The sequence below is a fragment of the Ornithodoros turicata genome, chromosome 1, assembly GCF_037126465.1.
Source record: "Ornithodoros turicata isolate Travis chromosome 1, ASM3712646v1, whole genome shotgun sequence".
Classification (NCBI taxonomy): domain Eukaryota; kingdom Metazoa; phylum Arthropoda; class Arachnida; order Ixodida; family Argasidae; genus Ornithodoros; species Ornithodoros turicata.
Genome location: NC_088201.1, coordinates 61,651,174 through 61,795,352, shown reverse-complemented (window position 1 = coordinate 61,795,352; position 144,179 = coordinate 61,651,174). Strand labels below are relative to the sequence as shown.

General features: G+C 46.1%; 6 protein-coding genes and 1 long non-coding RNA gene across 7 annotated transcripts; 1 reads left to right on the top strand and 6 right to left on the bottom strand.

The window, feature by feature from the left end:
* Window positions 1–31,845: 31,845 nt before the first annotated feature.
* LOC135399380 (uncharacterized) lies at window positions 31,846–40,552 on the bottom strand. The gene is made up of 4 exons (XM_064631232.1): window positions 40,392–40,552; window positions 35,893–35,932; window positions 35,735–35,781; window positions 31,846–33,538 (listed from the first exon to the last, which is right to left on the bottom strand). Exons 1-4 carry the CDS (start codon window positions 40,452–40,454, stop codon window positions 33,116–33,118), a joined length of 573 nt encoding a protein of 190 aa, XP_064487302.1. The 5' UTR covers window positions 40,455–40,552; the 3' UTR covers window positions 31,846–33,115.
* Window positions 40,553–52,120: 11,568 nt separating this feature from the next.
* On the top strand, window positions 52,121–140,263 carry LOC135399369 (uncharacterized). Its single transcript, XR_010424251.1, has 3 exons — window positions 52,121–52,187; window positions 67,987–68,102; window positions 139,944–140,263. It is a non-coding gene; the product is annotated as an uncharacterized LOC135399369 (long non-coding RNA).
* Window positions 70,375–73,837, bottom strand: LOC135378472 (uncharacterized). The gene is made up of 4 exons (XM_064611529.1): window positions 73,727–73,837; window positions 72,764–72,807; window positions 72,096–72,309; window positions 70,375–71,280 (listed from the first exon to the last, which is right to left on the bottom strand). The coding sequence occupies exons 1-4, from the start codon at window positions 73,835–73,837 to the stop codon at window positions 70,876–70,878; spliced, it is 774 nt and encodes a 257-aa protein (XP_064467599.1). The 3' UTR covers window positions 70,375–70,875.
* On the bottom strand, window positions 85,842–88,480 carry LOC135378461 (uncharacterized). Its single transcript, XM_064611516.1, has 2 exons — window positions 88,166–88,480; window positions 85,842–86,544 (listed from the first exon to the last, which is right to left on the bottom strand). Exons 1-2 carry the CDS (start codon window positions 88,478–88,480, stop codon window positions 86,140–86,142), a joined length of 720 nt encoding a protein of 239 aa, XP_064467586.1. The 3' UTR covers window positions 85,842–86,139.
* On the bottom strand, window positions 95,916–105,366 carry LOC135378446 (uncharacterized). Its single transcript, XM_064611491.1, has 5 exons — window positions 105,226–105,366; window positions 104,967–105,097; window positions 98,367–98,460; window positions 97,716–97,901; window positions 95,916–96,753 (listed from the first exon to the last, which is right to left on the bottom strand). The coding sequence occupies exons 1-5, from the start codon at window positions 105,364–105,366 to the stop codon at window positions 96,349–96,351; spliced, it is 957 nt and encodes a 318-aa protein (XP_064467561.1). The 3' UTR covers window positions 95,916–96,348.
* LOC135399353 (U-scoloptoxin(01)-Er1a-like) lies at window positions 116,905–120,523 on the bottom strand. The gene is made up of 4 exons (XM_064631231.1): window positions 120,375–120,523; window positions 119,490–119,533; window positions 118,835–118,872; window positions 116,905–117,867 (listed from the first exon to the last, which is right to left on the bottom strand). The coding sequence occupies exons 2-4, from the start codon at window positions 119,509–119,511 to the stop codon at window positions 117,463–117,465; spliced, it is 465 nt and encodes a 154-aa protein (XP_064487301.1). The 5' UTR covers window positions 119,512–119,533; window positions 120,375–120,523; the 3' UTR covers window positions 116,905–117,462.
* Window positions 136,044–137,321, bottom strand: LOC135399343 (U-scoloptoxin(01)-Er1a-like). The gene is made up of 3 exons (XM_064631226.1): window positions 137,292–137,321; window positions 137,060–137,097; window positions 136,044–136,729 (listed from the first exon to the last, which is right to left on the bottom strand). The coding sequence occupies exons 1-3, from the start codon at window positions 137,311–137,313 to the stop codon at window positions 136,307–136,309; spliced, it is 483 nt and encodes a 160-aa protein (XP_064487296.1). The 5' UTR covers window positions 137,314–137,321; the 3' UTR covers window positions 136,044–136,306.
* Window positions 140,264–144,179: the final 3,916 nt, after the last annotated feature.

The following is a 144,179-nucleotide window of genomic DNA, read 5'->3' as shown; positions in this document are numbered from 1 at the left end:
AAATGTGCAACTGACGATAGATTTAGATAGCCATAAAAGATATTGAATAGGAACGCAAAGTCTAAATTCAATAAGCTGATAGACATCTAAAAGAGAGAGAGAGGACGTCTCGAATGAATGCGGGACACGTTCTGGGAAAGGCACAATGAAGAGCACGTAATACACGTTTTTGTCTCAACGTTTTCTTTTGTTTCCGTGTTAGCGCCGCGAAGCAACTGTGGCCATGAGCGGACAGATGAAAGATGTGGACAGATAGGTAGAGGACAGCAGGAAGGAGTGGGGGGTTAGTATGCTTCCTCGGCCGATTTCAGGGGAAACTGTGCCGACATTGGTCTGGAAAGTCTTCGGAAAACCCAGGAAAACCTCAGATAGCACAGCCGGTGGTAGGATTCGAACCTACCACCTCCCAGTCTTCTACACGACCTTGGCTACCACCAACGAGTCGGACGCCCTTACCCGCTCGGCCATGCCGTTGGTTGTCTTGACGTCTTTTTGTTTTAATAATTTGTAATGTCTAATGTCTTTTTAGGATGCGTTAGGTCATAAATCTCTATTGCATACGCAATGTGCGTTTCAATTAGTGCTGTGTACACTAGCAACAAAATGTGTATGAACAAAAAATAAATCTCAATTTTGAATGCGCGTACACTCCTGACTGTAGTTTGTTCCTGACGTACCTGATGTGCTCTCGCGATGACAAATTTTATTGAATTATGAGACCAAAAAATTTCGTAGACGGAACACGAGTCAATGCATAATCTGCGAATGACAGTGCGAGGTTATCTACTTGAAGAGGTTTTTAACCTGCGGAAAACAGAACATGGTTTGATTTGTCATTCTTGGCCCGAGCATATTCGCAAATAACCAATACGCACAGTCTTTCGATTGTGATGCCTTAGAGAAAATGGAGGTCAATGTTTCCGCTCCTACAAATACGCAATGTGCATCATCATCATAATCAATCATCAATCATCAAACATGAAATGCTTTGGTTAAATCTAGAAATATCCCCGATGTATGCCAGCTTTAAGTTAATATTTTTTCTTACTTTTCAGTATTTTTTGCAAGTACCATTACAATTTATTTTCTTTCACGAAACCCAAACTCTGAACACGATGAAAGGTTATTGCCACTGAAACATAATTTCACACTCCCAAGGATTAGCCTTTCTATGAACTTGCTTAAAGCAGGAAGTATTGCAATTGGCCTGTAATTTATAATGCTTGTTCTGGGGGGGGGGGGCATTTTTGTAGAACACTCAAAACAATGACACTGAAGCTTTCTAAGTTTAACATGAACAAGCTTTCGCGTGGTGGACCATGCTTCATCAGGTACAGAAAAATCCCCTCCACCCCCAAAAAAGGATTTTCATTCTGTACCTGATGAAGCGTGGTCCACCACGCGAAAGCTTGTACATATTAAACTTAGGAAGCTTCAATGTCATTGTTTTGAGTGTTCTACAGCCATCTTGGACTTGACTCACCCTGTACCTGCTCTACTACCAGCCCTTTTTGCAAGTGAGGATAACTTTTATACCTTTCAACTCTTCCAAAAAAAAAAAAAAAAAACACACATCACCCTGAAATAAATTCTCGACCACCTCTGCTAAAGGAGTAGGTATTAGATTGGGAATGCACTTTCGCAAACGGCCTGGAAGATTGTCACATCCCGTTGAGTTGAAAGAAATCTTGTTTGTGACATGTGTAAAATAGTAACACATGACCAGCTCCCGTGGCGCAGTGGTTAAGATGATCGCTTTCCACGGCGAGACTGGCAGGCGACGCGGGTTCGAATCCCCGCACCGCTGTCTGAGGGGGTCTTCCGGCGGACTTTCCAGACGAATGTCGGTACATTTCCCCCTGAAGTCGGCCCAGGACGCATACTACACACCCCCTACCTCAACTCCTTCTTGATGTCCTCTGTCCATGTCTGGACGCCGCTCGTAGCCACCATTGCTTCGCGACGCTAACGCGGAATTTAAAAGAAAAGTAATAAATGCGTTCGCGGTTTGTGTAAGTTTTATTAAAGTGCCCTATCTCTAAATAACTAGTGAAGTAACTTGCAAAATTCCACGTATTTTGGTCGTTCGTGATTTATGAGAGAAAGAATTCGCAATGTACGCTTTCACTCTCCCTCTTAACAAACCCGGCCGACAATGCGGAGGCGCCTCGGACTGGTCTCCTCAAACGTTCCCCCACTATAATTGGATAACTCGTTTGCGGAGACGAATGAGAGTGCGCTTTGCATTGTGGGTCTTCTTATAAGGAGGAGAGGGAAAGCGTAAATTGCTGGTCCTTTCGCTCAAAAATCACGAACGACGGAACGGACGACTCCCGTTCCTTCTGTGTTGGTGTCAAGGTAACGGCATCTGTCTTTCAGTGTGGACAAAATTTCGCGCTTTAGTGCTCCTTTAAGTCGATATTGAATCTATGACGTCCGTCATCTCTTATCGAGAAGGGCGCAGGTAGTTTTCCACATGGGACGATGAAGACGGGGAGTAGATTTGAGGTTGATGATCAGTGGAACCGTGCGTGTAGCGAATGTTGCGATGCCACTGGTGCCCGCTGGTATGTGAAATGAACGGGGGATGTGTGAGTTGAGAGCACACGCACCCACAAGACCGGCAAACAAATGCACCGCCATTCTTTTTAGCACCGCCATGTTAGCACCGCGAAGCAGCTGTGGCTATGAGCGGCGTACAGATATGCACAGATGAAGAGAGAACAGCAGGAAGGAGTGGTGGACAGGGGTCCTGGGCCGACTTCAAGGGCAACTGTGCCGACATTCGGCTGGAAAGTCAGCCGAAAAACCCAGGAAAAGCCTCAGACCGCACAGCTGGTGGTAGGATTCGAACCCACCACCTCCCAGTCTTCAGCACGACCTTGGCTACCGCCAACCAAACGGATGCTTTTATACGTTCGGCAATGCCGCTGGTCCGCCATTCTTGATCAGCGGTAATGTTAACACTGTGAAGTCGGAAAGCGAGTATTTCATGTACAGAGTGTGTACCAAACGAAACCTGTTGGATTACGAAGAGGTACGGGTGCTGGGGCTTGAAGTCCTGGTGTCAGCATCTGCGATACCGTCGCTCACCTGCCCAGGTACCATATTGTCGAGGGTGTACTGAAACAACTAGCAAGAAGTCTTGAATGTGAGAAGAAGCCTACCTAGCATATCATCCTCATAGAGGAGTCAGTTTGAAGTCCCGTAACACCATTGGAAGCTACCTCTCAGAGCCTGAACCCAACAACTACGATAAATCATCCTGCCGCTTTCTTTGGTGTAGCAGATCCTTCGTACTAGTAATTTGCTTTTGGGTCACTGCTTACAAGATTAGCACACTCGTGAACAAAAGCCCACAGGAGCCGAGCTTTCTTTTCATTTTCCAGAGTCCTTACCTTGTGCACCAACTGCTTTGGCATGCATGTCCTCGAAATCGTCTTTCTTCCACACTAACACATCGTGATCCTGTCTACCTGGTCGAGTGAATCGCACTCTTTCTGCGTAATGAATGGCAGACAGCGGCACAATACTCAATCAGCACAGTATCCGTTCTACGCTTGCGTCATTCTGTTTATGTGTCTCGGTCGAATGCCTTTGTGAATCTTACCTCATGATATGCATCGGTCGTCCTTGGTTAAAGGGATTGCGCGCTGTTTGGCTTCCGTTTCAAATTTTTTCCTTGACGTTCGAAGTGCTGCAGTGCAGGACGAGGGTCAAGATGTCAACCTACACAGCGTGTGACAGCACGTATATTGCTATGGCGATTGAATTGCGGTGGGTTTCGCCCCGAGGGGACTGGTGGACAGGGGCATGACGTGATAGGCTGGTCCATGTGCAAAACTCTGCTATAGTCGGTCAGATTTTATGAAACCGGTTTGGAATGTAGGGTTGCCCAGGCTCCAGTGTCATAAGTTTAGGTTACGGCGAGCGTTAATGAATCATGCATGTCTGGAGATCCAGTGTGGCCAGACGAACAACGTATAGGTAACCTGTTATAAGTGGACTAAAGCGATTGACGGTACCGGTTGTACACCTCGAGACAACTTTATGATCGCTGCAGTGGTCGCCCTGTGGAGCACATTCTTATGATCATTATTTTGTACGTACTATCAAAGGCAATTCCGTGCCCTTACTGAGTTACGGGACACAGACATCTCTAAATGCTGACAATGTTAAACGAAGAAGGGAATTAGGGAATAAAATACGTTAGTTTACAGGTGCATACATGCACAATTACGTAAAATTAGTCGTCCTCCACGTGGAATGTTAAACACGCCTTGTGCTGAGATTCCAGCGCGTGTTTAAGAGCCCTGATGTGGGCTAAATTATCCACGGACCGATCGTCGTGATCATCGTGATGATCAGTTTTCTCGGGACGTAAGAACCCGAGTTATTAATAGTTACATCATTCTGTCAGCGGCACTTGTGAAACCTCAATAGAAGTTGTACCTGAACGGGTTAGCTTGACTTGGTAAAACATACAGCGAGAAAAGTAAGAACGAGGGGTGATGTACCGTACTGCCACGAAATATGGGTCACTGATAGGATTTATGTAAGAGTGACATCTGAGCCTGTCTTCCTGTATACGGTTTCAGTCAATTTTCTTTTCAACAATACGATCTCTCTGATCAATCAGTCTTTCATAGGCTAAGAGTAGAGTAAGGTAGAGTAGGATAGACTTCGATACAAACCGATAGAAAAACAATTATATTGTGTTCAGTAAAATGTTGTTCGTAAGTTACCTAATTCCCCCCCCCCCCCCTCTGTCTCGGCGAAATATAACCCATGTTTAAACAGTTCTAAAATATATGCGCCAGTAAGAAAACAGTACATGTTTCTGTTTTTCGTGCTACCCTCGCGTTGATATTGTTAAGACCAGATTGGTTGTTGACGGAGTGATGTTCATATGTGTTTTTTAAATAGAATTTCTATTGGTAGTTTAGGAATACCCGGAATGGGTTTATTGGGAGTTCGTGCGAACTTAGGAGTAACTGATCAACGGCATGTCAACCGCATACGTAGCATTTACACATTTACATTTACAAAAACAAACATTTCAGCATTTCTGTCAAATCATACCTTGACACAACCGCAGCGCAAATTATGTAAGGTCTACACGAGTTTATAAATAACGAATTAAATGATGGCAAGAAGTGTGGAGGTAATTTAACTTTTCAGATGGAACAAAGATCGATTCCTTTGAAGGAGGTGTGACACTTTGATATATGTGGATCATTACCTCATACACACATTGCGTTGCACACTAGAGTATCAGTGAGGAAAAAAATATTTATTTTTCTACGTACCGTACTTGGCGAGATACAAACCGTTGAACGCACGTACTGATCAATCTCTGACATCAGAGCACCGACCATTCCCATTGGAAGTCGTAAGCACGTGACCTCTCTTGCGCTTCCTCACTGGCGGAGACGCCTGCCGTGACGTCAGATCCGCATGAGTTTCGGTATTCGCGGTTCCGGGTATCTACGCGTTTGTTACCCCCTTTGCTGTAAAACTTGGAATGCAGGTGCACATCGATGCAAATAATTGCATTTTACATTTCTCGTTAATAACTTGAGACTAAGAGAAAGTGTCGAAACCCCTTAAACTCTAGGGAGCCGACCTTCGGCGTCGGCGTCTTATCTGGGTCGCAAACGGATCATCTGTACAGCAGAACAGCGCCTACTCCAATCAGCTCCATCACTTGGCCCGCCGACGTGGAATGAGCGTTGTTCTCCCAGCGCTCTCAACGCGCTTCTACGTTTCTCCATTAGAGTAGTGCTGATCAGAATAGTTACTATGCACTGTCGAAACATCGAGTAAAATGTTCTTAAAAAAATGCTTGTAGTAGACGTTATTGCGAAAAGCGTGCACCACTGCCCTGAACTTCCTGTTGTTAACTCGGTCGCTGTTCTTATGGTATTTCCCGTTTCAGGACATTTTTACTCCGCTAAGTGATACGTGCAGTCGCGCTTGGTTTTCCCGAGACATAGATGGCACTTTCGAGTCACCGCTATGCTGTAAATGGGTTTGCGTCTAGGTAAAACGTAGAACGTAACGAATTCGTCCCCGTAAATTGCACTGCTTCGCAGTGTACGTTGGTAATGGTCAAAGTGGGCAGAGTGATGGAAGGAGCTGGGCACTGCAGAGGTCTTCCGTGGCATCGACCTCGGGGCAGATAGACGTCCGGATTCCGTTTCGCGTCACACAAAAAGAGATTCCCTTGTGTGTTCGCTGCAGTGGTCTTGGTGTAATGAACATTCGAGACGCGGACATTTCCTGTATGGCTGCATTGTCCGGCAGCGTACCCGTCTGCCAGTATTTTTACGCTTTGCCGCCGTCCGTATATCTCGCTTACGCATTTTGTCGGTAGGCACGTCCGAGTCACCCTCGTCAGCGCTGTTGCAGAGTGATTTGATGTAGCTGTTTGCGATTATGATGTATAGTGACCTGGTATCTGATGTCTAGGTCTATTTAGGTTTACGGACGCAAGTACAATGCCCCCTCATCTCCTGCATCTCCCAGGGTAACTTTTGTCTATCTGCCCCGATTGCACACAGCATAAGGCTCCAGCTGCTATGTAGTGGTGACGCGCGGAATCTAAAAAAAAGAAATAGAAAAGGAATTAATGACTGTTCAAATATTAGACACCTCATAGTGTTCACCCAATGTGCGTATCACCGTATGTGTGTGTGCCTTTGCTCTTTTCTTCTATTTTCATTGATATTCTAATCATTGGTACACAAAACCACAAAAGCTATTTCGGCGGCCCTCCAATCGTGTATGACATTCCTAGCCAAATAGGACCATATACGTACCACATTGTACGTACCACCACATTTAAGATCCAAAGAGCAAGAAAAGAACATACGTGCTTCTTACGTTCACAGTGTTTCTGCTCGTTACCTTGTGATGCACACTCATGTAGCTACTTTTAAAACATTTTAGCTCTATAATATTTGCCATGCTCGAAAAGCGCTTTTCCATGAGCGAAAGAAAATAGTAGCAATATTAGTAAATTCTATTTCACGAAACGCCTTGTGGGAGGAAAAGCATAATAGATACACGCTTAGCACAGTTCCACATACAAAATGTGCCCTGTACATACGGCCAAAAATTGAAAAAAAAAAAAGAAAAGAAAATGAGCCCTCCGGCACAGAGGGCGCGTCATATACGTTATTGCGTCTACAAGGTGCTCTCAGATGTGGCACAAAGCAGTAGCGTATAGGCAGAAAAATACTTTCGGAGGGGGATTTTTACGGGATTTTTACACGTGGAAGGAGGATTCCCACACCTTTTCCCTTTCCCAAATGCACTACCGAAAGTACGAGTTCGGGAGAGGGTGAATCGTGTAATGTTGTAGTGGTTGGGGTAATTAAACATAGAAGGACAAACACAACACAAGCCTCACAACGCCCAGTTGTATATTTCAATTGAATGATGGCAGTTGAAGAAAAGGCACCAGCCGTGGGATTCGAACCCACACCCTCTGACTGAAGGTCAGAGATGCAACCAACCGGGTGATTCGGCTGAATTCCCGCTACGTCACTCGATCCAAAGTTGGTACTCAACAGTAGCGTAGCCATAAAAATGTTCCGGGATGGGTTCTGCGGGAACATTACATGTGGGAGAGGATTTCACCCTCGTTTTCCTTCTCCCAAATGCACTGCCAAAGGAGCGATTTCGGGGGGGGATGAATCTCCCCCCCTTCTGGATACGCCACTGGTACTCAAATGGGCGGCACGCCGCAAAAATAGTACCCAGATTCAATAAACGACTCTGATAGTGCCATGACTTAAGAGTACGCGATTCATATGGCACCTCGTCTATAGTGATTGTGCGAGACGGTGGCGCCACTGTGTGGCCTCCAGCGGAAGTCTCCAGCGTGATATCTGATGAGCAGTCAGCCCTGTTTGCATGTTGCGTGCGAACGTTTTTGGTTCCATGCCAGAACTCTTGCATTGCTAAACTTCCATTGTCCAACTGTTCACTGTTTTCCGTTTCTCATCATTTCCATGCCTCAAATACCAGCGAGAGCTCTGGATGCGCAGCGCATGTCGCGTGATCGAAATAAGCTTCGATGTAGTGGCTCGATAGTGATTCATCACTGAGGTCAACCTTTGCAGAATTGGTTCCGAAACTTGATGACTATTACGTTCCAAAACGATTTAAGGAATTTCAACGACCGAAGTTCATTTCGAACAAACAGTCTGACGGGAATTCGGTCGTCAGACTGCCATGAGGAGCATCATCGTTGCTCACCGCATTCGTAGTCGAGTTCAAAGATCAACTTCTTCGTGCCAGGCTTGCGTTGGTAAAAGACATTATGGTTGACGTGGCATTCCGGTTATCAAAAAGCATGCTTTGCGCGGAACAAGAGTCGCGACAATTTGAAGGAGCTGCTGCACCGCAAACAGTTGTGCCAGTAGCTAGGACACAAGGCAAATGTCCTAAAAGAGTGGATGTCCCAGGTGTGGGAACGCAAATCATGAAGGAAGTTTTCGTTTCAAAGACAAAGACTGTTGATGTTGATGTTGGCGAAAAAAAAAAAATAAAAGGGAGAGATTGAATTCAACACACGGCGAATTCGGCTACTTCCATACACAACCCCCCTCCCCCCCCCAAAAAAAAAGCCGCATTCGACCGCCCTACGTGGAGGCGCCGAGCTATCATAAAGCCGAAAGTCAAAAGGCCGAAAAATCAGAACGCCGAGCTATCATAAGGCCGAAAGCCAAAAGGCCGAAAAATCATAACGCCGAGCAATGAGATGGCCGAAAGTCAAAAGGCCGAAGATCAGAACACCGAACCGAACATCGAAATAAAACGGCCAAAGAAACAGAAGATCTAGTGTAAGCATCCCTGTGAATGACCACTGACAGGGAATTGCTCTTTTCATTTAAAAAAAAAGCAATAAACTATAACGTCGTATTGCCAACCTAATCTAGCAATAATCTATAACATGTTTACTACAAAAAGAAAGTGTGTGGTAGGTGAATGCCAGTGAATGACTTGTATCACCCACTGAATGAATTGTAGAGGAGATGGTGTTTCTCTACATTTGGTAACCCGAACCTGATTGCCACCGTCTACAATAAAAACACAATGACACAGTGGTTCATATCTCTACTTTTCCTTTTTGTTTTCCCCTAAGTTATCGAAAGTACTTTATTAATGCGATGTTCCGTGAAACGATTTATTTGCTGTATTAATTCCCAACAAGTTTATTCTATTTAATCTGTAGAGCTAATTTTTTTATATCGCAGTTGGAATACCAGTTCTCGTATCCTGGGTTCCTCATTTGTCGGCGTTTCGATAATTCGGTTTTTGTGACTTTTCGGCCTTGTGATTTTTCGGTGTTTTGATTTTTCGGCCTTCTGGTTTTCGGCCTTATGATTGTTCGATGGTTTGATTTTTCGGCCTTTTGAGTTTCGGTCTTTTGATAATTCGGCCTTGTGAGTTTCGGCCTTATGATTGCCACCCAGGTAGGTCACATTGCTAGGACGTTGCGGGGGAAGTTTGCTAAGAGTAACTGACGTTCCAAAAGCAGAGTAAAATCAATTACAAATGTTTTTGTGGACGAAGAGAGAGATGAAAAGTTAATTCACTATTTCATCCAGACTCATAGTGTCAAATTGCAAGTTGATACCGGTTCCAAGCGTGCGTTGGTGGATCAGAAGACATGTCCACAAGTTGGGAAGGCTGGGAAGCTGGACAGGCCACAGTACAATCTGCAAGAATGCGAACGACCAGAATATAAAATATAAAAGTGAAAGGTCAACGTACCGTTGAAGTGCGTTTTGAGGGTCAGAAACAAATGCGTGAAATAACGGTGACCGGGCACACGCGTGCCAACCTGTTTGGTCTTTTCATTGGACTAGTGGATCACTCGCCCAACGCATTGAAATGTCCTTTAATCGTAACCGACATTTACCTCGCAATGAACTAGGAAAATTTGAGAAGGTAGAGGTGGAGATGCAGTTCAAGGACAAGAGCAATACCGAAGTCCTTCAAGCCAAGGCCTGTTCTATTTGCGCTACGTAAAGCTGTCGATGAAGACTTGGAGAGACAGTGTAACAATGGAGCCTTGACACTGATTGAGACCGCAAACTGGGGCGACTATATAGTGACGGTACGTAAACCTTATAAAGCGGTTCGAGTGTTGGGGAGGGGGGGGGGTCTTCAGCGTTTCCGTAAATCCGCAGGTGGCCATTCCCTTACCACGCCAAAAGGAGCTGTTTGCCGAGCTAAATGGTGTTAAGACAGTTTCTAAACTTGATCTTTTCGAAACATACTTGGCAAATGGTTCTGGATGACGACGACAAGGAGATATCGGTAGTGAATACGCACAAGGGGATGTTCCAGCAGTTCAGTTGTATGCCATTTGGAATTGCAACAACAATTTTTCAACGGACGATGGAGAAAATCACAGCAGAACCTGATCATGTTGCATGTTATCTTGAAGATATCATTGTTATGGTACAGACAGTACAGTACAGTCATCATGCATTCTGGAAGCAGTCAGCTCTGATCGGAAGGCAGTCAAGTGAAGGCAAGACTGCTGCATACCTCAATTCGCTCTCCCATGAGGGGGTGGTGTTTTCATGTATGATAAGGCAAGCCTGAGTGATGGGCGAAGAAACATAAACAAAGCACAACACGAGGGCTCAAATTGAGCCTTTGTTTATGTGTCATGTGTAACTTTTGTTAAATGTGTAATTTTGTTTATATGTCTTCGCGCATCGCTCAGGCTTGCCTATCATGGAGTTTATCCACCAGCTAGCTTGCATCTACGCCATTCTGTCTATGGTGTTTTCATCCACCCTCGGTGGCTTTCGACTGCCTCCAGCATGTTGCTGCGAACAATTTTACGGGTGATCGTGTCTTCAGGACAAATTTAACCAGCACCATATCGGCGACATGAAGTATTGCCTTGCTGCGTCCCTGTTCGATCTGTTGTGTACATAGGCAGAACGTTGAGCGCATAAAGGCATTGGCTTCAAGCATGAGCAGAAGATACAGCTCACTTTCATTTCAATTTAATTATTTCAATGACATAATAGGGCAATCAACAAATAATATTTCTCGTACGGTTTTGAAAGATCGTATTGCATGTGTTGCGAAACGCGAAAGTAAAAATTACGTGACGTGTCACGCGAACAACGCACGCGACACATGGGCTCCCAGACAGTGCGGGGGCATGGGGTCACTATAGGCTATATTACAGACAGAAACAGGGCTACTCACAAGCTAAGGCCGTTGTGTTCCGCCTCTAACAATAGACACTAGTGATCAGCGACAAAAAAATATGCTCGTAATACAAACGAGGCATATATTACTCCTCCAAGGGTAATGGGATTACTGATTCGGAGACGCATAAGAAATTATTTCGAACAGACCTTCCAGATTTGACTATGTAAAAGGTTTTAAATTTTAGCTGAAGAAGTTCCAGCAACTGAGAAAGTGCTGAAGGATATATGCAAGGTTTTTCAAGCAATAAACACCGAGATAAAGGGTAAGTGACCCCTCAGGTGTGGCGCCTTCAAAGGTGTGGCGCCACTTCAAAGAGATGTTTTGTTGGTGCGTACTCAACACAAATAATGATTTTACTGTCGTCATAGACAACCATTCGCCTCACGTATAAATTATAGGCTATAATTTTCTGACTTGAGACCATGGCTCAGCATTCCACACGCAGCTTTGTATTACTCATAGCCGGGACAGTTCACTATGGTGAACCAACAGTCCGAAAAGAACTGCTCATCTCAGAATAACTAACTCGTAAATTGAGCTCTGAAGCTATGTTACGGGAAAGTCCAAACATACTCGCATCATTAAGAAGAAAATAGCAGGTGCTCAGATGACGCAGAAACAGATATACATTGCCCTCTTAAAAGAATCATACCGGACGCAACGTCTGCTGAGCAACTTTAATAGAGAGTTTTAGTGCATCGTACGTTATCGCTTTTGCGTACGTAAGGAATAGCTTTAGTGGTTATCCGCACGCGCGAAACATAAAGAGAGCTTCGCGCATTGCGCAGAACCACCACGCTATCCCTTATGTAGCAAAGGCGATAGCGTACGATGCACTAAAACTCTCTATTAACTGTGTATTCACACGAGCGACATCCTTACGGAAGATTCTAGTGGAAGAAAGGCAAAAACACTGCTTACAGAGACGGAAGTTCCGTCCCGTGTTATGTGAGCATTCACACGGTGCGGAATATCGGGAGTGGCGTAGTGCGCACTTAGCAGACGACACCGTCAGCGTCTTTCTTGTCGTCTGCTACACAATATCTTGTGACTGCGTTGCAGGATATTCCCCACGGTTAGCAGTGTACGTGAACACTGGACGTTGAGCACTCGCGCACAGAAAGCTATGACGTTTTTCGCGTCTTCCGCTTCTGCGGCGAATGTCGCTCGTGTGAATACACGGTAAATGGAAGGTCGCATCTGGAAACCTATCTGTGAAACCGATACCACTATGTTCAGCATCAGCCGACAATCTACCTGGCTAATATTTTCGTCCAAAAAGTGCTTAGATATTAAATAAACCAATTTTAAAGATCAGCTCTCCGGTGGCGTGACGTCACTGTCTAACAGGAGGAGTGAGAGCGCGGCATCAGAGGAGGAAAGGCGCCGTCCAGACGCTCCGTAACTCTATGAGACTCCGGCAAGGCCGCGGCATTCCTTTTCTCAAGGTCGCGCCCTCATTGGTTCTTAGGGAGTGAAGTCTTCTCGTTTTTCCAGCGAGGGAATTCCGGCATGCTCTCAACATCCGGCGTCTGCTCTTGTCACGCATTCCGTCGAATAACAGTCAAACAACGCCACTATTTCGCGTGGGATTTTCCATACTGTGGCCAATACATACAACAACGCACACACAACGCCAATACATCCCTGTTACAACGTCATGAGCGACGATTACACATCAGAATGTGCTCAGATCTTACGGCAAGTCAGTAAAACGTAACAATGACAACAATAAGACAATAATGGCGAAACAGGGAAGTGCTGAGGTAGCTTCCACATAGTAAACATAATTCCACCATGTGAAATATAGCTACTCTGGTTACCACACTGTGCAACCATTCGGTCCCCTAGCCTATATAGAGAATACGAAGTATCAAACGCTACGTTGCTTCCTGTGCACTCCCGTAATTTTAAAATGTTCATACGGATTATCCATTGGAGACGGTATAACAGTGTGCTGTCTGAGGTTGTCCCTGGGTCTTCCGAAGACTTTCCAGACGAATGTCGACACAGTTCCCCCAGAAGTCGGCCCAGGACACATAGTTGCTTCGCGGCGCTAACACGGAATTTAAAAAAAGTATAAGAGTAAGGCAAAGCATATGCACCAGCTGATATATTAAAAAGCACATGAAACATTTATTTGTGCTGCGTGGGCTTGCATTTACAGATGTATCCCTTTCAGGTTTACAAATATCGCAACAACAACAAATAAGTGATGATGATGTAATGGGATGTTTCGCCGCTGAGGCGGCACCCTATCCCATTTATTGAGGGGGAGAAGATGTTGAATGATGATGAATGACAAATATCACAGTTACATATCACAGATCTGCCTCTTTCAGATCTATAGTGCTTCCTTAAATTCACTGAGTAAGAGGGCAGATTACATCATGCCAACAATCTTCCTTACTTTCCTGGTCAGCCAACCTCTTCAAATGGTGTGGCTTTCAGGAGCATTGTTCGAGAAATTCAAGCAACTGTCCACATGATGACGGGTACGAGAGGTCCATAATGTAGTAGACAACTAGACAAAATATGAGCGCAGCTTCAATGCTGGTGTCCTGCCGCTTAGGAGACACGATCGTTGGATGTTGGTCCACGTGCAATTGAGTGCTCCTCGCCCCAAAAAAATAAATGGCCCAAGGTCCATCTCGGCAGTGACTTCTTATGGAACCTTGCATAATGTAAGTAAGACTCATTTAGAAAATACAACGTTTGCTAGTCAGAGGTACTAATCTTTTGCTGTTATCTCGTTTTTATATCACACTATGTAAGCAGGGATGCTGATAAAGCTTTGTATGTCGTATTATTTGCATCATCACTTGCTGTGAAACCTTTGAAACTGAACCAAAGGGTCACAGCTTGCCAAACGCAGCAGAAAGATGTCGGAATTCCGGGGCTGAAGAAATCACAGAGTTGTACTGCAGGGTTGATTTTGTGTTGCAGCACAAAGCGATGTTCCAAAACGAAGCTCTGCCTCAATTTCCAACTGTAATGTTCACAACACATCTCATACTAGTACTTTATAAGGAATTATCTTTCCTACTTACCACATCTTCGTTCAAAAGGCATAGACAGGAAGGTAGGCAGGAAACTGTAGTATCCTTCCTCTTCTTTACACTGTTGTCACAAGCCTCGTATACGCACTATAGGTCAGAAACTTCGTTGACGCCGAACTTTCCAAAAGCTCTAAACCAAGGGCTCAAGGTACCTCGTAAGGCTCACCTTATGGTCCTTCAACAGGTTCGTTCACGAGGACAGATTCCGTTCATTCACAGTTCACTTCCTTGCAGACGTCTCGAAAGACCCCCCCGAATGTCTTTGTTGGTCAGCTGCGACATGAACTTTGCATCAACTCAAGCCGTTGCTTCCCGGCCACTGGAATGTACAAATTACTTTTTTGTTGCTATGCAGCACACCGCACAAAACGTATTTTACTTACCTAAATATCTGCAGTGCTGCAGTATACCGGATGTCTCAATTAAATTCCCGGACTAAATAATTCGCGAACGGGTGCACCAATCGAAGAACTTTCTTTTTTTACAAGTATCTGTCCGATACCACCTACAAGCCGCGCACCGTGTGAATGAGTGCGAGGGGCTCATGATTTAAATAAAAAATTCAAATGAACATGAGAGAACTGATGTTCTGAGGCTGGAACAACATAGAAGAGACAAATACATACAAAGAACGGCAATCCAGAAGATGTGGGTTCGACTCCTACAGCTGGCTAACCTTTTCAGTGACTTTCATCTTTCATCGTTAATTCAAATCAGTTTCGTGAAAAACATGACTTCTAAAAGAAGGCGCCATCTGGATTAAAATCGGTACTAGCCCTTTCGGGACCTTCGGTGGACACCTTTCAAAGAAAAGCCGAAGCGAGTCATTTGTTCCAGTAACTAATTGGTTTCGGTTTACAAATTTGTGTAGCGGCTGGTCGCGGTGGTGGTGGTGGTGGTGTAACTGCTTGCCGTAGTCGGCCTCGGCAAGGCGGGCAACGTCACGACTAACGCAGGTCCGAAAAAAAAAAAAAAAACGGTGAAGCGCAAAGGGACGCTCTTCCACTCCCTTATCCACCAATGAATTGCGTGTTCTTGAGCTTACTTCGCGTTGGAGATTGCTGAAGAAAAAATGGAAAGCATGTGATATCAAGGTATTATGTGATTAACTGTGTTTCGTCCGTGCGATCATAACAGAGAACGGGCGCATATCAGCCAGATAAGCCGGGTGGGGTTGGCGTAGCCTATCTGACGCTGTTACTTTTTCTCCAGCACTCCCCGTTGCGAAGCAAGCTCAAGAACACGTAACTCATTGGTGGATAAGGGAGTGGAAGAGCGTCCTTTTGCGCTTTACCGCTACCAGCCGCGACAAAAATATGTAAGCCGAACCAATTAATTACCGCAACAAATGCCTGCTTCGGTGGCAGATTTTTCTCTAAAAGGTGTCCACTGAAGGTTCCAAAAGGGGTAGTACCCATTTTAATGCCGACTGCGCCCTGCTTTAGAAGTTATGTTTTTCAAAAAACTAATTTGAATTTTCATTTAAATAATGAGCGCCTCCCAATCATTCACACACTGCGCAGCGTGTAAGCGGTATCGGACAGATACTTGTAAAAACAGAAAGTTCTTCGATTGGTGCACCCGTTTGCGAATTATTTAGCCCGGGGATTTAACTGAGACACCCTATATACCGCAGGAAAGAAAAACGCGAGCACAAGCAGAAGGCAGAAGATGCGACGCGAAGGCGTTCAACGGTTTCAAGATGGGGGGATATGTTTATTGCAAAAATAAAGAAGAAAGGGGGGAAAGGTTAGTTGGGGGCGTAGGCCGACTTGCTATTCCTTGAATAAAAATGAAAAGAAAGAAAGAAAAGAAACACACACAAAAGGGCCTTAGAGGCTGGTCGAGAGGCCGGTGGCACGGAGAAAGCTCGAGAGGGTAGTCGTAACCGCTCCCTGGTTGTGCAGGACCGGGCCGAGCAGGGTGGCCAAAGTGACGTTAGGGTAGCCAAGTTGTCGCAAGTGGCGTTGGAGGATGAGTCTTTGTGAGAGGTACCGGTTACAGGATAGGAGGCAGTGCTCAATGTCGGCTTCCACACAACAAGTTCGCAATTGGGGGATTGGGGAAATGGCTGGAACGCGAGCGAGAGTGGCCAGACCCAGATTATTTGGCGTCTGTTGCTCCGCTTTGCCGCCCCGAAAGAGACGCCTAACGTGACTGCGATAATCTAGGCATCTCTTCGGCGTCACACACTGGTGCATCGAAGTGTCACACACCGTTCCTTCCTTTGCCCCATGTTAACGGCCTATTCACGATGCTGTGACGCTTCGATCAGAATCTAGTTCAGCGTCTTTCAACTAGAAGGACGCCTACACAAGGCGTCACACGCGTTTTAGGCGTCTCCAAATTAAGAGCGTGCCAACTGAGCCACCGAAGGCGGTTCTGCGAATTGTGTAGGTAGCAGTCGATGAGGACGTGTTGATCTTTTGTCAACATGCCGCAATTCGAACAGGAGTCTGTAGAGGTGTACCCTAACCTGTCTCTGAACTGCGGAGTGAAAACGACATTTAGGCGAAGTCTGTGCACAAGGGAAGAGAGACACCGGGGCAAACGGCCTGGGAATGAAAACGACACAGTTGGATCCACGGAATATAACAAGAACCTCTCCGTGATGTCCCGACGTGGCTGTTGCACCGCCATCGGTTGAATCATCGCGAACAAGGGCGTCCTTCTGTCACCTCAAGTACGTGATCCACCACGGGATATTAGGTAGAACCATTTGGCATTGCTGGACAGCGGCTGGCACTCTCCCAACCAAAATACTTAATCCGCCAGCGACCTGGGATCCACTTGAAAGAGGCGGAGTGACCTTTGTCTTCCAGAGGCTCAACTTCGCTGAGGACATCTGAAACTACTTTATCTAGCGTGCCTAGCGTGCCACGCACGCCCGCATTCGCTATGCACTACAGGACTGCTCTGGACTCTGTGTGCGCCACCCACATATGCAGAGTCTCGCGCAGTGCATATCGGGGGAACGACACGGCGTCATACAGCTCCGCTGACGCAGAACATGTGCAATGTGCCATGCGATATCTGTGGTACATCGAAGCCGACGGAATAGATAAGCTTACGGGAGTAGAGGATACGTCAGTGCAGCATTACAGCAGTACAGCATTATGCTCAGCGTATTTGCTGAGTATGTCTAAGGACGTCTGTTGACTGAAGCTGGTACTTGGTTTCTTTTAACATCCCAGTAAACCATTTACGCCCAAGGGATATCCACTGGATATTAGATTCTGGGTGCCTGGATATCCATTGGGGATTTCTGAGCAGAGATTTCCATGCGTACTGGAGGTAAAAAATACTGCGAACCTGGTTGCTACTCCGAAACACCTTGCTCAATATTTGGCCTCGAGAATGAGTCTGCACACTGCTGCCATTCGAAACATTTTATTTTAAAGTCAGGATTAAAAATACAGAAAAACATTAGAAAAAAAAACACTGTTCACAAAGATGACTATGCAGTACCCCATCTGTCTAAGTCGGGCACTGCGAGTCGGGGAAACCACTTGAGTGTGCATTGTCATCAAGTATTAAACCTACATATGGACGTAGGCCCTTTTACGCGCACTCCAAGTCTAACCTACATAGTGGAGAACAACTCCACCCGAAGCAGGATTGCTGTGCGTATACCTGTCGGACTATGCGAACAATCCAGAACTCTGGAAAAGTCGCTTCAGAGGCTAGTCCTAGCTCTGCGACTAGCACATGATCACTCAGACTCTCACTCACATTGAACATGGCGCAAAAGACGTGTGGATGACAACTACCGGCGAGAGCACTCCAAGGTTCTGTACAGGCTCTGCTCACGTCCAAGGTGCGCACAGAGACCAGCACGAATGACTTGATGGCACCCTGCGCTTCAGGAGTCCGTGCCACCAAACGCGGTTAATGTACACTTGAAAGTTAATTTTCTTCACGAGCAAAGTGAACAGCTTCTGTTCGTTCCGTGCCACAGCTAGAAGGTCTGAAAACACCCTCAACCCCACAGTGGCCCAGTCAATGGAAGGCAGGCCATATACAGTTCCTGTACCCAGTTCCAAAGGTGTAGTGAGGTGTGGCATCACAAAAAGACATGCTCCACGGATTCGGAAGCCCCACATGCAGGACAGCTGTCAGGGCGGCAGATGTTAAAGCTTGACCTCACGGGTCCTCCTGACTGGCACGCCGAGCATCCAACCAGTCGGCAGTTATCTTATACGCCAGCCATACTTAGAGGACCCCTGAGAAAGGACTCGCCCCGCAGGAGCCCTACTAATTTCACGAAGTCCGGCATAAAAGTCACTTACGTCCCAAAGTCAGAAATGTCAGCATCAGGGAACGTACTGCGCATACGGCGAACTGCGTTTATACAGTTCAAAAGTTGCAGATAGGGTACTTCTGCTCGCGGACCTAGCCTCTACAGAGCCAGAAAACAACCTAACGGAGTGTCCTAAATAATAGCCACCACTTGAGAGATTAGGAAAAATCTGTCCAGGATCAGTACTGTTGGCATATTGGATGGAGCATATACTGAAACATAAATTCTTGGGGAACGTTCATTAAGTGTAGTGGGATGTAAACCGTTTGTAACGGTGTCGAGAATGCGTCTTTGCAGTTACACGTTATACCCCGTACGTAACGACTTCGATGTATAACCGCTCACATCCCTGACATCCCCCTTTTTTTTTTCTTTTTCTATCACATCACATTACATCTTGACATCCCTTCCTGTCAAATACTGTGGCAAAGACTTTCATTCAGGCTATCGTCTATAATGTGTTTACCTGCCAAGTGCGGCTGTAAAGCCGATAGGTTTCCGCTGTCAATACTTTGCAGACAGCAGCACGAAACGATGGAAATACCTAATGCTTTTTCTTGTGTTTACCCCATATCTCATGCTCCCACAAGCATTTTCGCTGGCCATTAGGAGACACCTAATTAAGTTCGTTGTTCTAGACCCGATATAGAACAGTTAACCATAACTTGTAAACCACCATTACGTACACGTGTCATGAACTATGTTTCCCATACACAAACATATGTGAGAGGACGCACACAGAGAGTTGCTCCTAAAACAGCAATGAGACGCTTCAAGACGTCCTGTGTCACGTATATTCGCCTGAAAGTAACAGTCCATGATCAGCAAAAGAATGTCCTCTGGAAATCATCATAGAATATCATGTGGACATATATCTGCCTGGATAAAGTGTCAAGTCACTTTGTGGATATCGCATAGATGTACATGGGGCGTATGTGACGTCCAAGATATTCCCAGCTCATTTTGGATATCCCTGGGAGATCAAATGGTTTACTGGGCATTGAGTGCCAGAATGAAGGAGGAGATCGAGGGCATTGGGAGCTACCACGGCGGAGACGAAGACACCTTTGGCTTTACTGCGAACAAGGGAACCTTGGGTTTCGCTTCCGCGATGCATTTGTAGATGCTGATCTGCTTCCGTCAGCTACGTTTTGCTACCAATGACCATGGTAATGGGCTATGAGGCGAGAGCAGTGACGCGCGGCCCCATCAACCGGGGGACTTCGGCTGAGCTGAGCTGAGCTTCGGTTGAGCTTCGGCTGTGACCATGCGCGTTTCTGCGGCTCCGGAAACGCCGAGGCAAGTCCTTAGGCTGCATGCGAGGAGGCACCGTAGTCGCTGGACTTGCCTTTCACATGCCATGTAGGATGGTGGGCAATACAAATGTATTACACGAGCGAGAGCCTTATGGACAGCCAGAAGTGACTGTTCATCAATACCCCACTTGAGTACAGCAAAGTGACGAAGAACAAAGACCCACTGCTGAACCTTTTTGTCTAGGTGTGTCTCGTCCAGCGCAATTTGTAATCGAAGAGGACACTTAGAAAGCTGTGATGTTTCACCTGCTCATGGCGGTGCATATGTTCTCTTCAGCGAGATCTGCGGATTGAATCAACCGATATGTCCATGCTGGCTTCGGTGAAATACTGCCTAAATCTGTCCAGCTAGCGCTGCAGACGGCGCTGAATTGCAGGTCTTGATTTTCCCACTGTCAAGATGCAGACGTCATCAGCATACATCGAGGTCTTGATCCGTGGGGTAATGCCATATGTTAATTTCATTGCTTCATTTCACTACACGATACTGTGCTGTACATAGTTCATAATTTTCCCCTTTCCAATGTGGCCTCGTGCATCCGTAGTCGGATAAGACCCGAAAGAAAGACCCGAAGAATCATGGAGTCGGTTCACAACAAGGCTGGAATCCCTTTTTGACCATTACGTCACTAGCCGTAAAGTTAAGACACAGCAGCAATGACGAGACTTAGTGATTGCGGACCGCTGAAAGGCTGTGACGCCGGACGACACAAGGTCCTGTCTTAGAGGCAGACAGAGGCAGACACGTAGTTTAGGCCTAGTAAATTAGCCGAGCTAGCGGAAAATTTTGATGACAGCAAGAAGGGGGCGAAGCATCAGAGGAATCAAAACCTTCCTTGGGATAAAAAGAAGCTACCAGGAACAAAAAGGAAAACAGTCGTCAGCTAGCTACTCCAACGGCAAGCAAAGTAGACAGGCGAGCCGTAATACTAGTCGCGGAAGCACCGTGAAGTGTTACGGGTGTGGTGGACTAGGTCACTACAAAATCCACTGACCCCAGACATCCGCGCGAAAACGGGAAAAGTAGAGTCGCGCACGCCTACTACAAAGGAGAAAGGGGAAGATAATGTCGTAGTGAAAGTTGTCCTTTTATCTATGGTGAGCTAGAAGGACTGGTGTGTTGAACGGCGGTTGCGAACGGATCACGCCGACGGGCCTGCCGACAGGTGGCTACGAAGGGGTCGGCTCTCGGCTCGCTGTCGCTGCGCGCGCCCTCGTGGTCACGTGGCCCCATGTGCAAAGAGCACCGCGGAGAACCCGGGAGTACCTTTGATCGGCTAAATTGAAGCAGTACGCGTGAGGGAAAGAACGTGCACGTGCTGGTGCATCACGCTGCGCACGTATGATAAACTTGATAAACTGCTGACAAAGAACCGAGCTTGAAACAAGCAGCGACAGGTTGTAAGCGATATAGCGTCGGGAGTTTGCATTACGAAATGCTTCCGTACCCACCGTTCCAAGTACCTTCCCTTCCAAGTACCCGTACCACACAATCAGGATTGAGCCTCCCTTACAGACGCCAAATATTTTGTGACACTCGCACCCTTTGTTTCCTGCCCACCTCTAGAGGGGTTATTATGGCAAGTGTAGCTTAGACGTGTTGCAGCAGCGCTGCCTGCACGATTACTCTAAGACACGCAACGAAATGCATCGAAACAACAACTTTACTTTTAAGATGAGGAATGGAGAGTTTCACTAGGCATTGAAAGCTGTCATGATGCGTTTGTATTCATAATGTTCCGTTGCAAACATCACGTAGAAAGCATCAAACAGCGAACGCAAACGAAAACGAAGTTAAACTGCGCGAGAGTTCGCGGCTCGTGATGCCGCGATAGGCCATCCACCGACGCTGTTTGGCTATGGTAAGCTATAGCTTGGCAAGTTAGTTGGCACGGTGCAAGGTTCCGCGTTTCGCGGGAACGCACGTGACACCAAGCAGAAGAGCTTCTCGGAGCCCCACAAAAATCGTTCCGCAAGGAGCGCAGCGAGCGTCAGCGCACCCATGTAAAGAGTCTTACGTCACCAGGTGCCATTTCGGCAACCAAACGCTCCCATGCATTCGGTGGGCTGGTAAGCACACCAGTCCTTCTAGCTCACCATAAAGGGGTCAGGGACTCACAGGGGTTGACAAACAAGGAACCACCGATGGTGCGGCTTTGTATAGATGATAAGGTGGTGAATGTTCGTCTGGACTCAGGGGCCGATGTGACTGTAGTTCGCAACGAAGTTTTTCCTGATAAACTCAGGGAAAAGGGAAGCCAGGAAGTAAAGTTGAAAGGTGCTTTTGGTCACCTTGCTGAAGCCAAACTGATGGAAGTTCCATTAGAAGTTCCACAACAACGACAGTTTTTGTCCAGGTGCACGGGCGCACACTCACGCGCAACCGCGTACTACTGTTCTTCATTAAACCTGTAACACTTCCAGCAAGTAGTTGCTTCTGTTTCTGCTGCCACTCTACAGGCCCAGGAGCTACTGGAAGCTGTACGAATAGGCTGTGAGTTTCATTTCGTTCTTCTCTTGGAAGAGAATGACAGACGCTGCCACGTTTACGCTAGCTAAGTTGACTGCTGGAAATACCAAGCCTGGAAATTCAAAATAAAGATGTTACTGGTTCGCGAAGATACTTGGGCCTTCGTAGGCGATGCTCCACCGGAGATCCCGACGACTGCTTGGACAGTAGGCGATCGCAAAGCCCAAAGCACCATTTGTCTTGGCATTGACCACAACCCGATTGTGCATGCCTGTAATAGCAAGTCGGCACGGGAGATGTGGCAGGAACTCCGCAAGATGCACGAGCGTGCCAGCCTGAGCAACAAGCTCTATCTCTTGAAGAAGTTAAACCAGTCGAGACTTGGAACAGAAGAGGAGAGGCAAACGTTCATCAGGCGCACTTTGGAGCTTGTAGAGCGCCTAAGAGGTATTGAGCAGGAGATCACCGATTTTCAAGTGGCTGCTCTTCTCCTCAGTGGCCTACCAGAGACGTACGAGACACTTGTCACAGCTCTTGACGCTCGACCACATGATGATCTCACACTGGAATATGTGAAGTGCAAACTCGTGGACGAGTATAAAAGAAAGCAAGAGTCATTCTCATTTGTAACATGCAATTCCCAAACCGCACTGCGGACCGAAGCATGCAGCAAGGAAAAAGCTACCGATGAAACTAGGGAGTGCTACTTCTGCAAGAAGGCTGGTCATTTGAGCAAAGATTGCCCCACGCGCAGAGATGGCTAAGGCAGATGTCTTCTAAACAACACATTAGGCAAAGGGCGGGGGTGGCTGCATCTCGTAACTCGACCGCTTCCGACATAGTCTTTCTACTTGGCGAGGGTATGTCCAAAAGTGTTTAGTATATAGACTCTGGTGCGGCGAGCCACATGTGCAACGACCGGACCTTCTTCACAGCAGGTTTTACGCCGAAGCATGAGGTCGTTACCGTGGCTAATGGACAGCGTGTCTCTTCGGAAGGAGTAGGCGACGGGGTCCTGTACTGCAAATACAACGGGGGCTTCAACAGAGTTCGAGTCACCGGTGCTCTCTACGTCCCGTTTTTGGAGTGTAACCTTCTGTCGGTTAACAAGGTGATGGCATCGGGGTGCGACATCTTGTTCCATGACGATCACTGCATCATCACTAAAGGCAAGAATACCGTCGCTACTGGCACCATTCAGAACGAGCTCTGTCGACTTGTAACAGGGAATTCCGAGCGAGCGAATATCACTTAGGTTACCAGTCACCGGGACTGTGTCCATGTATGGCATCATCACTTAGGGCATCGAGACCCAGAGCAGTAAAAAGGTTAGAGACACAAAGTTTGGCACATGGGATTCGCATAAGTGAGTGCGAACATCAGCTGAAGTGCACGAGTTGCTTGAAAGGGAAGATGAAGAGGTCATCGTTTCCCAAAGTTGCTGCAACGCGATCTGCACAGGTGCTTGATCTAATTCACACGGATGTGTGTGGACCTATGCGAACTTCGATCCCAAGCAGAAACCGGTGGTTCCTGACTTTCATTAGATTACTCCAGATACACAGTTTTGTACCTGTTGCGGTCCAAAGACGAAGTCCCTTCAAAGCTTGCTATTTGGCACATGTCGCGAATAAGTTCGGCCGTTATCCGAACATCCTTCGTGCTGACAATGGCACTGAGTATACTGGCGATAAGACGATACAGCTTCTCCGCCAGCACGATATTCAATTCCAGACGTCCATTCCTTACAGCCCACAACAGAACGGCGTCGCTGAGAGGAAGAATAGGACCCTCTGTGACACCGCGCGTAGCATGCTGTTTGGAGGGAACTTACCCAAGACCTACTGGGGCGAAGCTATCCGGACGGACTGCTACATCCAGAATCGATTGCCGAGCAGGTCTGTGGACAGGACTCCCTATTAATTGTAGCACTGTCAGCGACCGAACCTGGAACACATCAGAATGTTCGGGAGCAGGGCGTTCATGCATGTCCCTAAAGAGCAACGCCACAAGTGGGACGCGCGCGCGATTGAAGGCAGCTTGGTTGGGTTTAGTGAAACTCGAAAACCTTTTGCTGCCACTCTACAGTTAGAAAGGGAATGCGCTCAACAGGTGATGACCTTGTGTGCGGCTACTGATGAGTTATCGGTTAGTGTAGACGTGTTACTAACACCCGAAGATTATGAGGAGAGAGAGCACATTAGGCAGGCTCTGGAAAAAGAGGCCGTAGCGATGGTTGATCGGGAGAAAAACGTGGAAAGTTCCGATATCCCCAGAACGTGGGAGGAAGAACATGAATGAACAAGAATGAAGAGAAAGATACACTCATAGAGTTATCTGTAGACGTAGCAGAAGGCATTGGGGAACATCAGATGTCAATGAAAACAGAATCGCGAAAATTTGCGCTCGAGCAAAGGGAGGATGGATACGTAGAGGAGTCATGGGAACAAGTTAAGGAATGGACTCGTGGGATTGTGGTAGAAGGTGGGCTCTTGTATCATGAGGAGAAAAACGACTCAGGTGTTCGTAGACGGTTGGTCTTACCAACAGGGCGCAGAAAAGAGGTGCTCTCGTTGGCGCATGACTCGCCCTGGGGAAGCCACTTTTCCATGAACACACACGCATACATTGGATGATCATGAGGCGGGCGAAGGTGTTTTCCATGAAGAAAATTCAACAGCGTGTCAAAAGTGCGTTCTACTGGCCTTCCGTCGTGTCAGATATAAGAAAGCACTATCAGTCGTGCCATAGGTTGCCAGATCCTTTCTAGAAGTAAAGAAACTGACCACGTCCCGATCACCCCTTTGACGAGACCAGGAAGACCCTTTGAGATGGCCTTCATTGACCGAATTGGGCCTTTGGACCCATCGTCCGCACCGTGGACATAAGTACGCGTTTAGCATTATGGATTTGAGCACGAGGTGGCCCGAGGTCATCCCTCTGAGAACTCTAACCGCTAAGGCCACGTGCCAAGCTCTATAGTTGAGGTGTTTGCTCGTCAAGGAAGCCCCTGAATTGATACGCTGTGACCAGGGACTAACTTTACTAGTAAACTCACTCAGGAGCTGACGGCAAAGATGGGCGTCAAAATGCGCTTTTGAACGCCGGACCATTCCAAAGTAATGATCTGTGGAGCGATGGAATGGGACCTTCAAAGCTATGTTAAAGCATGTTGTTGAGGCTAAGGAGAGAGAGTGGGAAAAGTATGTCCCTTGCTTGATATGGGCATACCGGGAGGCGCCGAACGAGATCGCAGGGACATCCCCATTTGAGTACATCCCCATCCCCGTCAGGAAGTAGATAGACCGGTTGGAGAACTGCTAAATTGAGGGAATCATTTGCCCGGTTGACAGTGTGGCTCATCCAGTAGTTCGCGTCGCCAAGCGAGACTGCACAGTGCGAATGTGTGTAGACTCTCGAAAACTAAATGCTGTAAATCAGCGAGACCAGTTTGCGATGGAGAACGTTTCAGATTTGATCTGTACGGTTTCGAAATCAAAGTACATTTCGGTTCTCGACCAGGGGATACTGGCAGGTCCCTATGGAACCGGAATCTCAAAAGTATACCGCATTCGCGATTCGCCATGGACTGTACGCATGGAATCTTATCCGTTATGGTCTAAGGGACTCAGCAGTGACATTTCAGCGTACCATGAACAAGATATTGAGTGCACACAAACAATATGCTTGTGTGTACGTAGACGCGGCAGCCGTGCATTCTGACACATGGGAAGATCAAGTTAGCCATCTTGAAGCCGCGCTGTCCGCATTGAAGGAGTCCGGGTTAACTGCGAATGTCAAGAAGTGCAGTTTCGGGGAAGATAAGGTGAAGCATTTGCGTCAGTGGGTTGGTCCGGGCTAACATTCACCAGACCCAGGAAAGGTATAGCAGCAGTTACGGAGCTAAAAAGGCCCGCTGATCAGACGCAGCTCAAGAGCGCCTTAGGTATGTTGAACTACTATAGATAGTACATACCAAACTACGCTGAGGTCGTGCTGCCTCTGACGGCGTGGACAAATTGTCGTGTCCCTAGCAAACTGCCATAGAGTAGTGATGCAGAAGCGCGACAGGGAGTTGACTGCATGGAGGAAGGAAACACAGGAGCGGCCCTTCCAAGTTTTTGCCATGGGGACGGGCGTGCCAGCCTCGCATTGCACTCTGGGATGCTCCTGTCTACCATGTGACCACTCACCTGACCCCAAGAGCATGCGCAGGCCAGCTCCCTAAGCAGACGACTTGTACGGGAGTCGTCATTGCAGCTCAGACGCTCAGGTATCTGCCTTGTGATAAGCGCCGCGCGTCCAGTTTTATTTGTGTGTGTTCGGAGGTTTACTCTAGGTTTACCCTTCTACTACAAGACCGGTCACGGTTTGCAGGACAAGCAGACAGTACTAGAAATACCATTCGTGGCAGTGACGTTTGTGTGACAACGTGGCCACGTTTTGTGTTTGTTGCTGAAGTGGTAAAGCATGCAAGTAATCAAACTTATACAACAATGAAGGAAATCAGATGAATCTGCAGCTGTAGCACAGCGCCAGCTTGCAAACGAACAATTCAAGATGACTCTCTCACAGATAGGGATACGAAACAAACCGATCAAGTACGTACTTACGAATGAAACGTTATTCCCGTGACAGAGCTGCTTTCTGTTGAACGACAGCCGCAAGCGCGGTAAGAACACGTTAACAAAATGTTGTTTCCGCAATGGTGCTCACATTTTAAGAGTAAATGACTTTGGAAAAGCATAAAAGCACGGAAAGCAGCGCGAGCAACAAAGCTTTGCTAAATCGAAACTTTAGAGAGGATCACGTGGTGGACAGGAAGTAATGGCGGTTTGGACAGGGGCGACCGCCAGAGGGGTCCCACGGAAATCTGTTCGAAACGGCCGCCTCTGTGTTTCCTTCCTCCATGGTTCACTGTAACCATCGATGCTTCTGTAAAGGTCATTATAGGGGGTGCTTGTCTCAACATGTTGAAGGAAAGGAGATGCCTATTGCCTTCCTCAGCAAGAAGCTCTCAAATTCGCAGTCAACATGGTCTACCATAGAACGCGAGGCCTTTGCTGTTGTTCGGGCATTGATCCGTTTGGATATGACTTTTTGGAGTCACAATCATGGTTATGACTGATCATAGCCCCTGACATATCTGTATCGCGCTGCATCTACTAGTGCTCGCCTAACCGCATATGGTCATTGGCTTTGCAGAAATATGACCTGTTAGCAGACTTGTGCCCGTTACTCGAAAAAAGTAATTGATTACCGTTACCGTTACTTGTACGGAAAAAGTAACTGATTACCGTTACCAATTACTGGACTCCAAATGTAATTGAGTAACGAGTAGAAAAGTAACGCGTTACACCGGTCGTTACTCAGTATTCACGCAAATTATACCTGTCTTTGTGTGCCTCAGAGGAGGGGGGGGGGGAGAAAGAAAAAAATCGTTCAACAGCGGAACAACTGAAATAACACGAAAAACAAAAACGCACAGGACAAGTTGATCTGTACGTCTACTGTATTTATCGCCTGGGAAGACGTTGACCCGATTGTGGAAGACCATTGCGTGGATCTTCCCATGACTCACTACACCTCCAAAGCTACCACAATGGTACCACCACACTGGTGTAGTAAGAGATTAGGGAGAGAGACCCTGAAATTCCATAAACTTATTACAATGACCTCCGCTTGGTATAGTAGAACGGTCCAAGAAAGGCTCACCGCACGAGGGTCTCGACTTTGGAGCAGAACATCTGAAAGATGAGTTAATCTCTACCGGAAAAGTAATCAATTACTGAGTAATCGATTACTCAGAAAAGTACTTGATTACTCGAAAAATTACTTTGACAGTAAAGTAACTGATTACTCTAAAAATTACTCATAAAAGTAATTGATTACAAGTAACGCAATTACTAGTAACGCGTTACGCACAAGTCTGCCTGGTAGTGACACATATTCCAGGTGCACGAAACAAGTGCGCAGACGCGCTATTGCGTTTAGTTTAGTGCCTGGTTTGGGAATTCTTGGACATGGTGGGTCGTCGGGCTTGATGTGGAAGGGACCTGACCTTTTTTTTAGACACGTTATAGAACAGTGTCCGTTCGTTATGTTGTGCTTTCTAGAAGCCAGCACAACATAGTCAAGGGGGGAGGAGTTAATTTCATCGTTTCATTCCACTACAGTATACTGTGCTGTACATAGTTGATAATTTTCCTCTTTCTAATGTGGCATCAGGCATCCGTAGTCGGATAAGACCCGTGTTTTGGAATGTATCAATGCCCTTCGGGAAATACACTGACGGAGGTCATTTTGTCGCCTCCTTTCTAAGGAAACCCTTGGAGGACCAGAGGTGTATGCATCTGTAACTGTCCCTTTTGTTTTTGCTAGACGTGTAGTTGTGTGAGTTTAGTCTAGGAGGTTGAAGGGTTTAAAGGATGTAAACGGTCGCTCTGGGGAAGATGACCTCCGCACTGTCGGAGTTTCCTCGAGGACATATTTTGCCAAGCCGTTGCTTCATTGTAGTTTGTGAAGCGACCACTGATGGAGTTGTATTATCGTTTTGTGAACTTTGTTTAATTGCTAAGATGTTCAGTGATGTTAATGAGGGAAAATGAAATATTACGGATGGGTTTTGTGGGCTGAACTAAGGTTGGAATGGTCAAATCAGGGTTTGGGGAAAGTGTGAAATCGTTATGATTTGTTGTATAATTTTCAGGCGGTACCCTGATGTGAGTGAACAAAAAGCCCTGAAAATGAGGTCTTCGTTTTGGCCTTCAGCTGTAGAGAGATCTGGAGGCTCGACCAAGTCCAAGGAGAGATGGTTAGTCTCGACCTACGGTAATGTACACTGTGTCGTGTACATAGTGCAATTACATCTGTAGTTATTGTTATTCATGAGCTATCCTTCGCTCATTCTGAGTACAGACTCGCGTCATCCCGCCACCATTCTTTCACGACAACTTCCCTTCGGACTTAGATCTTCAACGGTGGGACGAAAAGGGCAAAAGTTGTCTCTACTTCGGGCGCACCATCACAAGGCTAAAGAGAATAGGACTTAACACACCGACCCGTGGGGGCCGATGAGCCAACACGACATCCGGGGTGGCGCTTTCTCGTGTTCTAACAGATACAGATTCCTGCTGTAGAAAGTTAGTAAGCCAACGAAAACGATTTCTGAGGACAACAGGCTGTGTCAAACCATGCAACACAGGGCATGAGTGTCATACGCTTTCTTTCGAGTCCCAAAATACCTCCATTACGGTTTTCTTCTGAACCTTTGCTTGCTCGGACAGAGTCCATTGAGCTCTGATACCGACAAAAGCCAGACATCACGTTCGCGAATACACGATGTCGTTCCAGCCACCATTCGATGCCATGGGGCACCAGGCGTTCCAGGATTTTGCCGAGATAGCTTGTCAGACTAACCGGGCGAAAGGACGCAAGGTCTTAGGGATACTTCCCAGGCTTTAGCAGTAGACAACCAAGGCTTCTTTCCAGTTCCTGGGTGCCTCACTATTGCTTCATGACGTATTCCAGTGGAGAAGACAAGGCGTAGCTGTAGCGCTAAGCTTGCGGGTGAGGGTGAGGATATGTTTATTGCGAAGAATAATGAAGGGAAAGGTTAGTCGTACATCAGTCGGCTTGCTATTCCCTTAAAAAGAATGAAAACATCCTGTTGCGTAACCACAATTTTCACTGCTCCCTCACTGTTCGCTGTCGGTGGAGCCATCATAGCTTGCCTAGCCGTTCATTTCCCTGCATAGCGATGCAGTCACGTCACTGTGTTGAGTAGGGCCAAGTAATGTTGATAGAGAGTTCATGATGACTCCGGATGACTCTATAAGTGATTTCTTCTGGGCTTGGGCGCTGGATTCGACATGAACATGCCGCAACTTTGAGTTCAGCCAATGAAAATGTCTGTCTATTTCTTGGTGGGTCACCAGTCCCGCCCGTACGACCTCCTCCGGGACCCGGGAGATGTGCGCTTAATATACCTCACTGATGGCAGCCTGGGAACTCGCAGTGATGATTGTACAGAACTCGTAAGCGACATCGTGCTCAGTCTTATTCACGGATAGAGCCAACACACGCAGAGGATTTCTTTGGTGTGGTGGCTCCTTCAGATAGCGGGCCACGCTCCAAACTCTGGCGGCACTGTGAAGGGGCAATAGGGCTGAGCAAAAACGGCGCCACCGCTGCCGATCCACTGTCTCAAGTGCGTTCCGCACAAATCTGGCTGCACGCCCGGCCGATGCGACGTCTTTGAGCAATCCAGACCGTCTTGCCATCCGTTCAGCCCTTCTCCTATATACATGCACAAAGCTGCTCAACACCAGGACTTGTACCCACGCAACCTGATGTGACCTTCATGGGTCGAGATGATGATCGAAGATGAAAGACCAGTAGTTCCGTTAACTGTTTTGCCGACATGCCCTGTATGGTGCACACGTTCTGTGGAAAACGCACGAAATGCCTTCCAGTTAGCGAATCTAAACGTTTTACATCAAGGTTGCCGGGCATGTCTATCACATGAAACACAGATAGGCAGGTGATTGCTGCCTGTCTCGTCCACGTCTGTAGCCCACTCCAAAAACTTAGAAATGTTATTGGAACAAACTGAGACGTCCAGGGCATTGGTTGTGGCACAAACTCATATACATCTAACTGCGGGCGTTGATGTCTCAAAAAAAAAAAAAAGAAAGAACAGAAAAAAAGAAAGCGATTCCGGACCCGGATCTTTCTTCTATGGCGACAGAGGTACAGACGGCGGGACATACAGACGGACGACTATGAGCGACATGTTGCACTATGCAAGGATCATGCACTCGAACCTCGCACCTCACATAATGAATGGGAGCAATCTGAGTGCCTCGCAGAAGGGCAGCCGCCAAATCTTCCCTTACACAATACGCAGTCCTTGATAACACACTTGAGCTCCTGGGCATAAATATATTGTAGCCACTAAATCTGAAGTCGTCCTTCACGTATGCTTCATTGAGATCCAGAATTGGTTGTGGGCACTTGAGCATAAACAACTTGAGTTCACGGAGCTTCTTGCGCAGACCTCTTGCATTCCACTGCGTCACTGTAGCCCTCTTATAGAGACTGTCCATAGGACGATGTGAGCAGTCCACCCGCAGCGAAAAGTTGCTGAACCTCAGGTGAAGATCCGGCAGGAGGGGAAACGAAGGAATTATCACTTTCAGTCCAGCAACCAGAAGAGGAAGAAGCACTGGAATTACTGCGCCATCACTTGGTACTGGGGTATTGGACGGCTTCAGCCGACTTGGGGCCACGATCTTCGGTGAAATGACATTTTTTGGGCACCTTACAGCAGCATCGAGCAAGACAGTGTAACAAACCGAGCAAACTAGAACGTGCCTTTGCTGGGAATCCTGCTTGGCCGACCGGCTAAAAAATTGGTATAATATTGAACGAAAGAGAGGCTCCAAGTTTATTTTAAATATATTTATTATTAATATTATTATTGCGGTATACATTTACACTGCTTACATACACGTTAATATACATAGCTATAGCATGATGTACTGCAGAAAGGCAAAATGTAGCCTACCAGAAACATAAATAGAAATATAAATAGGATACGCAAGAAAATACAAGCACACAATGCGAGATGCACGCAGAAACAAGCGAAGTTAGGTGTACATGGCAGACAAACTATGTAGTCCAGAATAAACGATCACGAACTACAATACACGAACATGAACATGGACTGACAGTATATATATATATATGAGTATATGGATCCGTATCATGGCATAGGTAAACCCCACCCAATGTAAACCGCAGTGCAATGTATCCTAGCTGCAGAGGAATAATGAAGCGCTGCGAAGTCGCACCAGAAAACTATTCCATTTGGGATTGGAGAACAGGAGTTCAGGAGCAGCTTATTAGAAACGTGGAAATATGGACTGGGAAAGCGACAGAGCTGGAAACTGCGTGAAATATGAAGGAAAGTACAGTTGGGTTTTCAGGTAGGTTTTTAACATACTGAAGACCCAGCGATAAGTAAACCATAGAAGAGTATGGACGCACTTGCTAGTTGAATAAGTTTCTCTGTACAATATAGTATTTTGTCGGAAATGAGTCATAGAAGCGAGCTGAGCGAAATATAGAAGCGAAAGCCTGGACGAGCACTTTTTTTGTTTTTGTTTGTACAAAGGTACACCTCAATAGCTCATTGCGGTGCGCCCGAATAATACTTGTGTAGATGCCGCGTGTACAGGCGCACACACGCTACAAGGCACGTAACTCAGACAAGAACTATGCCGAATGCCAACACTGAATCCCATTGAATCACGCGTCTCGCGAAGGCCGATGTTGCGTGTGAGGCCAACAACGGCAAACCGCCGCTGACACCGCCACCATTAACACCACCACCGCCGCCACCACCGCGTGTGTGGCCCGAATGAGTGTACACTGTTCACAGAGACATGCAGAACCGTATGAACCATAACCTACCCACAAACACAACACTAATCCACAATGGACAACAATTAACGTACAATAAGCGCATAAGAAAGGGTGAACTCAGCTACTCTCGAGCCTCTAGCCTGTTTCTTAGGGCTCAGATTCGCTGGAGGTCCACATAAGGAAGGCAATGAGCATGCATTTACAACAGTCCAATCCTCTTTTGAGCGGAGAAAAGAGTGGGTCCAGAAAACGGCACAAGCAGACGAACCTACACGTCCTAGCATTGGTATCACTTCCTGCTAGCGGCTGCAGCGGCTGAAGCTGCAGCAGCAGTTCCTGGACGCTTGTTGGTGCCAGGAATGAGCTGGGACGCCCTCTCAACGTCACCCTCAGACAGGAACTCGGCCTGTTCAATGCCGATGTTGTCGTTGACGTAGAAGAAGTCTGGAGCATTTATACAAGGGACAGATTCTTCTGGGTAACCGCAGGTCAGGGTAAGCTGGTTGAAGATTGTCAGGTTGGGACAGAAGAAGCTATACTGCTGCATGACTTTGCGGCCGCTCGCGTACGTCAGCTCGTTGCACACGTGAAATACTTGGCAGTCGTTGTCGACATCAGCGTAGTATCCGCTTCGGACGCACTCGAATGTCGCCAGGGTTGGACCAACGATGATGTCCGCGCCGTCTGGGAGCTCGTATGCTTGGCGCTTGATCTGCAGTGAAGTAAATGTTAAGTTTGATAGAGGGGAATCACTGTGGGAAGCCAATTATGTTCTGACCTCTGTGAATGCCTCTTGTGCAAATGAGCAAGAGTGACATTTTGAAACGTCTTTTGGGTTAAAGATTCAAGCGGACTCATCAGGCCATGCGTTCAGCATTAGAGCAACAACTCAGATTCCCTCTCTCAATGTTGTTCTAAGCAGTTCACCGATATCTCCCTGCACGCTTTTACTTCCCTGTTGAAAAAACTCATATCACTTTCTATGTGTAAAGAAATGAGCAATATGTGTAAAGAAATGAGCAATATGTGAAAGGCAATGAGCAATATGTGAAAAGCAATGAGCAGTATGAGCAGCGCTATGGGCAGTATGAGCAATGGTATGAACCGCACGGCAAGGCCAACGACGCGCTATGTGCGCAGATATAAGCAATACGAGAAAAGTAATGAGCAGTATGAGCAACGTTATGCGCAGTATGAGCTGCATTTCGAGTAGTATGAGAAAGATATGAGCAGTATGAGAAAGGTTGACCGTTTAGTTAACCAATTATTCACCTAGAAGTGCTGGCGCCACAGCGTCTGGTGATGGCCTTTCAAGAGACGCTCGTCACAGTCGGCGGGCCGTAACGGTCGCAGCTCCATTTCCTTTCGTCCGATTCTGTTCAAATTTTAGGTGCATATTTCCCGTTCCGATCGTGTCCTACATTCTCTTTGGCGCCTGGATTCTCATCCAAGCCGTTGCGAGTGCCATCTCAGTGCTTGGACGCTTACTTGCTTATTCTGCCCTGCTTCTCGGAGCCGTCTGGACGTATTTCGCTCCGCTCTGCGTGGGACTCATATTTTCGTCGCCGTCTCCATGCTGTGACAGTGTCTTTGTACCGTTTCAGTGATCACTGAAGATGTTTTGTGTGTGTACCTTAGAATCAAACTACAGAAGCCGTGGCAGGTGTGTGCGCATTACAGGTACGTTGCAGTCCCGTTTTTCCGTTATCGCCCTTTATGTCTGTCGGGTTAGCTGTCTGCAACTACCATATTCCTGCTTTTTTTTACTTTTTGTGGAAAGCCGGTTCGCTGATAGCCTTTGCATGTGTGTATAGAGTGTTTAAAATAAAGTCGTGCACCAGGGCATACCGAAATCGCACGTTAGCATGCAAAAAAAATGTGTATTTGGATGCCCCAAAGTGAAGCAAGCCACGAACACTCTGTCAGTAACCCGTTGCTGCGCGAACAAGTACATGCACTCAGTTTTGCTACCACAACGCAAACATACTCAGATGTTTTAGAACCGCGTTCATTGGACATCACCAGCATTAGAGGAAGGTTACGTTAAATTTTAATCGGCAAAATGACCTCGTGCGTTATTCCGACTGACTAAATACAACTTAATGCTTTGAAGGTGTGATCTACGCGTTGGGATGAGAAACAGGCCCCAGTCATGTTCATTTCAGCATGAAACCCATACGGTTGTATAGGTTGTGGGAACTGGAATACTTGTAGGCGCAGAAATTTAGCGCAGTTCTAATTTTGTTCGTTCTTTTCAACAGATACCTTCGTCAAATATGCAGAAAACGGTAAACTATCGACATCAAAGGTGCCTGTACAGAAACGAAAAAAGCTCATCAAAAGCATTTGGCAAGCTTTCTGAGGGACCTACGTCGCGCCAGTACCTGAATAAACCGGTATTTTGTAATCACGTGTTGTCATTTTAGCCTAATCACGCCATGTTGCACGTTTGTTCAGACGGTTGTGCATTCATGTACATGAATACGCTGTATGAGAGTGCTCATATAGCTCATACGCTGTTTGAGAGAGTGCTCATATAGTTCATACATGCTCATATAGCTCATACATGCTCATATAGCTCATGCATGCTCATATAGCTCATACATGCTCATATAGCTCATATCATTGCTCATACAATAAACACATATACGAGCCTCATATGATTGCTCATACAGATGGCTGTATGGTTTTTTTCGACAGGGTTGCATTCCAGATCTGAACTCTTAGGCCCATAAGGCATCTGTGCGTCACTTAGGTAACTTGAACTATACGATGCCAGGTGGCAAGCGCGGCTACAAGAGTCTGTTGTATCTCAATATGTGACTTGGTAATGTTGTAACAAAGAACGTCATTAAAGCTCGTCAACTGCCATGCACCTTACCGCGAAGGAACTTAGAACCCATCTTACCCGTAGGTTTTCCTTGGCGGCATTGGCAACGACGACGAGGAAGACGCCTGAAACAATTTGATTGACGGGGTTACACACAGCACCTGGCTAGACTAACAGGACTACAGTTTCTTGTGCGTATTTTTTAGTATAGACGCAATCGAGAGGACACTACTTACAGGTAGCAATGAGGGACCTCATGATGAGTAGATATTGAAGCTGTGAAATAAAGTAAATTCATAACTTTAGTTTGCAAGTGAGCTGCAACATGGATGATTACCATGGTTGCCTATACGATACATGATTGTCTGTGCAATTGCGTAATGCTTTAATCCAACGTGCTGCAATCATATCGAAACATACGTATGCAGTCTGGTGCTTATGAAGGGGCTATTATACGATACTCATGTGGCGTATGTACGAGTAGGTCTAGTCTCGTTTATGTCTTGACAATATTAGTTCTTCCCTCTCCTTCAGGCTCTCTCTTCAAGTTATACGAAACGCGGAAACATATTACATAAATGTACGGCTGGGTTATAAGTTATAACTAGGGTTTCCGGTTTTCGGTAGTTACCGAAAAGCACCTATAAACGTACGCCGGTAAAATTTTCTCATGTTCGATGGAAACGGATTTTGTACCGATAGCCACCGTAAATGACCTTCTCAGGCTGCTCGGTTTTGCACCAAGAAAGGGAATCACTCAAGTAACTGATGAACTCCACTTCCCTCAAAGGCAAGAAAGCGGAGAAAATGCGGAACCCCGTGTTGGGAGACGCTGCAGTACTGTATGCTAAGTTGGCCTTTCTGTCAGAAACCTCAAACATTCTTGTTGAACTCACGAAACTGATTGAGTCAGAGCGTACAATTGTAACTGATGTTTTCTACGTGCTTGGACTGCTACTCGAAGCGAAACTGCAGACGTGGTGTGAAGCAACACCGTGTTCGGATTTTGGAACAAGAACAACAACCCTTCTGGGGGGGGGGGGAGACGATGACGGAGTTACATCGGGGGCAGTGCGTGACAGCATTCTGTAGATTTTACGAGACCGTGCCCGCAAAGTGGATCTCTACAAGGGGAACCTCCCTCTCACAATCGACATTTCAGATGGCTCCTTCTAGTACAAAGTCAGGGTTATTGATCCCACCAACAAGTCCGAAGTAGGCGGTAGCGCTGAGCACATTCTTCACGCTTTCAAGTGTGTCGTGTCATCCATTGACCTACCACAACTCCAGGACGAGCTGGCTGAATATCTTTTGGTGACTGTGACCCCAACAAGTGACTTTTCTATTGCCGACTTCTGGGCGGCGCACAAGGAACAGTGGCCGGTGCTATCGGCCGCAGCGTTGGACTTGCATGCACTTCCGGTATCAAGTGCTAATGTAGAACGCGCGTTCTTACACCTAACATTTTTGCAGCGAAAAGAGCGGTGTGCGATGTCTGCCGAGTCTCCTAACATGCACCTGACCATCTATTACAATAAATTCAGACCATAGCCGTTATAACTCTTGTAAAACCTGAAAATAAAGTGCTTTGTTACTGTACGTATAGCTAGCGCCAGTGTCGTTTCAAGCCGCTTTTCTTCGAGTGTCTTGATATTTAAAACATTTCCATCGAAAGCCACCGCTTCGAGGTGAGCGCAATAACCACCGGTTTTTTTTCACCGTTTCTCGAAAAAAAATAAGCACCGAAAACCGGAAACCCTAGTTATAACACGGCCGAGTTATAACTTGTAACTTGGCTGTCTTAATCCTATCACGAATAACACATCCATTGCTCTAACGTCATTACGCAACACTTAATTAGTAACATGTTATGCCTTAGTCACACCAGGCATGGCTTACTGATCACGGCGTGTGCGTGGAATACGCGCACCAGCTTTCATGAAAGAAGCCCATACATAGTTATGTCATAAAAAATGCGGTTAGTCTCAACATGCACGCGTGTCGCACGCCCTTTCGAGAGTGCTACAGGGAACACCAGCAGAAAGGGTAGTCGGATTAATCCATTCCCTACAGCGCCGCATGAAGGCCATGACGATGTTCGTGAGCATCATATTGGTGGGCGTTGTGCATCGGCATTGTAAGAGGTTGCTTATATCCGTCCGCTCCCTATTGCGAAGTCTGTGGCTAATGAATATTTGATAAGCTCTTCTACGGTAAATGTTGCGCTAGCGGACCATAGGTTATTCATGGCCAACCGTTCCAGCTGGCTTTCACTAGAAGTTTTCGGAAAGCTATAGATATAAGGTGCGAATATTTCACTAGTGGATTGTTGTTAAGAACTACTGTTAAACCCTTCAATTTTCTCGCGGATCGGGTGCGGGGCACATATTCGCAGCCACTGAATTTAGCGAAATCTGGATGCTACAGTTCGTGGCTTGATTGGCTTAATTCGTGATAAGCCCGAGATTGCACTAGCTCGTTCGATAAAAGTGACATTGCATTGCATTCTTTAGCAGAAGTGTATTTTCAATATATCAGTGGACAGGTGAGCTTGTTAGTATTCTTGGTACAATATAATCAGAATGGGCTTCTGAATATTGCTCGATTGGTAATTTAAAATGAAGTTGCGCTGCTGAATATAACCTGTGCATCAAACATCGAATGGACTGAAACCCTTTTCTTCTTTTTGGTAAGGAGCGGCTCATACCTCGTTGGCGTGGGTCCCTGGACACAGAACGGTAAGTTGGAAACATTTCACGAAGACTGCTAGCTGAAAATTTGGCATTATTCCAGGCTCTCTTAAAACAGAACTTCACCGCACAAACTGCTATAGCTAACTATAATGCCGAATGACATCGTTCTCTCCTTTGTTTAATTGAAAACGGGATGCGTACGCCTTTTTGTGACACTTATGCAGTTGTGATAATTGTCAGGAAAAGACGTACGGAACGCGCTTTCCACAAATCAAGAGTGAGAACGGTATCGTTCTGTGCAACGGTTGGCCTTCGCTGTGTTAGGTGGTGAGGTTCTGTCAGAGTGTGCGTGAACGCCCATGCTTTGGCGCTGTGGCGTTAGATCTTGCGATGGCAGAACTAATGGTTTGTGGAGAAACTACGAGCCTTGGAAATTTGGTAACGGTCTGAATCACTGAAAATGTTGATGGGGCTACCCTTTCGGTATCCGGGTTATAGATTTTGATAAGACAGGCTTTATTAAATGATTTCACTATATTGCGAAGTTCTTTCCAATAAGGTAAATTGGTTGTAGTTCTTACATTTTCTTCGGCTTCGAGGCTTCCTTAATACTATTTTACGCCGTTGTATTATGATTGACGAAACTGAAGCCGTTCCCGTCTACGATAATAGGTAATGGAATGGGCTTGTATAGCACCCCTCCTAAGCTTTTACACGCGAACGCGTGAAGTTGACAGTATAGTCCTGAAGATTTTGTTACAGTGTCGGGCTACCACGTCCCAAACCATAAAGCTAAACATAATACACTTTTGCGGCACAACGCCGATTTCTATGTGAGGTGCCGAAGGTGAGGGTAAAATTTAATACTCATAATTTAAGACTCATCCCCATGGCTACCGACAATTGAATTGAACAGGCTTGCGCGTGTTATGACCGTTGTATGAGGTTTAGAACTGAATGATTTCCTACTAGAACTCTTAGACGAAATGTTACACCTTGAATCGAATCTAGGACACATAAAGTTGCGGTACTACAGTCTAAAAACCATCAAGGCCCCAAACCCAAAGTGTGTTGGGATTAGCGCGGGGGGAATGGGAACATGAAAGAGATAGACTTCATCTTCTTCCATGTGCCCATGCTCCATGGGGATCGTTCAGCGTCCTGCACATTCTGTAAGTGTTGTCTAAAAGGCTACACTTCCTACAATTACCTGTGAAGTCAGCCCAGGGCGCCCGCTACCCCGAGTGACAAGCCGTCACGAAAGCGGCCAGATCGCTCGGCAGTAACGCGCGGCCGTAACTCGTCTGACATAGCTGACACTAAGCTCTCAAGGGCGCTTACGCTCTTGGGAAAACACGTGGTTGACGCACCCAAGTATCTTTACATGCGGGATTTGGTGAACATTGAATGGCTGTGGCGAAAATTTAGTGAACAACTTTCGGTCAAGCAACCCGCAGGTCCCATGATCAAGACCACCCTATAGGTATCAGCATTTCCACGTGCACCAAGACGATACAGTGGTGCAGGACTCAGTCTTGCGCGGTCGTGGCGGTGGAAGTGGTACAGGAAAGACCGAAAGGGCTATCACTATGCCAGTGTGAGAAAGCTTCTCAATAATTTTGTTGACCAAGCGCTAATTATCGTCTTGGTAAACACCATTTAACCGGATTTTTGAAGAAAAACTATTTTTAAAAAATCGAAATATTCAACGCGCTTAACCCTCCGACTTTTTGTGCAATTATCAACGAGCTCACAAAAATAGTGACCCAGTAATGGACTGAACAGTAAAGTTAGTGAGTAGCTCTAAAAGGTGTACTGTACACTCTAAAACATCTTTGTAAATAATCAATCGGGTTTGTTTTCTGCACTGCGTTACTCTTGGAAGAAGCACATGTTAATATTTCCCTATACCCGTACAGTTTACCAGGAGAAATCGTACGCCCTATCCTGCGACGTGGCGTGCAGTTTCCCCCGGTAAAGCTGAAGTATCCCAGGGCCACCCCAACGTAGGAAGATACACAAGCCATGCACCGCGTACATACCTGGTTGAGCTCGGAACTCCTGAAATGTTCACGAATGCACTGGGAAAATCCAACTGTGACCATCTGCTGCACCTCCCGCCGCTTATATACTGGACATGGCCAGCGAAGGGGCTATTACGACCTTCCTAAGTCAATAAATAAAACGTAGTCCTAACAAACCGAGAAATGGGAGAGGTGGATGATATTAGGGGGGTGGAGAAGAATCTCACGATTTCTTATGCAAGTTGTTCGTGACGAACAGTCAGGAAAGGGACTTCTGCAGTGAAAGTGTGCCATTGCGATTTGCTTACTTTCGCCCCTTTAATAGCGTCATTGCGGCCGGGAATGGCAGGAGGTGCCCCATTTGAGGGCTCGTATTAACGTGCCGGGGAGTAAAAGGGCATCTCCCGGCGTAATTCAGGTGGACGCGTAGGTGAAGACCCATTCGGATTGCACGGAGTGGCAGTGTCTTCCGTGGGAAGACTACGAAATATGCGAAAGATCTTGCAAAGCATATCCTCTTAGTATTCGAGGCGCACCATGAGGAACTTGCAAGTTTTCGTGGTTTCGTCGGTTCATACAGAACTGTTAAATAGTGTGGAATATTGATACGACATTATGAAATTGTCTCTGTGCACATTATTTTATTATCTGCGTCAATTTGTGTCTATATCGATAAAGACAAAGGAGTTGATAACAACATTAATGCTGAGAAAATGGCGACTTCCTGCTGACTGCTGTGATAGCAGATCCATTGACCCTTTTAATATGGCGTAGTGTGAACAAAGCTAACTTTAAAGACGCTCCATAAAACGGGTTTAAAGCAGCCGAAACCGTCGTTTGCAAATCTTTTACTTTAGCTCAATGATAGTAGAATACAGCATTTGAGACCCATGGGGAAACACCCGATCACGTCAACACTCATCATTTAATTGTTGTTGTTGGTTTTGCACATAGAATGGCGGGTCTGGTATTTCAGAAATAACTACGTGCTTCTAACAACCATTGCACCGCAAAGTGCAGAATATGAGCTTTTTGTGAGCGATTATCCATCTCCTTTCGCCATTCTTCCTATCATTTTACCAGCGACGCGTGCTTCCGTCAGAACACCAGCCAAGAAATGTGTGTGATAAACGTCACTTCGTTGAGTTACATTATCAGTATGTGGTGTGAGTAACTGACCGAAATTGGTTCAAGTAATAACGTGCAGACCAATATTTTTCATTGTTATTGCGAATTTTTCAGTTTGCAGAAGACATTGAACACATCATAATGTGATGGAATGATTCAGGGCGGTCATTGGTTTGCTGGTGGTATGCAGAAGCTGGTCGATGAATACGGCAAAGCTCGCTTGCAGGATGCCTCCAATAAGGCGGCGGTCACTGACTAGCAGGAGGAGCGGCGTCACGAAGAAGAAGAAGACTGTTGAAGAAGGTGTCACGAGCGTCACAAGTGCTTCTGAGAAGCCGTTGCGGAGAGGTGAAGGCTTAACATAGCGTGGCAGGTTGACGATAGCAACTACCCACTTACTGCAGGAGTGGAGATGGGCCGAACGGACATATTCGAATGGTGCATAGATCGCTTGCCAAGATGGTAACAATCTTGGGGAAGGTGGAAGAGGTGTGTATTTGGTATGACAGACAGGATGATACATTTGTCCACATTTAAATGCAGTGAGTGCAGTACAAAATGACGGTGATATGGAGGTATGGACGAAACATACTTACAGGCAGGCAGTGCAAATACGGCTCCTAGACGCTCAGTTAGTTCAAGGTCATCCGAAGGCAATCATTTCGTTAAGGTGGCACAGGCACCTTTTTCACCGGAGGTGACAGATTCACCACCTCCTACGACCCTTGCATAGCCGGTAGCCGATTGGAGTATTCTTCGATTTATTTGCTTTCTACTTTATTTGTTTATTTGTGATGTAACTACGAGTTTACTAAGCTGTCGTGGATGCTACACGCGCGTCTGTTAGTTACAAGTTGCGGTTCGGGAAAGGCTTCCATGACGCGTTCTGGCTGGAGGAAGATGTGATGGCTGAGCGTACTGATAATTGTTTAAGCGCTACAATCAAAGGTTCCAGATTACGCCAGAGAAATTGAGTTAGTGAAATCTGTTGAGCTTCAGTCTTCTCAATCCTTTTGGTAACCTCTCGCCATGATGAACTTTCAAGATAATGATCGAGTAGTTGGAGCGTAATGCAAATTCACATTTCCTTTTCACCTATACTAAACTAAAATGCAAATCATAGATCGGGTCACGAATTCAACGCCGTTCAGTGGGGCGGTGTTGTCGCCACACAGACAGGAGTTCTTGAGACCTTTGGATTCTCTTCGGAATATCATTGTGTACCGCAACGCCTCGCAATGCTTCAGTTCGTTTACATCAATCTTTAGCGTTCACCTCCGATTAATTATCATTCACGCGTGACGGCACGATAACTTCATGAAGAGCACAGAACCATTCCTGTAGTTAATTAACAAACACAAGATCAGTAGTAAGAAAACGTGCACTATAACAAGCATGACAGGCTTCTTCCATGGCTGTTGCACAGCGATTAGGGCCCTTAGTGAATTGAAGAGATGCTCCAAATCGCAGTGAAGGGAAGATCGTCAATTTCGTGATTGAAGTTGGCCATTGGGGACTGCGTAGCCTTCCACTCAATGCGCGGCCTTCGATATTCAACGTGACCAGAATGCTCCGTGTGGTCCTCTTCATGGGGAGCATTACTTAAGTGGTAACAAAATATATTGGTTGCTTGATAACGGGTTGATGTACATCTTTCTGCAATTGTCATAAATCTGATTATAGAAATTATGCTCGCGAGAGCTCTTCGCGCTATCATTTTCCTTCCGAACTGTCGTGGAGCAATCCTATTGAGGATGCTCTACTTCAAGGCTTTGTAATATGGGCTTTGCATGTTATTGTTTCACTTTCCATGGCCCTTTCGATTTTGGATTATAGCGTGTACGATAGTTGTCGCAACTGTGGATGATGTCTTTGACGCAGCAACGCCTAACGGTATGTGTTCTTGAGATTTCATGAAATGATAGGGACGATGCTCTCATCCATGTTAAAGGCCCCGAAACAGATTCTGGAAACCATTTCCGGACAACGGTTTATTATTGCACAGAGTTACTTGAAACTGAAGCATTTAGATACATATTGTTATACTTCCCAGCGAGTGGATTTGCATTTCTGAAGCCACTTACGACAGTGCTATTACAAACCTGCAGAACCAATTTATGCGGCAGACTGTTCTTGTGGATATGCATCGTTGCAATGGTGACTTTACATTCGCGAGAGATGTTGAGAAGTTGCGGGCGCTGTGCGGCACCATACAGTTCAGGACCGACAGCCTCCACGCCTAGGTGTCCTGCATTCCCAAGATGCCTTCGTCTTGCATTATGACGTGATTCGCTGCCTCCCTGGTGGGCTTGTAATTAAATTTCGACAAACACTAATTAAACGAGAATTCTAAACTGAATTCACTGATATCGTGAAATTTCTTTGCAATGTCTGCAAGCTCGCAGGTCGCCGGGCTTCTCAACGGGAGGCACAGCAGCTTTCCAACTCGGAGAATCATCCGACCACCTTGTCATTAGCATTGTGCTCGACGCCCAATCGATTGCGAGGTTTCCTGTTGTACAGCAGCGAAACTCACGGGGCACTCCTCGTTTCAAACCGATGATGTTCATATGCCGAATACACAATCACGTTGCATGGGACTTGCGCTCATTTAGATCGATTGCCTGCTAGGTCCGCGAAGCAAGTCACTTTGCGAAGTGCAACGGAAGGCTCTCCGCAGTACGCTGGCTCCGCCCTGAGAGATCCCTCGAGCCCAATGCGCTTCAACGGGACCTCTCAATAACATTGGCCGTGCATTGAGCACGCGCTCGCTGCGCATACGGGGAACGCTGCCAAGACTATTGAGAATGAGTCTTCAGAAGCAGATTCAGCAGAAGAAACAGAACTTCACCACATAACACTGCTTGACTCCAGTCCTATTCAGAACGATATAGCTCTGTCTTCTGATTTGTTGAACGCCCAAAACAGACGAATCCATCCCATTTTCAACGATCCAGAAGACAGAACGATATATTCTGAATGACGATTGGCTCCGAGCAGTGTTATGTGGTGAAGTTCTGTTTTAAGAGTGTAGGATCTAGGGATTTCTCAGGGCGGACTGAGAATACGCCGGTCCAGGTCAAGTACGCACGAATATGTTCTGAGCAGGGACATAGCAGCAGCCTTGTATCCCGTGCAAATATCACACCAAATCCACCTATATATGAACTGCAATACGAAAAAGACGGGTCGTGCACATCCTTCCATACAAACTAACCGAGTTTTTGCAGTAAGACACAACCACCATCGCCTTGTTCAAATACTTCTCGACACAGGATGTCATCGCGCGAGAGGCCGCTACGATTAATCCAAAAATCCTCAATGCCCAATGCTGGCAACCCAAGGCACCGCCCCTGTGCGTGTTTGACCGAAGCGGGGCTCCTAGAAGGCATCGTAGTCATCGAGTTACGCCACGCGAGTCAAAACATCACTCATCTCATCAGTCTGGAGGTGCTCAACGGTAAAAGGTTTGATCGATTGCAAACTGGATACTCTAGGCCGTCATCCTCAAAGACCCGTGGACATTTTTGGCACAACGCGGCCGACGCAGTGCAACCCGACACGAATGACGATACTGATGATAGTGTCCTCATTCGTTGAGGCATACATTAATCCGTGGTGTCTGGCAACATTCACCGATAGCATTAAAGACTCACCGCAGCGGGGTCATTCTGTGACCATATGCGCACCTCACTCGCTCGCGCTTTTCCGTGGTTACAACTATCTCGATACCTGGTGGCGGGCCAGTCAAGGGCTGCGAACACAACCGCGTTGAAATACGTCGAGTAGACGTCATTAGAATAATTGATAAACCTAATAATTTAGCTTGAGATGCGGTCATCAGAGGATTGAATACGACAACACAGATCGGGAATGGTTATCAGTTCTCGTCAAGTACTCCTGCATTGCACCCCGATGTAATAAACCAGCATGATGTTACAGTTTCGGACAGAGGCGTGGCCGCGGCGATGTAGCATTCGCTTATATAGGTGGTAGGCCCAAGTTCGCGCTAAAGAATGGAAAGTAGTGGGTTCAGATCCTACCACCGGCTATGCTGCCTGAGGTTTTCTTGAAAGACATGTTTTGACGTTACAGTTTTGTTTGTTCTTGGAGATGAGAAGAGTGTCCCATTCGACATAAAGCTATACACTTTTTGGGGGATAAAAGCGGCCAATGAGAGTAACTCCCAAGAGAACGAGAGCCTATTCCTCTAATATGCGCAAGGCACTCCACAAAAGTGGAACACCTCGAACTTTTTGGAAGGTTCTGCGTGCAACAAGTACAGTACACCCGTGCTCTCTCAAATCGGGTTCCCACACTTCAGGTCCCAGTTTCGTGGGCTGAAACTTTCTCGGCCGGACAAGGAAGAACGCGGCCTATAGAGTCATAAACCTTTATTACCATTCGACATATTCTGCTCGAAGTTCAACGCACCACGCACACCGTTCCTGATGCTTCTTTAACCCTTGAAAAAAGAGATCCGACGTCTGCTGTTCGAAATATGCTTCGGCTACTCCTATCACCTCCGAGTGCTCCGAGAGTCTCTTTTCTTTCAAACTGTTTTTCAGGTTTGGAAACAAAAAATAGTTCAATGGGGAAAGAGCCGGCGAGTCCGGCGGATGTTCAATGCATTCAAACCGCAAGTCCTTCAGAACGTGCATTGTCTTGCCTGCTTTGGGGGCCGGAGCATTGTCCATCAAAAGAAGAACACTTTTCCGTAGCTTCAGGCGCCGTTTTTCTTTCAAGGCATCCTTTAACCGGCGGAGCAATCTACAGCAGTAGGATGCTGCAATAACTTTTCACCTTTCTGGAGAAAGTCTGTTATCAAAACACCTTCTTCGTCCCAGATAACCGTGGCCATGACCTTTCCCGCTGATCGCTGAATCTTGAATCTCTTCGTTCTCCGGGAACCCGAGTGCCGCCATATCATGGACTGTTGTTTTGCCTCAGGATCATGCAACCTTGTTTCATCAACTGCAACAAGTCCCTAGAGAGAAGTGTCACTAGAGCGCTCAAAATGCTGCAAAATCAACTTGGAGGCATCCATTCGGTGTTGTTTCTCATCAGCTTTCAAACATTTCGGCACCCACTTGGCACTCGGACAGCTTCCGCATACCGAATTGGAGACACAATGCGTTGTCTCGATATGCCTAAGTCTGCGCAATCCTTTTAGCCGAGATTCGCCGAACTGCCAAAATGAAGTCGCGGGCACAATCAACAATTTCGGGTGTTGACACCGTTGGAGGTCTCCATGACCTTTCCGCGTCTTCGGTGTCAAAATCCCCACCACTTCTTCACTGTTGAGTATCATGCGCAATCGTCACTTGATGTTTGCACCATGCTCTCATAGATTTTCCTTTGAGTTTTCTTCTGCATGAACAGGAACTTCATGACAACCGGAAGTTCAACGTTTTGAAAATTTCACGCTTGTAGTAGAGATGGTTCTGTCAATAGCCCGAGCAAAAATGAACGATTCGCATCAGAAGCCTAGAACCTTCTTCGTCTCGATCGAGATCGAGAATGACGAGATCGCGTTCGTATAGTGGGAAGTGGTGGTGGAACTGCTTGCCGTAGTCGCCCACGCTTAGGCGAGCAACCACACCAGGGGGGATCGTGCGTCCTGGGCCGACTTCTCAGGGAACTGTGCTGACATTTGTCTTAAAGCGTCTGGGAAAACCCAGGGAAAACACCCTCCTAGTTGGTGGGTTGGGCCGAGAACTTTTCAGCACGCCCTCGTAGAGCGGAGATTCAGCAAATCAGGAATCTTATTCCACTTCAAACGCCACTGCTTTAAGGAGAAAATAATATGAGACCTCCCGGAACAAAGCAATAGCAAACCCCCGCTTTGGTATGCATCAAAAGCTGGATTTCAAATGAACATGTTGTGTAGACAAGAACCGAAATAAGCTTAAAATCGCACGGAATATTTTTGTAGCTATGTATTTCATGATACGATGGACAAGTGAGGACTAAGGGTTTTCGAAACTCCATCCCAGGTTATCCCGGATAAATGTAATTCTCTTTTGAAATAATTGTCATAGTAATGTCTTCGATATTTTTTTTTTTTTCGTTCTTTCCTTTTTTTGCTGTCCATGAGCTGTTAACGGTATATCGATACCGATAACGCACATGCAATTATCGACAGTTTTGCGCTGACTGGTTACTCTTAAACTCATTTAAGAGTGGTCTAGCGCAAAATAGAGCACGGCCGATCGATTTCCATGTTAAAACTATGCAGCCTCAGGAAACTATTTAGTGAAAACCACAGAAAAGTGGAAAATCAAGCAACCCGGTGAAGGTAGACTGAAGCAGAAGCCTTCAGGTCTGAGCGACCGATATTCACTGTTCGAAATATAGATGAATCCCGATCCGAAACTACTAAAATCTATTTAGTGAACATACCAACATATCCTTAGGTCTGAGGAAAGGTGAACGAGGAGACAAACATGCACGAAGTGGACAAGACGGACTCAAAGTGACGGCCAAGACGGACTCATTGAGTCCGTCTTGTCCACCTCGTGCATGTATTTCTGTTCGTTCATCTTTCCTCGGACTCAAGGATATGTTACCATGTTCATGTTCAAGCTTGCTTGCCTCTTCCTACAATGTCCTTCTATTTGGTGAGAAATATTGTCTTGGAAACTCACTTGCATCAAATGGAAATTCGGGAATGCGCAAGGTTTCGAGAAAAATACTAAGCATGGGGCTCCATGCTTCTTTTCTCTCTGTCTTTCTTTATAAATGACGAAATCACGGTATTGTAGTTAAAAATATTGCCATGCTTAGTCATTGACATTTTTGAAAGTCAGGACTTACTTTAAAATTGCCTTCGAAATCGCCTGTAATTCTAACTAGGATTGAGGTCGTCATACTACACCTTTCTGAGAATGCCTTTGTACAAAGTCTTCTTTTTGCTTCTTTTGTTTTTATCACTATCCAGGTCGCCGTTTTCTTGTCGTACCATGTACAAATCTTCTTCTTCCACCATCGATGGGTAATCGAGTGTCAGCCCGGAAACCAGTCGCCGTGCCATTGCCGCGACGAATTGACGAATTTGCAGCGTGAAAGTCATGGCATGTTACATTTGCACGCCCTGCGTGAGCGACAGATAATTCGAAGAGACGCTTGCAATATTGTAGCACTGGAAGCGCGTGGAAGCGCTTCTAGTGTTTGGCATATTGTGGTCAAATGTGCTCCAATACGTGGCATGATATACTGCAGGGTGTGGAGAGTGATACTTACATTCTGCATTACAATATGAACACATATAATACTTAAAAATCGGCTCTGATTCTGAGAGACAAATATTTTGGCGTTTTACGCGAGTTCTACTAGGAGTACGTTCTAAAAGAGTGCTGAGCTTAAATCAGCTGCCCACATTTGTTCAGTTAGGAGACATTCCTGAAACATTTTTGGACAGATCACAGGTACTCAGTTCTTGCCCTGTGCCTTTACGGCATCCAGTAACAGAGTGTTACTGCTGTGTAGAGTGTGTACGCAGAATATTTACATTATATGGGAAAGGTCATCGCAATTATTATGTCCCCACCGTGTATGACTCCTTGCCAGCTCATTATACGGCCCTCACTTCTATTACGCCTCTGAAGTCTGTGTTTAATGTTCTATTTTATGGTTGAGTTTAGCATTATTATTTTCACATTAGGTTGTGCTTTTTAATCTGGTTTACTGCGTTTCACAGTCTGAGGTCCATGCTTATTTTCTTCTTCCGTGGGTGAGTTGGGTGTTAGTATTCTTTTCTTGGTTTCTACTTTTTAATTTTGTTTACTGTGCCTCGCTGACCGTCAGGCCCAGCCAACAGTCGTTTCAGCCTTAGGCGGACCAGTCTTTTCTGATAAACCTTTGTTGAGTAAATAAAATTATTATTTAAAAAAGAAAGATACTACTACTAAGACTGTCAAGTGCTAGTGAGAGACTACCCAGCATAATTCTAGAAGTGGTAGTCACGTAGTGCACATCTATTCGGCTTAGAAGAAGGCTCTGTTAGGATGATACTGAGTTAACCATAGCTGGTATAACACATTGACACTACACAGGGCGACAGATCACGTCGTGCCTTTTACGCCGTCGTGCTTTTCCCATTCGCCAACTAAATATGGTTTAGGGTGCAACTGCTTGCAAGAGTGGTTGGACGCATTCTTTCAGAGGACAAATATATTTTAAATGATTCAAGCACTGTTTTAGTGGTGCTGACGGAAAGAATGCAGGATGTTCACTAGCCATACCCTGCCATAATGTGACTTGATGCGGTTTGGATAGGGGATAGGGGAAATACGCATACGATTTGCATAACGAGATACGACGATATTTTATACGATTTCAGCTTATTTCTTTCGTTGTCTACACGACATGTTCACGTGTTTTCGCTGTACACCAAAACGGGGCGTTTGCTCGTTTTTGTTCTGGAGGGTCTCGTCTTCACCTGCTTTCGGCGGTCCGCTTGAACAAAACGCTAGATTTTTCTTTCTTACTTCTTTCTTTCTTCTTTTTTCGTTTTTAGGCCAAATCAAGGGTTTCTTTGACACTGGAAATAAGGACCATGCCGACCTGCGAAGGCACCTGTTTAGTTCTTCGCAGAACACCAGCGACATGGCCGACCGGATTAAGGCGTCTCGCCCGTCGTTGGTAGCCAAGGTCGGCTGAAGACTGGGAGGTGATGGGTTCGAATCCTACTCCCGCTGAGATTATCCGTCTGAGATTTTCCCTGGGTTTTCCGAAGACTTTCCAGGCGAATGTCGGCACAGTTCCCGTGAAGTCGGCCCAGGACGCATACTAACCTGCCTGTCCCGCGCTCCTCCCTGCTGTTCTGTCTCGATCTGTCCACATCTGTACACCACTCATAGCTATACAGGAGCTTTAGTGTACCTGTAGTGTTAGCTACAGGCGCTAACACGGAATATAAAACAAAAATACTTGACAGAACTTTTTATGGACACATCATCGACCACAGTAATGCCAAAGGCGCCACTGTATACTGGAGTATGCAACTTCGTACTGAGACGCCAAATGGATAGATTTTACTCAATAAGTCATATTTATATTTACATTTGAACCCCAAGTTGACAATTTTGACGTAGATCTTTTTTTTTCTTTTTTTTGCCAGAGGGACACATTTTGGATCAAATTGGACTAACGAGTAGGAACTCTCAGTAATATTATGCCAGGGGTAGTCGCTTCAAATACATTCCAAGAATTATTTTACGTGTCATACAGTGCAGATACTCGTAAGCATTACACCAATAGCATTATAATACGGGGTATTGCTGTTACTGCCCACCTAGGCACGCTGGGAGACGCTGTCGTATGCACTCTTCCCAGACTGACAAGAAGAATCTGTAGCTAGGTTTATATTCTAAATGGGAAGTAACGTAGTAGCGAGTTATTTGTGACAGCCTTCTGAGACACTCGCTGAAATCCCATAGTTCGTTTAGCACTTGCACCATGTCTGGCTATAGCTATGGCTACATCGTAGCACACGAGGCGTTCTATGGGATGGATGTCTATTTCTGCACTCCGCACTTTTAGAGGATATCGTAAAAAGCGGACAGGCAGCTTATGTTGAAGACGTAGCTTAACAGCTTGCTGCTTGTAAACCTAGCGCAACAAGTTGCAAATGTGACCGACTTAACATTTTTCATTTGCTAGCAAAATTGCCATGAAACAGCTGTGTGCGACGTCTGATGGGAAGTAATTCACAGTTCGTCAAACAACTGTGATCTATGTTCCCGACTGACTTGCTGCTCCTGACGGCTAAATTCCCGACACGTAGTCAACTTCTTTTGTTTCAGACCCATTGTTGTCCGCATGCAACGTAGTTTTGCCGCCGTAATTGACGAGCAATGTGCAGTTGAGGACAAGTTCGACACAGTGTTACCGGCAATTATTTTCAATTTTAATTATCTGGAAAACTATGTGTGCGACTGGGACGAAAATTATGTCGTAAGAGTACTGAGTGCTCAAGCTATCCAATAGATACACATTCTGAGAATGCTCCTCTACTGTTTTGCGGTACCTTTAACATAAGGGCATATGTGCCGACACCGTGGACACACATCGCTGAAGCTTTATCGCCGCTCCATAATCGAAGGTATCCCCGCGCGATTCATATTTTCATGGGCACTGCAGTGGGTCGCACACTTAAGATGCGTCCCTCGTGACGTCTTACCGAGAATTCGCCATTTTCTCCCCAAGTTCAAATCGAGAGGTTAATGCGAAGTTGCACACGTATACAACGAGTGAGAAAAAAATGTACGCGATCGCCATACCAATTATTCGACGTCGCAATCACCAACGTTGCGTACACTCGCAAACCGTTTTACGCTAGATTGAGCGTAATGGTACTGTAAGACAAACAGTAATGACGAATGGGGTAACATTAAACAGAAAAAGCGACGCTATACTCTGGCTGTGAAGATGGTCATGTCCGGTTTAATAGCGACAGCACGACCCGTGTTTGCGTTATGCAACGGACAATTACGGGGCATAACTCACGCCTAGACGCACGCTGCAGGGTGTTACGACGAGTTATTATACAAATTAAGGGAAGACGTCTTCGCGAGAGTTGTATGTATATAAAGATCTTCCGAAGATGCGACCGATTTCTGGCTTCGAGCGTACGGCACGCGTGCAGCGATATCTCAGAGGCCACAGCGGAGCCTGCGAAGCGCAGTACGTACCTAGTCTTTTTGTGTGTGTGTGTGTGTGTGTGTGAGTACATGCCCGTTCGTTCCGTGTAGGTAGATACCGATTGTGTAGCAATGAGACAGTATAATAACGTAGCTTATTATTCTGTCAATTTGCTTGTATATATGTATAGTCTTAGACGTGTACCTTTTGGCCTGTTTTAACGTGTGATGTACATGACCTTGAGTTGTGCTTGTGGTTGTGTATATGGGTCCAGTTGGGTATCTGCCCAAGCAGTACAATGCGCTGAAAATTCGACTCCGTGGTGCGGTGCGGTAGCTGATCTGGTTGGTTGACCAGAACACCGAGCGTTTACGGGCGAAACAGAGAGACAGAACACATGACACGAGCTCCTTGAAGGTGTGTCCTGTTTCCGGGTCTCGTACGTTGCGCCTAGTATTCTGGATGACATGTACCAACGAGTCCAGCCAAGCAGCCTTAGTTGGTTAGTTGGTCGGTAGGTTGGTTGGAGGGTTCTGCGTTAAAAACAGATGCGCTGGTGCTGCATTATGTACAGCTACTGGTTATTGCATCGAAGGAGATCCAGTACTGTGCCATTTGCTACGGTCTTTGTGCTGACATCATGTTGTAGCTTCAGGAAGGTCTGTGGAGCATCAGTCACGGATGACGTAATATTTCTAACGAACGTTATGTGAACACCGCTTTCTTTTATCGCTGCCCTTAATACAATATACTGATCGTCCGCTTACTTGTCCCGTGGTTGCGGGATCGAGCCTGACCGAGGACGTCAGCAGGGTGGCAGCAGCGTGGCAGCAGGTGGGCAGGGTGTAAGTTTCTTTTTCGCGCCATCCTCCAGGAGCGACGTTAACCCTTTAAAGCCAGAATTAACTTGACGCCTGAAAACTAACGTAAACCATTGTAGGTAATACGTCCGTTGTACTATTGTATCACGCAGGGCGAGAAACAACATCCTTTATATAAAGTGTGAGCTTAGAAAAAGCTTGTTCCCTATGGTCATGCTAAGCTTTCCCGGATACAATCCCACACTGTGGTGGCTTGTTCTGGTTTTCGTTTCGCCCTCGAATTGTTGGAAATGTTTAAAACATGGGACATACAGTTCCACATCACATTTTGAACACTTTATGAGCGTTTTTGATGGCGTTTTTGGGGTAATGGGCCGCACCTCACGTGGCGAATTTCCCCATTCATTATCGTTAATTTATTTGTTGTTGATGGCGTCTCGCGCTCCTTTGGAATCGGGTTGCCATGCATCGTTCCGGTGCTGGTATAGTCAGGGTCCTTTAGGTGGTTGAGAAGCTTGAGTCTTACGGACAGAAGAGTGCCAAAGTAGAAGAACAAGCGGGCACTCTGACTCCTTTTGGTAAATAGTCACTACCCTGTGCAGGTGGGTGTTACACATCCCAAGTTCTTGTAAGAGACATTGAGCTTAGGTATAGGTGTTACGTACGTTGGCATAGGCACGGGGTAGGCATGGCGGCAGCGTACAGGCAGGGCCGGCGAGAGAAATTACGGGACACGGGGAATGAGTCCTGCCCGGGCCCCCCTCCTAGCGTCTCGACAACATAGTCTAAGTATTTCTGGTTTATATGAGTACGCGTGTCCATAAACGTGTGTCACAGTAAACCGCATTGGCTTAATCCCTGGTGCTATAGTAACCGTCGGGCCTGGGGTCGCGGGGGGGCCCCTGAAGAGGGGCCGGGGCTCCATCTCCGGCTGCCCTCCGGCCCTTGCCCCTGTCACTGGCCCTGCGTACAGGCCACTTAGACACACCTTCTTCCGCGAGATGCGGTGTGTCGTGCGTTGAAATTTCGCCGCACGTTAAAGAACCCTCAAGTGGCAAAATTAACTCACAGACCGATCACTCTGGTGTCGCTCATGATGACCATAGTTGTCTCGCGACGCAAAAACGACGTGATAATAGTGAGTTTTAGTATAACGAACGCTATTGCCTTTGCGTACGTAAGGGATGGCGTTTGTGGCTCTGCGCACGCGCAAGACACAAGCAGAGCTTTGCGCATGGCGACAGCGTACGTTATACTAAAACTCACTTTTTTCACGTTAGTTGTGAAGTAGTGTATTATTTTATGAACGCATGATATACGCTTTCTTTATAATTTGTGAAAGGTGCTCCCTATTTTCCTTCTCTTTCTTTTCTCTCTCTAAATACAATTATGTGATGGCATCTCTCACTGTGCGTACTGTTATGCAAATGAACTACGTGGGGTATTTTCGGTATTGCGTTCCAGCAAAGCTTCTGTTTGTATCTCGTTACGTTTAGACACCGCTACGCAAACTTGTCTTAACTTCATTTTGTTCACGAGCGCATATTCTTGGTCAATAGTCAATTAGTAAATTATTCAATTAGGGTGGAAGAGATATGTACAGCCATGACAAGGATCATGACGATCCACTTTAAAATATCAATCCTAAAATGTGATCCTGATCCATACTTGGTCACCGGCTAATGATCGATTAAGACGTCTGAACTGGATTATTTGCTCATGCACTGAAAAACACATCTCGTTCTGGCAACTTTTCGTTCACATTCCGTTCTGTTCTTTCCTCGGAAAATGTCGTTGCAGTATAGGCTCATGAGCTAAGAGCTATGGGCTGTGTAATCTTTTCTGTATGATGTACATGAGTCACCACAAGATGAGCTCATGTTCCTCAACGTTTACCCCACTCGACGACCGAATTCCTTCTATTTTCTATATGGAAGTCAACAACTGAGGCCACTTATCGTACAACTCTGCCTTTTGAGGAGGCCTCCGTGGATTGGCTCCGAAATGGGAGAGGATAATCAGTGACGAAACCAAACTAACAAGAAAATGAGCGCGCTGCTCCAGCCCGCCTTCGGTCGCGCGTCCGCGCTTATCATAGTCTGCTAACCTATCGCGGAAATCTTCTCGTCTGGAAAGACAAAAATGTGGAAGCGACGTGCTCAAACGACGGAAAGCACTTGAATTCAGGAAAGGTCGTTTTTCAGCCATGTGTCCACCGCGAGGTTCGTCCTATTATTATTTGGAATGGGACATGTTGTATTGGTCGTACCGGTACAGGCGGAGAGTGGAACATGCTTCAAAAATAAAATGAATGAGAAAGAGCCACCTGTAAGAGAAAAAGCCAAGAAAGGGCTCCTGTGGCATACTGGTTAGGATTTCCACGCCGAGACTGGGAAGTTCGCGGATTCGAATCCCCGCACCGAGTGTGCTATCTAGGGTATTCCCTGGGTTTCCCGACAGACTTTCCAGTCAAATGTCGGCACAGTTCCCCGAAGTCTGCGCAGGATGGCATACTAACCCCCGTCCCCCACTTCTTTCTGCTGTCCGCTCTCCATCTGTTCGTATCTGTACGGCGCTCATAGCCATAGTTGCTTCGCGGCGCTAACACGGAAGTAAAAACAAAGAAAAAGAAGGAGCCACACTGGGTGATACACTTGAGCAAGAAAAGAAACTTTTTCATAAGGTGAACCCTGGGCTAATTTAATGCGTGCCCTGGAGCATTCTTTGTGATTCCTTGTGATGGAGCTTCCTGGCTAATCTCAATAGGTCTCCTAATCTCATGAATTTGTTACCTCGGAATGACCGTTTCGCACTGTAAAGCAGGAGAAGTCGGGGTCAGCAAGCGCGCGACACAAGCAGCACCAGCAGTGCCTGATCTACAGTGGTGGCGGCCTAGGGCAGCCTGCTCGGTAGGGGCCCCTCTGCCTTCTGACTGCTGAGAACGGTTCGTGGGCGTTCATAGAGGAAAATTGTGGTGCCCTCCACAGAAGTGCTTTACCATAGTGTGACTACATCCTGTCATATACAGGGTGTCCCAGGAAACGTGTCATTGCATTATACTAATAAAAAAAAAAGAAAAAAAACTACGCCACGTAGAATCCTGTGGTCAACGGCATTTGTTCTTACTATGTGTTTGCCTCCTCCTGATGTGATTGTCATGTAACTTAAGTTTAATTAGGTAAATATTTGATGAATGAATTTGATGAATTATGTAAATGGGATGTTCGGCTATTGGGACAATCGTCAGGTGCTGGCCTTTTCGGACGGGGTAGCCCCTCAGTATCACTCAGTTATCATTAATTTGAGTAAATTCGGCACGCTCTTCATATTGGTGAATTTACATAATTAAACTTACGTTACATGACATTCACATCAGTAGGCGGCAAAAAACTACTAAGAACAAATGCCGTTCACCGCATGGTACTGTAGATGGTGTAGTTTTTTTGTTATAATTCAATGACACGTTTTCCGGGACACCCTGTACACGAAACCATACAACGTACAGTGGTTGGTTCTTTTATTACCTTTCTGTTGCTAAAAGCAGTATTTCGCCTGTCAAGGCTACATTATGCTACTAGCGTACATCGGCACCCTTCGGGACTTTTTAGCCGAAAAATCAATGACGAGTCGACTAGTCCCGTAAAATCAGGTTCTCTCATAATGTCGCTTTCTATGCATAGCAGTGATAAAGCATTTAATCCCCTGTGCGTCATGGCTGCCCGATGATTGTTATTTATGAACTTCAATTTGGAGAATACGCGCTCACAAGAACTGTTACTGAGCATCAGAATGAGGTGCATACGAAGGACAACCTTTACATTCGAAGTAAAAACTTCCTTTACACCCTTCTCAATTATGAGCGTGTAGAGAAACAGTTCCTGGCTGCCTACCTCATCTTGCAAAAATGCACCTGCAAAGTTACTAAACTGTACCATCTCATCAGGAAAACGATTATCCAAATCTGCTTTGTACACTCCTGCTAGATAACACGCCGTCTTCCTGATTTCTCCGGTGTCAAGGTTATGGGGCTCACCAAATACGCCAAACCTGGACGACAGTCCTGTGTAGCGACCAACCGCTGATCTAGAGAAACTACAAACTGATCCACTACTCCGAGGAAGTTCTTTACACGAAATTCCTCTGAAGCGCAACTAAACACTGCCTCCGGGATCGTTCCATAGCCTAGCGGATACAGCCGCATACAGTGTCGCCGCCTTCTCACCGCAGCGAATTCCCTTGTGCAGGTTAAATCTTCCCCAGTCACGCGGTAGTGCTCAAATGATTCACGGTAGTGTGGCAGTGGTATCTTTGAGCACCATCACTAACAAAGCTGCGCTGTTCAGATCGATCTTTGCACTTTGCTATGCTTTGCTGGCCTTGTCCACCCAGTCTAAAATATCGTACCAAAACGCGCCATAAATTCTTGTTTCAAGTCTAGTCATTCTGTCAGCGAGGCTGCCGGCCTTGAAGCACACTTCACTAGTATCATCTTCACTGTTAGCAATATCCTCCAGCGCTTTTAAGAAAAAAGGGTAGCCCCTGACTAAGGCTCCCCCCGTACCCGCTCTGCAGAATAATCTTGGACTGGTGGCTATTTTAGGCACTGGAACGAGCTGTTTTTTCGAGCAGTCGTCGGAAACCGTGCTGGTGAGCATTCATCGTTGAGCATTTTGTATCTATGCGTGGACGCTGTAAATAATTCGTACACCTGCTCCAGGAAGTCGAAAGAGGCAACAGCAGCGGGGCAGTGCTCTGCAGCTGATATTGCCACCAGATTCAAAGAGCACGCTGAACAAGGGACCCACATGGCCAGAGGGGCCTTCTGCCGTATCAGTGCTTGGAGGCCTCTGTATTTTCCGCTCATAGACGCAGCATTGTCGTAGGGCTGCCCACGAGAGTCCTTGATATCTGTACCATGTGTGTCTTCATTCTGAACTTCATTAAAGCCTCAAGCATGTCCTCAGCCTTATGTCCCTGGTGAGGCACAAACTGCACGAACCTTTCATCTGGCATAGCATTTTCCACGTATATTTCCGAAATAAACGTATATAAACGTAGGTGAGGATGTGGTCTCGGTTGCCCAAAAGGACAAAAAAGAAAAGAAGAGAGAGAGAGAGAGAGACGTAGACCGAACTATTGCGCCCGGCCACCCCACCACACTTGAGTTGGTCACCACTTTCGAATCCCGCTGCAAAGCCACCTCTTGTGTGTCTCGCGACGTACTGCTTGCGACACGGTTGTCTGAAATCGCAGATAAGTGGGATCAGATGTTTATTACTCGAAACGAATGGTCGTGCAACACGTGGAGATTTAAGGTGAGATAAACAGCGGGACGCTAATTTCAGATAACCGTGTCGCGAGCAGAACGTTGCCTTCCTTGGTTGCTCTCCGAAATATTGTGTAAATATTGTATTTAAAGGTAGACAACATTGTGCACATGTTTTTTACTCGAAACGAATGGTCTTGCAACACGTGGAGATTTACGTGAGATAAATAGCGGGACGCTAATTTCAGACAACCGTGTCGCGAGCAGAACGTTGCCTTCCTTGGTTGCCCTCCGAAATGTTGTGTCAATATTGTATTTAAAGGTCGACAACATGGTGCACATGTTTATTACTCGAAACGAATGGTCTTGCAACACGTGGAGATTTAAGGTGAGATAAACAGCGGGACGCTAATTTCAGATAACCGTGTCGCGAGCAGAACGTTGCCTTCCTTGGTTGCTCTCCGAAATGTTGTGTCAATATTGTATTTAAAGGTAGACAACATGGTGCACATGTTTATTACTCGAAACGAATGGTCTTGCAACACGTGGAGATTTACGTGAGATAAATAGCGGGACGCTAATTTCAGACAACCGTGTCGCGAGCAGAACGTTGCCTTCATTGGTTGCCCTCCGAAATGTTGTGTCAATATTGTATTTAAAGGTAGACAACATGGTGCACATGTTTATTACTCGAAACGAATGGTCTTGCAACACGTGGAGATTTAAGGTGAGATAAACAGCGGGACGCTAATTTCAGATAACCGTGTCGCGAGCAGAACGTTGCCTTCCTTGGTTGCTCTCCGAAATGTTGTGTCAATATTGTATTTAAAGGTAGACAACATGGTGCACATGTTTATTACTCGAAACGAATGGTCTTGCAACACGTGGAGATTTACGTGAGATAAATAGCGGGACGCTAATTTCAGACAACCGTGTCGCGAGCAGAACGTTGCCTTCATTGGTTGCCCTCCGAAATGTTGTGTCAATATTGTATTTAAAGGTAGACAACATGGTGCACATGTTTATTACTCGAAACGAATGGTCTTGCAACACGTGGAGATTTAAGGTGAGATAAACAGCGGGACGCTAATTTCAGATAACCGTGTCGCGAGCAGAACGTTGCCTTCCTTGTTTGCTCTCCGAAATATTGTATAAATATTGTATTTAAAGGTAGACAACATTGTGCACATGCTTATTACTCGAAACGAATGGTCTTGCAACACGTGGAGATTTACGTGAGATAAATAGCGGGACGCTAATTTCAGACAACCGTGTCGCGAGCAGAACGTTGCCTTCCTTGGTTGCCCTCCGAAATGTTGTGTCAATATTGTATTTAAAGGTAGACAACATGGTGCATATGTTTATTACTCGAAACGAATGGTCTTGCAACACGTGGAGATTTAAGGTGAGATAGACAGCGGGACGCTAATTTCAGATAACCGTGTCGCGAGCAGAACGTTGCCTTCCTTGGTTGCTCTCCGAAATATTGTGTAAATATTGTATTTAAAGGTAGACAACATTGTGCACATGCTTATTACTCGAAACGAATGGTCTTGCAACACGTGGAGATTTACGTGAGATAAATAGAGGGACGCTAATTTCAGACAACCGTGTCGCGAGCAGAACGTTGCCTTCCTTGGTTGCCCTCCGAAATGTTGTGTCAATATTGTATTTAAAGGTAGACAACATGGTGCACATGTTTATTACTCGAAATGAATGGTCTTGCAACACGTGGAGATTTAAGGTGAGATAAACAGCGGGACGCTAATTTCAGATAACCGTGTCGCGAGCAGAACGTTGCCTTCCTTGCTTGCTCTCCGAAATATTGTGTCAATATTGTATTTAAAGGTAGACAACATGGTGCACATGTTTATTACTGCTTTCCGCTGCTCTGGCTGTTGAGTTTCGTGTCAAGGTGTTGTTCTGTTGCTCCGACATCTTGCTCATCAGCTGATACGCTCTGTCTGCCACCCAGAGACTGTACGGCAATGGGAGAAGATGGTTCACTCTCTTGCTTGGCTATTACGACAGGCGCTGGAATGTTTTGAGGCAGAGTCGCTTTCTGCATAGTTAGACTGGTGGCAAGGGCCGATGCAGCTGCCACTGTGCTGTCTGTCAGAAGGGTTGCGAGTTCTTGGCTTTGATGATGAAGCAGAGATAACTGTCTTCTATGAATGCAGGTACATGGTCCATGGTCTTGCAACACGTGGAGATTTAAGGTGAAATAAACAGCAGGACGCTAACTTCAGACAACCGTGTCGCGGGCAGTACGTTGCCTTCCTTGGTGTCCCTCCGAAATGTTGTGTCAATATTGTATTTAAAAGTTGACAACATGGTGCACATGTTTATTACTCGAAACGAATGGTCTTGCAACACGTGGAGATATAAGGTGAGATAAACAGCGGGACGCTAATTTCAGACAACCGTGTCGCGAGCAGTACGTAAACCCCGCATCGTTATCATCATCTATCTGGGGGATATTGGATACATAGGGTTCGCTGAGTGCCTACGTTGTGTGTCACTGCTCGTTGAGGACCATTACTCTGTTCGAAACTGATCTATGCTACCTTAGATGCTGAACGAACTTTCTACATGTACGGAGTAGAGTATCGCCCCTGGAGAAGAAATCCTCAAATCAGGATCATAATATAAAGGTGTTGTTTTTCTACCTGCGCCCCCACGCGTTGCCTCTCCGAACAACTGGGAGTAGCCGTCCGCCATACGTAGCGAAGCTAGCATAGTCTGCCACGGTGCCGCGTCGCTTGTCAGACCGTTTTTTTTTTTTTTTTTTTTTTTTTGATTTTGTGTTTGGTCTTTACCAATGAGTGAGTGTCAGCTTCGCCCTTCACTTAGCTATCGGTAACAGATCATTGTGTAAAATTTAATTAACAATTGTGCATGTTTGTAGAGGCGACGGTTGCCAAAACTTGCAGTCGACACAGGACTCGCGAATCTGCAGCGACCATTTCGTCGACAACGTTAAAACGGGGGACCCACCCATATGCATGAACACATGGATAAGATTATGCACGTAATATCAGTGCTTGTGAAATTGCAATGTAATATCTTTAAAGGTCAATAAATCCTCAGATAGTATTGTATATATTTATGCTTATTCCTTAGCTAATGCTGGAAGAAGATAACATAAATTAAATTCCTGAAAGTGAGGAACAGCTTCAAACAGGAATGCATCATCCCTGTGAACCATAAGTGGTAGCTGGTTACCGTGTGTATAGACCACTTTCTGTTTACAAACATGTGGCGTCCCGAGAAGACCGGTTCGAGGTTATATTTTGCTCTGGTTGGCAAGAAGCGGGAAAAACGCGTCTGCTGATAGGCCGAAAAGGCTGATAAGGTTGATAGGTGCCCACCAGCATGCTTTGCGCGGTGGCGAAACGTAATCGATGACGTAGGGGTGCAAGTGGTCTATACACGGGGAAAACGCACTGGCTTAGGACAAGCACATACATTGCAATTTGTATTTGGGTACGTTCGACAGGTGCAGCAGGCGGCTTACAACTTGAAACGAAAAAGTCGGGTTACTTGACTGCATTACATGCATGTTCACAACTGATACGATTACAGTACGTCATAATGTACGGTGTCAGTAGCTATGCATTTATTCGATTGTATCGCTTGTTCAGTTGAAGTACCAAGTGCCATCAGTGCGTCTCAAATGAACATGATGCGTATCTTGGAAGTCAGGAGCAATCCTCATTCCTTTGCCCACACGGTACTCGGCTTCGCCTTTCTTCAACGTCGAAGGTCTGAAGTACACTTTCCACTCTCTCAACTCCCGAAATCCACAAGTGAAAATTACCGCAAGCGCCACGGAAATCCACTGACAGCTTCAACGCCTATACGATAGGGGCGATCTCGCGCCTTCTCCCCACGGGAGTGTCCTCCTAGTTATTTCCTGTCTCATAAACCGCGGCGCTGCAGTTCGTATCGCCGCTGGCGCCTCCTGTCAAGCGCTCGGAGCCTATATGTGCACACATCAGGTGTAAACATCAGTTTGAATCACGTTTGACACAGGTTGTACATGTGGGTCGTACGACCCAAGCCTCGGTTACATGAACCCGACAGAAACGGGTCTAGTTGACTTATCGCTATGATTGGTTGACACGGCCTGACGGGGGAGGAGCTGCTGCGATAAACCAACTCGACCCGGTTTTCTCGAGTTGACGTAAACGCGGCTCCACATTTACAACCTGTGTCAAACCTGATTCAACCTGATTCGATACCTAAAGTACACGTGTGCGGTCCCAGTGCCTATTATGATTCGAAGCAAGTACATGTGAAATGAATACGTTTTTGTTGTTCCCGATGAAGGTTGAAGCTGAGATGGAGTGTAGGAATAAGTGAACGTGTCTATATTTTCCAACAAGGGACACCAACTGCACGTGGCGACAAGAAAGTTAAGGAACTTAGGAATTGAATTGGCGGGGACTAAGACAAGGGGGTACATCCCTTCCTAAGCCTTCATCCCTGCGTAGCACATATTTTACTTGTGCTGCTTGTGTCGCGCGCTTACTGTCCCTGACAGTTGTTTATTCAGAATGTGGGGGTCGGTTGTAAAAAATTGGGGGGATAGCAAGGTCTCCACTTTGTAGGGAATGCACAGGTAAAAAGTTAGGGGTGTGGCGCCAAACACTTGGGTGTTATTGAAGGTGCAGGGGGTTCCGATAAATCACTGGACTCCTCGACTTCTCCTACCTTATGGTCCAAAACAGTCATTATGAGGTAACAGAAATTCATGAGAAATAGCATACCGGTTGCACACTAAATTTCAAAACACCCTTTTTGGTGTAATTCAGCGGTATCATAACTGACTCCCTTTTTGGTGTATATCAACACCCTTTGGAAAAGTTACACCCCTCAGAAAAGGTGTATTCCTTACACCCAAATTGGTGTATTTCAACGGTATCATAACTGACTCCCTTTTTGGTGTAATCCTACACCCAGTGGAATCTGTACACCCTTCTGGAAAGGGTGTAAATGGAGTGCACCATGTGTCGTATATGAGACACGGCGAAATGAAGTCCGCGAACGCGTCTGAGGAATGTCTGAAGATGCCATGGTTGGGCTTTGGAATCCCAGCAATCTAATTTCAGCAACCACTGTAAGCCAAACTGATACAGATACATAAATGATACGGATGATACAGATGAATATATATAAATAAATAAAATAAAATAAAAATGCTGTAAAATATAATAAAAATAAAATAAATAAATACAGATATTAGTACAAATTTTGTTCACTTGAACATACAGTTCTTCATGTTTTCCTGTTTGTTAGTGCAGTATGTACCCTTGTATTCGTTATGCAAATGCTGTCTTCCTCTGTTCTGTGAATACATAACTTCTTGCTCTGCCAATCCTTTATCGTAATTCTTTTTTGTTGAATATGCACTGCACTTGCTTACCACACTGTATTGGTCTGACATCTGACATAATGTCCACAAAAACATTATTAGTATATATGTTGTTCATTTACACCATATTTACACCAAAATGTGATAACACGTTGGAAAGAGGGTGTTTCGAAACACTAACGCCCCATTAACACCACTTCTGGTGACTGTTTTTTCCATAGGAGGTGTAATAGGGGAGTATATGCAATGTTACACCCTAATTACACCCCAAACACACCAAAAAAGGTGTTCTGAAATTTACAGTGTGGGATTAGCGTCATCAGGAGCTTCATTATTATAGCCATCATAGGGAATGCTCAAGGGCACACTGTAAATGAACCCAGAGGTCCTCTTCAATACATGTATTTTCTTGCTCAAGTGTCTCATCAATGTGGCTCTTTCTCATTCATATCTGTTCATTCATGTTTCACTTCCCGTCGGTATCAGTACCACCAATACAACAAGCCCCTTCCTAAATAATGCACTGCACCCCACCACACGCGTCTCACGCTATATGCCGACATCTGCTTATGGACATCTGCCTCTCGCCGCGACACCATTCAGCATCGACTGCACTGAGGCTTAACTATCATCGTCGCGTACCTCGCCTCTCTGTTTCACCCAGCAAGACTGTGGCCATGGTGTTCACTCGTCGATCATTCAAGAGATTTCCGTCGTCATTGAAGGCTCACCTCTGCCATTTGTCCCGTACTGCAAGTATCTGGGCGTGGTACTCGACCGAGACCTTTCCTGGACTCGCCACATTAAGACTCTCACCACCAAGATTAACACTTTCGTGGCGGTTCTTCGTTGCCTTGCTGATTCGCGATGGGGCCCGTCCTTCTCCGACCTCCGCCGTGTCCACCAATCCCTCGTGCTGGGTTCTATCCGGTATAGCCTTCCCATCTTGCATGGCCTCAGCCGAAGCAGAAATCGAGATCTCCTTTTTAGCCAAGCCAGGAGCCTCCACGTCTGCTTCGGAGTCCCTTCGACCACCGAGACATACTCTGTCTTAGCCGAGGCACGCGAACCGCCGATCGATGCCCTGCGGGACGGCTCAGCCCTTCGTGTTTTCGCACGGTATCTTACTCGGCACCCTGTTCACTACCTTCGCCACGTCGATGAAGACTGCCCGGCCTCTGACTTCGGTCGTGCTACCGTTCACCTAAAAGTGTCCGTCCCTGCACAGTTCTCCCTGCCCTTGCACGCCCCGGCGATGTGGACACTTGCTAGACCCGAGGTATGTGCCAGTATCCCTGGCCTCCAGAGGAACAACGATGTGCCTGTGGCCCGCCAGCCCGCGCTCGAGCATCTCAGTTGGGCCTATCCGCAGAGCCGCGCCATATATACTGATGGGTCGGTAGCGAACGAATCATCAGCAGCGGCCTTCTACGTCTCCCAGAAAAACCGTGACCTCGCCCTCCGACTTCCCTACACAGTGTCCTCCATGGATGCGGAGCTGCTCGGTCTGCTCACCGCTCTGCGGCATACCGCAGGATGTGTGCCTGATGCGTTGGTCGTCCTCACAGACAGCAGGCGTCTTTGGCACTCCAGTCAGCATACCACCCGAGCGTCGTCGGTGATCTGCGTACCATGGTACTTCAGGAGTACGCCCACCTCTCCTCAGTCGGCCACCGTATCTGCCTTCAGTGGGTACCCGGGCATACAGGGCTACACGGAAACACTTGTGCTGACGCGGCTGCGAGACGCGGCCACACCGGTGCCTCTATACTGCCGCTCCCGGTGTCTGTGTGTCCCCTGCTAGTACGGCGTCTCCGCGGCGACGACGCCCGCCAGTTTCTTGTAGACGCTATCCGACCTCATGCATTCCTGCAGTCCATCGACCCCTCACTGGAGTTTGTCAACGGCTGCCGCTGCATACCCGCGGAGAAGAGTCCCTTCTACATCGTCTTCGGTTGAACGTTGGCCTCATCCGTTCACTCCTGTTCAAAATAGACCGCGTCCCATCTCCCACTTGCCCCTGCTGCGCCGTAGAAGACGATATCTCCCGTCAGCTCCCCCACTGTCAGCGTCACCTTCATCATCGGGCCGTGCTCTGGCAACGCCTGTCAGAGCTTGGATGCACGGACGTTTCTCTCGCCACACTCCTTGGCCCCGTGCACCGAGCCAGCGAGCATGTCATTCCTTTTAGTTACTTGTTAATCGGGCAGACTGATGAGACGATCTCCTTCAATTTCACTAACTTTTATAAAGCTAAGCGCAACTGAATAGTTAGGAATATAATTTGCGTAATTTTTATCTCACATTTGCGAAGCACACACAGGTATGTTTAACATACTGCGTAATACTGGCTACGAAGCTAGTTTCCGTCATACAATCAGTTGCAAAACTAGTGTGAGCATATTTAAAACTGTGTTTTGCAGCTTTATTGTTCCGAGCAGATAAACAAAGCGTCGTGTCTCTTGGGATAGAATTACTTAAGCTTACACGGGTTCCCGAACGCGATCTAGTTATTTTCTCATATAACATACGTTACACTGTGGGTATATAAGCCACACAATATGAATAAATAATAATATTATACGGGAGTCAGTGTACGCCAACATGGTTAATGCTCTTTGCACACTGGCTTGGTGGCGTTAGACAGGCGATTAACCTTTAATCAATTGATTGCTGACAGCGTTGGACATGTTCAGGGAAAAGCTACATGATATTTTTCTCTCTCTAAATGTTTCATTACGGAGGTGATCTCACACGGGTAGACTCTTACCGAGGAACTCATACTCCCGGAAAAAGGGTACTAAACATAGATTTTCGTATAGTCAAACGCTTTGTAAGGGAAGCCGTCGCGTGGCTTGAAGAAGAGAAGCAGGGGGTAGGCAAGAACATTAACTCCTAATTCCTGTGAGACCTAAGCTTTGGTGCAGTATGCCAACAGCGCTGCGTCGACCCTGGCGAGAGCAAACATTACGCCGTTCGTTTGATGTTTTCACCTCATGGTAGCCATTTATTGATGACTCGACGTGTAGTCGCTTATCATGGCAGTTGCGCCACTTGATCACACTGACCAATCCGTCGACAGGTCGACAGAAAGCAGACAGAAGTGTTTGAGGTTGGGATCCGCGGATATCTCGGACAAAATACTATCACTGCAGAAAAATCACCGTGTGCTTCAAACATTATGACGGGAAAAGTATTAAATGAGCATATGCGCTATGTGCATTAAATTATGTCTTAAATGCGCATCATCTCAAGGTCAAGATCAATGTGAAATAATATATATTGGCTGTAGGTAGTGGTGTACTTTGTACTGCACGTTTTCCCTCCTTTTCTTTATAATAAAAATATATCCCCCCCCCCCACCTGTGTGCGGGAACTTAAATATTACACCGTCTTTAGCCACATTCGACAACGAGATGCCTACGGTAAGGTGTTGCATAGAGAAGGGTACGGTAGCGGATAAGTAGCGGCATAGTATTTAGGTTATTTTTATTTGGTAGCGGCAGCGGTATCTCGTTACTTTTTGAAATTTGTAGCGACGCTAGTATTGCGTTACTTTTCTGTGGAGTAGCGGGTAGCGGTATTTCGTTACGTAGTCTTGGTAGCGGGTACAACACTGCCTTTATATATATATATATATATATATTCAAACTCAAACTCGTCTTCACATTTTCGTAGTTGGTTTAAGTGACCCCCAAAGCCGAGTAGTGTCTATTGTAATAGAGTTTATTGTTACGCATATCATTTCATATGTGACAGAAAAGGAAGCGCTATTGTTGCCGTCTGCTTTACTCTTTGCCTAAACGATGTCACTGCACTTAGAAAACGTAATGTGTATCAAACTTAAGAGCAGAGACGGAGAGTAATGTATAGCATCTTGGTAACAAGTAATGATAATGCGTTTTCTGGAAGAGTAAGGAGTATAATGTAATGCCATTACATTTCGGCAGTGTAATACGTAATGTCATTACTCATTACTTGGGTTCAAAATTCTGCACTGTCTGAACAGCAGAGCCAAAGTAATGACATTATTACTTGATGGAAGTAATGACATTAGTGATGCATTACTAAACATGAAAAAGTCGTAATGTAATGCACTGCTTTACAAGACGGTAATGGTAATGCATAACAAAATAAAAGTAATTTCCCCAACTCTGATTCAGAGGGAAGTCCATTCCTGCTCAAGTACACCTTTCACGTGTCAGCGTCCCTGTAGACTATAGGGATGGCCTTCCGTCAAGCATGAAACCCTTCGATAATTTCTCAGCACAAAAGGCGTTCCGGCCCACATGCCAAAGACAGCAGAAAGCTGCGTCCACACCCAGTTGTAAAAGATTTTGAATGACAATAACTCAGCCGTCCTATTTGTTTTTCCAGGTGTGACCCGAGGGCTAGGAAGACGCTCAAATGCGGCTCTACTACAAATGGTCTTCTGCGGTGGAGGTCCTTCATGATTGACCTTTGGCCGCTCACTTCCTGAAAGTCTTAAAGGGGTACGGGTATTTCTGTAAGCCCATATTTACTTGTCTCTGTGTTCTGTGATAAGGGGTAGCGGCTTAAATAACGGGAGGGCGGATCACTGCACTCGGTAATACGTTTGCATGGATGGACGGACGGAAGTGCGGTAGCGACGTTTCGAAGGGCTAAACTTAGGGCGTGGTCTGTGATGAAGCTGAAGATCTATATTTGGTTTACATTGATTGGGGTGTCGTACGGTAGAGCGCGTGGTGCTAATGTTCCGGCTGCACAGGATGGGTGTTTGCTTTAATGTATGCGTTTGCGTCAAAAATCCACATGCACACTGACGCCGTCTTAAACATTCCATTGGAAGCAATTACATTGGGCGACGACTTCGGTGGATGCATTGTACCCGAACTTTCTAACAGAAGGTATTCCATGATGGAAAGTAACTGCTCCGAAGCTGGAAGACAGACATGTACGTATCTTGAGTACGTACTCAAACTACAGTATTTTAAGTATTTTTTCCTCAATACTTTTTGCGACAATTATTTTTAAAGTATTTAAAACACTTTTTTCAGTATTTGCTACTCAGTGCTCCAAATACTTTCCTTCCTCGTCAAGCCGTATCAAGTACACTTCCCCGCCGTGTCCAGATTTTCAGCTCGCTGGAATTTCCACCTTTTTTCTTCTTCTTTTTTTTTTGGGGGGGGGGGGGGGAGAGGGGATTTGCGCATCTGCCATTTATCCTCCTGTACAATAGGCTGGTCCCACTCTTGGCCTTGCTTGTCAATAGCCCGACCCCTTCGTCAGAAAACGGTTCCTATTCAGGTGAATCCCCAAGGGATTAGGTACAAGAGAATACCGGCATTTATTTCCTTGTCCTTGGTCACCAAAGCAATAAAGACGCGCCAGAAGTTGAAAGACTCGAGCTGACATACAAGAGGGATTACGAAGTTTTGGGTCAGAACATATCACCAAAGTTTACTTGAGTTCACCAAAGTTCACCAAAGATTACTTGACACCAAGACTTTGCAAATAAGAGATATGCTTCAGAGTAGAACAGTCTCTGTTCGAAATATCGGCAGCTGCCGACCTGAGGATTTTATTTCAATCAACCTTCACCGGAATTTTCTACTATTACAACTGGTGCAGATTGGTGCAGCCATGCAGTGTCGGTGATGTCCGTTCGCGAGGCATTGATTCACAATCTCTGGTGGACAGTTCACCTTTCTGTATAACTTTGGCTTTCGTCAGGCCACAAGCACCAACGCCTACCAGCTCTAATTCCCAGGTTTTGCTTGTGGGCCTGCTGATCGACTGACATACGTGTTGTCATAGTGGAAGTGAGGGACCAAGGAAGAGCTCGATGGCTCTTCGCGGCCAGTATTGGAGTCAGCGTTTCCCTGGTTAGACTCGCCTCGTAACCCTTTGTACAAAAGCCCGCTCAAAAAATGGAGGAAACACTTTCTTACAGTGGTGGCGGTAGCACGTTTACATCAGTGGCAATGGGGGCTGAAACCGCAGAGCGTCGTAGGCTCAGCGACATCGTGCAAAATAGAAGGATAGACCAGCGATCCCTAGACTGCACGCAAATTCTATTGAGAGTGGATACGTATATCATATATCACCGTACATTCCCTCCCTCATCCTGTTGATCCTTTTCCCTCCTTTATGGGTCGGCTTATAGTTAAGGTTGTAATACAGGTCTGATGTGCTTTTATGCCTTGCTCCAGACATCATGGTTATCTACTTTTAGTTCAAGCCGATTTAGTCGATTACTTCTTTTGTATGGTATGCGTCACATTGTCATTTGATGCAATTAATTTACCTTGCTATTTACGACAAAGGCTTTGCGTGCTGCAATTACTCAAGTTCAGTTCGTACACAGCATATAATTACTACCGCAATATAGCGGTAGTTTTCATGTCGAACTTGCACGACCGCTAGCGCCACACATAAAACCTGGGACGTCAGACGAGGGCCATCTTTCATCGGCGTTCTTGAAAAGCGGTATCGGCAATCAAAATTGCAAAAGCCTAGCTGTTCTTGATATAGTATGCGTTATCCCTAGACGAGTGAAGTTACACTCTTTAGAAGGGTGCTAACAGTCGTTCTTCGAAAAAATTATTAATTTTGCGGTTAGAAGACCGACCTCAGGGGGTAACCACGAGAAAGAAGTTAAGTCCCAAACTAATGGGGCTTGTTACAAGACACTTCACAACTTTAGGTGTATATATCCTTGTTTATTCACGCCTTATTCAGCTCAGCGAACGATGCAAACCATGGCATAATATACAAGCGCAACGATGAACAGTCACATCCCAACACAAAGAAGTATTTCTGACAACAACGACAGCCATTTCGGCAAGCAGTAGGCCGAGTGCCACAGAGGCACAGTCAAGAGTGGCAGACACGAAGAAGTACAGACAAAGGGGTAGACAAAGGGTAGAAGTACATACAAAGAATAATAACTACAGGTTGTAAAAATGCCCTTGTTTCGGTAGAAACGAACATGAAAGGTAGCTACAGGGGAGTTATACTACAACCCCGTTTATCGCTGGAGTTGGCAAACAACAACACTGTAGCGTCCACCGACAGCCGGACATCTTCTGTCGCGTAGTTGCTTGCTCTTGAGGAACACACAGAAATACTGCTGAAGAGATGACTCAAAAGGCAGTCTTATGAAACATGTGGTCCGCACTAGCGCGGTGTTCCACTGGTTCTTCAATCTTGAAGAGCGCAGGAGAAAGGCGAAAGCAAGTGGCCAAAGCTACACAACAACCGTCCTGACTTCCAATAACTGCTTCAACCCTTGAAGAAGGGAGCTGCAAGTCCGGCCTGCTGGTATCGTGGGATGAGTGGCACAGCCCTCTGGATATCACCAACGTCGTGGATGGCGACCTTCTCTTGGCCTATCCTCTCGTTCAAGTAGAAGAAATCCTGAGAACTCCTGCAGGGCACAGAGTCTTCAGGGAGGGAACAGGTCAAGCTGAACTGGTTGAAGACAGTCTGGTTGCCGCACAGGAAGCTGTACTGCTGCACCTCGACCGATCCGTCTTCCTTAGGGATAGTGCTGCAGACGTGAAAGATCTGACAGTTGTTATCAACGTCAGCAAAGTACCTGTTACGGACAGGGCATTGGAAGGAGGTCTTAACGGAGCCCACCAGGAATTCGACGCCGTCCGGAAGTTCATATGCAGCGCGCTTGGCCTGAAAGAGTATAAAAGTTACCACAACTCGTATTTGTTCGTGTCTGACATGTTTTTGCTGCTTGATTCACTAGCTTCCGTGACTTTGTGGTTAAGATAACCGCCTTCCGATTATGATAACCGGCTGATTGTAGGCTGTGCTGTAGGCTGTGCTGATAACCTGTAGGTCATAATAAGCTGATCACTCATGTCTTTACATGCCTATATCTTTTTTTACGCCGTGCTGGTACTGGACTAGAACTACGTAGTTTTTGCGTTCCGCAATATTTCTGGAGGAAGGGTTGGGGGTCATGCTGTAGAATGAAGCCCTCAGTCGCTTTGTTTCTCGCACGGACTTCCAGCAAAATAGCGGTGATACAAAATAGAGGAGACATATATGTGCTGTTTCGTATTAAGAAATTGTTTGTGGCTGAGGGGATATTTCACAACTTATGCACAAATTCTGCGCAACTTTGTTTTTATCTCAAAGCCGGTATCTGTAAAACACTGGAAAGGTCATAGTAAAGGAACTGCCGTTACTGGGCTCTTTGCAAATAGAAACTGAAAGTATCGAATTTTATGGAGTAATAGTTGAGCCGTTATAGCGAAGTCGCAAAATGAAAAGCGGGTCCACTCTGATTCTCGTACAATGGAGATTATGTGCCAATCGACGAGCATGATACCCGACTACACCAAAATCGGCGGAAGATTCACAAGACTTCCGCGACCCCGATTTGAACGACACAGAAATCGTACCTAGAGTGGCGATCAGGTGCACCTAACAAGAGTGCAAAAGCACTATATAGCACTAACAAAAGCACTAAGAGCTATACGTACCCGTGGAAGAGCGACGACTGCAGCAGCTAGGGCAGCGGCTGTGGAAAGGAAGAAATCTCTGAATACTGGTCTCTGCCGAAGTGCCGGCGACAGAAGTGAAAACGTGAGCGGGAAAGAGTGCTCTGCAAATGCACCAGGCACCGTATCCGCTCCCCTCAGCAGAGCCGCCGCGAGGCCAACTTCCAGCTGGTGCAGGATAGCCCTGAAGCGCCCCCTACCCCCACACGTAGAAGCAGAGTGTAAAGATGGCACAACAGCCAGCAAAAAATTTTAGGCGCAGAATTTTCACGTGTGCTCCCCATCTTGAGCTACACACCGTGCTGGCACTAAAATTCTGTCTCATAAATGATCTCCACAGAAAAATTGTAGTTTAGAAAAAAGTGAAACGGCAGAAATTGAATTCGTAAAATTTTTCTCGGCTCTCACTCTATTAGCTAACCTCATAAGTTCCGGGACCCTTACCGCCCATTGTGCCCCCCCTCCTCCCCACCCCCACGGAGGAAGGCACCGGGGACGACTGCCCCTCCATCGGAACGGCTCTGCTGTTCAATAAGGGTTGAAGGAATGCACAGACTACGTCCCAAGTTCCTCGCTCAACTGTTTCCTCACCTGTCGCTATAATACTCGACACTTCGACATGCAGCAACAGTGAATTGAATGCAACATACCCATGAGAATGGTGCAATACATGATGCTTGGATGAGGCGGCTTTCTGTGAAATACGAAAGTGAAATTAGCAGTTCACAAAGAAGTGTTAAATGCCTTCGAAATCCTTTTTATCGTCTGTGCTGTCCTTTGTCTGTCAGGGAGTCTGGATTATACATACCAGTGCGACCTACGTTTCCATTTTTTTTCTACTTCTATTCTATTCTATTCTATACACCATCATTCCAGTTACATATTAGCTGTGACACACCAAAACAGGAGTAGGACCCAACTGTAGCCTTTCATCAGTATTTTCATTACGTACTTTCTTCTTCATGTTATTGAAACAAATATTGCAATTGCCCTTTTTTCGGTTTGATTGGACGGGAAGCAGCTTTAGAAAAACGTCAAGAAAAATAGTATGTATTATTTAATAAAGCACTCCACCTGGTCTTAATTGCTGCGAACACAACCTATGCCCACAGTGCTAATTGTTTTTCTTTCTTTCTTTTTTTTTTTCATTTTTCATTGTGAATATGAGTACGTTGAGTTAAGCCAGTGAGGTCACGCGGAATAAGGAAATCATTCATACCACTGGAAAAAGCGAATTCTCTCCATTACTTGATTTTACTTCTCCGGCCCTTACTTAGTGATTTTTTCGTTGTCGCAGATTGCTCAGTTTGTTCGTTTGTGCATGATTGAAATTCAAATTTATGCGCAGCAAAGTCATTCGTGTCGGTGCAATTCAGGAATAATGCATTTCCGATTAAATAGAAGCGTTCTCAAATGGAGTACCTAAAATCGCTCAGCAACATCAGCAACCACATGCGTAAGAATGAAAGTTTGCTTTGAGGTCGCTTCAAAACTTTCACTCTTCTGAAAGCACCGGGAACAATCACGGTGGCTTTCGAAAGCGCTCCACGACTGTTCCCCCAACGTTTGCAGCATAAACATTTCCCACGCCATAGTGAGCCCCAAGAACTCACCGAAGCAGGGATATCCAGCAAATCCAACTGAGATCTAAACGCTCTGTGGTTGTGGTGAGCCCATTCTCTGCACCTTTTATACCCTCCTCCGATGTCAAGTGGGTGTCCCATTACGCATCAGTGAAAGGAGACCGCCTTTCTTTTTTCTTCTTTTTTTTTTTTTTTTTGCTCTCCTTCATCAGCATCTAACCTTCCTGCCCCTTCGGCGAATTTGACCAGTTCACATTCAACAAACCTGCAAAGATCTTCCAAACTGGCTTCTGCCCCCCTCCCCCGCACTGGTTGGGGGTGGCAAAGCGGAGAGTGCAGTAAGGACGTTCCATTATATAACAGCTATTTCGTCTTGGACCAGACACGATGAATGCGGAGCGACTCAGTTGCGAGGGTGAAAGTAGGCCTCCCGAGGACATCCTTCGTCGTTTCGCATTGTTTCTTTTTGGTATTACATTTTTTTATTTTTTTCCATTCATGCTCTTAACAGGGGTTTCAAACACGCGGGCCGCATGTGGCCCGCGCTCAGCTATTATGTGGCCCGCGAATCGTTTTGCCTTCGCTCGGCGTTGTGCTGCCCCTGTCCAGGTTAGGCAGCACATTCTTGTGTTACATGAACCTCAGCAAGTTCAGCAACCTTTTCTTCGCGTGTACTTTGGCAAGCCAACACTGTTAATAAAAACAAACAACTTTATTTAAATGATGATGAGCTTCATCGCCAAGAGCGATACCCTACCCCATTGCTGGTGGTAATCTGATGAAATAGAATATTTAGTCACCTCAGAGTGAAGACCGAAGTCCTATGTCCAAAAAATTCCGAAGCGCGTTTAGGGCAGAGCGTTGGTTGGCTGGATTTGGCCATGGACCAAGAAATTTTGACATAGCAAGAGGAGAGTCCAGCTGACTTGGAGACAGTGAAAGTGTGAATCTGGAAGGTTGATATAGCTGGAATAACTGGAGCACCCAAGGAAACGGCCACAACACAAGCCTCAAGCCGCCTATAAGAACATGAGAAATCGATATGTGGCAACTGTCGAAAAAGGCAGACAGCGGCGGGAATGGGACCACGCACCTCTCGAATGTGTCTCCAGTGTGCTAGCCACTACGCTCGACGACTTTACAAGGGACCGTAGCCAACGAACGGGACGCGCACTCACACTCTTCACGTCCCCTCCTCCATGCTTTATCTTACACACACACACACAGACACATACTACAACACAGGACGCGAGGCACTGTCGCATTATCATGTTCACCCATGTTCCATGTTCACTAGGTGCCCTTGTGTCGTCCTGTACTGTATACACGTGTGTATATGAGAAAACATATATCTAGAAGAGGATGGGAATAGAGTGAGTGCGGTGTCCCCTTCGTTGAATGATTAAGTTGGTAAGCATTCGGTAAGCCGCCGCCAGCGTAACGTAGTGGCTAGCGCACTCGACTGGCAGTCGAGAGGATCATGGTGCGACACCCGCCGCTCTCTCGCTTTTTCGACGACTGCTACACTTCAGTCTTCCAAGGTATTCCAACTGCCGACGCACCGATATGCACACAAACTTACGACTCATTCATTTGCGCGCATAATGCTTCAGATGTACTATCCGGATGCTCACGAAGTGTTTCCATTAGGAGAAGCAGCAGCCACAAGAAATGCAAAATTGATTCAACCGTAAACCCATACTGTAAAACCATTCGGCGGCTAATTTCGCGAAATCTAGATGCTACGATTCGTGGCTTGATTGCCTCACTTTGTGATATGCCTTAGGTTACCCTTACTATATTTTATTAATGCGTCATGGCATACGCTTGTGCTCTAAAGCACGTCGAATGTTTATTAGCAAACAAGTGCGAAAATTAAATTCGCGGTCGTATCATGGATTTCTGAAGTGTCAAATTTTCGCGTGCCCTTAAAATTCGCGAAGTTTTCAATTTCCGAAACTCGCGAACAATAAGGGTTGTACAGTATCGTCTGGTATTCTCACAGGGGTGACATCCAATGTATTGCTCCGTAGGCGAAAGCGTGCTGAGTGAACGCAATGCATCCTGGACAGGTCCTGGTCGCACGTCACAGCAAACATCAAGGCACCCGTGACCTTAAAGATGACGGCGCCCGTGATCGGTGGCCAAACCGTTTTTGTTGTTGTTTCTGCGCGACGTTTTGGATGTCTTTCGATCACGGTAATTATTTTTATCCAATAATCTCGCAGTAAAATGTGCAGTTTTGCACATAAGGCCTCGTACTGTTGACGACTTCCAAAGATGTGATTACCACCACGCATTAAAACTCACTAAGCCGATGCGATGTACTTAAACTAAGGAGAAATGGGCTACCATGTTGCGGAAGATGCACCGCATAGTTTACGCTGGCAAAATACATTCATCTCGTGGCGTTATAACGATGGAAATATGTCGATAAGCGGCAAAACGACATGTAAACAAAGTCACATGACCTTAAAATGACGTTTTCTATGACGTGCGACCAGGACCAGATGGCAGTTTTGCCAAAAGCACCCGCTTGAACAATGGCGGGTTTGTGTCACCCCTGTGGGTATTCTTATCGTGGAATCTATTTGTTTCAAGGCCGTGTATGCAAAAAGACTTTTCGGCATGAAAAGTATTGCTTTTGTTTTAACAGCGTTTAGAAATAATTGGTTGGTTACGACGACAAGCTGGTGGCAGTTCCCATATAGTGTAGTACCCTCTCGCGTGGCCGAGTGGTTAGCGTGCTGGCCATGTCACGTCGAGACTGCGAGGTACCCGAGTTCGAATCCCCGTGCCGGCTGTGCTATCTGGGGTTTTTCCGGGGTTTCCCTCAGACGCTGCCGGGCATATGTCGGCACAATAAACCTCCACCCGAGAAACGTCATCATGACGTTGGTAGACACACCGAAACCAAAACAGATCGGAAGGGGAGAGCTGGGTACCACGAATGAGCAATTGTTCGCTGCCTCCTATTGAAAGAAAAGTACGGCCGAAGGTCACGTCCTTTTCAGAGACCATCGTAATCCCCTCAAGACCGTGGCTTTCTGGCGCGACCTTGTTCGCCACTATCATTGAACGTAGTTTAACTCTACCAAACTCGTGGCGCTGTCGAACATTATGACGTTATTTGTTTACAAACATGTAGAGGTCTATTCCCTTAAAAGTCGGCCCACGACGCACATTCCCCCTGAGCGTTAGTCGTGACGGTGCCCACCTCTGTGAGGCCGAGAACGAGGAGCTCCTTCAGCAGTACCACCACCACCACCTTTATGGTGTGCGCGACAAGTGCTATGCAGGAGCTACTTTAGGTCGCATACAGACTTGTACAGGTAGCTTGAGTAAGTTACGTACCTTAAATACTTTTGCGAGTAACTTGATGTCTTTCAAATTCATTCAAAGAGTAGTATTTAGTAATCTAACTTAAATACCTTTCAATAACTTCTACTCATTTTCCAAGTTACTTTGAAGATACTTCTCTGTGCGTGACACGGAGGTCGAGCGAAATATTCTCTTTTGTGTCGGCACAGCGCTTTGGATTGTAGTACACTCTTAGAAAAAAGGGTGGAGCAGTTACACCTTTTAGGAGGTAATAGTTGTCGCATGTATTGTGCCTGAAAGATTGCAAAGTTCTACCTGCTACTAGCTCTCAAAACAGAACTTCACCGCATAGCACGTTGTCCGCCAACCGCTGCCACGAATGATTGGGTTGTCGCTTCTGATTCGGTGAGCGAGGGGGCGTACGCCTTTTTGTAGCAATTTGGATATATCATAATTTCTTTTACCACCCTTTTACACCCTTTATCAGACACTATGTTGACATAGGTGGTAACTACAGAAGTTAGCATCTTTTCACACCTTTTTTTTTTCCTTAGAGTGTACATATGCTTTAGCGCAGGAGTCTCAAAGACGGGGCTGCATGTGTCCCGCACTGAGCTATTCTGTGGCCCGAGGGCCCTTGACCACCAAATTGAAGGCAGTTGCCTTCTAAGAAAATGAAAAAGAAAATTACAAATTACGAATGAAACCTGAATTTCAGGCTCGACGTAGTGCTGCCCCTGTCCATGTTGGGCAGCATAATTAGAGCACTGCACGGGCCTAATTTTCAGGCCCGTGCCCGGCCCAGGCCCGGCTGCTACGGCCCGCACCCTGCCCGGACCCGACGTCTTCTACTGGTTTCCAGCCCGGGCCCAACACCTACACGACTGTTTCCATGATCAGACCCGGTCCCAGCACGGCTCTGCTCTATGTGTTCTCGAGGCCCGGAGGCGTATTTCGATTTACTAAAGAGCCGAGGAAAAGGACGCAGCTAACTGGTAGAGAGTGAGGAGGTACACTCGAACGGATCGGCTGTGTTTCTCTGCCGGCAAGCCGCTGTGTGCTTGGTGCTTGCTTGGGAAGGCAGCGCGCTGCGGCGCGTGGGCGATATGTATGTACCTTGCGGTTCAAGAGAGACTCATCTCAGCTCTATTGCGCATGCACCGGTGTTAGTTCCCCTTTCTCGAACTCTCACGCGAACGAAATATGTGAGAACACCTTACCTAACTGACCCTCGTGCCGGGCTCTCACGGGAACGAAATATGTCCCAACACCTAACCTAACTGACCCTTGTACCGGACTCTCAGCTCGCCCGCCAAACCAATCGTCCCCAAATTTGTGTGAGTGCACGTGTGAAATCCAGACCTATTACACGAAATCAACATGACCACATGTAAAAAAGGTGTAGTTCTCGAACTATGATATTTCATACCTAATGGGAAAAAAAAAGTGACATGAAAGTTCAGCTGTCCAGTCTCGTGAAATATGTTCGCGTACATGCCCGACCATGGCCAGCGTTGCCAAGCCCGTACCCGGCCCGGGCCCAGCGGCTGAAACCCGAGCCCGGTTTTCGGGTAAGCCCGGGCCCGTGCAGTGCTCTACAGCATATACACATGCGAGCACTTCATGTGGCTCATGGACCTCAACAAGTTACGGTCACAGGGACCTGGTCTTCGCGTGCACTTTGGCAAGCTAACTCTGTAACTATAAGCTCACTGAATTAGCTCATGTTGATTCTGACAGTTTACAAACTTGTAGAAGCAGCAGCCTCTCCGGATATCATCCACGGGAAATTAGAAACGAGCAGAGAGAGGCAGAGAGAAAATATAGAGATTGAACGGTTCTGTACAGGGGCCATCGTATTTTTTTTTTAATTCTTGCTGTTTCTCTCCAGTTTCTCTATTTATTTTTTTCAAGTTGAAACAGTAAGCAAAGGCAACAATACGGTGTGTTAATAGGAGACAATTTCAGTGTTCCTGAACATTGTCATAAGCGATGAAAGATGAAAGTCACTGAACATCAGAACATCAGTTCTTTCATTGTCATAAGCATTCGTCAAGAACTATGTATACATATTTTACTTGAATCGAGTTTCGTATTTTCGGCACCCGATTTGGAAAGGCAGCTTATTAATTGCTCGTGCCGTGTCAAGTAGAGTTTTTCAGGAAATCACCGCCCGGCTCCACAATAACTACACCGCTCCGTTTTTGTGCGTGTCTTTTTGTTTTACGCTGTTCTAGGGTATTATACGAGGGGGAAAAGTCATTTCTTTTCAGTGCGGCCCTCCATGATATGGTCTAAGGTCAATGCGGCCCGCGGCTCGATTTGAGCTTGGGCCCCTGCTTTAGCGTCTGAGATATTCGCGACATCTACGTCCCTCTCGGGAAGGGGTATAGCGTTCAGCGCCTCGGGGGGGGGGGGGGGGGGGATATACGTTTATTTCGGAAAGGTCAGCCTGACCGCCTCGGTCAGCGCCTCGGGTTCGGAAACATGCATGAGGCGATGCATTGTCCTGAAGGGTATGCGAGGAAACCATTGAGACCACTATCAGGCAGGATAGAAGACCCGTGCCGAAAGCCATAGCGAGAGAGTGCACATAAAATATAAGCTTTTCATGAGGCCAAAGCAACAATATGGCGAAGAACGACAGTAAATTCTGTCGTTTCTGAAACTCATTCGTTCGCATCTGCATAGCGCCTGTTCAGTATTGGGGGTAATGTGTTTAAACAACCATGGGCAGGCTATCGGATAGTAATTCAGAAAAGCAGTTGTTCCTGCGAGCTAATGAAGCTTTTTGGTACTGGGTTTTTCAACTTCACGCTCTTCGTATTTCTTTGATAGCAAATTCCAACTGTAACGTCAAAGTATCTTGAAAGTAGCGAGTTACTTGTAAGACTATTTAATACCCCTGTCACACGGGCATTTCGATCCTTCTCGAATCCGATCTGCATCGAACTTCCCGAGCACGCTCGACTTTTGACGCTGCTACACGGCCACTTTCAATGCGCATTGAATCGTTGACGGTGTCGAGAATATAGGCAAATGAATAAACGGAACTCATTAATTTCGCGTTTCCTATGTAACAGCGATATTAGTGGTTTTATCGTATACCGATGTAAGCATCATTTGTAGCTTCGCGCGCATGTCCGTCTTAAGTTATGACAGTTCACCGGGGTCGGGGATGCAAATGGCGGCCGTCGAGCCGTCTTGAAATTCTCAATCCTGTTATGGGAACTGTCTTGAGTCAAGCAGGATCAAATGTTCGATCAAAAGTTCGATCCTGCTTGGAAGCGGCCGTGTAGCACCATCCGATCTGCATTGGGTTCAAGCAGGTTCGGTCGAGCAGGATCGAAAATGCCCGTGTGACAGGGGTATAATACTCTATCGCAAATACTTTTCAAGATTGAGTATTTAGTACTCCACACACTTCCTTATTTGCCCGGTACTCAGTAACTTAACTTAAATTTTTTTTTCTGGGTATCTTGTACAAGCCTGGTCGTATGTCGTATATCACGATGCCTTTAATATGTCGTTCAGCGTGTGAAGGTGATGCCTTGTTACCTTGGTACAAGCCCTCAGAGGGAACAGTTGTGGACGCTACAGCGACGTGCAGAACGAACGACCGACTGGCTTGCTGACGGAAGCAATTGAAACGAATGAATAAGCATGTCAGTAACCAGCTGGCAGAGACGGATGCAAAAAACTAGAGGCAACTTTTCTGCCATCCCTGTCGCTGCTCTACAGTCCAGCGAGAGTGCGGTTAGTTGCTAGCAGGCCCAAAGAGGCCACATCAGGTATGTAGTCTGAAAAGTCGCCCTCGAAGCTGTGTTGGAAAATCAACGGAATCAATTGAATCGCATGGTCTGATGGATGGCGCGGGGTTTGACAGAATATCGTGACAACTCGGAAGGCTCTCCTTCTTCCATGATGATATAGCTTGTTTTCGTCGGCATTCCTCTGCCATGGATTTGGTGTTGAATTTATAATCACTAAGGTGGGAGGACTATGGAAACTTGTAGTCACCTCGTTCCTGGATGTTAAACTGATGTCCGAAACGGTTGATCAAGTGTACATGTTACATACATATCCATACCCGTCTACTCTACAGAGCAGTCCAGTGGACCGCGATCCTCCTACCAAACTAGGACGGATTGTCCACGCGCGTGAAGGAGGACACAGAACATATGAAGGTTGGTTTCTTGTGCCCGTTTTTGTGCACAGTTCACCTTGCTGGACGGACTTCGGCTTTCGTCGTCAGACCACAGACACAGACACCTACCAGCTCTAATTCCTGGGTTTTGCTTGAGGGTGTGCTAATTGACTGGCACGTGTGTTGTCATAGTGTTGTCGTTCCGCACAAGAACCTTCGGGGAAGAGGACGTCCGTCAGTATGCCAGGCCTGGCGTGGGGGAGGTGAGTTTCCCGCATAGTATGGCATGCACGGCATTCTGTCAGGATGTGCGCGATAGTCTCCGGATGATTACAGTGTCCACAACTGGAGTCCTCCCTGGAGCCGATCTTGAACAGTTGCGAGTTCGTGAACGCAGATCCCGTGCGTAATCGATGGAGCATTGTCTGCATACCACGGGGAAGATCTTTCGTGGGAAGAGAGGGTCGGTGATTCTGCATGATGTCCTGTATGCCAGGATGACGCACCTCAACTAGCTGTTTGACGACCATGTGCCTGTCAGTGTTGGCCGGGACTGGTAAGGATGGGCTGCAGCTGTGGTGTGCTGAGGAAGCTAGCTGGTCCGCTCGTTCGTTCTCTCTGATGCCGACATGAGACGGGATCCATTGGAGCGTAAGCTCCAAGCTTACATTAGTGGTAATGAGGGCGGAAGCCGCACAGCGTCGTATAGGCTCAGCAACATGGTGCACACTCGAAAGAAGCGATCTGCGATCCCTAGCCTGCAGGCAAATTATGTTGCAACAACAACAACAAATAAGTTAATGACAGTGAATGGGGAAATTCGCCACTTGAGGTGCGGCCCACTACCCCAAGGCACAATGGGGCAGGATGTGATGTGTCCTGATGATGAGGTGATGAACGATGCTACATAGGGATAGTCAGTGGAGTCAGTATGACATCAGAACGGTAGGCAAAACCACAGCACACAAAAATACTACACACACAGCACACAGGTACGCAGGCAGATCATAGGGTAGACAGGAGACCAGTGTCCCGCAGAAAAATCTTGAAATACTCAAGAACTTGACGATGGTCAGTCTGGTTAGACCCAGGGCCGAGAATGGTTGTCAATGTGAGTGGTGCGGACGTGATCCACTGCAGGCGACACTGTAGAGCTGCTCTTTGGGAGATGTATAGATGGCAGTCGAGGAGCACATGCTTGGTGTCCGCCAAAACAGCACAACGAGAGCAGAGCATCGAGTCAGAGCGGCCGATCAGATGCTTGAAATGGGGGGTGAATGCAACCCCAAGACGAAGCCTGTGTATCAGCGACGCAAAATGGCGAGGCACACGAGAAGGCATGGTGAAGCCAAAGTCAGGGTCCACTTCACGCATCAGAACTCTTGATGGAACGTCTCGAGACCATTGCGCATGTGCGAGAGGCCTCACCACATCATTTAGGAAGGTTCGCCTGTCGCCTTTGGGGAGGGTAATCCGCACGCTTGATCGGGAATGATACGCAGCTGCTGCAGCCTCGTCAGCATCTTCATTGCCGCGGATGCCGCAGTGGGCAGGAACCCACTGGAAGTAGATAGAGTGCCCGCTGATCTCAAGACGGCTTAGTTCCTCCAGTATGTCCACCACCACAGGCGCAAGTGATCCACGAATACCCATGTTCGCTATACACTGGAGAGCTGCCTTGGAGTCGCAGTATATCACCCAGCTGCTGATAGCGGCTGGTGCAATGTGCTTGAGGAAGAACAAAATGGCATGCAACTCTGCAGACGTAGATGAGGTGCGGTGCGAGAGACGGTATGCGTGGCACGACGACATAGTCGGGATTGTGAAGGCAGCAGTGGAGCCGTGTAAGTTGGTCGACCCATCTGTGAATACTGCAGTGTGCGAAGGATAACGGCACTGCATCATGTCTAACGCAAGTTGCTTCAACACAGGTGCTGCAACGTGATCCCTCTTGCTCTTGAGACCAGGAATGGTAATGGAGATCGAAGGTATCGAAAAGACCCACGGAGGGGACCTGGGGACGACTGCACTTCCAACAAAAGCCGGTAGCAAGGGCTTTACAGCAGCGATGCAGTGAGAAATGTTGCTCTGCCTCCGCCTGTTGAGCTTCGAAACCAAGGGGTGACGACGGTGTTCCGCGACGAGACGTAGATAATGGCGCACAGTTTCTCTGAGACGTAAGACCTCTACTGGCAGCTCGCGGGCCTCTGCCACCACCATGCGCGTTTCAGCGGCGCGGGGTACACCGAGGCAGATCCTCAAGCTTCTGGCCAACATACACCGAAGTCTCTGTTCAGATGTTCTTGAGATGCCATGTAAGACCGGGAGGCTGTAGAGAATGGTTCCCCGAACCAATGCCCCATGAATCGATAGGAGCGCTTCCTGATCAATCCCCCATGCAGCGCCAGCGAAGTGAGAAATGACATTGGTCCAGCGTTGAACTTTCGCTTCCAGGTACCTGATATGGGCGCTCCACGAGAGATTGGCATCCAAGATAACACCCAGGAATTTGTGGCACTTCACTTGGCTGAGTGTATTATTGCCTAGCGAAACAGGGAAGGCGCGCATGCGTTTCCGCGTGAACGGGAGCACAACTGCAAGTGGCCACATCATATCACTGCATTCTGTCCTGCATGCTGTTGATCCCTTTCCCTTCCTTATGGATCGCCTTATAGTTAAGGTTATAATGGGTGGTTTGCAACTTCCTGTCAAAACGACGTAAGAGAACAATGCCACGTGGATTTATGCTCCTGGTCCGAAGTTCTGCTGGAGCCGCATAGCGTCAGTGTGTTTTCAACGTAAACATGGACGGATGTTAAGCGCTTAACTGAGCAAATTTTGCGAAAAATGACGTAAAATGTATCGCGTACCCTGGTATCCTGCGCCTTTGGAAAATGTCATCAGCGTAAAAGAAAACTGAACTAAGGGGTGTAGGCACTTGTCACCAAATGCCGTACTCTGTACTTACCATGTTGAATTCTGCGTGGCTGTGATAACATTATAAACTCATAATGTGAAAAGAATTTCATTAAAGCCACAACTTCATCTCAAACTAAAAGGAAACGACTACATGCGTATGATCCTCATGGTGTAGAAGATTGCTGCGTGAAATACTTCTGTACATTTTGTTGTATCATATCTAAAATGTTGCTTTGTTACCTTTGTTATCTGAAACGTCAAATTGACTGCGTTGTAACGCAATATTTCCCACAGCCAAAAGAATAGCGATTTCAAGACGCGCAAAAAGGAATGGAAACATGCACGAAGTGTCACGAAACCTGAACTTTGCCGTAAGAAAGGTTCGTGTGAACCATTTCTTAAAATAATTTACTCATGAGCGAACTCATCTTAGTTGTCGTTTAAGCCAGTACTTATGTAAGCTTTTGCTTTGCTTTGAGCGAAACTAAAATTTCGGACCGGAAGTTCGAAGTTCCAGCATATGTAGCGCCACCTCTCAACTTGAAAACCACCCATAGAGGTCTGGTATGCCCTTATACACTGCTGCAGACACCATGGTCGCCTGCTTTTAAGCTGCGTTCCAATACCCCGCGGTTAGTCGACTGCCTAGCGGTCTAACCGGAAGTGCCGCCTTGTTAAGTCTCGTTCCAAATCTCGGCAAGCCCGCTATTCAGTCGGCTACCGCCTAGTGCGCATCGATGCAGTCTAGTTATACGCCTGACCATCTGACAGCCGGGATGGATACGCGCGTTAACGGTACCAGCGTGCCCGCTGTTTCTGCTGGCATTAAATGTAAAGTTGCACATAGTGGTATGTTTTTTAAAACTGCGTAGAGAGTTGCAACACATCTTTAGTTGTGAAGGTGACAGTTTATGCACGATGTCCTACAAACTTAGCGCATTAGAGTCTTGCTGCGCTTGCGCCGTACGCATTTCTTGCGTGAGCAACGAGATGGCGCCACAGGCGCCTCGTCTAGGCAAGCCTGTTCCAATAGGGACAAGCAAAGGGGTCTACTCAGCTGCCTAGTCAGGCGGCTTCGCGGGCGCGAGGTATTGGAACGCAGCCTTAGTCAAAGCCGATTTAGTCGATCACTTTCTTTGTATGCTATGAGTCACATTGCCATTTGATGCAATTAATTTATCTTGCTATTTACGATATAGGCTTGGCGTGCAGCAATTATTCAAATTCACTTGTACGCAGCTTATAATGACTACCGCAATATAGCAGTACTTTTCATATCGAACATTCTTGCGGAACCGCTAGCGCCACATATAACACCTGGGACGTCAGACGGGGTCATATCTTTCATCGGCGTTCTTGAAAAGCACTAGGAGCAATACAAATTGCAAAAGCCTAGCTCTTCTTCACATGGTATGCGTTATCCCATGATGACTTAAGTCACCCTCTTTAGAAGAGTGCTAACTGTCGCTCTTCAAAAAATGATGTTAATTTTTCGGTTAGAAGACACATCTCAGAGGGTTTAGCAATGTCAAAAGAATTACATTCATTCATCTTACTTTCTGAAGGAGTATGTCAGTCCCAAATGAATGGGGCTTGTAACAAGACACTTCACAAGTTTACGTGTACATATCCTTGTTTATTCAGGCTTTATTGAGCTCAGCGAATGATGCAAAAGATGGCTCAACATACAAGCGCAACGATGAACAGTCACATGCAAACACAAACACAGAAGTATTTTTGATGACGACGACAGCCATTTTGGCAAGAAGTAGGCCCAGTGCTACAGAGTCACAGTCAACAGTAGCAGACATGAAGAATTAAGGACGAGGGAAGTACAGACGAAGAAGAAAAGCCACAGGCCGTAAAAATGCCCTTGTTTCGCTAGAAACGAACACGAAAGGAGCTACAGGGGAGTTCACTACAACCCTGTTTCTCGCTCGAGCTGGCAAGCAACAACACTCTAGTGTCCACCGACAGCCGGACATCTTCTGTTGGACATCATAGCAAGTGGCCGTAGCTACACAACAAACGTCCTGTCCTACGTTCAATAAATGCTTCAAGCCTTGGAGAAGGGAGCTGCAAGTCCGGCCTGCTGGTATCGTGGGATGAGTGGCACAGCCCTCTGAATATCACCAACGTCGTGGATGGCGACCTTCTCTTGGCCTATCCTCTCGTTCAAGTAGAAGAAATCCTGAGAACTCCTGCAGGGCACAGAGTCTTCAGGGAGGGAACAGGTCAAGCTGAACTGGTTGAAGACGGTCTGGTTGCCGCACAGGAAGCTGTACTGCTGCACCTCGACCGATCCGTCTTCCTTAGGGATAGTGTTGCAGACGTGAAAGATCTGACAGTTGTTATCAACGTCAGCAAAGTACCCGTTACGGGCAGGGCATTGGAAAGAGGTCTTCACGGAGCCCACCAGGAATTCGACGCCGTCGGGGAGTTCATATGCAGCGCGCTTGGCCTGAAAGAGAATAAAAGTTACTCCAACTTGTATTTGCTCGTGTCTGGCCTGTTTTTTCCTGCTTGATTCACTAGCTTCCGTGGCTTTGTGGTTAAGATTTCGGTTCCGCCTTCCGGTTATTATAGCCGGCTGTGCCGTCTGCGTGTTTTCTCTATTTTTCCCAGATGAACGGAGACAAATGTGAGTACAGCTCCCTAGGAACCTCACCCGCGACGCCTCCCAATCGACATGTCGCCACATCAGCAAGTACCGCACTCAACAATACAATGACATGGACAACTGTGCTGCATGATTGGTCCAGTAGGTCATAATAAGCTGATCAAGCATGTCTTTACATGCCCATATCTTTTTCAACGCTGTGCTGGTACTGGAGTACCAGACTTGTGCGTAACGCGTTACTAGTAATTGCGTTACTTGTAATCAATTAGTTTTTGAGTAATTGTTCGAGTAATCAGTCACTTTACTGTGAAAGTAATTTTTCGAGTAATCAATTACTTTTTGGAGTAATCGATTACTCAGTAAATGATTACTTTTCCAGCAGAGATTTACTTATTTTTCAGATGTTCTGCCCCAAGTCAAGCCCCTCGTGCCGTCAGCTTTTGTTGGATTGTTCTACTATAGCAAGCTCAGGTCATTGTAATAACGTTCTGGAATTTCAGGGTCTCTCCTTAATCTCTTCCTACACCAGTGTGATGGTACCTAAAGCTTTGGAGGTTTAGTGGGTCATGGGGAAGTTCCAGGCGGTGTTCTTCCACAGTCGGGTCAACGTCTTCCCGGGCGATAAATACAGTAGACGTAGAGATCGAGCTGTCTTACGCGGTTTTGTTTTTCGTGTTACTTCCGTTGTTCCGCTGTTTAACGTTTCTTTCTTTCTTTCTTTTTTTTTCTGGGGCATACAAAGGCAGGTATAGCTAATTTGTGTGAATGCAGAGTAACGACCAGAGTAACGCGTTACTTTTTTACTGGTTACTCAAATACATTTGGAGTCGAGTAATTGGTAACGGTAATCAATTCCTTTTTTCGAGTAACGGGCAGTACAACTAAGTACAAGTCTGAGTACAACTACGTAGTTTTTGCGTTACGCAATATTTCGAGGGAGGGGGGAATTACGGTGTAGAATGAAGTCGCCTTGTTTCTCGCACCTAATTCCAGCAAAACAGCAGTGATACAAAATAGATTAGACATATATGTGCTGTTTCGCATTAAGAAATTGTTTGTGGCTGAAGGGATATTTCACAACTGATGCACAAATTCTGCGCAACTTTGTTTTTATTTCAAAGCCGCTATCCGTAAAACTACTGGTCCGCTACTGGGTTGTTTGGACATAGAAACTGAAAGTATCGAATTTTATGAAGTAGTAGTTGAGCCGTTATAACGAAGTCGCAAGATAACCAGCGGGTCTACTCTGATTCTCGTACAATGGTGATTATGTGCCACTCGTCGAGCATGATACCCGACTAGAGCAAAACCGGCGGAACGGCACAGAAATCGTACATTGAGTGAGAACCACGTGCACCTAACAAAAGTGCAAAAGAAAAACGGGGAGGGGCGTTATGTGGGTTCTCAGTGGGTATCAGTGTGGGTATCAGTTTGACAGCAGTTAAGTAACAGCTATACGTACCCGTGGAAGAGCGACGACTGCAGCAGCTAGGGCAGCGGCTGTGGAAAGGAAGAAATCTCTGAATACTGGTCTGTGCCGCAGCACTGGCGACAGAAGTGAAAACGTGAGCGGGAAAGTGTGCTGTGCAAATGCATCAGGCACCGTATCCGCTCCCTTCAGCAGAGCTGCCGCGAGGGCAACTTCCACCTGGAGCAGGATCAGTGAGCAGGATAGCCCTGAAGCGCCCCCTACCCCCAACCGTAGAAGCACAGTGTCAAGATGGCGCAACAGCCAGCAAAAAATTTTAGGCGCAGAATTCACATGTGTGCTCCCCATCTTGAGCTATAGACTGTGACTGGCAATTTGATTCTGTCGCATAAATGATCTGCACAGCAAAATTGCAATTGAGAAATTAGAAATTATATTCTAAATTCTACAGTAAGAATGTTCTCGGCTCTCGCTTTATTAGCCAACCTCATAAGCTCCCAGGACCCTTACAGCCCCCCCCCCCCCCCTCTGGGGAAGGCACCGGGGACGACTGCCCCTCCTTCGGAATGGCTCTGTTGTTCAATAAAGGCTGAAGGAGTGGAGAAACTACGTCCCAATTTCCTCGCTCAACTGTCTCCTCGCTTGTCGTTATAATACCCGAAACTTCGACATGCAGCAACAGTGAATTGAATGCAACATACCGATGAGAATGGTGCGATACATGATGCTTGGATGGGGCGACTTTCTGCGAAATAAGAAAGTGAAATTAGCAGTTCACAAAGAAGTGTTAAATGTCTCCGAGATACTTTTTATCCTCTGTGCTGTCCTTTGTCTATCAGTTTTTTTTTATTATACATCACCATTCCAGTTACATGTTAACGGTGACACACCAAAACAGGAGTTGGTTTTAACTGTAGCCTTTCATCAGCCATTTTCATTACGTACTTTCTTGTTCATGTTATTGAAATAAGTATTACAATTGGCTTTTTGTCGATTTGATTGGACTGGAAGCATCTTTAGAAAAACGTCAAGAAGAATAGTCGGTATTATTAAATAATGCCCTCGACCTGCTCTTAATATCCGCGAACACAGCGATGCACTGAGCTAATTCTTTTCCTTTCCATTTTCGTTTTGTGTGTGTTTCCATATGAATATGACTACGCTGAGTTAAGCCAGTGAGGTCACGCGGAATAAGGAAATCATTCATACCACTGGAAAAAGGGAATTCTCCCAATTACTTGATTTTACTTCTTGCTTAGTGATATTTTCTTGTCGCAGAGTGCTCAGCTCGTTGGTTAGTACAGCATTGAAAGTCAAATTTATGCTTAACAAAGTCATTCGTGTCCGCGCAATTTACGAATAGTGCCTTTCCGATTAAATAGAAGCGTTCTGAAATTGAATATCCAAAATCGCTAAGCAACATCAGCAATCACTTGTAAGAGAATGAAAGTTTGCTTTGAGGTCGCTTCAAAACTTTCACTCTTCTGAAAGCACCGGGAACAATCACGGTAGCTTTGGAAAGCGCTCCACGACTGTTCCCCTACGTTTCCAACATAAACATTCCCCAAGCCATCGTGAGCCCCAAGCACTCACCCGAAGCAGGGATATCCAGCAAATCCAACTGAAATCTAAACGCTCTGTGGTTGTGGTGAGCCCATTCTCTGCACCTTTTATACCTCCTCCGATATCTAGTGGGTGTCCCATGACGCATCAATGAAAGGAGACCGCCTTTTTCTTCTTCTTCTTCTGATTTTTGCTCTTCATCATCAGCATCTAACCTTCCTGCCCCCTGGGTGAATTTGACCAGTTCACATTCAACAAACCTGCAAAGATCTTCCAAACTGGCTTCTGCCCTCCTCCCCCGCACTGGTTGGGGGTGGCAAGGGGGAGAGCGCAGTGGGGACGCTCCGTTATAAAACAGCTATTTCGTCCTGGTCCAGACACGACGATGCGAAGCCAGTTCTACTCAGTTGCGAGGGTGAAAGTAGGCCTCCCGAAGTCGTTCTTCGGCGTTTCGTATTGTTTCTTTTTGGTATTAGTATTATTTTTTTGCGATTTACGCTCGTAACAAGGGGTCTCAAGCACGCACCCTGCGGGCCGCATGTGCCCCAAGTATCGTTTTGCCTTCGCTCGGTGTTGTGCTGCCCCTGTCCATGTTAGGCAGCACATCCTAGTGTTACGTGAACTGAAACAAGTTACAGCAACCTGGACTTCACGTGCACTTTGGTAAGCCAACACTGAAAATAAAAACAAAAAACTTTATTTAAAGGATGATCAGTTTCATCGCCAAGAGAGATACCCTACCCCATTGCTCTTGGTAACCTGGTGAAATAAATATTTAGTCGCCTCAGAGCAAAGACCGAAGTCCTACAATGTCCAAATCGCGTTTAGGGCAGAGCGTTGGTTGGCTGGATTTGGCTATGGACCAACCAGTTTTGACATAGCAAGAGGACGAGAGTCCAGCTGACTTAGAGACAGTGAAAGTGTGAATCTGGAAGGTTGATATAGCTGGAATAACCGGAGGCAGCCAAGGGAACGACCACAAGCCTCAAGCCGCCTATAAGAACATGAGAGATCGAAATGCGGCAACTGTCGAAAAAGCCAGCCAGACAGCGGCGGGAATGCGAGCACGCACGTCTCGAATGCCAGTCCATTGTGCTAGCCACTACGCTATGCCGGCTGGCTTCTCAACGACTTACCAAGGGACCGTAGCCAACGAACGCGACACGCAGTGACACTCTTCACATCCTCTCCTCCATGTTTTCTCATACACACATACATACAACACGAGACGAGGCAATGGCACACTATATCATGTTCACCCATGTTCCATCATGTTCACTAGATGCTCTTGTCTCGTCCTGTATTGTATGCATGTGTGTATATAAGAAAACGTGTATATTAAAGACTATGTGAATAGAGTGAGTGTGGTGTCCCGTTCATTGAATAACTAAGGGATAAGCCTTCGGTAAGCCGCCGCCAGCGTAACGTAGTGGCTAGCGCATTCGACTGGCAGTCGAGAGGATCGTGGTGCGACAACCTCCGCTCTCTAGCTTTTTTGACGACTGCCACATTTCAGTCATATAAGGTATTCCAACTACCGACGCACTGCTATGCATCGCACAATCTTACGACGCGTTCATTTGGGTGCATAATGCTAGACTTAACGGATGCTCACGAAGTAATTCCATTAAGGGAAACAGCAACCACAAGAAATGTACGATTGATTCAAATACTGTAAAACCCTTCTCAAGCCAAAAATTTGGGAATCGGGCACAGGGCGCATATCTGCTGCCACCAAATTTCGCGAACCAGATGCTAAAGTTCGTGCGCTTGATTGCCTCATTTTAGAATACGCCTTAGATTGCCTTAGATTGCCTTGACTAGCTTTAATTAAAGCGGTATTACACACGCTTGCGCTGTAACGCACGTCGAATGTTTATTAGCAACCAAGTGTGGACATTCAGTTTGCGATCCTATAACGTGATTTCCGAAGCGTCAAATTTTCGCGTGGCCTTAAAATTTTCAATTCGCGAAACTTACGAACAATAATAAGGCTTCTCCAGTATCATCTGGTACTTTTATCGTGGAATCGATTTGTTTCAAGGCCGTGCATGCAAAACGTTTTCGGCATGAAAAGTATCGCCGCCTTTTTAACAGCGCTTACAAATAATTGGTTGGTTACAACGACGAACTGGTTCCAATAGTGTGCGGGGCAAATGCTATAGGAGCTACTTTAGGTCGTATAGCATTCAGCGTCTGAAGGTGATGCCTTGTTGCCCTCGGTACAAGCCCCCAGAGGGAAAGCTGCGGACGCTACAGCGTCGTGCAGAACGGACGACCGACTGGTTTGCTGACGGACTCTATAGCAACCAATGAAAGGAAAAGAGGAGGACCATTGGTGGATCCTTTGGAAATGCGTTAGCATAAACCTTTGGTTCCTTTTTTTTTTCTCTCTTTTTTTTCTGTTTTTGATTCCTTCTTTTGCTTCCTGCTTTTTCCTTTGCTTCTTTTCTTCGATTCCTTCTGTTGCTTCCTCCTCTCTGTTGTGCTTCTTTTTTTTGTATCTACTTTACTTTCCTCCTTTTCTTTTTTGCTTTTCTTCTTTGGTTCCCTTCTTTTGCTTCCTCTTTTCTCTTTCGTTTCTTTTCTTTGGTTCCTTCTTTTTCTTCCTCTTTTTGCGTTTCGGGGTTCGTGTTAGCGTTTAACTTAACGAGTTACCGTAAGGCGTTTCGAAACGGTTATGCTGACGTAGTTCCAAGGGATCCACGAATGGATCTTCCTAAAGTTTTTTGAAGGCCACCCTACGGACAAAGCACAGAGAACGCATATCTAAGGCGAACTAGATGTGTTTGACATCGTCTTGGTTGAAGTCTCCTTCCACGACGACCCACTCGTGAGTAAGCGTAACGTAGTCCATCATGTGGTTTACAGCGGTTGCCGCTTGCCTGTGTGCAATCCCTGGCTGCAGGTACCCAGTAACGACCTTGGGATCTGTGCGAAGGCGTACGGCACAGGACTCACCGTAATCATGAACGTTGCTGCGAATCTCATGAGGTGTAACGCTGATGCCATCCTTAGTATAGATGGCAACTCCGGCCTTTCGGTTTCCAGGACGTTGGACTCCAGTGATGTAGGAGAAGCCCTCGATTTGGACGGGCACATCAGGATCCATAGCAGTCTCTGAGAGTAAGTCGCAGTCGGAGTATCGCCGTATTTCCTTTGACATCAGCCTTCTAATGCTAACGCATTAATAAGCATGTCAGTAACCAGCTGGCAGAGGCGGATGCAAAAAGCTAGAGGCAATCTTTGTGGATCCCTATTGCTACTCAACAGTCCTGCGAGAGTGTGGTTAGTTGCTAGGAGGTCCAATGAGGCCACATCCGGTATGTAGTCTGAAAAGTCGCCTTCGAAGGTGTCTTGAAAAATCAACTGAATCAATTGAGTCGCATGGTGTGATGTGTTGCATGGGGATACACAGAATATCGTGACGACTAGGAAGGCTCTCCTCCCTCCAGCCTTCGGCCTGTTTTCATCGGCTCTGTTCTGCCATGGATTTGGTGTTGAATTTAATCACAAAGGTGGGAAGACCAAAACAATATGGAAACATGTGGCCACCTCGTTCCTGGATGTTAAAATGACGTTCCAAACGGTTAATCACGAGTACGTGTTACATTCTTATGCATAATCGTCTACTCCACAGAGCAGTCCAGGGGACTACTAACCTCTTGCCAAACTGGGAACTGATTGTTCGCACTCGTCAGGGTGGACATATGGAACAATGTGGAGGTTGAAATGTCTTGTGCCAGTCGGGAGCAATATCCGATTGCTTTCCGAGACTTCCGAGTCTTCCGAGACTTCCGAGTCTTCCGAGACTTCCGAGTCCGAGACTCCGTTCAACGTTGTGATATCCAGTTATAAAACATGTCTTGAGAAGATGATCTCGATTTATGAAGAAGAAAACCTGAGCTCGGGCACAACAACAACAACAGAACGTGACGTAAGCACACGAGGTCAAACCAGCAACCGTTTTTGCTGGTTTGAGATCGTGTGTGTTACGTTACGTCCTGCTGTTGTTGACCCCAAGCTCAGACTTTCGTCCTCATGGATCTTGTCCACTAGCTTGCCGACGTGTATACTGTTTTATCTCAATTTACTTCGACGCGGATTGTGGATTTGGATCGTGGGGAAAATCTCGCTCTACCATTCATCGCTGTTGGAAAGCAAGGCTAGATGCCAACTAGATATCCATTTGAACGAAGACGGTATACGGACCTCTTCAATAAGAAGTCAGTCGATGGAATACATGACCTTTCTGACTGTTTGTGGCCTGCATACAATTGAGCTATTTCTCTTCACGTCGATTCCTGATTCGATGTGGCGCTATCGTGGAAGAAATACGTGAAGCTTACAGACGATAAAGTTTTCTTATGGTGGAAGCAAAAGCATCGTGTGGGAACCGCAGATATTTCATACAAGGACTGTTCTTCTGCTGAGTAGAACAGTCCCTGTTCGAAATACCGGCATCTCCCGAGCTGAGGATTTCACTTCAATCAGCGTTCACCGGATCGCTGAATTTTCCACTATTCAAGGTTCACCGATGGATAATTGAAGTGCGCCATCTTGAACAGATTGGTGCAGCCATACAGTGTCACTGACGTCCGTTCGCAAGGCATTGGTTCACAATCTCTGGTGCACAGTTCACCTTGCAGCGCGGACTTCGGCTTTCTTCGGAATGCAAGCACTGACGTCTACCAGCTCTAATTCTCGTGTTTTGCTTGAGGGCCTGCTAATTGATTGACATGCCTGTTATCATAGTGGAAGTGAGTGAGGAAGGAAGAGCTCGATGGCTCTTACAAAATGACGTAAGGAAAGCTGCACTGTCACGTGGATTTACGCTTCCGGTCCGAAGTGCTGCTGGAGTCGCATAGCATGTTTTCAACGTAAAAATGGGCGGACGTTCATCGCTTAACTGCGCTAATTTTGCGGAAAAAGACATAAAATATATCGCGTACACTCGGATCCTGCGCCTTTGGAAAATGTCATCAGCGTAAAAGAAAACTGAACTAAGGGGTGTAGGCACTTGTCACCAAATGCCGTGCTGTGTATTTACCATGCTGAATTCTGCGTGGCTGTGATAACATTATAAACTCATAATGTGAAAAGACTTTCGTTAAAGTCGCAACTTCATATCAAACTAACAGGAAACGACTTCATGCGCATGATCCTCAGAGTGCAGAAAACTGCTGCGTGAAATGGACGCCCCTCTGTTTACAAACATGCGACATCACGAGAAGGCCGTTTCGAGGTTATGCTGCTTTGTCGGGCAAGAAGCGAGAAAAACGCGTCGGCTGATAGGCTAATAAAACTGATAGTGCCCACCAGCATGCTTTGCGCGGCGGCGTTACGTTATCAATGACGCAATAGGCTCAGGTCGTCCAAACTGCCTGTACATTTTGTTGCTCCATATCTGAAATGTTGCTTCTTATCTTTGTTATCTGAAACGTCAAATTTCCTGCGTGCTAACGAAATATTTCGCACAGTCAAAAGAATCGCGATTTCGAAGCGCGCGCAAAAAGGAATGGAAACATGCCCGAACTATCACGAAGTCTGAACTTTGCCGTAAGAAATGGGCATGAGAAGAATTTGTTCGAGCAGATTACCCACCAGCGAGTATGTTTATGCGAGTATGCAGTGTTTATAAACTTTTGCTTTGCTCGAATTGAGCGAAACTAAAATTTCGGACGACTAAAATTTCGAAGTCCGAGCATGTGTAGCGCCACCTCTAAACTTGAAAGCCACCCACAGAGGTCTGATATGCTTTTATACATTGCTGCAGACATCATGGTCGCCTGCTTTTAGTCAAAGCCGATTTAGTCGATCACTTTCTTTGTATGCTATGAGTCACATTGCCCTTTGATGCAATTAATTCACCTTGCTATTTACGATATTGGCTTGGCGTGCTGCAATTATTGAAATTCAGTTGTACGCAGCTTATAATTACTACCGCAAGATAGCGGTACTTTTCATATCGAACATTCCTGCGCGACCGTGAACACCTGGGACGTCAGACGCGGTCATCTTGCATCGGCGTTCTTGAAAAGCACTAGGAGCAATCAAAATTGAAAAAGTAGCTGTTCTTCACATGGTATGCGTTATTCCCAGATGAGTTAACTTACACCCTTTAGAAGGGTGCTAACTGTCGTTCTTCAAAAAATGATGTTAATTTTTGGGTTAGTCCCAAATGAATGGGGCTTGTTACAAGACACTTCACAACTTTACGTGTATATATCCTTGTTTATTCACGCTTTATTGAACTCAGCGAATGATGCAAACGAGGGCACAATATACAAGCGCAACGATGAACAGACACAAGCAAACACAGAAGTATTTCGACGACGACGACGACAGCCATTTCGGCAAGAAGTAGACCCAGTGCCACAGAGTCACAGTCAAGGGTAGCAGACATGAAGAATTAAGGACAAAGGGAACTACAGACAATGAAAAAAAGCCACAGACCGTAAAAATGCCCTTGTTTCGCTAGAAACAAACATGAAAGAGAGCTACAGGTGCCTTTACTACAACCCCGTTTCTTGCTCGAGCTGGCAAGCAACAACACTCTAGTGTCCACCGACAGCCGGACAACTTCTGTTGGACATCATAGCAAGTGGCCAAAGCTACACAACAAACGTCCTGTCCTACGTTCAATAAATGCTTCAAGCCTTGGAGAAGGGAGCTGCAAGTCCGGCCTGCTGGTATCGTGGGATGAGCGGCACAGCCCTCTGGATATCACCAACGTCGTGGATGGCGACCTTCTCTTGGCCTATCCTCTCGTTCAAGTAGAAGAAATCCTGAGAACTCCTGCAGGGCACAGAGTCTTCAGGGAGGGAACAGGTCAAGCTGAACTGGTTGAAGACAGTCTGGTTGCCGCACAGGAAGCTGTACTGCTGCACCTCGACCGATCCGTCTTCCTTAGGGATAGTGTTGCAGACATGGAAGATCTGACAGTTGTTATCAACGTCAGCGAAGTACCCGTTACGGGCAGGGCATTGGAAGGAGGTCTTGACGGCGCCCACCAGGAATTCGACGCCGTCGGGGAGTTCATATGCAGCTCGCTTGGCCTGAAAGAGAATAAAAGTTACTCCAACTCGCATTTGCTCGTGTCTGGCCTGTTTTTGCTGCTTGATTCACTAGCTTCCGTGGCTTTGTGGTTAAGATAACCGCTTTCCGGTTATGATAACTGGCTGTGCCGTCTGGGTGTTTTCTCTGTTTTGGGTGTTTTCTCTGTCAGATGAACTAAGTCAAATGTGAGTACAGTTCCCTATGAAACTCACTCGCGACGCCTGCCAATCGACATGTCGCCACATCGGCAGGTACCGCACTCAACAATACAATGACATGGACAACCGTGCTGCCTGATTGGTCCTGTAGGTCATAATAGGCTGATCATGCATGTCTTTACATGCCCATATCTTTTTTGACGGTGTGCTGGTACTGGATTACAACTACGTATATTTTGCGTTCCGCAAAAGATTGGGGGCGGGGAGGGAATTACGCTGTAGAATGAAGCTCTTAGTCGCCTTGTTTCTCGCAACAAATTCCAGCAAAATAGCAGTGATACAAAATAGAGGAGACATATATGTGATGTTTCGCATTAAGAAATTGTTTGTGGCTGAGGGGATATTTCACAACTGATGCAGAAATTCTGCGCAACTTTGTTTTTATTTCAAAGCCGCTATCCGTAAAACTACTGGGCCGCTACTGGGTTGTTTGGAAATAGAAACTGAAAGCATCGAATTTTATGAAGTAGTAGTTGAGCCGTTATAGTGAAGTCGGAAGATAACCAGCGGGTCTACTCTGATTCTCGTACAATGGTGATTATGTGCCACTCGACGAGCATGATGCCGACTAGAGCAAAACCGGCGAAAGATTCAGAAGACTTCAGCGACCCCAATTTGAACGACACTGAAATTGTACATTGAGTGGGAACCACGTTCACCTAACAAAAGTGCAAAAGAAAAACGGGGAGGAGCGTTATGTGGGTAATGATCAGTTCGACAGCATTTGAGTAACAGCTACGTACCCGTGGAAGAGCGACGACTGCAGCAGCTAGGGCAGCGGCTGTGGAAAGGAAGAAATCTCTGAATACTGGTCTGTGCCGCAGCACTGGCGACAGAAGTGAAAACGTGAGCGGGGAAGTGTGCTCTGCAAATGCATCAGGCACCGTATCCGCTCCCTTCAGCAGAGCCGCCGCGAGGGCAACTTCCACCTGGAGCAGGATCAGTGAGCAGGATAGCCCTGAAGCGCCCCCTACCCCCACCCGTAGAAACAGAGTGTCAAGATGGCAAAACAGCCAGCAAAAAATTTTAGGCGCAGAATTTACATGTGTGCTCCCCACTTGTGCTAAACACTGCGTTTGGCAATTTAATGCTGTCGTATAAATGATGTGCACAGAAAAATTGTGATTGAGAAAATAGTGAAACGACAGAAAATGAATTCGAAAAATTTGAAATCATATTCTAAATTCTACAGTAAAAATTTTATCGGCTCTCGCTTTATTAGCCAACCTCATAAGTTCCCGGGGCCCTTACCGCCCGGTGCCCCTCCCCCCCCCCCCTTTCTGGGGAAGGCACCGGGGACGACTGCCCCTCCATCGGAACGGCTGTGTTGTTTAATAAGGACGGAAGGAGAGGACAAACTACGTCGCATTTTCCTCGCTCAACTGTTTCCTCACCTGTCCTCGAAACTTGCACATGCAGCAACAGTGAATTGAATGCAACATACCGATGAGAATGGTGCGATACATGATGCTTGGATGGGGCGGCTTTCTGCGAAATAAGAAAGTGAAATTAGTAGTTCACAAAGAAGTGTTAAATGCCTCCGAGATACTTTTTATCCTCGGTGCTGTCGTTTGTCTGCCAGGCGGTTTTGATTATACATCATCATTCCAGTTGCATGTGAACGGTGAGACACCAAAACAGGAGTAGGTTCCAACTGTAGCCTTTCATCAGTGATTTTCATTACGTACTTTCTTGTTCATGTTATTGAAATAAGTATTGCAATTGCCTTTTTTTCTCGATTTCATGGGACTCGAAGCGCCTTTCGAAAAACGTCAAGAAGAATAGTCGGTATTATTTAATAATGCCCTCGACCTGCTCTCAATATCCGCGAACACAGCGATGCACAGAGCTAATTCTTTTCCTTCCCTTTTCTTTTCATGTGAATGTGACTACGCTGAGTTCAGCCAGTGAGGTCACGCGGAATAAGGAAATCATTCATACCACTAGAAAAAGCGAATTCTTCCGATTACTTGGTTTTACATCTTCCTTACTTAGTGGTTTTTTCTTGTCGCATATTGCTCAGCTCGTTGGCTTGTACAGCATTGAAAGTCAAATTTATGCTCAACAAAGTCATTCGTGTCCGCGTTATAGAATTCGCGTGTCCGCGAAATAGAAGCGTTCTCAAATTGAGTATCCAAAATCGCTAAGCAACATCAGCAATCACTTGTAAGAGAATGAAAGTTTGCTTTGAGGTCACTTCAAAACTTTCACTCTTCTGAAAGCATCGGGAACAATCACGGTGGCTTTCGAAAGCGCTCCACGACTGTTCCCCCTACGTTTCCAACGTGAACATTTTCCACGCCATCGTGAGCCCCAAGCACTCACCCGAAGCAGGGATATCCAGCAAATCCAACTGAGATCTAAACGCTCTGCGGTTGTTGTGAGCCCCTTCTCTGCACCTTTTATACCCTCCTCTGATGTCAAGTGGGTGTCCCACGACGCATCAATGAAAGGAGACCGCCTTTTTTTTTTTTGCTTCTTCTTCTTCTTTTTGCTCTTCTTCATCAGCATCTAACCTTCCTGCCCCCTCGGTGAATTTGACCAGTTCGCATTCAACAAACCTGCAAAGATCTTCCAAACTGGCTTCTGCCCTCCTCCCCCGCTCTGGTTGGAGGTTGCAAGGGGGAGAGTGTAGTGGGGACGACGCTCCGTTATAAAACAGCTATTTCGTCCTGGTCCAGACACGGCGTTGCGGAGCAAGTTCTACTCAGTTGCGAGGGTGAACGTAGGCCTCCCGAAGTCGTTCTTCGGCGTTTCGTATTGTTCCTTTTTGGTATTAGTGTTATTTTTTGCGATTTATGCTCTTAACAAGGGTGTCAAACACGCGCCCTGCGTGCCGCATGTGGTCTACGTATCTTTTTGCATTCGCCCGGCCTTGTGCTGTCCCTGTGCACGTTAGGCAGCACATTCTTGTGTTACATGAACCTCAACAAGTTACCCTACCCCATTACTGGTGGTAATGCGGTAAAATAGAATATTTAATCGCCTCAGAGTGAGAATCGAACTCCTTCACTCTTAATATTTTTACTCCCGTTTAGGTGTAATCGGGTGTTGTCATAACTCACCCCCAGATGTGTGTATGGGAACACCCCTAGGAGATATTACACCCTCCAGAAAAAGGGTGTTTTCTGTTCGACCAAAAACACCCATTTGGGTGTAATCCAGAAGTGTCGTAGCTCACCCCCTTAAGGGTGTACATGAACACCCTGTGCAGGATTACACCCTGAAAAAAAAACAAAGGGTGTTTGTGCATGAACGCAGTACGAAATATCAGTTTTCTGAGCTGCCAACAGCTGCAAAATATAAATCCGTGTGACAGTACATAGAGCGAAATGTTGTAGAATCGCATTCCCCAGAACCCTTGATGCCCGTTAGTGTTGTCAGAAGGAACGTTTCGTTACGGCATTTATGACACGTATCTGAAAGAAAAATGTAGACATACTTTGGGACACAGGCAGCTTATGTTCTGAGGCTGGAGGCTCTGGCTATGATTTGAGGCCTTGTTTGTATCTGTCACAGGCAGCTTTTTTATTGAAACACTTGGAACAGTTACAGCTCCACCTGGCCAAAATGGCAATGAAACGTTCAGCGACAGTTAGGTACTCATGGTGGTGTTTGTGTGTGCATGGTGTCCGCAGGAACGGTAGCTCAAGGAGCACATGTTTAAGTCAGATACTGCGGCCTGAAATTATGCGTCCTTCTTTCTTGCTTCATGTGTTAGAAGCATAAAAAATGTTCCATATAACACACAGCTGGCATTATCGTGGCATGCACATCCCTAAAAAAATGCATTTGTGCAGATGAGAATCATTCACAGTGCCATACAGATCTGCGTAAAACACACAGCAGATCGGCGCATGTTTGACAAACTCAGCAAGGACTCCGACAACAGGCACACGTACATGCCAGTGTACGTGGTATATGTGTGTGTTGTCCAAGTATATGCTGCATTTACCAGTATAGTATTATTACCAGCACGCCCGTTTAATCCTGTCCTTACGTGCATTTGAAAAATAAAATATCTGGATGCACAAGCTGATGTATGCATAGAAATGTGTGCTCCTCAACACCCCTTTTACACCAATACTCAACATATGGTGTAAAGAAGGGGTTAAATTAAGGTTACACCCATTTAACACCCAGGATCGGAAAGATTCTCTTCCTGCTGGTGTAATTTGATAGTAAATATATATGGTCATACCATAATTACACCCTCGTTACATCAAAAGAGGAGTAAAAAAAAAAAGCGTGTACTGTCCAGAATTGGGTTTTAGGGCAGAGTGTTGGTGAGCTGGATTTGGCCATGGACTAACCAATTTTGACATAGCAACGGGTCGAGAGTCCAGCTGACTTAGAGATAGTGACAGTGCGGATCCGGATGCTTGATAGCTGGAATAGCTGGAACATACAAGCTGACGAGCACAGCAAAAGCCTCAAGCCGCCTATAAGAACATGAGAGATCGAAATGTGGCAACTGTCGAAAAAGGCAGACAGCGGCGGGAATGGGACCACGCACCTCTCGAATGCCAGTCCGGTGTGCTAGCCTCTACGCTATGCTGGCTGGCTTCTGGACGACTTCCCAAGGGACCGTAGCCAATGAACGGGACACGCACTCACACTCTTCACATCCTCTCCTCCATGTTTTCTCATACACACATACATACAACACAGGACGAGGGAACGGCGCACTATATCATGTTCTACACTGTTAAATTCAAAACACCCTTTAGGGTGTAATCACGCGATACCATAACTAACACCCTTCGCCCACAAGAAAAAAATACACCCTTCAGAAAGGTTTTTTTTTAGTCCAGTGTATTACACCCTTTTGGGTGTTTCGGAGGGTTCGATAACTATAACACCCTTTTAGGTTTAAATGTACACCATACGTAACATTACACCCTCAATAAAAGGGTGTATTTTCTCTAGAGTGCCACCCTGTAAGGACACGAAAATGCAAAAATGACAGTTTTATTCAAATAAACATAAATAGATACACTGACTAGAAATGTTGCAAGTTAAGAAGGACACAAAAAAGCTTACAGACCAACAATCGGTCATGATTCCTCACACATAACATTTGAGTTTTTCTCAGTGACAGTTGGCACAACAACGTTGCACTTCTTTAGTACGTAGATATTTTAATACAAGGATACTGAGGTTCTTGGTTGTACTCTTGAGCTACTTTTCGGCATTGAAATAAAAGAACAAACATGAGTGAGCAGGTACATAGTCGAGCTTTTCAAACCTGAGAAGCTTTTTAAATAGGATAACTGTATACAACGAGTACGTAAATGTGGCTTCCATATCTATATTTCACGGTCCAAGCTACAACCTGAGCAAGACAAACTGTGGCTTCTAAAAGATAAAAAAAATGTACTTAAGAAAGAGTACTGAAACACACACGACTTTTGCATTTGACTTTTTGACTTGACCATTTGACTTTTTTGCAAGACTGAAACACCTGAGCCACATGATTGAAGGCGGCTCTTCTCTACGTCCATTCGAAGTTTTAAAGATGTTGAATCTTGCACGTGCTCTTAATTAATCATCCCTCACGTTTCTTCAAAATCATACCAAAACCATGTTCAAAGGCTGTGGAAAAGTACAAGAGACAGACCTACACTTTGCGTCACAGTGTCACTTGGCTGCCCTCAGCGACAAATGTCCTCCTGTGATTCATATTCTAAGATAACGTCTTTGCGTCAGTGATGTAATGCTCCGTCGCAAAGGGTAGGTCCTCCTCTTGTACTCTTCCACTGTCTCCTATCATGGTTTCAGTATGAGAAATTAGCGAGTTGAATAAATAAGAGCATATGCAAGATTTGGTATTTTTGCGCCATGCAGCTAGTGTAGCTAAGCACAGCTCTGACAAGCTATGTGTTGTTGTTGTTTATGCACTTGCTTGCACAAGGGCATATAAACTAACCAACATACGGAGGTCGCAGTTATCCACAACACCGAGTTAGGGGATGAAAGTGTATTGGCTTAGAATGTTCATGCAAAAACTGCATAACCTAAAGCAACTTAATTATTCAATCTCACTGACATCGTATGCAGAGCTTTGCATTCCTTGTAAACTATATGGATCGAATGGTGCAAGCATGCACACCCTGTTGCCCAGAAGTCAGTCCCTGTCTGTTCCTATTCTCCTGCTCCGTATCCTCACAGCACTGTTAGCTTTGTCACTTAGAATTCCTGATTAACTCGTCACCATCTGGCAAAAGACTTACTCGTTGCTTAAGCTCTGGCCGTGAGGTCAGAGGTGCATCTGTACATTCTTTGAATAGAAGATATCCTGCATGATATGCTTGCAGAGCTGACCATCTTTGGCTTGCTTACACCCTTTTCACGCCCATGACTGCAAAAGTGCTACCGAAAATATCTTCAATAGCTATCACACCCATTTCACACCCTCCAGACACAGCAGTTCTTCCAGTGAGGGTGTAAAAAGGGAGTAAGGATAGAGATACACCCTAATTACTCCCCTGTCACACCGAAAAGGGTGTTTTGAATTTAACAGTGTACCACGTTCCATCATGTGCAGTAGATGCTCTTGTCTCGTCCTACACGTGTGTATATAAGAAAACGTGTATACTAAAGATTATGTGAATAGAGTCAGTGTGGTGTCCCGTTCATTGAATAACTAAGTTGATAAGCCTTCGGTAAGCGCATTCGACTGGCAGTCGAGAGGATCATGGTGCGACAATCGCCGCTCTCTGGCTCGACGACTACTACATTTCAGTCACACAAGGTATTCCGAATGCCGACGCACTGCTATGCATCACACAATCTTACGACGCGTTCATTTGCGTGCATAATGCTAGACGTACCGGATGCTCACTACGTGATTCCATTAGGAGAAACAGCAACCACAAGAAATGTAAGATTGATTCAAATACTGTAAAACGCTTTAATTTCGAAAGCCAAAAATTTGGGAATCAGGCACAGGGCACATATTTCCGGCCACCAAATTTCGCGAAATCCAGATGCTAAAGTTCGTGCGCTTGATTGCCTGATTTTAGGATACGCCTTAGATTGCCTTGACTAGCTTTAATTGAAGCGGTATTACACACGCTTGCGCTGTAACGCACGTCGATTGTTTATTAGCAACCAAGTGTAGACATTCATTTGGGATCCTATAACTTCCGAAGCGTCAAACTTTCGCGTGGCCTTAAAATTTTCAATTCGTGAAACTTGCGAACAATAATAAGGCTTGTACACCATCATCTGCTACTTTTATCGTAGAATCGATTTGCTTCAAGGCCATGCATGGAAAACATTTTCGGCATGAAAAGTATCGCTTTCTTTTTAACGGCCCTTACAAATAATTGGTTGGTTACAACGGTTGGTTGCACAAATTGGTTGGTTGCAGTTCCATTGTGGTGTGCGGGACAAATGCTATAGGAGCTACTTTAGGCCGTATAGCATTCAGCGTGTGAAGGTGATGCCTTGTTGCCCTTGGTACTAGCCCCGAGAAGGGAAGTTGCGGACGCTACCGCGACGTGCAGAACGGACGACAAACTGGCTTGCTGATGGACACTATTGCAACCAATGAAAAAAAAAAAAAAAATGAGGAGGACCATTTGTGGATCCTTTGGAAATGCGTTAGCATGAGTCTTTGGTTCCTTTTTTTGCTTCCTCCTTTCTCTTTTGCTGCTTTTCTTTGATTCCTTCTTTTGCTTCCTGCTTTCTCTTTTGCTTCTTTTCTTCTTCTTTACTTTCCTCCTTTTCTCTTTTTTTCTTTGGTTCCTTCTCTTGCTTCCTCTTTTCACTTTCGTTTCTTTTTTTTGTTGTTGTTCCTTGTTTTTCTTCCTGTTTTTGCGTTTCGGGGTTCGTGTTAGCGTTTAACTTAAGGAGTTACCGTAAGGCGTTTCGAAACGGTTATGCTGACGCATTTCCAAGGGATCCCCGAATGGATCTTCCTAAAGTTTTTTGAAGGCCACCCTAAGGAACGACCCAGAGGCGTCGTTTGGTAAAAGTGGTCCACGCACGTTCCTCGGTCAGTAGAGATGGAACCTTTGGGGACGGCAGAACCGACAAAGCACAGAGAACGCATATCTAAGGCGACCTGGAAGTCTTTCACATCCTCTTGGTTGAAGACTCCTACCATGACGACCCACTCCTGAGTAAGCGTAACGCAGTCCATCATGTGGTTTACAGCGGTTGCCGCTTACCTGTGTGTAATCCCTGGCTGGACGTACACAGTAACGACCTTGAGATCTGTGCGAAGGCGTACGGCACAGGACTCACCGTATTCATGAACGTTGCTGCGAATCTCTCGAGGTGTAACGCTGATGCCATCCTTAGTGTAGATGTCAACCCTGGCCTTTCGGCTTCCAGGACGTTTGGCTCCAGCGATGTAGGAGAAGCCCTCGGTTTGGATGAGCGCATCAGGATCCCCCCCCCCCCCCCCCATCGCAATCTCTGAGAGTAAGTCGCAGTCGGAGTCGGAGTCTAAAGATAACATAACTCGCGTGTCGTTTCTTGCTGTCTTAGTTCTTTTCGTTCAAGGTGCTCCTGTGATAGTTGATGTTGATGTTGACGAAAAAAATATTAGGGAGAGTGTATCTCCTTCCTTCTCGCTTCTCTATCGTGTCCGCAGATGGACACCGCCGTATTTCCTTTGACATGAGCCTTCTAATGCTAACGCATTAATAAGCATGTCAATAACCAGCTGGCAGAGGCGGATGCAAAAAGCTAGAGGAAATTTTTGTGGCTCCCAATTGATGCTCAATAGTCCTGCGAGAGTGTTGTTAGTTGCAAGGATGTCCAATGAGGCCACATCCGGTATGTAGTCTGAAAGGTCGCCTTAGAAGCTGTGTTGAAAAATCAACGGAATCAATTGAATCCCATGGTGTTATGTGTCGCATGGGGATTCACAGAATATCGTGACGGCTAGGAATGTTCTCCTCCCTCCATCCTTCAGCCTGTTTTCGTCGGCTCTGTTCTGCCATGGATTTGGTGTTGAATTTAATCACAAAGGTGGGAGGACCAAAAGACTATGGAAACATTGTTGGTTGTCACCTCGTTCCTGGATGTTAAAATGATGTCCGCAACGGTTAATCACGAGTACGTGTTACATTCTTATGCATGCCCGTCTACTCCACAGAGCAGTCCAGGGGACTACTAACCTAGCTCTTGCCAAACTGGGAACTGATTGTTCGCACGCGTCAGGGTGGACATATAGAACAATGTGAAGGTTGAAATGTCTTGTGCCAGTAGGGAACACTCTGTGAGACTCCGTTCAACGTTGTGATATCCAGTTATGAAACATGTATTGAGAAGATGATCTCGATTTATGACGATGAAGGCCTGAGCTTCGGCTCAACAACATCAGAACGTCACACGTAACACACACGAGCTCAAACCAGCAACCGTTTTTGCTGGTTTGAGCTCGTGTGTGTTACGTTGCGTTCTGATGTTGTTGAGTCCAAGCTCAGGCTTTCGTCCTCGTGGATCTTGTCCACTGGCCTGCAGACGTGTATACTGTTTTCTCTCGATTTACTTCTACGCGGATTGTGGATTTGGACCGTGGGGAAAATCTCGCTCTACCATTCATCGCTGTTGGAAAGCAAGGTAGATGCCAACTAGATATCCATTTGAACGAAGACGGTAGACGGACCTCTTCAATAAGAAGTCAGTCGATGGAATACATGACCTTTCTGATTATTCGTGACCTGTTCTTCTGCCGAGTAGATACAGTCCCTGTTCGAAATGTCGGCATCTCCCGAGCTGAGGATTTTGCTTCAATCAACCTTCACCGGATCGCTGAATTTTCCACTATTCAAGGTTCACCGATGGATAAGTGCGCCAACTGGTAGAGGTTGGTGCAGCCGTTCAGTGTAGCTGATGTCCGTTCGCAAGACATTGGTTCACAATCTCTGGTGCATAGTTCACATTGCTGCACGGACTTCGGCTTTCGTCAGACCACAAGCACCAACGCCTACCAGCTTTTGGTTGGTGGGTTTTGCTTGAGGGTCTGCTAATTGACTGACATGCGTGTTCTCATAGTGGAAGTGAATGAGCAAGAAAGAGCTTCGATGGGTCTTCGCGGCCAGTATTGGAGTCTGCTGTTCCCTGGATAGACTCGTCTCGTATCTCTTTGTACAAAAGCCCACTCAAAAACTGAAGGAAACATTTTCTTACAGTGGTGGCGGTGGCACGTTTACATCAGTGGCAATGGAGGCGGAAACCGCAGACAAGAGCAGCATTCAGGGACACCCCCTCTGAAACCCGGCTTGACCTGATAGCAGAGGACTACGCAAGGAAGCTAAGTTTACAGGGTGGTGCGTGAGTACGTGAGGAGGAACAGATCTGGGCAGGGAGAGGAGGACATATCTGAGGCGAACAATTCCCTTTTCGCGCCCCGACCTGATAACAACACCGATAACACGCCCGGGAGCATTCGCATAAGATAAAGAATAAGACGTGATGTATAACTGTGGAAACGAGCATGAGACTTTCCAGATATCGGGAGATTGCCGGATGAAATTGGCAGGTTGGCGCCTGTGATAGCCTTCTGGACGACAAATTCACTAAATGCGAGTTCTAAGAGTGCAGCAAGGACAGCAGCTACGGTCCGCAGACGATACACAGACTACGTAATTTTATGATGATACCATCAGTATCAAATTGGTATCAAGAGTTATTACGAGCTAAAATAGAGGAAACTGACAAATTGGTGCCAGTGAGTGCCTCTTGGGCGACGATTTTGCAAAATGTCTGAAGTATATAGATTGGGCTGGTTGGTGTAAATCCACAAGCGACCAAAGAACAAACACGAAACAACAACAGAGCGACATGTGTCTGGTCTTGTCTCCTGTTTGTTCTTTGGTCGCTTGAAAATGAATGATTTGACCAAACGCTACTTCGCGGGCTCTGGCAAGGGAATCAGGTATGGGCCGCGGACTCATAGCTATTAAGCATGGATACACAGACTACGTAATTAAGTGATGACATCTTCGATATCACGTTTATATCCAGAATTATTACTAAATGAAATGGAAGATACGGACAGTTTGGCGTCTCCGAGTGCTGTGGCGATGCGAGTGGCAAAAGTTTGATCAAACGCGACTTCTTTGGACCAGATATTTTGGAGCAGAACTAAATACCAGATTTGGAGATAACGCAAAACAAGTGCTACGCGCCCTCGAGTACATTATTTATTTCTCGCTCAAGATGAAGTAATGCTTAGATCAGGGCAATCAGGGCTCTCACACACGCGGGCCGCATGTGCATGGCTTGCAGTCAGCTATTCTGTGTCCCGAGGGCTCTTGACCACTAAATAGAATAAAGCTGCCCCCCCCCCCCCACACACACACGCACACCAATGATGAAGAAGTGGGAATGAAACCAGGTCTTCAGGCATTGTTTTTACCCTTGCTCGATGCAGTGTTGCTCCTGTCGACGTTAGGAAGGACATTCACATTCGAGCAGTTCTTGTGACTCATGAACCTCAGCTAGTAGTTATAGCGATTAGCGACCTGGTCTGAACGTGCATTTTGATAAGCTACACTGTAAGTAATATGATAATTGAGAAGTTATAGTGGAGACAAGTGCAGAGAATGACATCATCTTAATTATTACACTAAGTTTATGGGCTTACAGCATAGCAGCAGCCTCTCGCCAAACGCGTTTTGGAGTAGCCAGTTCTGACTGGGTCGGGACTAACCTCTCCATATTTTTCTTTCTTTTCCAATCCAATCCAGCAGCCTCTCCGGATATCATGCGCGAAAAACTGTATACTGAGCACAGAGAGGCGCAGTGAAAAAAAAAAAGGAAAAAAAAATAGATGGAGTCGTTATGTTCGAGGGTCATTGTGCGAATATTTTTAATTATTTCTCTTTCCCTGATTTCCTTTTTCTTTTTCATCTTGAAAATGCAAGCAAAATCAGCAATACAGTGTGTAAACCGACAATTTCAGTGCTCCTGGACGTTGGGATAATCGTTCGTGAAGAACTATGTACGAAGAACTTGCAACGCCTTTCAAATTTTCAATGTCTAATTTGGAAAAGAAGCTCATTTTTCTCTGCTGGTGTGTCAAGTGAAGTTTCTCATTGACGAATTGTAGATGCGAATGCCTAATAACTATACCGCTCAGCTGTTTACGCTAAGGTACTTTGCTATAATTGCGGTCCTTTCCAGGGTGATTACCCCCACCCCCAGGGAGGTGTACACTCCCCCTGAATTTTTCCAACCACTCCCCTGTAATTCATGAGATTTCCCGATACACCTTGGCCACCAATGCATATACGCATAGATATGTATCCATATAGATATACCACCCTATGGTTCTCTCCACTCGAAATCACGCAGACATCTTATCACGCCGGGTACCGCATCTTGGCTTCTATGCGCATTGATGATAGTGCCAGCCGCAACAACAATGACAAAGAAGAAATTGTCGTTCCTCTTCGCTGCTGATACGAGTTGCGCAACGGACCAAAGGCTGATACCTTCCGTTTGAATTCAGCGTGAGAGAGCCGCGACGGCAAGGAAAAAAACTTGCCAAGATATGGGGCACAAAAGTGAACTTGCACAGCAAATCGCCGGCAGTCCGAACATTTACACGGCAACAGACACCTACGAGCACTGGTGCTAAAGTCTGAGGAGAAGACATCATAGATGAAAATACATATCCGTTACAACAACAACAACAACAACAACAAATAGTTCATGACTATGGCCTGGGGTTGTTCACCGCTTGAGAACATATCCGTTACGAAGCCGTTTGAATTTCACTGTTCATGGTAATCAACCAATTTTTCTCGAAGTACAGCACGCATAAACAAGTCCATGGTATGCTTACACCTCGACCTGCAAGAAATGACCCACAGTGACCCTAGAAGTCTGCCCAGGACGCACATTTCCCCAGGGCGTCAGTCGTGACGTGGCCCCTATACGTGAGGCCGACAACGGCAAGCCCTTTCACCATCACCATCACCACCACCACCACCACAGTATCCTTCTGAAACATTGCATCACTTGCCAACTGCTTTGAGAAAAGTAAAAAGTAACCTTTCTGCAACCCCGATGATGGCAGGGGCACCCATGGAATACACCACAAAGAGTCACTGGTGTATTCTGCATAGCGAAGCCATTATCAACGACTTATACTAGGCCCTTGTACTGGGATTTTGACAGTGGTGACCGCAAAATTTGGAAGAGGCGCCGGCAGAGCCCTCTAAAACGGGCAAAACCCTTTGTATCATGGTGTCAAAGGCATATTCGAGACGGCTTATGCTATTGCCCTTCCCACTGGGATTGTAACGGAGGCGACCGCAAAATCCGTAAAAGACCGCAGCAGAGCCCTTTAGAACGGGCAAAACCTCTTTAATCATGGTTCCAAACAGATATTATCAACGGCTTATGATGCTCTTCTACAGGGATCGCAACAGAAGCGACCACCAAATGCGGAAAAGGCAGCAACAGAGTCCTTTAAAACGTACGAAACCCCTTGTATCATGGTACCAAAGGCATATTAATGACGGCTTACGCTGTGCCTTTCTACCGGAATTGCGCAAGAGGAGACCGCATAATTTGGATACGGCAGCAGCAAGGCCTTAAAAAACGGGCGAAACTCCCTGTATCATGGAGCGAAAGAAAGAAAGTTACCAGTGTCTTGTGCAATCCTATTCTGCTGGAGTTATAACACAGGCGATCGCCAAATTCGGCAAACGTGGCAGCAGAGGCCTCTTAAACGAGCAAAACCCCTTGTGTCATGCTGTCACAGTCATATTATCAACAACTTATACTATGTCATTCTACCGAGATCATAACACAGGCAACCGCAAATATCGGGAAAAGGATGCAGCATAGCCCTTCAGAACGGGCGAGACTTCTTGTATCATGCTGCCGATGACATGTCATCAATGGCTTGTGCAATGCCGTTCTACTGGGATTGTAACAGAGACTACCGCAAAATACAGAAAATGCGGCAGCAGAGCCCTTTAAAACGGTCGATACCCCTTGTATCATAGTTCCAAAGTCATATAAGTATACGCAACGGGTTATGCATGCTATTGCCGTTCTACTGGAATTATAACGGATGCGGCCGCAAACTCCATAAAAGGCTACAGCAGAGCCCTTTAAAACGGACAAAAAACCCTTTAATCATGGTGGCCGACATTTTACACACCTATAAAGACGCGACGGCTTATGTTATGCCCCTCTCCTGTGATTGCATCGGAAACCACCGCAAAATTTGGAAAAGGCGGCAGCAGGGCCCTTTACAATGACTCAAATGACTTGTATCATTGTGCCACAAAGATACTATGAACGGCTTGTACTGGGATTGTAACAGAGGATACCGCAACGCTCAGCAGCAGATCGAGCCCTTTAAAACGTGCGAAGCCCCTTTAATCCTGGTGCCAGGCCGTACATGGAGAGGTCGCGTTTGAAGAAACTGCTTCCGAAACGACACTCCCTAAGCAAAAAGCGTCCTAAGCTGATTTTGTAGTATGTATATGAGAAAGTAAGATCACGGGGTTTGAACCCCGTATCTTGTTCCCCTGTTGCACCCTGAGAGGTCGCGTTTGACAAAATCGCTTCCTAAACGGCACTCGAAATGGCCAAGTGGCCAATTTCGTCAACTTTGAGACTTAATATCATTTGATATAAAAATAATACTAAAGATGTCCGAAGCTAATTTCGTAATATGTATATGTGAAAGTAAGATCACGGGGTTTGAACCCCGTATCTTGTTCCCCTGTTGCACCCTGAGAGGTCCGGTTTCACAAAATGGCTTCCAAACCGGCACTCGAAATGGCCAAATGGCCAATTTCGTCAACTTCGGGGCTTAATATCATTTGATATAAACATAATATTAAATATGTCCTAAGCTGATTTTGTAGTACGTATATGTGAACATAAGATCACGGGGTTTGAACCCCGTACCTTGTTCCCCTGTTGCACCCTGAGAGGTCGGGTTTGACAAAATCGCTTCCAAAACGGCACTCGAAATGGCCAAGTGGCCAATTTCGTCAACTTTGAGACTTAATATCATTTGATATAAAAATAATACTAAAGATGTCTGAAGCTAATTTCGTAATATGTATATGTGAAAGTAAGATCTTGTTCCCCTGTTGCACCCTGAGAGGTCGGGTTTCACAAAATGGCTTCCAAACCGGCACTCGAAATGGCCAAATGGCCAATTTCGTCAACTTCGGGGCTTAATATCATTTGATATAAAAATAATATTAAATATGTCCTAAGCTGATTTTGTAATATGTATATGTGAAAGTAAGATCACGGGGTTTGAACCCCGTATCTTGTTCCCCTGTTGCACCCTGAGAGGTCCGGTTTCACAAAATGGCTTCCAAACCGGCACTCGAAATGGCCAAATGGCCAATTTCGTCAACTTCGGGGCTTAATATCATTTGATATAAACATAATATTAAATATGTCCTAAGCTGATTTTGTAGTACGTATATGTGAACATAAGATCACGGGGTTTGAACCCCGTACCTTGTTCCCCTGTTGCACCCTGAGAGGTCGGGTTTGACAAAATCGCTTCCAAAACGGCACTCGAAATGGCCAAGTGGCAAATTTCGTCGACTTCGAGGCTTAATATTATTTGATATAAAAATAACATTAAAGATGTCCTAAGCTGATTTTGTAGTATGTGTATGTGAGAGTAAGATCACGGGGTTTGAACCCCGTATCTTGTTCACCTTTTGCACCCTGAGAGGTCGGGTTTTACAAAATGGCTTCCAAACCGGCACTCGAAATGGCCAAATGGCCAATTTTGTCAACTTCGGGGCTTAATATCATTTGATATAAAAATAATATTAAATATGTCCTAAGCTGATTTTGTAGTACGTATATGTGAACATAAGATCACGGGGTTTGAACCCCGTACCTTGTTCCCCTGTTGCACCCTGAGAGGTCGGGTTTGACAAAATCGCTTCCAAAACGGCACTCGAAATGGCCAAGTGGTCAATTTCGTCAACTTCGGGGCTTAGTATTATTTGATATAAATATAATATTAGAGATGTCCTCAGCTAATTTTGTAATATGTATATGTGAAAGTAAGATCACGGGGTTTGAACCCCGTATCTTGTTCCCCTGTTGCACCCTGAGAGGTCGCGTTTGACAAAATCGCTTCCTAAACGGCACTCGAAATGGCCAAGTGGCCAATTTCGTCAACTTTGAGACTTAATATCATTTGATATAAAAATAATACTAAAGATGTCTGAAGCTAATTTCGTAATATGTATATGTGAAAGTAAGATCTTGTTCCCCTGTTGCACCCTGAGAGGTCGGGTTTCACAAAATGGCTTCCAAACCAGCACTCGAAATGGCCAAATGGCCAATTTCGTCAACTTCGGGGCTTAATATCATTTGATATAAAAATAATCTTAAATATGTCCTAAGCTGATTTTGTAATATGTATATATGAAAGTAAGATCACGGGGTTTGAACCCCGTATCTTGTTCCCCTGTTGCACCCTGAGAGGTCGCGTTTGACAAAATCGCTTCCTAAACGGCACTCGAAATGGCCAAGTGGCCAATTTCGTCAACTTTGAGACTTAATATCAGTTGATATAAAAATAATACTAAAGATGTCCTAAGCTAATTTCATAATACGTATATGTGAACGTAAGATCACGGGGTTTGAACCCCGTATCTTGTTCCCCTGTTGCACCCTGAGAGGTCGGGTTTGACAAAATGGCTTCCAAACCGGCACTCGAAATGGCCAAATGGCCAATTTCATCAACTTCGGGGCTTAATATCATTTGACATAAAAATAATATTAAATATGTCCTAAGCTGATTTTGTAGTATGTATATGTGAACATAAGATCACGGGGTTTGAACCCCGTATCTTGTTCCCCTGTTGCACCCTGAGAGGTCGGGTTTGACAAAATGGCTTCCAAACCGGCACTCGAAATGGCCGAATGGCCAATTTCATCAACTTCGGGGCTTAATATCATTTGACATAAAAATAATATTAAATATGTCCTAAGCTGATTTTGTAGTATGTATATGTGAACATAAGATCACGGGGTTTGAACCCCGTATCTTGTTCCCCTGTTGCACCCTGAGAGGTCGGGTTTGACAAAATCGCTTCCTAAACGGCACTCGAAATGGCCAAGTGGCCAATTTCGTCAACTTTGAGACTTAATATCAGTTGATATAAAAATAATACTAAAGATGTCCTAAGCTAATTTCATAATACGTATATGTGAACGTAAGATCACGGGGTTTGAACCCCGTATCTTGTTCCCCTGTTGCACCCTGAGAGGTCGGGTTTGACAAAATGGCTTCCAAACCGGCACTCGAAATGGCCAAATGGCCAATTTCATCAACTTCGGGGCTTAATATCATTTGACATAAAAATAATATTAAATATGTCCTAAGCTGATTTTGTAGTATGTATATGTGAACATAAGATCACGGGGTTTGAACCCCGTATCTTGTTCCCCTGTTGCACCCTGAGAGGTCGGGTTTGACAAAATGGCTTCCAAACCGGCACTCGAAATGGCCGAATGGCCAATTTCATCAACTTCGGGGCTTAATATCATTTGACATAAAAATAATATTAAATATGTCCTAAGCTGATTTTGTAGTATGTATATGTGAACATAAGATCACGGGGTTTGAACCCCGTATCTTGTTCCCCTGTTGCACCCTGAGAGGTCGGGTTTGACAAAATCGCTTCCAAAACGGCACTCGAAATGGCAAAGTGGCTAATTTCGTCAACTTCGGGGCTCAATATCATTCGATATAAAAACATTAAAAATGTCCTAAACTAATTCTGTAATATGTATACGTGAAAGTATGATCACGGTGTTTAAACCCGTACGTTGTTCCCCTGTTGCACCCTGAGAGGTCGCGTTTGACAAAATCGCTTCCAAAACGGCCAAATGGCGAATTTCATCATCCTAAGCTGATTATATAATGTAATGTATATGTGTATGTATATGTGAAAGTACGATCACGGGACAAAATCACTTCCAAAACGGCACTCGAAATGGACAGTTTTATCAAGTTGTATAGTTTAATATAAAAGCGATATAAAATACAAGACGGTATCATTTGTATATTACTCACTGAAAATAAAGTTGTCTGTTCTGTCAGCCACTTCGAGTTCTGGAAAAAATGACAGTTCTCGTTTCGAATCCTTCAGACCGGCCGTACAGTCTCAGCGCATCCGTATTACGATAATACTGGGACTTAGTCCGTCGAGCGCCTAGGAGGGGAACCCTGTTTGAGTCGCAACTTTGAAGGCCCTGGGTGCATCAGGATTAACACTCACACATCGTGCCGTGGTTGGTATGTCGCCTGGAGGACGTACTGAACGAAAATAGGTGATGACATTTGCAGAATTTGACTGCTTTTGTCGAAAAATCGTAGTCTAAACATGGGCGATGTGCAAAAATCGATGGAATCCTCATAGGCGCAATGCATTAAAATTCATTTGGCCAGGGTGCACTAGGCTTATATCCTGCTGGTGCCTTTCATGTCTCCAGGGGTTCTTTACATGGTGTTCTTCTCTATTAGGCGATGACATCTTAAAAAATTTATTCTGTTTTGCTGTTAATTGGCATAAACGCTGTCTCCCATTGAATTAACATCCTGTAAGGCAGCTTCCCGCATAGCGGCTGAGTATAGTGACGGAGTGCGCCGGCGGGGGGGTGACCGCGAATTTTGGGATTGGTGTCGTAGGCTCAGCTATACATGGTGCAGACTGGATAGAAGCGATTCGCGATCCTTAGCCTGCAGGCAAATTTTGTTGCAAGTTGCCACATCATAACCGTGGATTCCCTCCTGCATGATCTTGATCCTTTTCCCTCCCTCATGGGTCGCCTTATAGTTGAAGTTGTAATGGGTGGTTCGCAACGTCCTGTCAAAATGACGTAAGGGAAGTTGCGATGTCACGTGGATTTACGCTTCCGGTCCGAAGTTCTGCTGGAGTCCCAGAGCGTCGCGTGTTTTCAACGTAGAACAGGGAGGCTGTTCAGAGCTTAACTGCGCTAATTTTGCCTAAAAGGACTCAAAATGTATCGCGCACCCTGGGATACTGCGCGTAAAAGAACCAGAAGCGTAAGAAGAAAAACAAGCGTAAAAGAAAATTGAACTAGGGGATGTAGGCACTTGTCACCAAATGCCGTTCTGTGTACTTACCATGTGTACTTCTGCGTATGGCTGTGATAACATTAAAAGCTCATAACGTGAAAATACTTTTATTAAAGTCACAATTTCATATCAAACTAACAGGAAACGACTACATGCGTGTGGTCCTCAGAATGCAGAAAATTGCTGCGTAAAATACTGCCTGTACATTTTGCTGTACAATATCTGAAATTTGCTTCTTATAGCGAAACTAAAATTTCGGACCGGAAGTTCGACGTCCCAGCATGGGTAGCGCCACCTCTCAACTTAAAAGCGAGTCATGGAGGTTTGATGTGCTTTTGATGTGCTCCAGACATCATGGTCATTTGCTTTTAGTCAAAGCCGATTTAGTCGATGACTTTCTTTGTATGGCATGCGTCACATTACCATTTAATGCAATTAATTCACCTTGCTATTTACGGTATAGGCTTGACGTGCTGCAATTATTCAAATTCAGTTGTGCACATATTATAATTACTACCACAATATAGCGGTACTTTTCATACCGAACATTTCTGCGCAACCGCTAGCGCCACATATAAAACCTGGGACGTCAGACGCGGTCATCTTTCATCAGCGTTATTGAAAAGCACTAGGAGCAAAAAAAAAAAATGCAAAAGCCAATTGTCCCCAAAGGAATTAAGCCACACTCTTTAGAAGGATGCTAACTGTCGCTCTTCAAAAAAATTATGTTAATTTTGTGGTCAGAAGACAGATCTCACAGGGTTTAACCATGTGAAAAGAAATTAGATTCATTCATCTTCCTTTCTGAAAGAGTATGTAGGTTAATGGGGCTTGTTACAGGACACTTTACGTGTATATATCCTTGTTTATTGACGCTTTATTCAGCTCAGCGAATGATGCAAACGATGGCACAATATACAAGCGCAACGATGAACAGTCACATGCAAACACAAACACAGAAGTATTTCTGACGACGACGACAGCCAGTTCGGCGAGAAGTAGGCCCAGTGCCACAGAGTCGCAGTTAACAGTACCAGACACGAAAAATTACAGACAAAGAAGAAAAGCCACAGGTCGTGAAAATGCCCTTGTTTCGCTAGAAACGAACGTGAAAGAAAGAGAGCTACAGGGGCGTTTACTACAGTCCCGTTTCTCGCTCGAGGTGGCAAACAACCGCACAGTAGTGTCCACCGACTGCCGGACATCTTCTGTCGCGTTGTTGCTTGCTCTTGAGGAACGCAGAAAAATAATGCTGAAGAGACAGTCCCAAAAGGCAGTCTTATGAAACATGAGGTCCGCAGTAGCGCGGTGTTCCTCTCGTTCTTCAATCCTGAAGAGTGCAGGAGGAAGGCAAAAGCAAGTGGCGAAAGCTACACAACAAACGTCCTGTCCTACTTCCAATAACTGCTTCAAGCCTTGAAGAAGGGAGCTGCAAGTCCGGCCTGCTGGTATCGTGGGATGAGTGGCACAGCCCTCTGGATATCACCGTCGTCGTGGATGCCGACCTTCTCTTGGCCTATCCTCTCGTTCAAGTAGAAGAAATCCTGAGAACTCCTGCAGGGCACAGAGTCTTCAGGGAGGGAACAGGTCAAGCTGAACTGGTTGAAGACGGTCTGGTTGCCGCACAGGAAGCTGTACTGCTGCACCTCGACCGATCCGTCTTCCTTAGGGATGGCGTTGCAGACGTGGAAGATCTGGCAGTTGTTATCAACGTCAGCGAAGTACCCGTTACGGGCAGGGCATTGGAAAGAGGTCTTCACGGAGCCCACCAGGAATTCGACGCCGTCGGGGAGTTCATATGCAGCGCGCTTGGCCTGAAAGGTAATAAAAGTTACCACAGCTCGTATTTGCTCGTGTTTGGCCTGTTTTTGCTGCTTGATTCACTAGTTTTAGTGGCTTTGTGGTTCAGATAAGCGCGTTCCGGTTATGATAACCGGCTGCCGTCAGGGTGTTCTCTCTATTTTTCTCAGATGAACGGAGACAAATGTGAGTACAGCTCCCTCTGAAACTCGCCCGCGACGCGTCCCAAGCGACATGTCGCCACATCGGCAGGCACAGCACTCAACAATAGAATGGCACGGACAACCGTGCTGCCTGCTGGGTCCTGTAGGTCATGATAAGCTGATCATGCATGTCTTTACATGTCTCTCTCTATTTTTTTTTTTTTTTTACGCTGTGCTGGTACTGGATAACAACTACGTATATTTTGTGTTCCGCAATATATTTTGTTATAGAATGAAGCTGGAGCACTTAGCCGCTTTATTTCTCGCAACGAATACCAGCGAAATAGCGGTGATACAAAATAGAGGAGATTGACATATGTGCGGCTGCGTATTAGAAATTATTTGTGGCTGAGGGAATATTCACAATTTATGCACAAATTCTGCGCAATTTTATGTTTTTATTTCGAAGCCGGTATTTATAAAACAGTGGAAAGTTCTGGTAAAGGAAATTCCCCTGCTGGGCAGTTTGAACATAGAAACTGAAAGTATCGAATTCTATGAGGTACTTGAGCCGTTATAGCGAACTCGCAAAATAACCATCGGGTGTACTTTGATTCTCGTACAATGGTGATTACGTGCCAATCGACGAGCATGATATCCGACTAGAGCAAAATAGGCGGAAGATTCACAAGCCTGCTGCTACGCGGATTTGAAACGACACAGAAATCTTACATTGAGTGGCGACCTCGTGCACCTAACAAAAGTGCAAAAGCAAAACGGGGAGGAGTGTTATGTGGGTAATGATCAGTTCAACAGCAATTGAGTAACAGCTACGTACCCGTGGAAGAGCGACGACTGCAGCAGCTAGGGCAGCGGCTGTGGAAAGGAAGAAGTCTCTGAATACTGGTCTCTGCCGCAGCACTGGCGACAGAAGTGAAAACGTAAGCGGGAAAGTGCGCTCTGCAAATGCAGGCACCGCGTCCGCTCCCCAGTAGAGTCGCCGTGAGGCCAACTTCCACCTGGTGCAGGATAGCCCAGAAGCGTCCCCCCCCCCTCCCACCTGTAGAGTCAGAGTGTAAAGCTAGCACAAAAGCCAGCAAAAATTGTAGGCGCAGAATTTACATGCGTGCTCCCCTTCTTGGCAATTTAATTCTGTCGCATAAATGCTCTCCACAGAAAAAAATTATTTCAGAAAGGTTCAAACGGTGAAAATGAATTCGAAAAATTATAGTTTAAATTCAACAGTAATATTTTTCTTGGCTCTCGCTTTATTAGCCAATCTCAGAATCTTTCGGGACTTCTACCTCCAGGTGCCCTCCCTGAGGAAGGTACCGAGGACGACTGCACCTCCATCAGAACGGCTCTGCTGTTCATTAAGGGCTGAAAGAATGGACAAACTGCGGCCTAATTTCCTCGCTCAACTGTTTTCATCTGCTGTCCCTATAACATTGGAAGCTTTGTTGTGCAGCAACATTGAATTGGATGCAACATACCGATGAGAATAGTGCGGTACATGATGCTTGGATGGGGCGGCTTTCTGCGAAATAAGAATGTAAAATTAGCTCTCTGTGTGGATGAAGTTCATGAAGAGGTGTTACATAACTCAAAGACACTTTTTTATCCTCTGTGCTGTCCTCTTTCTGTCAGATGGTTCTGATAAAATATCTTCATTCTAATGGCATATTAACTGTGACACACCAAAACGGGAGCAGGCTCTAACTGTAGCCTTTCATCTGTCCTTTCATTACGTACTTTCTTTGTGTTATCGAAACGAGATTGCAATTGCCCTTTTTCCGGTTTTACTGGACTGGAAACACCTTTAGAAAAACGTCATGGAGAATAGTCTGCATTATTTAATAATGCCCTCGACCTGCTCTTAATTGCAACGAACACAGCCAGTGCACAGTGCTAACTTTTTTTCTTTCTGTTTTCATTGTGAATATGACTACACTGAGTTAAGCCAGTGAAGTCACGAGGAAACCGTTCATATCACTGGATAAAGCGAATTCTCACGATTACTTGATTTCACTTTTGGCATACTTAGTGATTTTTTCTTTCTCGAAGGCTCTCAACCCCTTTGTTTGCACAGCACTGCAATTCAAATTTATGCGCAACAATGTCATTCGTGTCGGTGCAATTCAGGAATAATGCCTTTCCGATTAAATAGATAGCGTTCTCAAATGGAATATCTAAAATCGCTCAGCAACATCAACAACCACATGTGAGAGAATGAAAGTTTGCTTTGAGGTCGCTTCAAAACTTTCACTCTTCGAAAGCACAGGCAACAATCACGGTGGCTCTCGAAAGCGCTCCACGACTGTTCCCCTACATTTCAAACATACACATTTCCCACGCCATCGTGAGCCCCAAGCACTCACCCGAAGCAGGGATATCCAGCAAATCCAACTGAGATCTAAACACTGTGTGGTTGTGGTGAGCCCATTCTCTGCACCTTTTATACCCTCCTCCGATATCAAGTGGGTGTCCGATGACGCACCAACGAAAGCAGACCGCCTTTTCTTTTCTTTCTTTTTGCTCTTCTTCATCAGCATCTAACCTTCCCGCCCCCTCGGCGAATTCGACCACTTCACATTCAACAAACCTACAAAGATCTTCCAAACTGGCTTCTGCCCCCCCACTGGTTGGGGGTGGCAGGGGGGAGAGTGCAGTGGGGACGCTCCGTTATATAACAGCTATTTCGTCCTGGACCAGACACGACGATACGGAGCAAGTTCTACTCAGTTGCGAGGGTGAAAGTAGGCCTCCCGAAGTCGTCCTTCGGCGTTTCGCATTGTTTCTTTCTGGTATTTTTTTCTTGCGATTTATGCTCGTAGAGACTCCCACGGTGCATTTTTTAAATTTTTTTTTTAACGGCGCATGGTGACTTTCTTAGCGAGATTCGGGCTTATGAGAACCCGGTTGGAGTTTGCGTGGTTTGTGAATTATTCCTATGGGAGTTCTGCCAGGGCTGGAAATTGAATGGCTTTTGAGTCGCGAAGGAGTTTCTTCCCACAGCAGGTAGCATCTTCTTAAGTCCTAGAACGGGTGAACAGAGAGAGACGACACCACATAGGAGACGAATGAAGTCTGCGTCTCATCTGTTTCGTTGTGACTTATTATACGTCCTTTCTCAAACTCAACCGAATGCGATGTACGTCAACTGCACGAGTGTTTTCGTTAGGACAGTTCGTTACTAAATTGTATCTCTACATACCAAATAAAAACTCCACACCCGCCTGCCTTGCATTCGGTTTAGGTTGAAATGTTCAGTCAAAAGCTGACTGAACGGACCTCGGTTCAGTTTCCGTTGATGAACCAGTTAATATCCACTGTGGACTATGCAGATTCGACTATACTCATGATGGCAAGCTCTGAAGGTATGCCCTTCGTAAATACACCGAACGCATCGACAATAAAATAGTACAAAACGAGGTCTGCATACTAAATGAGCGATAAAGCTTGACGCAGGAATACAATACGGTCACGTTCCATTTATTCACACTTCAATTAACCAACTCGTCTCTCGCCGAAGCGCAGGCCAACCATTCCCTCCTTTCTTGCATGTTTTTTTTTTCTTTTTCTTAATAAACATATATTCCCCCCTCGTCGTCTTATCGAAACATAATTTTCAAGCATCGGCATGCGTGCACGCTAAGCTATGAACCTCTCCCTGTCGGAGTACTCTAGGTGGAGTAGCTTACTTTTTGTATTACCTTTTGCAATTATCCTTCTCACATTCGTTCTCTACTCGTACAGATCGGTTTAACGGTGCTTTCTTTCGTATTGCCATTCTGGTCAACTCAATTGGGCTTGGAAGTCCTGGTGAGTACTCGTACCAAGTTAATTAATAATAATTTGAAATGTCAAATAATATTTCGCAGCATCCCCCCTAACTCGCCCCTCACAACTGCAGCTCACCCCCAAAAGCGATGACAGCATTAGGTTCGGTTTCTATTTGCAGATCTTTTGTTGTTGTTGTTTTCGTTCCATTTTCGCCATGAAAGAGTCTGTCGGATGCATGATACCTCCACTAAGCGAAGTGGCGTTCGCTAAAGAACAAGGGACACAATGCAAACGTCTCAATTGTGTTTGTCGGGACGGAGCGTCTTCGCTTTCCTTTGCCTGTCCACAGGCCCACACGCACACTATTTATAGTGAAATCGCGAGAAAAAAAATCGGATACTGCCTGGTAACTTTTTTGTTGATTCCGCATCACTTACATACTAGCGTAACTGCCCATTATCTGGTGGAACATCTTTAGGCACCGGCTTGTTAGGTTGCAGATTCACACTCTCGTCAAACCTTCTTAAAGATGGATCACTCCGCCACCAGAAAAGTCCGAAAGCTAGGCATTGGCCAAACGATGAATTTCCCCGATATCCATCTCTCCCACGTTTTCCCTCTTTCCTGTTCGCTTCGCTAAACGTCAAATGATTCAGATACTTTCATTCTATTTTTGCTATGTTTTCACTTTCCATTTCTTTACGCTGGTTAGCAGAAGGTATTTCGGAAGATACTGGAGTGTCCCACATTCTGAAACTCCCTTGCAAGCCGCGCCACTAATCACCCGGCATGTCAGCGCACTTACCTTTTGATCATTTTACCTCCGAAGGAAGGAGACGTCCCCAGTTACTAGGCCCCCTCATAAAGATATCCCGCGAGAAACTGAATAGTGATAGGCGAAGAGTAAGAACATGTTATATACCATAAGAAACTGTTGGCCTCTTGAGAAGGGGCATCGGGGACTTTGTGAGGAATGTAAGAGCAGCCGCCGTAAAGAAGTCGTAAAAGGTAGGAAGCGTACGATGCCTTGGCCTGCAGTGCACCTTCCGCTAGTAAGTGGCTGACCATTCCTGGGTAATTCTTAGAAAGACGCCCTATCAAGATAACGCGTAAACACATTCCGTACCTCAAATTCTGTCGGTCTCATATCAATGGTGGGTCATCTACATTACGCAGCTAATTTACTTCGAATGGTTGCTGGTTTTCATTTAGTACATTAGCGGATATATACAACTTTGATAACGTAGCGCAAGGTAAAAATTGCAACATATATAACGAAAATTTATTACGCTGATCTGATGGTATGTACAATGACACACGCACACACATAAAGAGACGATGATGAGACGGGGCTGATGCCGGCCCCGCTGATGGCTGGGCGCAACCCCAGTGCCATTTGTAGATAGCAGTGTTGTACCCGCTACCAAAAGGAAGTAACAAAATACCGCTACCCGCGTAGCGCAATACTAGCCTCGCTACAAATTTGAAAAAGTGACGTGATACCGCTACCGCTACCAAATAAAAGTAACGTAAATACTGTTCCGCTACTTTTCCGCTACCACACGCATTACCGTATATAGGCATCTCGTTGCCGAATGTGTCGAAAGACGATGCAATATTTGTGCAGCATAATTTATGCCATTAATTACAGCCAATGTAAATTGTTTCACATTGAGCTTGACCTTGTGATGATGCGCATATAATACATAATTTAATGCACATGGCGCATGTGTGCATTTGTGTGTTTAATAATTTTCCTGTCAGAATGTTTCGAACAGGAGACAGTTTTTCTGCAGTAACAGTAATTTCTTCTAGATATACGCGTATCCCAACCTAAAACTTTCAGTCTGCTTACTCCCGACGGAATGAGCAGTTTTCCCTGTGGTCAAATGGTGCAACTGCCATCATAAGCGAACTCTCATGGAGTCATCAATAAGTAGCTACCAGGTGGTAAAAAGATGAAATGAAAGGCATAATGTTTGCTCGTGCATTCGCCGAGGCCAGGGCATCCAAGAAGAGTAGACAGCCTTCTGAGTGCTGGTGTTGCCCTGCCCCTGCTTCCATTCTTCTAGCCACACGATGGCTACCACGTTCAAATACGTTTAGTAGCTACGATTAAACTACGTTTAATGCGCTTTTGCTGGGATTATGAGTGCCTCAGGAAGAGTCGACCTGTGTGAGATCACCTCCCTAATGAAGCATTTACAAAAAAAAAAAAAAAAAAAGTATCATATAACTTCTCCCTGAACATGTCAGACGCTGTGAACAGTCAATTGCTTTTAAAGTTAATAGCATGTGTACAGCCACCAAGTTCGTGTGCAAAGCATTGAGAAGCATATTTGCATACACAGGCTCACAAATAGTATTATTATTTATTCTTTTTGTTTGGCTCGTATACCTTCACTGTAACTATGTAATGTGAGAAATTACTAGATTATTATTATTATTATTACTGGAGAAATTATTAGATCGCATTCGGCACCCTGTGTAAGGTGATGTCAAGCTCTGCACGGGCCCCGATCCCCGATCCGGGTCTGACCAGGGCCGTGGGACGGGCCGAGCATCTTATTCGATGTGTGCTCCGGGCTCGGCCGGACCCGGGCTGACAAACATGTTTCCGTGATCCCGGAATCTATCTTTCCCGAAATGCTTTGCCTGTGGCACGAACACCATATAACAAAGTATGCGGTACGTTTGGAGTGCAATGACTATTGCGTTTTCTCGTCACGTCTCCGATATCTTTTCATATGGTAGAAGTGCAAGGGTGCAGGCGAGCTGGTACATTGTAAAACGACGATAAAACCGGAGACACAGAACAAAAAAGACGATACGACGATATACGACGATACACGTTCTCAGAGAACGTTCTGAGAACTGAGAACTCTGAACTGAGAACTGAGAACTCTCTGAGAACGTGTCGTGGTCGTCTTTTTTGTTCCGTGTCTCCGGTTTTATCGTCGTTTTACAATCTTTTCATATTCCTGTTCCAAAAGCCACGACGCTTGATATATCTGCTACAAACAATAAAGGTGCAAAACGCAGCTTGAAATGTGCTATCAACACGCTTACACTATTCTTGCAACTGATTGTACGAAAAAAAAAGCTATAGCTTCGTAGCCCGTATTTAGTGGTGATGTGAGCTAAAAAGCTATCAAAGAATGCAGAGGACAACGCAAATTATATTCGCAAATATACGATTTCGCTTAGCTTATGATACTTTGTGAAACTGGGGTGGATCGTCACACCAGTCTGCCTCACTAACAGGTAACCAAAAGGAGTAGCAAGAAAAATATGTGCTTAGCCGTTATCTCGCTTTTTTTCTATGTTCTACGTCTTCCATATTATGAAAAGTAGCGGTAACGGTAGCGGAGAAAGAGTCCGCCGCTAGCCATATTTGTAGCGGAAATACTTTTCCCGTTACAAATTTAAAATGTAGCGGGATCGCTACTCCGCTACTGGAAATGGTAGCGAATGCGGTAGCGACGTTACTAGTAGCGCCGCTATGTACAACACTGGTAGATAGTGAGAGATCAATCAATCAATCAATAAATCAAGATGACGATAGAGACGAGGATTCAGGTGATCAAAGCAGTGTGGAAAGGCCTGTTGATGACTGGAACTCCAAAAGGTGACGGGTGTACAATGAAACCAGTGAATAACAGTGGTAAATTGCAACATGCGCTCGTTTAACTCGTGCGAAACTCCGCATTTTTTCGTTCAAAAAATTCAATTTGATTTGCTTCTATTTGCTTTGTTCGCCTTTTTGTGTGTACTGTTACCAGTATATTCCTGTAGAACAGCATTGTAAGACAGCGCGGAGCCACGTCGAGCTCAACTAGTTGTATAGTGGTACTGTTCTTTAAGAACGACGGGGAATCAGGAGTTTTTCTCAATCGTGTTTGACATCAGCAACGCGTCGGCCGACAACCCAATGTATGCACAACGAGGAGTCCCTAGTTTGAGGTAATTTTATTTAATTTACACCCTCGTTCCGCTATTTTACTGCGTGTGCGTGCGCCCATTTTTTATGCCGTCATCGAAAACCAGTTCGTGCTGCGGTTTATCCCCGCTTACATGTGCAAATGGCCTGGAAGTCAGGTGTGAGGGTCACTGCGAACAGTCAGCGTGGCATGGCATACCGGTGATGGGGAGAACTAAAAAAAGAAAAAGAAAAGAAGAAGCAAATAAACAAGCAAAGAGCATGGTGTGCGAATGGAATGCTGACCATCCTTGACGAGATCTTCCTGCATTGTTCGAGCGACGTCACTTCGAAGCGGGCTTTTAAGCTCCTGTTAATTAATGACACGTCAGCAGATAGAATGGCGTTCCCCCGTGAACGAGAATGGCTTTGTTCTAGGCGTCTGCTCACGTGCTGGGGATAACAAATATAGAAAGTCCTTGATGCGCATAAAGAAAAGCTTATGGGTTGCCAACGGGTGAGTGTGCAGAGATAGCGGTTTTTTCCGCGGCAGTATTGAAGCGCGCTATTCTTGGGCAAAGTTGGCACTGGTTTTGTCGCATTAACAGTATATAAAAGAGCTGCGTCCACTGAAGTTCAAGGCGAATTTCTGAGGAAAGTAACACGTTTGCTCGGCAATATTCGCTACACGTTGCTTCCTTCTTTGGTGTGAGCAGGCTATGGACTGCTACCCGTTACTTACGGGCGTCGGGCAGTGGTCTCTCGTCTTCATCTGTGTCAAATTGTCGCGTCAGTGTATCTCTGTGTACCACTCAAACTATAGGCACCCCTACGTTCATTTCGGTAGCACCTGGCTCCATTTGCTGGCAGCTAACAACCCATGTACGTATGCCAAGTGGCAGCTTCTTATTGGGGTAAGCGTGGTGAACCACAGCAAGGAGTTCCATCACCACCACCACCACCACCACCTTGTTGTGGCCTCTTGTGAGCAGGACGTTTTGTGTCCAACATCTGTGTATAATATATATATATATATATAATTTTTTACATATCCAGCCGCAGGCTAATTGCTTTTTATTACTCTGTGTCAGCCAGAAAACACGGTCAGAGTAGAGATGATGGTTGCGAGTGAGGTTACGAAAGAGGTAAATATGTAATAATATGTAAGTTTAATAAAAATATGAAGATGAACAATTTGCCGTTACACCACTTCGAATCTGACTGGTGATACTTCTTTTTATGGGAATGCGCATCAACGCAGAACTATGCAGTCATGCAAATATCCCTAACCCTTCTTGTTCATTCTTCTCATCCTTCTTCTTCATTTAACGCTCCTTGAACTTTTTTCATCATTAATTTCTTAGCCACTTGAGGCTTTGTATGTATATGTCCTTTGATGTGTTCCAGTCTCAGAACATCAATTGCCATCATGGTCATCCCTAACCCTCCAAGAGCTATTCGCAACCTAATTAGTCTGATGAGTGAGTGCTGATTCACTCAGCAGCTTGTTCTCTGTCACGTGGCACGGTGGTTGCTTATGTTTGGCTTGGGTAGGCTATTAGATTAGTTGCCTTAATGCGCTAGCCAATTACGCAATATCGTAATAAGTATATACAAGCTTCCTCCAGTACGATTATGATAATAATGCAAAGAAGAATAAAACTGACGCCTTTAATCGTGTCGACGGACCTGTTTGAAGAGCGTCCGTGCCACAACGCAGACATCGAAGCATTATGCATGTATATATCGTGTGGCTGCGAATCATCGACGGCAGAACGTTCATAATGCGTGTGAGTCCGGAAGTCTAAAGCTGTTTCAGATGAAGCCCTGACGGGAGTAGCCGCACACTCTTAAAATGGGGGGGGGGGGGGGACAGCTCCTGTGGTATAGTGACGCGGGTCAGCTCCTGTGGTATAGTGACGCGGGTTCGAATCCTCACACCGGCTGTGCTGTCTGGGGTTTTCTTTGGGTTTTCCGACAGACTTCCCAGACGAATGTCGGCACAGTTCCCCCTAAAGTCGGCCCAGCACGCATACTAACCCCCCTGTCCCCCATTCCTTCCTGCTGTCCTCTCTCCATCTGTCCACGTCTGTACGCCGCTCATAGCCACAGTTGCTTCGCGGCGCTAACACGGCATTTAAAAAAAAATAAATGGGGGAGTGGTATGTCGGTATTGGCTCACCGCTGTTGGCCACACGCGAGTGGACATCGGAACGAATGGGTGGATGGTAAAGGGGTGAAGCGTCGGAGATGAGGTAAGTACAGGATGAATACGTCAGTCGTGCACTGTGGATAGGGAATAACTTTAGAGGGGTCTCTACGCAAGGCTCGTTTCCCGAAGAAAATGTAAGAGGTTGCGAGTTTTTGTGGATCGTTGTTGTTGTTTTTAAGTGTTGAGAGAGGTCAGCCAATTTTTGGCTTGCTACTCTTAAAAAAATAGAAAAAGTTCAGTCGGACCAAAAAAGAAAAATCACACACACGTTCATCGTTCATTATATAGGAACATCCGGGGTATAGGATGTCTGCTTACGCTGCGGGCCAACCATTGTACAGAATGGTACCGTTCTCACTTCTGATTCATGAAAAGCACAGGGCGTACCTTTTTGTGACAAGCAACACAGAGTGCAAATTCACGCAAATGTCACAAAAATGCGTACTCCTCTCGTTTTCAACAAATCAGGGGAGTGAAAGATGTCATTCGGGGTGACGGCCGGCTAGGAGGGTGTTATGTGGTGAAGTTCTGTTTTAAGAGTACACGCGGCTCCAAAGCGGACACCCATTAGAACAGGTGCGGAGGCGGGTCTCCGAACGGCGAAGGTCATTGAGAGGAAGAAATCGGGTGCGAGCCAAATGCACTCTTGGTGTTCACTGGCTAGTTTGTCCAAATGCGATAGCGGTGGGAGCACGCGAAGACCAGTACGTGGCTGAGCGACACATGTTGTTTCAGCATAAACGCTCTTTCTTCTTCTTTTTTTTTTTTTTTCACGACGCATGTTCTATGTATTGGTGCAGACAGATTGCTAAAGCGCGGGCAGATCGCGTCGGAACAGGGAATGGAGCATATTAGAGCGCGCCTGCGCATACTTCAGGGGTAGCTGTGCCGCCATTCCTCTGGAAGGGGGGAGGGGGGGTATGTTTATTAAGAAAAAACGACAGGGAAGGTCAGCCAGACGGAGGTCGGTTTGCTATTCCAAAAAAAGAAAAAAAGGAAGGAAAGAAAAACGACGAACAAAAAACACACAAAACTAAAACTGAAAAATCACACACACGGTCACGCAATCACAAGGCGTTGACAAAGTTCGAAGCGTGGAGAAAGCGGAGGGGTGCAGTGGTGACGGCCCACTGGGTCGGCTGAAGAACGAGACCCAGTAAGGTAGCCAGTGTTATAGTGCCGCAGCCAAGTTGGGATACGCGGCGACAGAGGGCGTCACGGTGCAGAAGGTGTTGCCGGCACTGTAGGATGCAGTGGGGAATACTCGGTCATCTAAAATATATAGTTACATCGTCAACTGCCAGGACACACGGAAGCTGCATGTCCGGACACCACACTTTACTTGCCCATCTCCTATTTCATGCCTGCTGATATTCCACGGAGAACGGACATGCATGCGGCTGGTACTCCATCGCATCCGTGGCGGCAACGCTACCCACTCGATTTCGCCAATGACGCAAATACCGCTGTTTTTGTGGGAGCAAGAAATTGACTATATGGTGGACTCTGGCAATGATGGCTGCCACGGGAAACGCCTGGAAATTTTCAGTGTTCTTTTCCTTTCATAGATCCTCCACGATGTACGTATAACGCCTTAAAATGCGGCATTGCAGAATATTCGTTTCGTATTAAAATTCTCTAAGACGATACGCTTAGTGGTTGTATACGTAGCGGCCGTGGTGTTGGTGGTGGTGAGGATCAACTGGTTAACAGTGAATATCTCTGTGTACTTCCTTATCTTGAAAGCGAAGTCTGAATGAGTGACGACCCAGCAGTTATTTAATTTTGTAATTTTTTTTACCCTTCTCTTCTTTTCCTTCTGGTGTATTTTGATGTCTTCCTTTTTTGAATATAGTAGCTGGTCGACCTTGTGGTTGGCACAAGTCGCATTACGGGCATGTTTAACGCATAGTGCACGTTCGCGCTCGTTGCAAAAATCAATAATATTATGTTATAGTTGGGATACAAGACCTTCGTGCTCTTGCGGAGTTCTTGCGCTCCTCCGGTCTGGCGACGGATCTCTGAAAGTGCTCCCCCATCATCATTCCCTCGTCGGTTCCCAATGTGCAATAGGGCAGTGTATACCGCTAGTACCGCCACAGCGGCGGTGAATCGCTCACCTCATCGTCATTCAATGTATGTGTGTGTGTGATAAAAATGAGCTTTTTACACCGTGCAGGCTTCTCTATGGTGCTCAAAAGGGCAAGCTACGCTTTATTTTGTTCTCTGTTGTACATACGACTTACATGAAGTCTATTCTTTGCATTGTAAACCCAGGCAGCACATGACATCGGGCCGATATCGGCAGCAAGTTGGGCATATCGGCCCAACATATCCCCGACACTGCCAACTTGTGACCGTGTGACGGTCCGAGTTTCTTGATAAAATCGGTTTCACAGACCTTTTTCAATTTTCTAACATCAAAGCGACAGCGCGCCCTGTTGCTTTCAAACGGTCGCAAAAGCTCGTGTTCCCCCACAGTTGAGAGACATAAAACTTTAGTTGACATGAACGCAGTGTCTCTCCGTGGGAAGGGTGACATCTGCTCCCCCTTATACAGTGTTGTTTCGCCCTAGAGGCGGCTTTGTGTAGAAGGCAGCATAACTGTATGTTAACGGAAGCGGTGGAAATTACAGCGTCCTTAGAATGCAGTGTCGGACGCACATGTGTTCTTGGTTTGGCGTACGTGACTTACCCGGACTGTGACATGGCGCGAGAAGGTTATAAAAACCAGGGATGACTTCGAGAGGGAGAGAGAGTGGGACAGTCGCCTAAACAGTCAGTCGCAGTTTGCGTCGAGGATCGGAACCAGCGAAGAGTCGTCGAGATGTGATCTAGAGCGGGAGCCCGGACGGATGCCCGGAGGGAGATGGACGACGGCGGCGCCTTGATGCCTGGAACCCACCTTCGACCTGAGGGTTCGTCCCCGAAGTCTCCTTCCACATGCACTGACGGGCAACTGAAGTGACGACCTTAGAAGTCGAAGACGAAGTTAGAAACCAGAGACATGACGCCGACATTGCCAACTTGCGACCAATATCCCACTGAGGTTCGCAATGTCGGCTCGATGTTGACCGAAGCCAACGACATGACGCTGACACTGGCTTTCCATCGACTTACTTGGTGTCCCGCGCCAAAAGCAAGTAGGAAACACATTCGTTACGTTGATGTCGAGTTAATATTCGAAGCAATTCCTCACTTGAGCCTTGTTTGTATGCTTGAGCGAATTAAACTGAGACACGTCATCTCCACCATTTTGATTCCGAGACGAGCAGGGCTCTCGAATTTGTGGAAGCTTGTAATACATGAAATATATATAGTATCTGTCTTCGCTTCGAAAGGAATGCCGATACCTTTTGAAAGCTTGTTGCACTTCGTGGTCCTAGAAGCTTTTAAACTTTTTTGCGTCTTGCTTTTTGTAACGCCGCGCTCATTGCCCGCCATGGGAAATACGAGGAACAAAGAAAACCATCAGAAAATGAAACGAGTAAGAAACAATGGCAGATATAAAACGTTGTTTCCTCGCATAAAAGTCTAACGTTGTTTTTGTAGTTACGATTGCCAACACACGAATACAAATACAAAATTATGTTGGCGCAACATCGGTCACAAATGGGTAGCATGTCGGTAGCATGTCGAAATGATATCGGGCCAATATCCTGACCCGACATCGGCCCAACTCTGGGCGATGTTACAAAGTGTATGTTGGGCCGATATCGGGGGTGTCGGCAGGAGCACATCGCGGTGCTGCTTGGGAATTATCTGTCAAGTGGTCAAAACTGTAAATTTTCGTATGGATCAGTATCTCTGCGGGGAAGCAGGCAGTGAAGAAATGCATAGCGATCAGCAATAGTCTTTTCAATCAATTTACAAGGTTGTACACACAGGATGCATGTCTTCAACGCATTTGTACTTTGCGTGAATGATAAAGAATAATCTTTGGCACATTAAATATGCTGAACAGAATAATCTCCATGCGTAATTTGTCCTCAGAGGCTAAAGTGACAGCGTAGAAAAACGTACACTTCAGTCGACATACGAGATTGAACCTTGCGGTGCTCTGTAGTCGTTGGATCCTCCAATGCCGACACGTCAACGCCCACTCACCAAGCTCAAACGTTATGTTTGACCTTGCTAAATATGTTAGACAACAAGGATGCGACCAGAATCGCTTGAGAGAATGTTTTAGCGAAGAAAAGGCACACCTTTTTTTCAATAAATATGCAGATCCTGCATTCCCACGAACGGGTGGTTTCTTTTGTTTCCTTGTTTCACCGGCCCGTCCGATCTGCATATACGCGTCATTTTTTCGTTGGTTCTTCAGGCTTGTGAGCTGCTCTTGAAGATGGCTTGCCTTATCCCTAGCGGATAAGTTTTGTCTCTTGTTTCTTTTATTTCACTCTTTTTTTATTTTTTATGCGGGTCCTGTTAAAGGCTGGAAAGGTACAAACTTCTTTGGAATACGCTTTGGCGTATCGCAGTGAACCATTTCCTTGTGTTTTCCTGTTGTCTCGTTTCGTTGTGAGCTACGCGTATTAGACAGGTGGCGAAAGGAAGATGTGGAGCTCCAACATAGATCCGCAATGTATAGGGCTATAGTCACCCATCGCAAGTAACTTTCAGTAGAGGAGAGGCGTGGACAACAAACGTGGGCGTAAGGAAGGGAGGAAGAACCATGCCATGGAGGAAGAACCCACATTATACCCGCATAGTCAGGTTCATGGGTCCTCGACGTACAACCCTGCATATCAAGAACGCTGAAATGCGGATAACTTGCTGTTTTTACGGGTGCTGTAATGTCCCCATGCCTTTCTGGCGTAGCGTTATTTTGACTACAGGTGTTGTAATGCTTGCAGTTCTCTCATGAAACCCAATAATTTGTACCCGATGGGGTTATAGGAACATCAAATATGTTCCTGTCATTGCAGAACTTGCCTGTCATGTTCTTTTACGGAAATTCTTCACCGATAACACTGTGGGTTACTCCACATTGTGCAGCCGCCGTCTTCTGCGAGGGTGGACTGATGATCGGACAGGACTGTTTCTCTGTCCTCCACTTCATGACCTAAGGTATGCATTAGGACCATTCTCAAAAAAAAAAAAAAAATTGCATGACGTGACACGACTGACACGACTGCCCAAGATTAGGTTCTGTTGCGGCAGTATACGCTGTGCAAGTGCGTCTCTGCGCATGAGAGGAGGCAGTGAGAGGGAAGAGGGAGGGCGCCACCGTAGCCAATGGGGCTTCCCAAGTGAAGTAACCGATATGCGGAGATACGCGCAGAACGCTCGGTTACTTGCAGAGCGTATACCGACCACCAGCTCCGGTGGCGCAGCGGTAACGCGTGCGCTTGGAGACTGGGAGGTCCGCGGTTCGAATCCGCGGGCCGGCTGTGCCGTCTGGGGTTTTTCCTGGGTTTCCCTCAGATGTGTAATAGGCGTATGCCGGCACAGTTCCCCTGAAGTCGGCCCATGGACGCAGCTATCCTCCCCCCGAGCGGATTCCGCTCGGTCTTCCACTTCACCCTTTTCTCCTCTCCACCATCTTTCCCTTCCCGAGAAACATGCCGCCTAATCAGGCAGGCAGACCTCTCGGGTTCCTCCCAACGACACTCCTCCTCCTCCTCCTCCTCCTCGTATACCGACCAACATCAAATATATGATGATGATGATGATCACGACAGGAGGTGTTTCGCCGCTGGAATTGCGGTTCCCCAAACCACACAACCCTTAAAGGAGTACAGAGGGCCATCCAAAAAAATGTCGGATTAAGACATCTGATGAAAGTGTGTGTGTCATTATACCGAATAACGCGAAAGGTTTTGATGTGTGCAATTTGTTTCCCAGAAAATAACTCACATAAACGTAGCTCCGAGCCTTCACCCTTAACTCGCCACTCCAGCTATAACGAGGATGAGGAGGTATGATTCTACGTCACCGATGACGGCATAAGGAGACTCGTTCTAGTTCGCCGGTCAGTGGGGGTCAGCGCCTTGTCCCTTTGCCGCCGTAAACCTGTTTTGCCAGTTTTCCCGGAGAATTGGGGATAGAAGGAGCGGCCGAAGCAATACCGAGCAAGGAGAAAGGCTTTATCAGAACTCCGAACAGCCGAGTAGCAGACGACAGCGGAGTTGCAGACAACATTTCTCTAGGCCAACCAGCGAGCGTTCTCCTTATAGCGTCAGCGCGAGGTTCCAGGCAGATCACAGGCTGGTACTGCTCTTCACCACCGTTGCGCACGGTTGCTTTTTGCGGCGTATTTTAAATTCAATTTCCGCGATAATTATGACTCTGTGGTGTAAATTACTTCGCATGGTGCATCTTACTGGCCTACTTAACAGTTTTATAGGAAGAAAACTGGGTGTTAAAAATGACTTCGGTGCTACTTGAAAACAGAACTTCACCACAAGGATCTTCAAGATCCTTCACAAGAACTTCACCAACAAAGCGAAGATCAACCATTGCACAGAAGGATACCGCTATCACGCCTGATTTGTGGAAAGCACGGGGTGTACGTCTTTTTGTGACGATTCGCATAAGTACATAATTGTCACAAAAGGGCGTACGCCTCCGCTTTTCAGCAAATCAGGAATAAATCAGGGGAGAGTAGGCTGTCATTCGAGACGATGGTTTTCTGGGAGCGTGTTATGCGGTGAAGTTCTGTTTTTTAATTCCGTGTTAGCGCCGCGAAGCAACTGTGGCTGTGTACAGACGTGGACAGATGGAGAGAGGACAGCAGGAAGGAGCGGGAAGTGGGGAGTTGTGTTTTAAGAGTGCGCATGTGATACATTAAATGAATAATGTGGGAATGAAGAGGTACTGTGTATTCTGTACGCCCTGAGGGTAAATAAAGAAAGAAAGAAGAGGAAATGAGTGAAGTATCCTTCACACAACAATCCAGGATTCCGCAGGAGGCAGTGTATAGTACAAAACAAAATGAGGATACCAATATCATAAAACGAACAGTGCGACCGTGGTACTTCGTAGAGTTTGACTGCCGTGTGTGCTCCATCTGGTGGAATAACCGAGCAGCGTGATGTACATCGTCGCCTCCTGCGATACGCGCTCTCGTCTTTGAGAAGTCGGTGAAGATCCTCCCTGTTTTCGTGTTCCTCCTAGTTGTGCCCAGATCTCAATACATTTCTTATGACGAGTAGGTGTAGCTCCGCAAGGTATAACGACACTCTGTCTGTTGTTTACCAGACGACATCGAAGACATATTCATCAATGTTCTGAATTAATCTTAAAGTTTACAGCTTTGCGTTCCTTATTTTTTCCGTTGGTTGACTATGCGTAGTGTGGCAGCGTGGATTCGTTCGACGAATAATAGGGCACAGCAGCCATACAAAGCCACAATTGAGCTCCCATGACAATGAAGCAGAGCTGAAAGACTTCGCCTCTCCAACTGCCCACTTGTCCTTTTCTGCTACCATCGGCGTAAGCACATAACCTGAGCTCTTGCCACCCCACTCTTACGCCCCATTCTTTTTTTGCTTTTTTTAAGTCTAATATAATCAAATCCCACTGCTTCGTGTGCTATGTACTGCGAAGTGCAATGATTTAAACTTTCTAGTTTCTGCAACGCAGCAAGCATCTTGTCGGATCAGTCGGAAAGATCACGGAAAGGTGAACTTTCCACATGTTTCGTTGGGCTTCTCCGAGTGATGCACCAGCGCTCCGGCTCGTGGGAGCGGTCATCAATGATCGTTCCACAGTTAGTGGCTACATTAGCCCTTACATATGGCACTCTTGCGCAAAAACGATACTTTGGATTTGTTTATAAAGACATTCGTCTACGTCCAGCAAGTCGGACGGGCTATGCCAGGGTCGCACAATAAGAATTTCGTATTTACTATACATGGAATGCTTTTTATTGGCACTGCACAGCAACACGAGAAAATGTCGGTAGCATTCACGTCACACAACACGATCACAGAGGTAAACGACATGGACAATTTGCCAGCAGAGAGAACACAGATCAGGAGGGGAATTACACGAGACCACAATGATATACATGAAGCGATACATAGACACAAAGATCCTTCAGGGGCCAACATCCCGCGCGATTTCAGTTCCGAAACACGTCCCAAAGAACAGACCCGTCGTCAGCCACGAAGAGAAGCAGAAGTCCGAAAAGGTAACCCTAAGTTTGTGAAGAGTTCAGAAAGAAAGAGAGATGAGCTTAAGGATTTCTAGAGAAAGAGACACAGATAATGGTGCCTCAACTTGAAGATAACGATAGACACGCCAGGGAGACAGGAGGCTACTCTTCGAGGAGCAACGGACATAGCTGCTCAAGGGGTGCAGGAATAGACTGAGTATACACCGATGCCCAACATTATGTTACAAAGCTACACCCAACGGCACTGTTGGAAAATGTCCGGTTACTGAATCATCTAAGCCTTGAAGAAAGGAACTCTGACTTCCTTGACATTCGTGGCGGCAGCCTGCTGGTATCGTGGGATGAGTGGGACAGCCCTCTGCACGTCGGACTCGTCGTGGAAGTCAACCTTTTCCTGGCCAATCTTGTCGTTCAGATAGAAGAAGTCTGGAGAGCTCCTGCACGGGACAGCGTCTTCTGGCAGAGTGCAAGTTAAGCTGAACTGGCTGAAGACGGTTTGGTTGCCGCACAAGAAGCTGTACTGCTGGACTTCAACGGAGCCGTCATCCTTTGGCACTGGATTGCAAACGTGGAAGATCTGGCAGTTGTTGTCGACGTCAGCGAAGTAGCCCACACGTGCCGGGCACTGGAAGGAAGTCTTGACGGGACCCACCAGAAACTCAACGCCGTCGGGCAGTTCGTAAGCTGCTCGCTTCGCCTGCAAGGCCAAGCAATTGGGACGGTTTTCTTTTGTTCGTTGCTATACGCATTCGCTATTGGTAGCACGAACACACTCACGCCGCATGTGAACATCATAAAACCAAGGTACAAAAATGGATTCCCTAGTGCTAAGTGTTAGCTGTGCTATGTCAACTATCCAGAGGGAATATATTCAGTTGATCGTTAGTAAGAATCACTTAAGAAGTCTCTTTAGCAAAGGGCTTTTTCTTTTTCTTCGTTTTTTTTAAACTGTTGTACAGTTGTTGTTTCCGTTATTTTCATTCGCGTTCTGAACTCGCACACACGTTGAATGTGAACACAAACGTACCCTCGGGAGTGATGTGGCAACGGCAGCAAGGGCAACAACTAGAATAATAATAATAACAAGGGAATTAACGACAATAATTTTTAGGAAAAGATCTTCTCGGGAACAGCACCGCAATAATAATATTAGGCAAGAAACACAGAATTAGATAAACTTAGTGCTGTGTTTAGCAGCGTGAACTACGTGTACTTGTGCACACACTGCAAGTTTAGTGGTGTATCAACGAGAGCATTACCGGCGACGATGACTGTCTTCATCTTTGTTTTGTGTTTTCTGAAAAGAGAAAATTATAAGCAAAATAGGTATAATATAGCAAGGGCCTATGCGAATTCTACACTGGCGTCGCACTACACCAAGTAATGTTATGATAGTCACCGCAACAGCAATGCTGGCCCACATCTGGTCAGTTAGATGTGAGCCAAAACGAGAGGCAGACATATGACTGTCCACCCAACGTCGAACACACAGCTGTCACGTGCCCATGACGCGAGCTTCCGAAATCTAAGAATATACTGTTTACTATTCCTCAGAAAACAGAATAACTAATCTAAAGGTCAAAGGAAGAGAGAGATACGGTACGAAGAGAACACCCGGTGGTGGTGGTGGTGGTGGTGATGATGGTGAAAGGGCTCGCCGTTGTCAGAAGAGAACACCCAAATGTGTGGGTGGCAATTCGAACCTCAATCAGGGGCCACAGCTCCTAATTGCAGCTCGTTCATGCTCACGTACGTCACATTTCGGTTGTGTTCAACTTCCGCATCGAACCTCAAACCCCAAATCCGTTCCTTATCAAGCTCTGACGCCACACTAACAAATCCGTGCTGCTACAAGTGGTCCGTACGGCAAGCAGCCCTTTCTCGATGGTCCCAAGTATCTACAGGTAAACCCGCTGAATAATCCCAAGATGTAGCTTGCAGAATCCTCGCAGCCGTACAAAGAACACGCACTCACCGTTGCAGTTACAACCGTTGCGAGCAAGCAGGAACCCGAAGGGGCTATGTGGTAGCATCCATTGCTCTATGCTAGCTTATATACCCAACCGTGAGACGACGCTTAAACATGTCGTCCAACGGAACAGCATCTCACTGACCTCTCATACCCTCCAGACCCCTTTCCATTTCTTTCAAGAAATACAAATCAAAAGGAATCCCGCCAAAACCAGAAGGAAGATGAATTATGCAAGTAGGACTTTTTCAAACGACCCGCTCGAGGGTGAAAGCATGGCAGGATTCTTGCACCGGCGTGATTGCGTTTCCCTTTGTGCGTTCGGACGTATTGTTATTGAATACCCCGCTGTCCTTATTTTTTCGCATCAGCCCGTTGCTTAAAATGGGCGTGATTATTTTACTCAGTTTAACTTTTTATTTGTTTGTTTAGTCCTGTTTTCATTCGCTTACTGTTGGCGTTCGTTTTTTTTTTTTTTTTTTTTTTGTGAAGAGGTGGTGGTAGGGGTGGCGCTTCATTGGACCGACTTTCGGTCGAGAAGGATCGAGTGGGCAGGCGTCTAGGAAGGAAAAGAGTCGTGAGCGGGTTAAGAGAAAATCAACAAAAACCAGCTTCCTTGCTCTCTTCGCACGGCGGAACCGATGGCATCGAGCGAGATCCGAATGTCGGCTGCTATCCTTGGCAACTTGGCGGAGAAATCGGAAAGTTCACCGCTTTTCCAGCTGTAGGTCAAGGAAAGGTATTCTAGCCGAAGGATACGTGGACCAAAGTACACGTAATAGAGCAGAAAAACCGTTGCACTTGAGATTATGCTTCGGAGTTAACGAGTGACTTTGCGGTGAAGGCAGAAGATATCGCAGGCAAGCTCATTAGCTATAATCATGACATTCGGACATGAATTAAGCAAATGATAGGTTAGATGTCAATGCTTCGGGAGTGGGAGTGGTATCACCGTTTTTCTTTTTTTTCCTGCACTCGTGAAGCAGCGGGGGGGGGGGGGGGGGTTAATGGCAGGATCGGGTCGCCGCGTGTTGAAACAGATGGTGGTGGTGGTGATGGTGATAGGGCTCGCCGTTGAAACAGAGCTTCACCACATAGCACGCTGAAGGCCAACCATTGCAGAGAGCGACACCGTTGTCACTCCTGGTTTCTGGAAAACGTGTGGCGTACGCCTTTTTGTGACTATTGACATAACTGCATAAGTGTCACAAAAAGGAGTACGCCTCCCGTTTTCAACCAGTCAGAGGGCAGCACGATGTCATTCGGCACGGTGGTTGGTAAAGGGCGTGCTATGCGGTGAAGTTTTGTTTTAAGAGTGTGTGACAGAGGGAACGTCGGCATTCTGCAATGCTAAGTAATGAAACTTGTCTTTCAATGCACAGCGTCTCATTCACATTCCATTGTTTTGTTATTACTAGGGTTTCTTTACGAAATTCGTGGCGCAGGAAGGACAACAGACGAGACCCACACGACACAACCACCTTCTACCAACTCCAGTTGATATAAGGTGGTTGAGTTGTGTGTGTCTCGTCTGTTGTCCCTCCTGCGTCATGAATTTCGTAGAGCTCAACGAATTCGCTCGCATCAGCGCACTTCTGGCAGGGTTTTTAGTTTTCGGCGATGATGCCTCCCGAAACGCAGCAAACACGAGTGCAAATCCGAACTACAGTAACAGAAGTTTGAATTGGCTCGTAATACCTTGACAAATAGCTGGTAATATGCATTCGCAACGTTAATAATTTCATACACATTAAAGTGTATTTCATAACCGTTTGCGTCTTGCTAAATGTAAAGAGAGCCTGTGAACTCGGGTATGATTTTTTGTAAGAGTATAAATGGGAGGTATCTTCGAGATATCTTCTGTACCCTGCAGCGTCGGTTACCAACGTCGTTGTCCAATGCACCTTGAGATTTGCTGATGTTGGATTATCTCTTTACATAGAACCAACCTCTATTTAAGACGGTCCTGAACATCACAAGCGTTTCACTATAACGTCGGCGTCCTGCACCATGAGCTGGGCATCCTTGTGATCACCGGACTCAACCGACCGCCACCGGGACTGTGTCGTGTCGAAGGACTGTCCACTAGCATTCCCGGTCCGGACCTCATCATCCCGGCACCATAGCAGATTGCAACGGTACAACAATGGGGATCAGCCATCCACGACCGTGCCCGCCAAGCGGAGGGAGCAGGCCTTATGGCAAATCAAGGTCACAGATTCATCCTATATTGGAAAAATAAAGCTGTCTCATAAAAATCTACTTATAGATTTGCTCATGTACGATTATTTATACGATCGGTTCAGAACTTACAGTTTCTGCATCGCGGGACGTGCGGTGAAGCTCCCTTTTTATGTTAACTGTACCAGCACAGAGCGGGTGGTACTGACTTTTCCATCGTGGTGCTGAATACTGCGTGCGAGGGAACGCGTCATGGTTGCGTGCAGGCTTCAGGATTGCCTTTTCTGAACCAGAAAGGCTATGCGGAAATTATTATGCAGCCCCTAGATTGAATATGATGCTACGGCGTGAATGGTGTAGCGTGAAGATGGTGTAAGGTGCAGGGGAAAGCGTATGACCTTCTGTGACGTCATTCGGAAACAACTTCTATACACATGCAGGACAAAAATCGCTGTAAAATTAAGTCTTGCATGACACAACAAGGAGTATCTTGCAAACCCTTACCTATACTCGAAACCTACCGGTATAATGATTCCTAAAATTTGGTTGGTGTTGCCAGCTTGCATTGAATTTATGTGTGCCTTTGCGCTCTTACACGTTTTGCAAATTGGCATACGTTGGTGGGTGGTAAATCAACAGTTGAAATACTACTTTATGAGAATGAAGTTGTTTTGTGTATTTTTCTGTGAACGGTTGTCTTAAAGTCATATAGACTCTCCTTTGGCACCGCTTCCGCATAAAACTATAAATCTTCTACCTGGCGGAAGTGTATTATGCTTGGTGCCGTCAGCGTTTCATAAAGGGTGCGACTTGGAACGATTCTCATTCCCTGATGACTTAATATACGATGTCTGCTTCTCTTTAATAAAGTTTACGGGACCCGTTCATGACATGGACATCATGACCGCAATCGATTTGCACAAAGTCCACACCCAACTTGACCCTTGTGGTTTAGTGTTGACGATTTCTCTGGTACCTGCGTATTCCGCCCAGTGGAGGAAGTCCTCTCGCCTCCTGATTGTTGTGTAGGTGTGCTGACAGGAAGATGGACCGGGGGGACGAGCTGCGAAATGAGTAAGTGTGCTGGAACGTTCTGACGGCTTGTTTGATGATCCGGATGGAGGATCGCGAGTGGTAAGATAAGTGATGACGATCAGCTGACGTACTCGCTGTCCAGGAAGGAAGGCCGAAGGAACTAAAAGGATTCCATTATCGGTGCCTAAGGCAACCTTAGGATTGTTTTGAACTGGGCTGGGAAAGCGGTAGTTTGGAAGGGCGCTGTCGAGCTGTTTGCTGTCACACCTACAAGAGGGGCTGGAGGAGATCGTTGTTGTCTCTAGGAACTCTTTTCCTAGTCATTGCTTTCCGTTGTGTCTTTCAGTGATGACGAGTGAGAACAATGCTTTCGTGATACTGTAATTGAAGGACCTTGGGGTCAAAAAGTTATGAGGTACTCGTGGTATTTTGCAGTAGCTGTGATTGTTAAGAATATATCGCAGAATATCGTTTACACGTCGTCAGTTGTACAGCGCAACGCGCTCGCGGTTTTCCAGCCGTTCAACTAAAAGTGGGCTCCGCTCAATCGGCGTCCGGCATGTGCTTGACACAGCTAGAATCTGGGCGCCAACTATACAAAAACAACGAACACGTCAAGTTCGTACCAACTAGCCCACCTTCCTGTATTTGGTCCGGCAGGGGGGCACGTTTCTGTGGTTCTTACGTAAATATGCACGCTTGCTCGAAAAGAGGAGAATCCAGCGACTCGGTGAAGGTTGAGTCAAGCAAAATCCTAAACAAAGTCCTCAACCTATTCGAATAGGATCGGCTATAGGATCTTCCTCTATCACGCCACATCACATGATCGCCCATTGAGACGTCCAGCATGAGAAAAGACACCTATACAGGCACCGAGGTTACACACATTCCTGTATAAGATACAGAACAAATCTCAGCTGCATATATAAGTGTCATAAAAAGGCAGACAACTGCTCTTTTTAATATATCAGAGAATGATGTCAATCGGAATGATGGTTGGCTGGGATCGTGTTATGCTGTGAAGTTCTGTATGAAGATTGTTTCATATACAACCGGAATGTTCCTAAGGCTCGGGTTGAAGGGCGATACGTTTACATCCTAAACAGATGGGCGATACCTGCCATTTGTAAAGTTCACGCAAAAGGTTGTCTACCGCATCACAACCATATTGGTGCAAGCATTGGCGATCTGATGATAACAGTACGATGGACAACGTTTACCCCAATTCTTATCTTGCTACGTTACGTTTATCAGATATCTCATTACTTCGTATGGTTCTAAAAACTCGCAAGAACCCTTCGGCCCTTTTACGATCATCGTTTCCTCCTCTTGCAACATTGCCCTGCAAAGCGTGAGGGTAGCTTGTAAAGCCGTGTGCCGCCGGGCGTCCTTCCGATTCTTTCCGTTTTAATTTACTGGCATGGCGTGTTTTAATGAGCGAATTCTACCGCGGGGGTCACGAAGGAGTGACCTGCTCACCTTTGAGATGCTCCGTAATTGACGAGTATCACCTTTCCGGTGCCACAGACGACCCTACCGGGTGAACTGGTCAAGGCACGCAACGCGTATACTGGTTCACGTCGGTGACGCAATAGGTGCCGCGCTTCTGTGCTCGATAAGCGAACGCAGATTCACGACCAGCCACAGTTATGCGAAAACGAAGTTGTTGTATACGTTGTCCCTACTGTGTACAAAGTGCAACAATACGCTGGTGTGGAATGCGTGAGCTGGAAATCGTGCTTAAGTAAAGGTGAAGAAGGCAAGGACGATTAAGCAAATAATACATTGACGATTTGCCGTGTTTTCTAATGGTTCGCATTGTACACAGCGGATCACAAGTATGGGCTCTGTTGGAGTTTGATGTGGCACAACTCCAAGGTGCAAGGGAGGTTTGGTTCAGTCCCGATATCATGTCCTGCTTTGCAGCTCGGGTAGTGATGTGTTTCCGTTTCTCTTTCTTTTATCAGCTTTGCTCTTTCTCCCCATTGTGCTTGAGATCAGGGTCGTTCATATTCGCTTCGGTTGCTGCTTCGAGACACTGTCAATTGTCTTCATTTGTTTTATTCTTCTAACGCCATGCATATTATCAGTGCTGGTACTGGAACGCGAAAAGCAATTACATTCAACCTCAACATACCGGACCGGCGCATTTTAAATAGCTACCGAATTCAATTTCTCCATATTTTTTTCACTTACTTATCAGCTTATCAGATAGCTACCGAAATTCGGAGCATTTCTAACGCCTTGCATTAGGGAGCATTTAGTGGTGGTGTTTTAATAGTCTCTCTAAAAAATGAACTTCATTGCATAGCACGCTCTGCACTGCCCAGTGTGCCCAAGCTATCGCGTTCTGGATAGAGATGGGTCAATTAAAATAGATGTAAAGTGTCACGAAAAGCGACGTACTCCTCCCAATTTCAACATGGAGATCAAGAAGGAGACCGATATCATTCTGGTGATGGCGATGGTGATGTGATGTGATAAAGAAAAATTGAGATTGTAGTCACGACAAAGTCTAACTGTCTACTCCAGGACATGATATCATTCTGAATGACGGCTTGTTCTTAGCGTTGTATGTGGTGAAGGTTGGTTTTTAGCGTGTACAGTTAATTGAGGCATGCGAAATGGTTACACTGTTAAAACAGAACTTCACCACATAACATGCCCCCAGCATCTGAAGGTGGCATTTAATGGAACTGTGACAGCACGAACGCCATGGTGCACGCGCGGCTGAGGTGCACAAATGGACAGAACTATTCTTGTGTGCTACGTAGTTAGTAGAAACAATGGTGAGAAATAATAATTTTTTCACCCACAAACGCGTTTTGGAGTGGCCAGTTCTGACTGGCTCTGGACCTCTCCATGTTTTTCTTTCTTTTTCCAATCCAATCCAATCCAATAATGATAATGATAATGCTCATAATGATGATGGTGGTGGTGGTGGCAATAATAAATTATAAAG

Excerpts from the sequence above, each read along its gene's own strand:
- LOC135399380 (XM_064631232.1), bottom strand. The coding sequence starts at position 40,454 with ATGGTCACAGTTGGATTTTCCCAGTGCATTCGTGAACATTTCAGGAGT. Across the intron at positions 35,933-40,391 it reads GGAGTTCCGAGCTCAACCAG|CTTCAATATCTACTCATCAT; the intron begins GTATGTACGCGG and ends TTTATTTCACAG. Across the intron at positions 35,782-35,892 it reads GAGGTCCCTCATTGCTACCT|GCGTCTTCCTCGTCGTCGTT; the intron begins GTAAGTAGTGTC and ends AAATTGTTTCAG.
- LOC135378472 (XM_064611529.1), bottom strand. The coding sequence starts at position 73,837 with ATGGGACACCCACTTGACATCGGAGGAGGGTATAAAAGGTGCAGAGAA. Across the intron at positions 72,808-73,726 it reads TGCTGGATATCCCTGCTTCG|AAAGCCGCCTCATCCAAGCA; the intron begins GTGAGTTCTTGG and ends CGTATTTCACAG. Across the intron at positions 72,310-72,763 it reads GTATTGCACCATTCTCATGG|GGGGCGCTTCAGGGCTATCC; the intron begins GTATGTTGCATT and ends GTGTGGGGGTAG.
- LOC135378461 (XM_064611516.1), bottom strand. The coding sequence starts at position 88,480 with ATGGGGAGCACACATGTGAATTCTGCGCCTAAAATTTTTTGCTGGCTG. Across the intron at positions 86,545-88,165 it reads CAGTCGTCGCTCTTCCACGG|GCCAAGCGCGCTGCATATGA; the intron begins GTACGTATAGCT and ends ATTCTCTTTCAG.
- LOC135378446 (XM_064611491.1), bottom strand. The coding sequence starts at position 105,366 with ATGCGCTCATCCAAACCGAGGGCTTCTCCTACATCGCTGGAGCCAAAC. Across the intron at positions 105,098-105,225 it reads CAGCAACGTTCATGAATACG|GAGTGGGTCGTCATGGTAGG; the intron begins GTGAGTCCTGTG and ends ACGCTTACTCAG. Across the intron at positions 98,461-104,966 it reads ATCTCTACTGACCGAGGAAC|AAAGCCGCCCCATCCAAGCA; the intron begins GTGCGTGGACCA and ends CTTATTTCGCAG.
- LOC135399353 (XM_064631231.1), bottom strand. The coding sequence starts at position 119,511 with ATGTACCGCACTATTCTCATCG. Across the intron at positions 118,873-119,489 it reads GTACCGCACTATTCTCATCG|CCGCTGCCCTAGCTGCTGCA; the intron begins GTATGTTGCATC and ends TCCTTTCCACAG. Across the intron at positions 117,868-118,834 it reads CAGTCGTCGCTCTTCCACGG|GCCAAGCGCGCTGCATATGA; the intron begins GTACGTAGCTGT and ends ATTACCTTTCAG.
- LOC135399343 (XM_064631226.1), bottom strand. The coding sequence starts at position 137,313 with ATGAAGACAGTCATCGTCGCCG. Across the intron at positions 137,098-137,291 it reads GAAGACAGTCATCGTCGCCG|TTGTTGCCCTTGCTGCCGTT; the intron begins GTAATGCTCTCG and ends TTATTATTCTAG. Across the intron at positions 136,730-137,059 it reads TTGCCACATCACTCCCGAGG|GCGAAGCGAGCAGCTTACGA; the intron begins GTACGTTTGTGT and ends TTGGCCTTGCAG.